Source organism: Papio anubis, chromosome 4 (genome assembly GCF_008728515.1).
Source record: "Papio anubis isolate 15944 chromosome 4, Panubis1.0, whole genome shotgun sequence".
NCBI classification, from domain to species: domain Eukaryota; kingdom Metazoa; phylum Chordata; class Mammalia; order Primates; family Cercopithecidae; genus Papio; species Papio anubis.
Window position 1 is genome coordinate 87,406,321 of NC_044979.1, and position 144,179 is coordinate 87,550,499.

The following is a 144,179-nucleotide window of genomic DNA, read 5'->3' on the forward strand; positions in this document are numbered from 1 at the left end:
TTTTTCAGTACTTTTTTTTATACTTTAAGTTCTAGGGTACATGTGTACAACGTGCAGGTTTGATACATAGGTATACAAGTGCCTTGTTGGTTTGCTGCACCCATCAACTCATCATTTACATTAGGTATTTCTCCTAATGCTATCCCTCCCCCAGCCCTCCACCCCTCCACAGGCCCGGTGTGTGATGTTCCCCACCTTGTGTCTAAGTGATCTCATTGTTCAATTCCCACCTATGAGTGAGAACATGCGGTGCTTGATTTTCTGCCCTTGTGATAGTTTGCTGAGAATGATGGTTTCTAGCTTCATCCATGTCCTTGCAAAGGACATGAACTCATCCTTTTTTATGGCTGCATAGTATTCCATGGTGTATATGTGCCACATTTTCTTAATCCAGTCTATCATGCAGTTTCCCAGAGCTGGCAAAACCTGTATACATTTGTATTACACAAATTCCACTTACGTTTCTGATTCATCCCAGTTATTCATAATTAATTTTTTGCTGGTTTTTACATTTACATTTGGCTTATTTATTCTAAATGAGAATCAAATACAAAGGGAAGATATATTTGGTGTCTGAGAATGGAATTAAGGTGGATGGCAACTTCAATTTGTGAAATGACATTAAAAAAATCTTAGAAAGATGGATTCAAACACACAGTCTGTTCACACCCAGATCACATTCACAGTATGAGGTGCTAATTGATAAAAACATGACATTGATGACAACAGATTAATTCCAGATACAGTTTCCATAATATTATGACTAGAGGAGCAGTAATGAACTTTTCATTCTTATTATGCAGTAGAGAGAACCATAATTGTTTCACCCAGTGTGACTATTTGATTAATGTTTGTCATCGTCTCCATTCCCTACATTCCATATTCACTCAGAAACTAGGCCTATTTTAAATCACTAGTGTATGCTCAATGTTGGTCCCAGAGAAGGCCCTCAATAAATAATGAATGAATGAATGGATGAATGAATGGAAGTATAATAGTGACTGAAATATAAGTGCATAGAAACCTAAATTCAATCCCTCATACACCACATATGAAGTCAATGGCACCAAGTTTAAGTTTATCTCACCAGATATAGGGCCAAACTGGTATGGTACCTCCTACCTTGATGGAATGGCTGAGTCATGACTAGGAAGACAACTGTGATCAGAGCTGGCAGCATCTGGAGACATTTGTCTCTGTTTATTCCCTGATTCAAAATAAAAGAATCACTCCTCAACTGAAGCTATGACCCTGTGGATCACTCCTTCCTCCTTGACACTATTTCTTTAGTTGGCTCCCAAGACACCACATTCTCCTTGGTTTCTCCTATCACACTCTTCACTCATTTGGGTTCTTTTGCTGGTTTCCCTTCTTCCCCACTTCTTGTCTTTTCATTCTTTTAATAGTGTCTTTAGAAGAGTAGACTTCTTAAGTTTGAGGAAGTCCAATTTATTATATTTTTATTTTATGGAGTATAGTTTTGGTACTACAGCTAATACATCTCTGCCTAACCCAGGATCACAAAGATTTTCTCCCATGTTGTCTTCAGGAACTTTTACAATTTTCAATTTAACATTTAGGTCTATGATCTATTTAAAGTTAATTTTCATGTGTGGTGGAAGATACGAATTGAAATTCATATGAATTAGCCGTTGGGAAAATACAAATTAAAACCAAGATGAGTTATCACCACACACATATTAAAATGGCTAAAATAAAAATTGCTGACTATATCAAGTGTTGGTGAGGACGTGGAGCAGCCCATACATTGCTGGTGTGAGTACAAAGTGATGCTGCCACTTTGGAAGAGAATTTGTAAGTTTCTTATGAAGTTAAACGTGCATTGCCATATGACTCAGCAATCCCACTCATAGTATTTACCCTCAAGAACTGAAAACTTATAGTCACATGAAAACATGTATATGAATATTTATAGCAACTGTTTTTATAATTGCCAAAACTGGAGTCAGCCAATATGTCCTTCACTGGGTGAATGGACAAAGAGTTATTCACACATACAATGGAATACTATTCACCAATAAAAAGGAATGGACATTCAACAACATGGTTAACTCTCAAGGCATTATACTGAGTAGAAAAAGCCAGTTCGAAAGGTTATATAATATATGATTATATTATATGACATTCTCAAATATAAAATAGGGTGATGGAGAACAGATCAGTGGTTTTCAGGGAAGGAAGAAGGGAGAAACATGACTCTAAGGGGATAGCATGAGAAGGATTTTTGGGGTGGCAGAACTTTTCTGTATCCTATTTTATATGAATCTATACATTTGCCAAAATTCATGTAATGATACTGAATAAATACTGAAAAACTGCAAATCTAATAGAATTCTTATGCTCATAAATATGTTCAGTTGTGCCTTGGTACCTTCTTTTCTCTGGCAATCTACTCATATCTGAAAGTAAATGGAAAACTAGGAATTGATTGATCAAAATTGACATTACTAATGAAGTATCAGAGATATATATTAACTTGATGAGATTAATTTTAGTAGAAACCAGTTCTTTTATGGATAATTTTAGCTTCATTCTCATTCTTGTATTTATTCATACCAGAAATATATATTGAGCACCTACTATGGGCCAGGAAGTATTTTAGGTACTGGGATACAACAGCAAAAAAGCAAAGTCCCTGTCCTCACATATCTTACTTTCTACTGGAAAGAAATGGACCAAAAACAAAACAAATAAAAAATCCACAAATAAGTATAGGGATAAGGGATAAGGGATAAGAATTCCTGTGAAGGAAAAAGCAGAATGGAGGGTTAGAGACTGAAGATGGTTGGGAGAAAGAGAGAGTTGCTATTTTAGATGCATTGGTGCTGGAAGGGGCACCAAGAAAGAGATATGGCTATCTAGGTATTCCAGAAGAGGGTAGAATAAGGACTAAGACCTTGATGGGATTCTGGATCTGAGGTGTTCACAGAACAGCAAGGAAATGAGAGCAGCTAAAGCAGCATTAGGAGGGAAGCTGTGGCAGTTTGGTGGCCATGGGTCACATCTCACAGTGTAGTCCGTTTAAAGAGTGAGTGAGATGCAAAACCACTAGCAGTTTTAGGGAACAGATTCAAGATCTGAAATGTGTTTTAAAAATAATTGGGGCCGGGCGCGGTGGCTCACACCTGTAATCCCAGCACTTTGGGAGGCCGAGGCGGGCGGATCACGAGGTCAGGAGATCGAGACCATCCTGGCTAACACAGTGAAACCCCGTCTCTACTAAAAATACAAGAAATTAGCCGGGCATGGTGGCGGGTGCCTGTAGTCCCAGCTACTCGGGAGGCTGAGGCAGGAGAATGGCCTGAACCTGGGAGGCAGAGCTTGCAGTGAGTGGAGATTGCGCCACTGCACTCCAGCCTGGGCGACAGAGCCAGACTCTGTCTCAAAAAAAAAGAAAAAAAATTGCTCTAGACTGGGTAGAGATCAGATCTCAGGGTGGCAGAGAGATAAATTATGGTGCTATTGAAATTACCAGAGTATGAGATAATGATGACTTGAACTAGGTGGGGGTAGAGATGATCAATAGTTTATCAAATTACAAAGCACATTAGCATAAAGGCTTACATTACATAAATATTTCAGTGTAATAAAAAAATTAAAATGCTAATTTTTTGTTTCTCAATAGCCTAGTTAGCATTCCATAACAACGCATTCATTTTTCTCAGTTTGATTTTATTATGAAATTATTATGTATTTTTTTATTTGCAGCATTAGGTTAAAGGAATAATCTATTTTAAGTGGAAAGACACAGCATATATCAAGATCTCTATAAAAATCCAAGGCCATATTTTGGAAGTTATATTAAATATAATAATGTCATAAGGAGATATTTGGAAAAAATGAGATTGATGATTTTCTCCTTGTATCTTACTGGAATTATTTGAGGATAAATAGTTTTTCAGAACAAGCAAGACAAACAAGATCCTCCTCACTGCCAAATCAGTGAACTTCTCAAGTTCAAAAGAACTCTTTGGCTACTGCCTAGAGCCATTTCCTCATTTTTGATGACAGCAAATGAGTGGTTCATTTTCTGTTTTACAGTGTTATGCCCTTCAGCAAATTCTGAATAAAACTGCTGCACTTGTTTGGTGAGAACTTTTTCAATATTTCATGCTGAACATATCCACTGTTCATAACCAGAGCAGATAAGTTCAAAGACTAAAGGCAGCTTTCAAAACACAAATGCAAAATAAAATGAAAATATAATAATGTGAAACTTCAACGTTGATTTGCCAATGATCTGTCTTGAGTTGTTTATAAATCTGACCATACCTTTGCAGTGCCAACCCAGGCTGTGCAATGAGACATTTAGGACCAAGATTCCGAACAATTCATGCATGTTTCACAGGCCAAAGTTCAACTCATCGTTTAAAACTTTTACTCAAGACCTTACAGAATCAAGTCATGCTTTCTACGAGTCAAAATATCTGCTGGTGCACTGTTCACCTCCTTGTAAACATTGCCTAATATATGGAGGAAAAAAGTCATATAAAACAAGGTAGTCATGACAAATGTTCAACACTGTCAGCATAGTCAAGAGTCACCACTTCTCCTGAATATATTTGGTGCTACTTCTGTTAAGCAAAATAACTTCCAAACGTAAAATTCTGCTACTTAAAATTCAGGCATAAAAACATTTTCCTGGGGCTAATGTATATTTAAAATTTCTACCAATGTCTATGTGTCAGCACTCAACCATGACTTCAGTTTACTGTCAACACACAGACAAAGATTATGCATAGACCATATTGATCAAATTATTTCTTATCAGAGTCTCATTGAAATGCAAAATGGTTAGTACTTAGAAAACCATATGAATCAATTATCCTAATCTGGAACTTGCAGACAGAATGTCAAATGAAATTGTAAGGTCTTATTTTATCTGCATGTGAAATTGAGAGCTGTGAAATATGAGTTTGCTAAGGCTATTTTTGGTTTGTTAATGGCAGTAACAATGCATGCTCATTAAAAACTTATTTTGTCAGGTATGAGTAACTTCGATGGACTTTCTCATCTTTAGCTCATTTATAATAACTTCTAATTCCTGACTTAAACTGTAAGATAGAAAAGAAGACATGGAAAAAGAGAAGAGTAGTTCAGATTCAGTGTTTGAATGTGAGGTGTTTGTAGGACTTTCAAGTAGAGATGTCCAGGAAGCACTGAACTTGTACATGTCATGGTTTAGGAGAGAAACCTGGGCTAAAGATGCAGATTTCTGTCAAAGGATATTGGTGCTAGAAGTAGCTATGTATGTGGAAAAATAAGGAGACACGAGGAAGAAAAGTCCTGGGCACACCAATGTTTATGGGATAGGTAGAAGGGAAGTCCCTGAAGAGAAGGGAAAATAGAGGACAAAAACAGGACATGGTGTTAAGGCTAGGGTGGAAAGCGTTCAAGGAAGGGAGAATGGCCAACAGCATTATCAGGTGATGCTGAGACATCTGTCTCATGAATTTGACTAGTCTAGGTACTTCATATAAGTGGAATCAGACAATATTTTTCCTTTTGTGGCTGTCTTGTTTCACTTAGCATATTATCCTCAAGTTTCATCCGTGTTGTAGCCATATGTCAGAATTTCCTTTCTTTTTGAGGCTGAATAATATTCCATTGCACCAGGATGCCATGGATAAGAATTCTTAATGTGCATCTAGTAACCTAAACTTTATGGACATACTGTCTAAAAAAGTTATTAAAAACTGAAAATTGAATTTTGATTGAATTGGTTGAAACAATTGGAAGGTATAGAGTCCTGAAACTACAAATTAATTTAGACAGTTTCTGATAAATAACATTTGTACTTTCTGTAGCATAGAACAATTAATAGTGGGGGAAACAAAACAATAATAAGAGTTTAAATTGTATGAGTATATGATTATTCAGATAATTTTGGTCTTTCTTCTCAAATGCTGTGACAGTTTCAAAATGAGAAAGATGGGTAGTGGTTGTACAACATTGTGAATATACTGATGCCATTGAATTGTACACTTTAAATGATTAATTGTATGTGAATTTCATCTCAATGAAAAAAATGCTATAATAGTGGAAATGTTCCTTAAGCTTGGAATTGGAGTTGTATTTTTACTACAAATGTCATATCCCATGTGTTGGTATACAATGCTGATACATTTATATTATAATTAAATGGATTGATTTAACATTACAGTTCATTATTGATAAAAACAGAAGGAAAAAGATTTTTAGAGATGCCTTTGCACATATGGTTCTCTCTGCTCAGTATCTTTTCCAAAGTTTGTTCATCCTGCAAGGCCCAACTTATTTGCCATTTTCTAATGAGAGTCTTCCTCATCACATAAAAATAAGTGTTTCCTTCTTTTTATACTCTATTATAGCTCTTAACCTCTGCCTGGTTGGGTCTGTTCCCTCTGCTGAACTGAAGGTTTCTTGAGAACAGGATCATGCTCTCTTCCCCTTTGTATTTATCAATCATATAGAATATATACAGTCAATGCTAGTTATGTTAAAACTTACTGTATATAGAGCATTGAGCAATGTCCTTCTGATGACAGTCAGTGTTCTTGAAACAGTTAGATATAGTCAGTATAGATCAACCATTCATACATGAACTCACTTAAGGACAAAGGCAAAACACTTGTCCAATGCAAAATTATAAGCAATATAATAAGCTGGTTATGACACAATTATCTGTAAAATAGTATGGGTGTGTATCAAATTATTTCTCAGGTAACAAAATGCCAAACAGAAAGAATTAATGTGTGCGCCAAATATTGAGCCTTAGATGTGGCTAGGTTTAAAGATCTGAGGATAAAAACATGCAAAACAAGACATTCTGGAGAGAGAGAAAAACGACAAAGGGAAGTGTGTCATGGGATCCTGGAAAAGAGATTCTTATTAGGGAAGTGGGCAAAGATAATCTGGGTCTTTAGAAAAAGATTAGAAACCTCTGAAGATGTGAATAATGACAAAACGTCTGTAATAGAGTTACAAATTTACTCACATCTCCACTCAGATTTGGAAAGAAAATGTTGTCTCTTCATTTCTCTGTACCAGTCAGATTGTCTCCATTACGTACACCTACAGGGTAGAGACAACAAAAAATGAAAATATCTAAAATATAGTCCCATTGGAAAAACTAAATCCATTAGAGTATTAGTCCCTGGTAAAATGAGCAGTATCTTAGAGGCCCTCTTCTTCAGCCGTTATCTGTTCGTGCTGTGCAGCAGCACAAACCAGTGGTGCCCTGGTCTGCTGTATGGGCCAAGTGGCAGGGGAGCATCTGTGCAGTGTTCTGGCACCTGCTGAGAAAGTGTAAGCTGGGGGAACTCAGGGTGTGGACATTCTGGACTTGGTCAGGACACAGTTGTCTTCCTGTTGATTCAGCCCCTCCTTAAGCCTCACAACCATTTAGCTACACAGCCCCTGAACCCTGACTTGAGAGTTCCCTAGACCAGCCTGACTCTCAATTTACTTCCACCTGTCTCCCTCAGGGCACACAGGCACTTGTGAGCCCGATCTCTGACACGCAGGAGGCAGATTACAGGAGGAAGCCACACTCAGGCCTTCTTTCAGTCTACTCTCCACCACCAAGTTGATCTGCTCTGTTGGGCCAGCCAAATATAAGAGTCTTTGGGGGCATCTCATTCCATGTCACACATCTTCTCCCATGAGGACTTCAGCCTGGAAAGAGGAGATCTAGACACAAGTGTCTCTCCGGCTTCCTCAATCTGCCATTCCCTTTCTCTTCCATTCAACTCTTGGGACCAACCGGACAAGATTTTCCTTCTTCCTTTTTGACTAGAACCTCTTTTCCACAAAACTCTATGATTAATCTTGCTAGGCCAGCTTCTAGAAGTTTTAAAGGGGAAAATAAGGGAATTTAGAAAATCCTCTAAGATATGTAGTTTTCACTGTCTGCGCACTGGCTTTGAGAATATCTTTCCTTCTCTGTGTTTTTGTTGAAATTCACCTAATTTCTACTAAATTCCCAAGTCTGACTATGGGAAAAAATATTCACAAAGAAACATAAAAAACATAAGCACATTACATTTCTCAAAATATTACGTCCATATAGTATACCTATCCCCCTAGAACTCTATTCTTTCTCTAACTGGAAAAATATATAGATTATCCTCTGTGCTCTATGAAATTTTCCTTAAGAGAAAACTGAAGTTTGTTTGATTTCTGAACTTCTAATGCCCTTTCTTTTCATTAATTTTTCCATGTTTGTAGATTCTTTCTTGGTAATTAATGTTACAATCCTTAGTTTTCTAATGTTATAAAAATATGTTTACTTTTAATTATTAAGCAGTTCATAGTAATTTCTGGATCTTAAAAAGAAAAGCTAATTGGGTTTGTAAAAGTTTTGAATCAAATATACTAGCATTTAAATACCCTCTTTGAACTCCATTGTGTTATTTTATTTTCTTTATGACCAGTTCGGTTCACAATGCTGATTTTAATCCAAATATTTGCCTTCCAAGATGCTGGTTCTACCATTTACAATCCACACTGTACCTCTTTGTAGAACACTGCTCAGAATTATCTGCAAAGTGAAAGAGAATTTTATTTTCCTGATCTTGTTTGATTATATTTACCTATTGAATTTTTCATTGTGAAACAAGCCCTATGAACATTTACAGAATGCATGTTTCATTTTTTTTCCAAACTCTTTCTAGTAGAGTTGATTCTATACCAGTTGTTTTTAAACAATGGAAATATAAATATATTTTTGTCAAAAGGAAAAATTTGAGAGTGTATATGGATAGCTTATGAGAAGGTGGCTCAAAAATTCAATTATGTGATTTCATCAAATAAAAAAGTAGTTGGCACAGTTTTGACTCTAAGTACCAGTCATATCAGTGGGAAAGGATATTTAAGCTAGAAGTTATAGACATAAATCCATTTTAATTATTGTGCATTTTCCCTACTGTTCTATCAGATTACCATGTATAGCAACTCGCCATTCAGCAGTTACTCATTTCTAAGGTTGTAAATGTCGAGAAATACCAGACTATCACCCTGGACTCCATAGTGTTGATTGTTTTATGTGTGTGTATGTGGTTTCATACCCCAGTGAGTCATTCTGCCAAGAACCTTGAGAATATCGGTCTAGTCTAGACATTTCAATCTTAATGATTGATGCTCAGCTTTGGCATAAGATTATGCATCATTAGAAAGAGGATGTGGGTGTAAAATGGTTCTGTGCAAATACAAACATTATATACTTAAGCCCACAATATCTTGACTAGTCATTTCCTCTGCTAAACCTTTCCATTCCCACTATTTTTTTAAAATCATCACTTGTATCACCAACTGCTCATCAGTAAACCTCGTATCTCTAGAATAATCTCTGCTGTCCTATTTGTATTTCTAGCATACACTATGATGTCTGACTTAGTAGCTTCATAAAAATCTATTGAATTGGCCAAGTGTAATGGCTCACGCCTGTAATCCCAGCACCTTGGGAGGCTGAGGTGGGCAGATCACCTGAGGTCAGGAGTTTGAGAGCAAACTGGCCAACATGGTGAAACCCTATCTCTACTAAAAATAAAAAATTAGCCAGGCATGGTGGTGGGCTCCTGTAATCCCAGCTACTTGGGAGGCTGAGGCAGGAGAATCACTTGAACCCAGGAGATGGAGGTTGCAGTGAGCCGAGATCATGCCATTGCACTCCAGCCTGGATGACAGAATGAGACTCCGTCTCAAAAGAAGCCAAAAACCAAAACCAAAACAAAACAAAAATGTATTGAATGAATACTGACTTCAAGGGACTCAGGAGAAAGCCATCTTGTATGTACCTCTGATATTTTCATCCAACACTTCTTTTCCTCAATCTATTTCCTAGGTATTTCTACAGCTTCTAGGATTTGGTCACTGTTCCTCACAATGTTCTCCTATTTTGTCAACCAGTAGATATAATAGCTCTGAATGGTCATACATATGTTACTGTTATCAGGGTTTTTTGTTTTATAGGAAAATTGAAGAGAATTGGAGATTTTAAATTTGGGAGAGTGTCTTTGGGAATATCAGTCAATTGAGGATGAATAAATCTGCTAGTGATCATGATAGCAATTCCTATGAAAGTTTAAAAAACCGGATATCAGTTTCACCCCATGCTACTCTTTGGGGGCTCCGATTTTTAGAAGAGTTTGGACTCAACTTGGTAAACACATTTTGAACCCAGTACACCTCTCATGAAACATCTTGATGAGCATGATATAGAGGGCATACCTTGCCAAAGAGTAAAGATATATATTTTATCTTTAATGAGAAAAATGCTGATTTTTCATGGGATAAGAACAGGAAATCCTTTTAGAATCATCAAGGGCAGCATCAAAATGGGAAATATAGTATGGAAAGTTCGATTTTCCTAGGAAGAGGAGAGTAAAAATGTTCTGCCTTTTGAGATTTGGAAAGAAAAAAATGTCCACTGCTTTGTTTGAGCCAAAATCAAGGCTGTATGACAGCTGATATGTTCAGTTGTTAAATTATAAGCAATTCTATACTGGTTGGTATAATAGCTGCTGCTGCCATATTTGCCCTATTCCTTTTCCTGTAAATAGGAAAAGGAGAGTAAGAGTGTTCTTTGGGTTTGGGGATTTGGAAAGAAAAAATGCCCAATGCTTTGCTTGAGCCAAAATCAAGGCTGTAATACAACTGGTATGTCCAGTTGTTAATTCATAAACAATTCTATATTGGTTGGTATAATATCTGCTTTATTTGCCCTATTCGTTTTCCTGGAAATAGAAGAACTTCCAGTTAAGTAACTAATTGGTGAATGCTCAGGGATTTCCAGGACCCCTCCTAGCACTACAGCTTGCTTTAGTCCTGTTTCATCTATACCCAGATTGTGTTAGCCCAGCTGGAACATTCTGAGTTTAGGCCTGCCAAACATGAGGTGGTAGAATCCCTTTCATAGCAAACCAGCACCCAAGATAACAAGCAGAGCTTCAGAGGACCCAGCCCCAGCCAGTCTGCCAATGTCCAAGATTGAGGTCAGTTTCATCCCTTACAACTCTAGTGCTCCACCAGAGGGATTCTACAGCCCCCCAGTTCCTCTGGCATAACTGTCATCATATTTTGAAACCATCTGCCTGCAGAAAACAGCAATCCATGCCCATATAATTGGTCCACCACAGCCAAGTCCTCATAGCCTATGCTCTACACTTCATACCTGTGAAACAACAAGGAGTATGAAGATCTTCAACCTAAACAGCTGAGGTGACTTTGGGGAACAGTCTACCATGCATAATGTTGGGAGAGGCCTGTATCCACCCAAGTCAAAGTATTACTGGTAACTTGGCCCACAACTTTCCAAGGCTAACCTTTATTCTCTTTGACAGGCAGGGCATTGAGATAGGAACAACCCAGTCTGGACTGAGACATCAAACATGCAAAAGCACCTGTGAACTGTGGAGAGTTAATATATATTACTTCTTCCTGAAGTGTACTTAGACAACATACTGAAAAATAAATAATCATGCTCTCATTTGGAAGAAAATTCTTTGCTCTCTCTTTTTTTTTTTTTTTTTAATGTTGATTAACTTTCTTCTTGATCTCAATAATCTATCGCCTTTTTTGTCTAGCTTTTCACTATAACACCTATTTCTCATGGTTGTTGACCTCCCAAAGATGTTCATGACCTAATCCCAGGAACTTATCACTATATGACTATATTATGTTACATGGCAAAAGGTTATTAAGGTTGCAAGTAGAATTAAAGTTGTTTATCATCTGACTTGAAAACAGGGAGATTATCTTGGATTATCTGCATGAGCCCAATCTTTAAAAGCAGAGAAACTTCCCTGACTTTCTGGCCAGAAAGAGAGACGTGACAACAGAAGAATGGCCAGAAAGATGCAACTTGAGAAGGATTCAACCCAGCTGTTACGGGTTTTATGTTTGTGTCCCTTCAAAATTCATTTTGAAACTTGATCTTCATTGTGATGGTCTTAAGATGTACGGCCTTTGGGGAAGTGATTACAACACCAGGGCTCTGTCTCCAAGATAAATGGGATTAATGTCCTTATAAAAGAGGCTTCACAGAGCTGCATAGTCCTTCAATCTCTTCTGTCATGTGAGAATACAGGAAGAAGGTGCTGTCTTGGAAGCAGAAGATGCAAGTCCTCACCAGATGCTAAATCTGCTGGCATCTTAATTTAGGACTTTCCAACCTCCAGAACTGTGAGAAAAAAAAAATCAATTATTTATAATTTACAAAATACCCAGTATTTTGCTGTAGTAGCAACAATGGACTAGGATATGACTATTGCTGACTTTAATGATGGATGAAGGGGACCATGAACCAAAGAATGTGAGCAGCTTTAAAAGCTGGAAAAGGCAAGAAAATGCATCTTCCCCTGGAGCCTCCAAAAAGAAATGCAGCTCTGCTGACACTTTAATTTTAGCCCAGTGAAACTTGTGTTGGACTTCTAACCTATAGAATTATAAGATAATAAATATGTCTTGCTTAAGCCATTATATTTTTGGAATTTGATACTACGGCAATAGAAAACTAGTATACCAACTATCCCTGCCCCGACCCCACAAATACCAAACAAAATAAGTTTTTAATACTAATGACACTACTCTCTTAGGTCGCATTCTCTGAAGCAAAGAAAGATGAAAGCTGTCCCTCTGAATTATCTTTCATTTGGGAGACATTTGCTTTGTTGTTGGTCTCTGGTCACAATAGCCAAGATTCGGAAAAAGTCTAACTGAATAATGCTGTGGTGAAGGGGCTTGCAGATGTTTCTTGAAGATAGTGATTTTATTTCCCTTGGATATATACCCACAGTGGGATTGCTGGATTATACAGCAATTCTTTCCTAATTTTTTGAGGAACCTCCATACTGTTTCCCATAATGGCTATACCAATTTATATTCCTATTAACAGTATACTAGGGTTCACTTTTCCCATATCCTTATCAACACTTATCAGGGATGAGGTGATATCTCATTGTGGTTTTGATTTGCATTTGTATTCTATGATTTTCTTGACGATTAGTGATGTTGAGCACACTTGCATATATAGTATCTATTAGCCATTTGTATGTCTTCTTTGGGAAAAAAAAAGTCTGTTGAGGTCCTTTGCTCATTTTTATGTCTTTTTTGGTCCTTTGGCCATTTGTATGCCTTCTTTGGAAAAAATGTCTATTGAGGTCCTTTGCCCATTTTGGGTTATTTGGATTTTTGCTACTGAGTTGTATTAGTTGCCAATATATTTTGGATATTAACCCCTAATTGCATATATGGATAGCAAATATTTCCAATGATTCTGTTGGTTATCCTTTTATTTTGTTGATTGTTTACTTGTCTATGCAGAAACTTTTTATTTTGATGTAGTCCCAGTTGGTTATTTTTGCTTTTGTTGCCCGTGTTTTCGTTGTCAAATCCAAAAAAATAATTGCCAAGACCAATGTCAAGGAGCTGTTTCCTTCTACTTTCTTCTAGGAGTTTTATGGTTTTCAGTATTATATTTAAGTCTTTAGTCCATTTTGAGGTTATTTTTGTGTATGGTATAAGATAAGGGTCCAATTTTTCTTTTTGCATGTGGATATACAGTTTCCCTAACATTTATTGAAAATTAATTGACCATACATGCAAGGGTTTATTTCTGAGCTCACTATTCCATTCCATTGGTTTGTGTCTGTTTTTATGTCAGTATCATACTATTTTGGTTACTATAGGTTTGTCACGTAATTTGGAATCAGGAAATGTGATGCCTCCAACCTTCTGCTTCTTTCTCAAGATTGCTTTAGCTCCTCAGAGATATTTGTGGTTCCATGTGACTTTCAGAATTGTTTTTTCTGTTTCTGTGAAAAATGCCATTGGGTTTTAATAGGGATTGTACTGGATCTGTAGATACCTTTGGGTAGTATGGACATTTTAACAATATTAATTCTTCCAACCCAGGAATGCAGAATATATTTCCATTTTGTGTCTTCTTTAATATCTGTCATCAATATTTTATAATTTTCAGCATACAGAACTTTCACATCCTAGGTTAAATATATTCCTAAGTATTTTATTTTTTGATGCTATTGTAAATGTTCTGTTATTTTCACATAGTTCATTGTTAGCATATAGAAATGCAACTAATTTTGTATGTTGATTTTGTATCCTGCAACTTTACTGAATTAGTTTATTAGTTTTAAATTTGGGGGGTGGAGTCTTAAAGGTTTTCTCTATGTAAGGTCATGTAATTTTCAAACAGAGATAATTCTGATTTTTCATTTTCTCTTTGAATATCTTTTATTTGTTTTTCTTGCTGGATTGCTCTAGTAGGACTTCCAGTACTATACTGAACAGAAAGTAGTGAGAGTAGGCACCCTTGTCTCAGGTTCCTGATTTTAGGAGAAATGCTGTCAGCGTTTTACCATTAAGTATGATGTTAGCTGTGGACTTGTCATGTATGGCCTTGTTATATTCCTTTTATACCTAATTTGTTGAGTGTTTTTACCATGAAAAAATGTTGAATTCTATACAATGCTTTTTTTGCATCTATAAATGTAATTATATTATTTTTATCCTTCAGTTTGTTAATGTGGTGTGCTACACTTATTAATCTGCATATATTGAACCATCCTTGCATCCCAGGGGTAAATTCCACTGGTCATGCTGTATGATCCTTTCAGTGTACTATTAAATTCAGTTCACTAGTATTTTTCTAAGGATTTGTGCTTCAAAGTTCATAAAGAATATTGAACTAATAATTTCTGATAGTGTCCTTGTCTGGTCGTGTTATTAGGGTAAGGCTGGCATCATAAAATGAGTTTGAAAGTGTTTATTCATCTGCAATTTTTTGTAATAGTTTCAGAAGACTTGGTATTAATTCTTTTTTAAATATTTGGTAGATATAACAAACTTGCACATGTACTGCCTGAATCTAATACAGAAGTTGAAATTATTTTTTTAAAATTTTTTTCTTAGATGTTTGGTAGAATTCTACAGTGAAACCATCTGTTCCTAGACTTTCTTTTTTGGGTCATATTGCTTACTTATTCAGTGTCCTTACTTGTTATTGGTATGTTCAGATTTTCTATTTTGTCATGATTCAATCTTCATAGGTAGTACATTTCTAAATATTTATCCACTGCTTCTAGGTTATCCAATTTGTTGACATAATTGTTCATAGTAGTCACTTATGATCCCTCGTATTTCTGTGGTATCAGTTGTCTGTCTCCTTTTTCATTTTTTATTTTCTTTTATTTCTTTTATTCTTTTCTCTTTTTTAATTCATCTAAAGGTTTTGGAATTTTTTATTTTCAAAAAACCAACTGTTTTGTTGATCTTTCTATTGTTTTTCTAGTCTCTATTTCATTTACTTCTGCTCTGATCTTCATTATATCCTTCCTTCAGTTAACTTTAGTTTTAGTTTGTTCTTCTTTTTGTAGTTCCATGGGTGTAAAATTAGAATATTTGAGGTATTTATTTGTCTTCATGTAGGTATTTATTGCTACAAATATCATCTTAAAAATGCTTTCGATGCATACTATAGCTTTGGTATGTTGTATTTCCATTTTCATTCATTCGGAAATTTTTAAATATTTTCCCTTTTGATCTTCTTTGACCAATTGATTGTTTGGTAGTTTGTTGTTTAAATTCCACATAATTGTACATTTTCCAGTTTTTCTCCTATTATTGATTTCTACTTTCAAACCACTGCAGTCAGAAAAGATACTTGATGTAATTCAATTTTCACAAATTTGTTAAGACTTGTTTTGTAGCCTAACGTATGATTTATCCTGGAGAATGTTCTGTGGGCACTTGAGAAGAATGTGTGTTTGCTACTGTTAGATAGAATGTTCTGTTTATGTCTATTAGGTCCATTTTGTCTAAAGTATAGTTCAAAACCCAATGTTTCCTTATTGATTTTCTATCTAGATGATGTGTCCATTGTTGAAAATGAGGTACTGAAGGCCTCTACTATTATTGTGTTGCTGTTTATTTCTCCCTTCAGATCTGCTAATATACATGATATGGTTTGGCTATGTCCCCACCCAAATCTCATCTTGAATTCCCATGTATTGTGGGATGGACCTGGTGGGAGGTAATTGAATCATGGGGGCAATTCTTTCCTGGGCTGTACTTGTGATAGTGAGTAAGTCTCACAAGATCTGATGGTTTTATAAAGAGGAGTTGCCTTGTACAAGCTCTCTGTCTTTGCCTGCTGCCATCCATATAAGTCATGACTTGCTCCTCCTTGCCTTCTGCCATGATTGTGAGGCCTCTCCAGCCACATGGAACTGTAAGTCAATTAAACTTCTTTATTTTGTAAATTGCCCAGTCTCAGGTATGTCTTTATCAGAAGCATGAGAACAAATACAATGTGCTTTATATATTTAGATGCTCCAATGTTAGATGCACATATATTTACAATTGTTATATTCTCTTAAAGAATTGACTTCTTTATCATTACATAAAGATACTCATTGTCTCTTGTAACAGTTTTTTACTTAAATTCTATTTTGCCTGAATAAATATAGCTTCCCTCTTCTCCTTTGGTTTCCATTTGCAAGGAATCTTTTTCCATCTCTTCGCTTTCAGCCTATAGGTGTCTTTAAAGGTGAGGTAAGTCTCCTTAATCAGTATATAAATGGGTCTTATTTGTTAAAATTCATTAGACCACTCTTTTTTTGATTAACTTAATCTATTTATATTTAAAGTAATTTTTGATAGGTAAGAACTATTTAAATCTATTGGCATTTTGTTGTTTTTGGAATGTTTTGCAGATTTTGTCCTATTCCTCTTCTCTGTGTTCCTTTGTGATTTTATAATGTTGTATAGTGGTATGCTTTGATTCTTTTTTCTTTATCCTTTGTGTATCTACCATAGATATTTTTCTTTGTGATTATCATGAGACTTATATAACACTTTTTATAGTAGCACCAGTTTATTGTAAGCTGATAATAACTTTGATTGCACGAAACAACCCTACCCTTTAGTCCCCACCCTACCACATTTTATGTTTTTTGATGTCACAGTTTACATCTTTTTATATTGTGTATCCATTAACAAATTATTGTGTCATTATTACTTTGAATGCTTTTGCCTTTTAATCTTTATACTTTAAAGTGATTTACTCACCATCTTTACAGTATAAGAACATTCTGAATGTGACTATGTATGTATCTTTGCCAGTAATTTTTATGCTTTCATATGATTTCATGTTATCATAATTAGCAGCATTTTATTTCAGTGTGAAGAACTCCCTGTAGATTTTTTTGTAAGGCAGTTCTAATGGTGATAAACTCCCTCACTTTTGTTTGTCTGGGAGAGTCTTTATCCTTCATTCATTTCCATAGGACAGCTTTGCTGGATAAAGTATTCTAGATTGGCAAGGTTTGCTTTTGTTTTTGTTTCCTTTTAGCACTTTGAATATATTATCCCACACTCTTATGGCCTGCTAGGTTTCTGCTGAGAAATATGCTGACACCGTTAGATTCCTTTGTATGTCACAAGGTTGTTTTTCTCTTTCTGCTTTCAAAATTCTCTTTTATTTTTCACAGATTATGTGTCATTGAAGACATAATTGGTTTGAAACTGCTTATAAACTTTTGAGCTTTATATTCCTGGATATCTATATTTCTTACCAAATATGGGATATTTTGAGCCATTATTTCTTTAAAGAAAGTTTCTGCCCCTTTCTCATTTTCTCTTCTCCTTCTGCTATTCTCATAATGTGTGTATCATACCACTTGCTGGTGTCCTACAAATCCCTGAGGCTTTCTTCACATTTTACTTTTTATTCCTTCAATTGGATAATTTCAAATGACTGTCTTCGAGTTCGCAGATTCTGTCCTCTGCTTGATCAAGTTTGCTACTGACACTTTCTATTGCATTTTTCATTTCATTCATTGTATTCTTCAGTTCCAGAATTTCTGTTTGGTTCTTCTTCATGATTTCTATGTCTTTATTGACCTTTTAGTTTTGTTCATGTATTGTTTTTCTGATTTGTTCAGTTTTCTATCTGTTCTCTTGTAGCCCACCAAATTTTCTTAAAATAATTATTTTGAATTATTTGGTAACTCATAGACATCCATTTCTTTGGGATCAGCTATTAGAAAATTATTGTATACCTTTGTTGATGTCATGCTTCCTTGTTTTTTTCATGTTTCTTGTTCCTTGCATTGATGTCTGCTCATTTGATGGAGCAGTCACCTCTTCTAGACTTTACAGACTGGTTTTGGTGAAAAACACCTTCACATGGAGGTGGGTGCAAGAATGCCATGTAGGTGGGGTGTGACAATTCCAGGTTTGCTGAAGGCACAGTATCTGTGCGGGTCTGTCAGCTGCAGTGAGCATCAGCAAAGGTTGCAGTGGTCCTCAACAGCCAAAGTTCTGGGTGTCTGCAGTGGTGGCAAGGACTGTTGGGATCCTTGATGATAAAGGATGTTGGGGTCCACTTGATCTCTTTTTCTCCCCCAGATAAAGTTGTGGCCAAGGGGATCACTCTGGGTGCCAAGGGTGGCTCATGGACGCTCATGGGGCAGTGGTACCAGTATCTGATGCATGGTCGCTATGGAGTGTCACAGAGTTGGGGTCTAGAATGTAGGCATGCATGTAGGAACTGCAGCTCTAGAGTCTGTGATAGTTGGTGGCATGGGTTTCCAGGGCCCCTGCAGAAGCACTGGTAATACTGTGTGAGGCTTGGGTGTTTATGGAGCAGCTAGGGAGCTAGGGTCAAGAAAACAGGCATTTGCAGAACTACAGCAGCTCTAGAGTTCAGAATGTGGATGCTCCTGCTGTGGCAGTGACTTGCTGTCCTTGGCACATGTGCTCATAACACTGCCACAGAGCTGGGGTCCAGAGAGTTGGCATGCACAGAGCAACCACAGCTCAAGGGTCTTGGGTACAAATAAGCCTAATATGGCAGTGGCTCTGGTGTCCCTAGGAATAGGTGCTCAGTGTGGCCATGGAGCTGGGATCTGGAGCATCCCAGCTCCATGGATCCTTGTCTGGATCCAGTCTGGATATGCAAGCAGACTGCAGACTGTTGTTTCAAGGTATGGAACAATATACCTATGCACATACCTGCTCTAGCAGTGGCTGTCGTGTCTATGATGCAGGAACTCAGAGAGAAGCCATGGAGCCAGGGTATAGAGCAACAGTAGCTCTAAGGTCTGGAGTGCCAGCTGGCCCACAGCAGCAGTGGCTTTGGTGTGTGAAAATGTACATGTGTGATACAGCCATAGAGTTAGGTTCTGTAATGAGGGTATGCACACAATGGCCACAGCTCTAGGGTTCAGGGTATGCATGGGGTTGGTAGGGCAGTGATAGCCCCAATCCTAGAGTAGCAGAAGAGTGGCTCCTTCTTGGCTAGAGGATTGGGGAAGCAGCTTCCCCTCCTGGGAGGTGCACAGTGTGAATGGTTATTGGTTACCTTAGTGGCAAAAGCTAAGGCATCCTCTGTGGAGCAGGCCACTGTGATCCACACAGATAAACACTAAGGGAACCTCCATTGCCAAAGCTATGGGGAATCCATGGCTGTGGCAGGGGCTACTGAGGTCTTTAATGGCAAAAGCTTCTAGGTCCTCTGAAGAGCAGGCCACTGTGGACTGCAGTGGCACCTGATGCATGGCTGGCATTGGTAGTCCCTGCTTTTCTTTGTTACTAGCCATCTTCAGATGTCTCAGGTATACTGCTCTCTCCAGCAATCCTTTCTGTGCTATTATTATCTGTTTTTTTACTTCACTATGTTCCTGCAGGTTTTTATTTGTACTATTAAGCCCTTCTAGGGCTATTTTCATTTGTGAATAGCTGTCTGTTGTTTCTGTGGGGGAACAAAAGCTAGTATCTCCTACTCCACCATCTTCCTGATAGCACTCTTATTACTTCTGTTTTGAAGGATGCAGCAAACTATGATGAGACAGAAATTAAAGAAATCAAACTAACAGACTGATTTCATATCCTGACCTGGTACAGAGAGAGCTTAAAAATATTGTCAGAAAGAAAAATGAGGAATGTGGTATTACTAAAGCTTGCTGAACAAGTTAATTACTTGGAATTGCCAAGTAGATTTATAACCAGAAATGATTTTTTTGAAAGATTAAATATTTTCTTTACAGACTGAGAAGTAGACACTATGACATGTGGCCTGAATCTAGACCTCATAACAATCCAATAAATCCAAAACTGGGTTAAAGAAACCACATCTAACATTATCCCTTTCCTTTCCAAGCCTTCTGCCTCTGTGCTGCTCATGCTTGTCACCCTCTTAGATCAGACAGTAAGAGCTATACCCTGGCTCCCAGTCTCTTACTCTTCTCACCAGCCCATCTCTAGCCATCAATACTCTTTTCAGAAAACACAAATGTGATCTGATCTTTCCCCTGCTCAACATCCTTCAATTATCAACTGGCCCATAAATAATAGCATGTAAACTCTTGTGGTTGGGATTCTCTAGTGTGTGGTTCCTACTTTGCTTTCCAGCCTTACCTCCTGTTTACAATGTGCCCCCCACTGCCACTAACAACTTCACCTCCAATATACTCTAACTGCAAGTGTCTAAACATTTCTTGCATCCTGCTGCCTCCATACAAAATAGAACAAACGTGATATTTTTAATGGGAAATTCGGGGTTTAGTCCATCATTCACCAACTTTGACTTGGTACAAGTCACTTTCCCTCTCTCTTCCTTGATTTCATCATCTATAAATAGGAAACTAGGAAGCATATATACTTTACAGAGCAACAGTCAAGGTCAAAGGAGAATGATGGTGAAAGCACATTTTAAGTTGTAAATTAGCTTCTGGATGATAGTTATTATAAATATGGCCATTCCCCTTCCCAGTTAGATACTTAGCTCCTGTAGGTAAATGCCTTGTCTTCATTTTGATATCTCAAATCTAACAATAATATCCCCTCAAAAAATGTGTGCTGAATAGAATGAAAACATTCTGTATTTTAGGTCCTAACAATTACAACATGCATCATTAAAGGTTTACACGACACAGGGCTATGGAGGACAGAATTCTCACACCCTCACAAATGAATTTTAAAGAAGCCTACAGATGAAAGAATCCATCTCAATAATATGCATTCTGTTTTCAAAAAGTAATTAGGTCAAAGGAATTAGCACTATTATGATAGGTCTTATTATTACTACTTTTCTTATGCTATTTCTAATAATAATACTATTTACAAGGATCCTGGGAGCTACATAATAGGTAAAGTATAGAAAAAGTCAATGACTATTTTGTAAAATTTTCACACCTTTAGCATTCATAAGATCCATGAAGTATTAGCATTCATAATTCATAAGATCCATGAAAAAGTTTTCAAGATGCATTAGTTTTAAACTAAAGGGTAAAAAAATGAAGGAAAATGGAGAGAAAAAAGAAGATAAAAAGAAGAAAGAAGTTGCCTTTGTTCATTCTTAATTGTATAATTGCATTTTATATTATAGTTACCTTTTCTTTCTTTACAGGTAGTACCATCTGAGAAGGAAAGAATCAGAGAACACAGATTTTGAAAGCTAAAAGTTTCCTTATGGGTTATCAATTCTGCTGTAGTTTGGATATGGTTTGTTTGTCTCCCCAAAATCTCTTGTTGAAATTTGACCTCCAGTGTGGTGGTGTTGGGAGGTGGGGCCTGGTAGGAGGTGTTTGGGTCATGAATAGATCAATGCCGTCCCTCAGGGGTGAATAAATTCTCACTTTCTTAGTTCTTAGAGAGTTCTTAGTTCTCAGTTCTCACTTCTTAGTTCTTGGAGAGTTGCTTGTTCAAAAGAGCATGGTACCTCCCTTCTTCTCTTGTTTCCTCTCTCACCATGTGATTTATTGCGCTGAGAATCCCCTTCACCTTCCACAATGAGTGGAGGTAATCTGAGGCCTGTACCAGATGCAGATGCTGGTGCCATGCTTCTAATACAGTAGGTAGAACTATAAGGAAAATAATCCTCTTTTCTTTATACATTAGCCTCAGGTACTCCTTTATAGCAACATAGAATAGACTAACATAAACTCTAAACTCATTTTTCAAATGAAGAAATCGAGGCATAAAGATGAACAGGAATGGTCCAGTGTCTTAAAATCTGATAAGAGCAGATTAACTTTCTGCAAACTGATTTGACAGTTATCTTTAAATATGTATTCCTTCTAGAAAAGCAGACACTGCCACTTCTGTCTCATATAATGGTAACTTTATTTCCTAGAGAGTCTCTCCAATGTGACAGGAAGTGGTTTTCCTAAAGTTATGATTAACAGCCTCTATGCTTTGTGAGGCATCACAACTACAATGCAGGGAACAATACTCTAGTGCCCTCACAGAGTTTCTGAGCCTCCCACGGCTACTAATTTACTATGAGGGAGTAGGTTAGAACTCAAGAAGATTAGATTCTTCTTTATTATATCAATATCCTTTTATTTTGTTAACCTAATGCCCCTAACATTTCCCACCATTATACTTCTTTCCTTCCTTTTATACCCAAAGTCCTTAAAATAAGTGGTGTATGCTTACCACCTCCTTTAACTTTCTCACTGTTTAATCTGCTTTTTGGCTGCTTTCCATATGCCAATATTCTGCATGTCAGGGACTTTCCTTTTAGATGAATTCAAATGTCTTTTCTTAATATTCTCCCTCTTGATTCCTTGGTCATATTACATAAGTTTAACTAATGCCCTTCTTGAAACTCTTCCATAATTTGGCTTTTATCATCCTGAACAACAAACTTTCCAACCAACACTGACCACTCCTCTAATTATAACTTATCCTCTTGTCTCTTTTCTGTGGGTGTTTCTAAAGCTTACTGGTCTTATTGCTCTCTTCTCTTGGCAAATTTATCTATGCTGATGGCTTCAATGACCATGTCAATGTTAACGATCCCCAAATCTTGGTCTTTATTCCTGATCGCTTATGAACATTCTAATCTTATAACTCCACCATTCTCTTAGATCTTTGCCATATGCTAACTTATGTCTAAAGCCAAAGTCATGGTCATACTGACTAAATTGTGCTCCTCTCCAATATACCATTTTAAAAAACTAACACTAGAAATTTCTCTTTTTTTATACGTCAAACATATAGTCATCTTTACTCCTACTTTAAAATGATTTGAAGAAAGGAGTATTCAACTGTATTATTTATTCTTTGTTTTCTTGGTAAATGCCTTCATTTCTATATCTGTTGTCATTACCTGCATCCATTCACCCATCCATCCATCCATCCATCCATCTATCCACTCACCATCATGCCCTGGTTTGTCTTCCTCCAGATAAACCTACTCATAAGTGATCTGTACAAAAACTTGCAGTGCCAACTTTCACTTGATTAAGTATATTAAGTGTTCCTGAATATATTAAGCAGTTCCATCTGATATAACTGTTAGTTTTCATCTGCTTCTAACTTGAATTCTCTCTAAATTAAGCATCATGTGCCCAAGGCTGTGCTCTGTTACAAAAGGGTGGTATCAGTACAGCCTATAGCAGCTGCACTATGTATTTTGTTCATTCTTATTTGGGTTGAGAGCAGTTCCACAGGGAATAAAGAAGGTGGAGAGAAACGTCCCACTGCAGTGACAGTTTATTTAATAATGTCCTCGTGCCAATGTCATCCTCACTCTTATGAAGTATTAATTCAAAATCTCTAGTTGTCATTTCTAGATTTTGCCAAAGAGTTACTTCCCTTCATGCAGCACAGCTTCCAACAAGATAGAGCCCTTGGCTGCTGTACTTGGAGAGGCTGGCTTCTGTGCCAAAGACATGTATCATTCTGTGTGCTTTCTAGCTGCAGTCTCTTTAAAAGCCAACTGTGGGTAATCATCTCAGGGAATAGGCATCTATGTTGTAACCCTTGAAGAATGTTAGCAATCCTTCATTTTTCTACATAATTTTTAAGTCCTGTTGTTTCATAAGCTTATTTATTCTCTGTCTTCATTTGGCAAATATTGTTTGACAAATATTCTTGAGCTACTACCATTGGATACCAGGTATTTTGTTTGGTTCTGAGAATAAAATGTTAAATCTAATAGACCCAGACTGTGCCTTCATAGAGTGGGGAGGACAGATACTGGACAAACAATTACGAAGAAGTTTGAGGAGTATAATGAGGGAAGTACAGAGTTCTGTAGAAGCACGTGGTATTAGCATTACTATCTCAGTTCCACTACTTGTTGGCAGTGAGATCATAATAAAGTTGCTTAATCTCTCAAAGGCTCATTTCCTCATACCTAAAATTGTGGCCAATAATAGCAGCTGCTTCATAGATAATTTTTATTAGGATTAAAATTTTTTTAATGCATTTAACGCAGAATTTGTCACATAGTAAGTACCCAATAAATGTTAACTGCAATAATAAAATAACATTAATTTTACATTCCAAATCATTTTATTGCATTAATTTATACTTCTAAAACTTTAAATTCTGTTTTTTAAATTCCTGGCAGCTATATGTTTTCACTTCTGACTCAATGCTTTTAAAACTTCTATATGTTTGTCCATTAATTCAGTTCCTCAGGCATTATTTTATTTAACAAATATTTATTGGGTGCCCACTATATACCAGACCCTGTGTCAGGCACTGATAATAAAATGCTGAGCACAACAAATAGGATCCTTTCCCTGAGGAGCATACAGTCTACTGAAACAGAGGGGCATTAAATAAACCATCACAGGAAGAAGTATAGGATGACAAATGGTCTCAACATAGATGTAAGTACATTTAAAGAAAAAAAAGATAATGATCTTTAGCAGGGCAAAGGCAAACGAGATGCAAGCTATGAAATTAGAACTAGTCCTAATATCATGAAAATATTATACTTTCTTCTAAAGCCCCAATCCAAAAATTATAAGCATTAATCTTAAAGTCTAGAATATGTGTTTCCAATAAGCTTCTACTTCTTTGCTCTATAAGGTAGCTGAAAAAATCATACTATTTATTACAATTTTGCAATGGGCTACATTATTCAATTAATGACAGTTTAAACATGGTCATATTATTTAAAATGATAGCTACACTAAAACTCTGTTAACATTAGAAATATACTACTCTATTTCAATCTAACAATACCAGCCACAACATACACGTTTGTTTTGCCAGTGAAAACAAGCAGACACATTAATGAATACACTGATGTTTTATTTGTTTCCAGGCCCCAGTCAAAGTGCTTTAAAATGTGGACTCTGGAATCTACCCTAACTGTGAAACCTGTGGCTAGTTACTTAGAATCTCAGTGCTCAGTTTCTTTATTTAGTAAAGTGGGGTTAACAATAGTATCTACCTGAAGTGTTAGAAGAGAATGTGACATGTGCCAGGTGTGGTGCCTCATGCCTGTAATCCTAGCTCTTAGGGAGGGAGAGGTAGGAAGATAGCTGGAGCCCAGGAGTTTGAGACTTGCCTGGACAAGATAGCAAGATCTCATTCTCCAGAATAAGGAAACAAAAAAGACAAAGAAAAGAAGAGAATGTGACATGTATTGAGAACCCAGTAATATTAGGGATGAAATGGTAATATTAGGGATGAAATTAAGCTATAGACTCTAAGCATAATTTTTTTTTTTTTTTGAGACAGAGTTTTGCTCTTGTTGCCCAGGCTGGAGTGCAATGGTGTGACCTGGGCTTACCACAACCTCTGCCTCCTGGGTTCAAGTGAGTCTTCTGAGTCAGCCTCCTGAGTAGCTGAAATTACAGGCATACGCCAGCATGCCTGGCTAATTTTGTATTTTTAGTAGAGATGGGGTTTCTTCTGTTGGTCAGGCTGGTCTTGAACTCCCAACCTCAGGTGATCCCCCATCTCGGCCTCCCAAGTGCTGGAATTACAGGCGTGAGCCACCGCGCCTGGCCTCTAAGCTTAAATTTTTAAAAATGAAGGATTTGAGGATATGACTCAGGGTGATCAGTCTCCCTAATTTGCTGGGGACTGTAGGGTTTCACCTGAGGAAGAACTTCCAGTGAGTCTCATGAACCAATGATGAAATGTATGATGAATCAAGAATCATGATAAATCTAATTTGGGATACTTGAGGGTGATGAATTTTAGTCCTTGAATTTTGATTGATTAACAATATTTTAGTGTTTGCCATATCCCAGAAGCAGAAAGCCAGGAAATAATAAATGGTGCTCAAGCACACCTGGACTAGTCTACTACTTCCTAAAATAGGCAGAATTTAGCACCTGTCCTTTAACAAAGGCTTGAATAACCATAGCATTTAGAGAGAAGAGTTAAAGGTAAGAGAGAGACCACTGGTCTTTAGATATGTCCTAAGAGCATCACAATAGGTATAGAATGAATAATAATGCTAAATTAAATTCTGGCATTCTTGCTTTTTTATTCTTCTTCTCATGGAAGGTATATATATTATCTTGATGTATTGTTTCCCTTATAAACCTTGAACCTTAATATGGTGTCTAGCAAATGTTTGGTTTTTAACAAAAAATTGTAGAGTTGAATATTCTTAAGGCTGAAGAGATTAGCTTTTTATATATATATATATTTTTTCACTTTACAGATCAGTGCCTGTTGTGAATGTATATATCAATTTAAAGAGAATTGGAAAGTTCCAAAGTTTATTGTCACACAGTTGACTTTGCAGGTTAGTATTTATTTTATCAAACATCACTTACGTGCCCTTTACAAATCTAGCTTTGGGAAATTGCCATGGTTGGTTTTCTTAGCTCATGCTTCATGATGTACATAGTTTTGCCAATTGTTGTAATGTCAATATGGGACATATAATATGCTAAATACAGTACTGTATTTAGCAACTGTTCCAGTAAAGCATTCTCCAGCTGTCTGGGAGCCACAATCCATAGTCTTAAATAGATGTATCTGTCATCAGTTTCATTAACTTTGGATTATATGTGTCATCTGTTGGTTTTGGGTATAAACTGGAATGTGCAAATATTTTTCTCATAATGTATTTTTTTAAAAGGCACACAATTCCCTAGATATTCATTTTATTCCACAAATTCAGAATCCATAAATTTATTCCACTAATTCAGAATCTACAAATAATTTTGCATTTTAATTATGTTATATTCTCATTTATTTGATCTATTATTTATTATTATCATCTATTTCATTTATTACATCCATTATATTTTCATTTCTGATGCCAGAATCCACCTGTGACTATTAAAGATGTAGAGAGGTTTGTTTGCCCTACATCATTCCCTAGTTCCTGCTGAGCATGTACTTAATGGAAAGCTGCAGCAGAGGACTGGGGAAAGCCTTAAATTGTTGGGTAAATGGTAAAGGAAAGTCTATTTTCATCAAATTGAGAGGCTCAGTTATTAATGTACATGTAATTAACTTAACAGATTTGAGGCAGTTTGCACTGTAAGCACAGATGGGCTAATGATATACAAAAGTAAAAGGAGAAAATCTTTATTAAAAGATCCTACGACACAGAAATATATAAGAAGACATAGACTTTAACCCTGAGTTTCCTCGTTCACAAGGGTAAAAGAGAAACAGGACAGTTATACTTCACTTTGTTTAAAACAATGACTCCCAAATTAGTACTCCCTAAGGAAAGTTAAAGACAAGTGATCAGGACCTGGGTATCTCTCATCCCTGAGTCAAACAAACCAGTTCCATGTTCACCTGTTTTCCATATTAGACTAGTTGGTAAATGCTTAACAGTGCTGGAGAATGAGAGATGGGAAGGTTTAGTTTGTAGTACCTGAGACTTCAGGGGTGTAAATGTACATACTATGTCCAATTTCAAGTTATCAACATGACATAACCAATCACAATGTTGGGAAGAGATGCGCACAGTTGACTCTCATGAGGTAAATACTTGTCTGGATGACCCGTTGGCCTCTTTAGTGCATCTGCTGTGCAAATTACAATTAATTACCAGTGATATGTTGATCACTCCAAGTATATCTCTGGCTTTTCTTTCTCTCCTTAGCCTTTAGAGTCATTTTCTAAATACCTCTTGGATACCTTTATTGTCAGGTTCAGCAGACAATTTGTACTCAGTATGTCCAAAACCAAACTCACTCCCCCATATATATAAATATACTTCTGAATTCCCTCTCTCTTAATGGCATCATTATCTGCCCAATCATTGACAAGGAAACATGGGAGGTATCTTAGAAAACTTTACCTTCCATATCAGTTGAGTATCAAAGACTATTTATTTTACCCACAAAATACTTGCCAAATCAATCCTATTCTCTCCTTCTTCATCTGTACTCCTTTAGTTCAGACCTTTATTTTTGTATTATAATAACCTCCCTACTGGTTTTACCTTTTCCCCTTCATTTCCACATTTTTATGAGTTATTTTACCAAATATCGTTTGTATAACAAAACACTCATTGAAAACTACTCAATGAAAATCCATGGACCTCACAGACACTAAGATGTCTTCCCACAGTTTGCTTCCAGCCTATTTTTTCATTTTCATCTGCCAATGAATCCCCTACAATAAAGATGATAAAAAATAATTTCTGCTTCTTCTCAACCACAAGCTTAAGACAGATACCACAAATTAATCACAACCAAGCTTTCACATGGAATAAGGATATAGCTTCAGAAATCTCATGATTCAACCATGGCTTTCAAGTGGCTACCTACACACTCACAGGAATTTGTTCATGAAAGGCAGCATACTTGGCACCCATTTATCTTCTCTTCCACTTTTTATACCATAACAATACTTGTCATTCAAAGAACATACCATGTGGAATTATGCCATCACGCCTTTGAACATGCTATTCCTTTTACCTGAATTATCTTCCCCATTCATATTTTTCAGGTATATTTACATTTCATCTTTCAAATTTTCTCTCAGGTGTCACTTTTTCTTTGACATTTCCAAGACATCATCGAGTCCCCCAAACTCCAAGGAAGCTAAACCCTTTATCCTCTGTGCATTGCAATTATCTGTATGCTGACTCCTCAACTAGATTGAGTTTTTGTAGAAAAGGGAAGTATCTAATTCATCTTTGTTTTCTTAATATCTAACATATTTCCCAGGACACAATAGGTTCATAATAGGTGATTGTACAATTATTGAAATATACAAGAACACACACACAAACCTGCCTCTAGCCTATTCCTCACCCCAATTAATCTCCCTAGACTAATTAGTTTTAGATGTTTATAAAGTGTAGAACAAATATCAGATTCACCTTTAGTCCCCATGATGACTTTACTATTAGTTAAAGTAAGATGAGTAATTTGGTACTTCCCTTAAAAGATTGAACTGGTTAATTCCAAACCATTCTGGCTCAAAGAGATAAGAATAATCCAATAAGTCAATAAGAATAACCTTACTGCATCAATAGGAACTAGATAGAAATATAACTCTAAAGCTCTATATCCTTTCTTTGTATGTCTTTTAAAAAGAAGCAAAAACATTGAGGTTATAAAATATAGAAAACATTTTTAAATCAGAAAGAAAGAAATTTGTACATTTCAGGAAGATTTTTCTACCACTATATATAATGATATAACTAATTATAGGATTTTCTTACAAACTTCTGAGAATTAGAAAAAAATCATTCCCTGAGTATTCTTTGGAATTGCCATTTCAATGGTGATGAGAAACATGTATTTGAAAGACAATATGAATAACAATATGCTTTGTCTAATGTCTACTCTCAGTATTTGACTGGTATACTTGGAGGAAATCCATGAAATATTTGACCATAAAATTGTCAACACTGCAAGAGGATTTTCCTTGCCCGATGTAAGGCTGCCAGATATTTAGTTTGAACTCAGATTTATGGATAAATAAGAATCTCCATCCAAACTATGAACAATTATTGTCCTTGATTTCCTATTCCACATCACCAGCAATGATCCTAGGTTCTTAAACATTCACCACAGAAATAACCTAAGTTTATATATGTTGCAGTATAGACTTTTTTTCCTTCTCCTTCCAAGGCTCGTTTTTTTTTTTTTTTTAATTCATTATTTTCTCATTTCTTAAATCAGAGATTCTTAGGATGAGTTTATGGTGTCCATGAACCCTTAACACTACATATAAAACATGTAAAATATATGTATGTTTTCCTTGGGAATAGTATAGTTTTAATATTTTTTACAAAGGTATGTGCATCAAAAAACCCATGAAAGACTGCTCCATTAAAAGTTGCTTTCTGTTCAATATTCCCTCTTCAACAATATTTTTCTTTTATTATTTGCTATGTGTTCAATCTCTACAACTGTGAGAGCTTCATTTCCCATTTAGATGATATCCTGATTATGGACAACAGCTACCACACTCAGAATCGCTCTTAAGCTCTAGATCTGTATTTCTTAATGCTACTGGACTGACCCCTTAACCTCATTACGTCATTCCAAAATAATGACTGGAGGCCAATTCATTGGATTTGGCACTGGAAAGACAAAGCAGTCTGCCTCAAAGATGTTTTTATCCTTTACTGAGCACATAGTATGCTCTAGGAATTGTGCTACAGATTTTACCTTAAAAATCGCATCCCATTTAATTCTCCCAACAAATCTGTGAGATTTACAGATAAGGAAACTGAGGTTTAGAGAAATTATATAACCTGCTTAAAATTACGTAATAATTTAGTTGGGAAGACCAAATTTGAATTGATTTTGTCTGTCTCTAGGGTCCAAGTTTTTATCACTATGTACTTCTTTTAATGGTTCATGGTTGGAAGCAGGTCATTGCAATAACATTTACACTATGGTAAGCACAGGATCACCTACTACTTAAAAATCCTCTACAATTACCAGTGGCCTCAATAACCAAGTCCATAGTCTTTGTCATCCTGTAGGCTGGAAATTCATTTGTCCCTCTTGTCTTCTTAGGATAATTATTTTATTTTCATAACCTATTCAAATGAGTGTCACCTTCTAAGTAATTCACTGAGGCAAAATTAGTGAATGTGCCTCCCTGTTCTCCTATAACACTTATGCCCTTATCACAGGGCTTAAAGGTAATCATTTGTTTACTGATCTTTCTCCATTCCCAGATAAATCTCTTGGGGAGAGGAGCTATGTTATGTTTCTCCAGCACCAGTGATGATAGTGCATTGCCTAGAACATATGGCAGGGTATTCAGTAAGTGTTTGTATAGTGAATAGTATTCAAGCTTTATCTGCCTTTGATGTTGAGCATCTTTATAGGACAGAAAACCTCAATATAACATATCTTTAATATGGCCATTTTCTGTATACATAAATATCATTTAAGTAATATTACATAAATGCTCCACAAAATATGGATAGCTTTTAGATTTTTATGTATACATTTTACATTGTTTTCTAGAAGTTTGACTTTAACTCTTCAAATGTTTGACCAACTGACACATATATAGAGGGGAAACTATTATATGGGGCTATGAATAAGATGATATTTTCTAACTTGCTTGCTTGGTAAAAGAATATTTGTGTAAGAAATGAGATTTCAGAAAAGTCATAATAATTAAAAAAAAAAAAGAAAATACTTGGAAGAGGTATGAGAAAACCCATGACAGTCTGTTCAAGAACAAGATGGCAATGATTAATATTGGAGAGGGGTACCAACGTAATTCAATGGGAGAAACAACAGTCTTTTCAGCAAAAGTGCTGGGACAACTGGATATCCAGATGAAAAATAATGAAGTTGTACCCTTACCTCACAAAATTTACAAAAATTAACACAAAGTGGATGAAATATCTAAATGTAATAACCAGAACTTTGACAAAACTCTTAAAAGACAATATAGAGATAAATTTTTATAACCTCAGATTTGACAATGGTCTCTTAAATAGGATATAAAATTGGTGAAAGAACAAGCGATGATTTTAAAAAATTAGACAAATTGGACAAACAATGATAAAAGTACAAGCAGTGATAAAAAGCATGAGCAATTAAAGAAATTACATAAATTGGACTTTATCAAAATAAAAACTTTTGTGCATCAAAGAACACTGTCGATATAAAGAATTACACTCTCGAGTATTTAAAAAAACCCACACAATGGGAGAAAATATTTGCAAATCATGTATCTAAGAGTCTAGTATCCAGAATATATAAATAACTCCTACAACTCAACAATAAAATAACCGAATTTAAAAATGAGCTAAGAGTCTGAACAAACATACCTCCAAAGACTATAAAAAATGGCCAATAAACACAGGAAAACATGCTCATATTATGGAAATCAAAACCAGAATGAAATATCACTTTATCCCCACTAAGGTGGCTACAATAAAAAGAACAACAATAACAAATCCTGGCAAAGATGTAGAAAAATTTGGACTTTCATATGTTGCTGATGGGAACATAAAAAGGTACAGCCACTTGGAAAACAGTGCGGCAGTTCTTCAAAAAGTTAAACATATAGTTATCATATAATACAGTAATTTTTCTAAATATACACTTAAGAGAAATGAAAACATATGTTCTCATAAAAACTTGTATACAAATATTCATAGCAGCATTATTCAAAATAGCCCAAAATAGAAACAACCCAATTGCCCATTAACTGATGAAAGGAATAGACAAATGTGGTATATCTGCACAATGAAATATTATTCAGGCATTAAAAATGCTATAACATAGATGAACTAAAAACATTATGGTAAGTGAATGAAGCTAATCAAAAAGACCATATATTGTGTAAGCCTCCCACCCCTGCCTTTTTTTTGAGATGGAGTCTCCCTTTGTCACCCAGGCTGGAGTGCAGTGGTGCAATCTTGGCTCACTGCAACCTCTGCCTCCCAGGTTCAAGCGATTCCCCTGCTTCAGCCTCCCGAGTAGCTGGGATTACAGGTGCCCGCCACCATGCCCTGCTAATGTTTGTATTTTAAGTAGAGGCAGGGTTTCTTCCTGACCTCAGATCTGCCCACCTTGGCCTCCCAAAGTGCTGGGATTACAGGCATGTGCCACCCCATCCAGCCTTGTATGAGCCTATTTATATGAAATTTCCAGAATATACAAATCCATAGAAGCAGAAAATAGATCAACATTTTCTAATAGCTGGCAGAAGGAGGAATGGGTAGTGACTGCTAATGAGTATGGAGCAGCTTTTTGGGATGATGAAAATATTCTGGAATTAGTACTGATAGCTTCATAATCTTGTGAATATACTAAAAACCACTGAACTGAACACTAAAGTGATAAATGTTATGCTACGTAAATTTTATTTCAGTTTTTAAAAAAGTACTTTTTTACATAGCATTGCTGTAAGACTAAATTAAAGAAAGTATGTAAAGTGCACAGGACCTGTATTCGATAAATACTAATTCTTATTATTTTTTTAAAGGATTGAATGGTAAAGATGGCTTTCATTCATTTGGGGGAAACAAAAATAATTACAGTTTATATGAGATATGGAAAGAGGATACAAGTCTGTTAAAATATTGTTTTCAAAATACTTCGTATAGGGCTAATGAATCAAAAGGACCACTTTATCCACATTTTCCTGACAAGTGAAATTTGCGCTAATGTAGGTACACCAAGATGTGCTTCTTATAAGTATCACTACAATAACAAACACCTAGGGATGGACACAGCACTCCATCCAATAACTGTGTGAACTCCTTACCAACTTATTATTATGACTAATATGTTGGTTGCTATATCACATAATAGATATGAAAAAATACAATGTAATCACAGTAACAAAGATGTCAAGAGTTTCATATCATCATTAATAGAGCTACTGGCTGTAGCAAAAATATTTTAAATTAGCAAAGCTAACCTATAATGTTTTCACAGGTACAATATGTAGTGGTGAACATATACCTTTAAATAGCACAGCACATTGTAAAAGTCACTCTATGTCATAAGAAGTGTATATAAATAACTGTTTATGATTCTACATCCCTGAAAAATGTGCATGCTGCACTAAATGTTTAATGTGTCCTTGTCCAAAGGGGAATACAATATTAATTTTGTTTTGAGGACAAGTTGACTCTAGACAAAAATAGGTAAGTTAGGTAGGTACAACAATTTTAGAAAATTCTGTTCCTGAGGTGGTGGGATTTTTTGGGAACTTAGCTTTCTCAAGAACATAATTTTAAAAGACACTCTGTAAATTCATCAAAGTTTAATGATGAAGAGACACAATAAATGTTATGAAGTTTAGTGGGGGATACTTTGGAAGTAAATGCCAAAGATTAAAATTTAGAGAAGACCAAAACCACAAAACAGTTCATAAAGTTTTAGTTGAATGAAAAATTGTAAAAAAATCACATCCAATTTCTTCAAATAATTTGTTTCTTCTGAGATTTCAGGTTTAATTTTGGTTATCCCATGACATGTAGTTCACAACACTGGGGAAAGAAGGGAAAAAAAGAAAAAAATTTATTTTATTTGCATAGTTCATATTTTTAATATTAATGTACATATCTAAGAATGTTTTCTTCATAGAGCTTTCATTCTAGTTTTGTTTTATGTGTAATTAAAATTCAAGAGGATTTGACATCCCAAATACTTTTTTTTTTAATTATACTTTATGTTCTAAGGTACATGTGCACAACGTGCAGGTTTGTTACATATGTATACATGTGCCATGTTGGTGTGCTGCACCCATTACCTCGTCATTTACATTAGGTATATCTCCTAATGCTATCCCTCCCCTCTCACCCAACCCCACAACAGGCCCCGGTGTGTGATGTTCCCCTTCCTGTGTCCAAGTGTTCTCATTGTTCAATTCCCACCTATGAGTGAGACCATGGAAACCATCATTCTCAGCAAACTATCACAAGAACAGAAAACCAAATCATTTTTAAATGTTTTTCTGTATATGGTCAGCAGAAAACACAAAATAAAGTGATCCTTCCACCTCAGTTTCCCAAGTAGCTGGGACTACAGGAACGCGCCACCAAACCCAGCTGTTTGTTTATTTTTCATAGAGATAGAGTCTCACTATGTTGCGCATTCTCCACCTATCATTTCTTTATTAATTCTAACCTTAATGAAATAGTTCCTGATTTTTAGATTTACCTCCAATTTCCCCATCCCATCTTAAATACTACTCACAAACTGTTCTGAATACTCTTTTCTAAATACACACAAGTTTCCTTCTCAAGAACCCATAATTTCTCCTTGTTCATCAAATCAATTTTAAGTATCAATCCTAAGATACCCCATCAACTAACCTAACTTTGCTTATCTAGTTGTATTTTCCCCATTCCCTAACACATACCTTCCACTTCAATCAGACTAATTTTCTTCATTTCCTCAATGTCAGACTCATACTTCTCACTTTATCATGTTTAATTATAAAACCTACTCATCACTTACTTAAATTGTACCCATTCTATAAGACCCATCTTGTGAAGTACTTGTTTGTGCCATATGTTCTTCACAATAACTTATATCTTGTATTGTTTATGACATTTAATAAGCCACGTTTCTCATGTAATTGAAGAATAGGCTGGTGAAATCTTAAGTGCTTAACCAATGTGCATTGAACTGAACTAAATTTATATAGTTAACTTGAATTTATATACTTCAATATTGTACTGTTGAGGTTAAACATCTTAAAAATTACTTTCATATTATTTTATATTATTTATTTGGTCACTTCCAAGTTTTCTCAGTGACAGAGCTCATGAGGTTGAGACCACAGTGAGCTGTAGCTGTGCCACTGCACTCCAACCCAGGTGACAGAGCAAGACCCTGTCTCAAAAATAAATAAAAACAAATGACAGATGAAAACTTTATTCCATCATATGATGTAATTTTATACATGTGGAAGTAAATGAATAAGCTTTCATGCACAGAGCACTGGAAATTTTGATGTAGTTTATTCTGTCCAATATATAAAATTATCTAGCAAAGTAATGAGTATTTAGTGTAATTCTCCTGTTTTCTGAGTTCACCTGTTGAGGAAAAACTGAAGGGTGTTTTCGTAGTCAAGGTTCAAGTGAATTTAAGTCCTGAGGGATGAAAACTAAAGTATATATACACATAAATATTTTAGGGAACTTTCTTAGGAGACACAGACACACAGACACACAGACACACACACACACACGCGCGCACACACACACCTCCTAAGAAAGTCTCAAGGAAAAAAATATCAGTGGAATGAGCCCTTTTAGGAGAAGCAGAATAAAAGACTGATTACAAATCAAAAAGCCAAAGAAGAAGCCATAGACAGAAATGGAGACAAGATCCAAAAGCCAGGCTGAAACAGGAGGGCAACGAATCAAGTCAGGAAATAACTGATATGAAGCACACTGGTGCCTTAATAGGGGCTGAATATGTGGGCTAGTTTAAAGGTGAAAAAGTCTCTTGACTCCATAGATACAACAACACATATTTCTAAAAAGAAATTCATTGAAAAGAGGGAGGAGAATTATTTTATTCCTTTAGAAAGTATAAGATCAAAGGACAGAGCAACATTTTTCCAAATCTGCTCAAATCTTGCCAGACATGGCATTGTGTCATTCCACTTCCACTTACAGAATTAGCCATAGTGCTTCTAATTATGACCACTGCAAAAAAAGTAAAAATACTAGTAAAATGTAAATTGAAGTGAAAACTATTCATTTATAGGAAAGGTATCATAAAACTCACAGACATTCTTAGAACTGGAGATTTATAAAATCTAGATACCAACTGAATATGCAATTGTTTCTTCTGCATTATTTGCCAAGGAGAACTAATACTTCACAAACTGTGTTTAGACTATATTAGCTGAGCAAAATTAATGACAAGAGAATGCCATGAGACAATTTTGATGGTGGCTTTTCATATCATGAATACCTATCTTTCAAAAGAGGAAGCAATATGAAATATGCTTAATATGGTTTAATCCTCTCAAAGACTTCGTAAGGTATGAATGAAATTCGAACGTGTGTCAGTTAGGTTTTAGTACAGGAAACAGAGTAAGTTTCAGGTATTTTAAGTAAACAGGGATTTAAAACAGGGAATAACATGCTTACTAACTCTTTGAAAAGACTAGAGAGAGAGGCTCTAGGCTGGGAATTCAGAAATGTTTCCAGAACACTGTAGAACTGACTTATTAGAGAAAAATGACCTTTGCTTCAATCAGAAAAGTGGGGACTCCAGAAGTCACTACAAAATTTATTGACTTCAAAATCATACCACTGTAGCTACAATTAAGAGATCAGGGAGCCACTACTGCTCACACCCCTACAGCCTCTCAGACCCTAGAACTCGGATGCTGGAACCCATCACAGAAAAATCATGTTTTCACATCTCACTTATTAGCAGAAAACAATGGACGCAGCAGGAAGATGACCTCCACTTGACTTTTGCCTCCAAATTTCAACAAGTGCATCTAATTGGATGAAACTTATTTACATTTAGAAGTTTAATGGCACAGGAATCTGGGAGAATGCAGTTTTTAGCTTTCCAGCTGCTGTAGTATAGAAATACACAGTATGAAAAAGTGCAAATGGTTGCCAGTTGGCCATATCCACCATACTGAGATTCAAAGGTTTTACAAATTTCTTATCCAAGGTCACAGAACTTGTGAGTGCTAGAGCAACAAACTTGAATTCAAAGATTTTGGCCACTTGCCCAGTGCTCTTTCCACTACATCAGTCTACAGCACTGATTACTCTCTGAAGACATTTGCCAAAGGAGACATATTTTCAAATCTTGTGCTAATTATATTTTTCACTGAAGCATTAATTCAGGCATCTGTGAACATCGTTACCTTTTAGTCTTATGTCAAACCTAGTTCTTCTTCCAAACTCAGACTTAATCTTATTTTACAGTAATTACAGTTAAACCAACACTGCTAGGGTTTAATACCTTCGAGTATTTTTCTCAGCAGGCTTGCTGCTTAATCCATTTAATGTCAGAACAACACAAACCTTCTTATTAAAATGGGGGAAAGGACATTATTAGAGACTGCATTAGTGTTTTTTTCTTCTTTGGGGTAAAACCTACCAATACGGCAATATTTGCACCTTATCTTTATTTTCTTTTCTGTTGATCATATACAGAAAAACATTAAAAAAAGAAAGATTTCGGATGTTAAATCCTCTTGAATTCTAATTACACATAAAAGAAAAGTAGAATGAAAGCTCTCTGAAGCAAATATTCCCAGATTTGTACTTTAATATTAAAATTAAAAACAGGAACTGTGCAAATAAAATATTTGGACAAAATGAAAAAATATAATGCCTCAGTAATATCTCATTAATATTCAATTAAATCATCACTTTCATTTCAAATGCACTTTAAAGTAATTTGGGGAACATATTTTAAAATGCACATACAATGACCTAAGTACAAAAATTCCTAACATATACCATAAGAGAAAAATATAAATTACTACCTAACACTTCTGATTAGACTTAAGCAACAATACTGTGTTAAAATTAAAGAGGTGATTAAATTCATATAAATAAAAGGTAGATATCATTATTATAGTTAGAAGAGATTTGATTGTGCTCTTTAAACAAGGAAATAATTATTGTCCAAAAGTTGTTAGATCAAGAGTATCTAGTAGTTTTGTGCTAAGAGCACATAAAAAAAAATATAATAGGCCAGGCGCGGTGGCTCACGCCTGTAATCCCAGCACTTTGGGAGGCTGAGGCGGGCCGATCACGAGGTCAGGAGATCAAGACCATCCTGGCTAACATGGTGAAACCCCGTCTCTACTAAAAATACAAAAATTAGCCAGGCGTGGTGGTGCGCGCCCCTAGTCCCAGCTACTTGGAGGCTGAGGCAGGAGAATGGCGTGAACCTGGGAGGCGGAGCTTGCAGTGAGCCGAGATGGCGCCATTGCACTCCAGCCTGGGCAACAAAGTGGGACTCCACCTCAAAAAAAAAAAAAAAAAAAATATATATATATATATATATATATAAAATAAACAATGTATGTGGTTTTTAAGGATCAAATAAAGAAGTTATCTGAGTCTTGTGTAGGTTAGATTACATCAGTTTCACAGATTATTTATCTCCACATATTAATCAGATACAGAACGTTAACTTTGTAAGAGTTGACATATTTTTAAATCAAAGACAACTATTGTGTTCAGCATAGAAAGCAGTGAAGGCTGTGATTAACCTCGAGAGAAGTTTGGGGTGCTTGCTAGAGAAAACAATTGATCCTGAGATTTTTTCTGAACATTTTTATTTGTCATTGGAACCCATCTTTTGTAAGAGACTCTTTTCACTCCTGAAAGTCATTATGCACTCTCTCTATCTCTGTGTGTACACACACAAACACCTCTATATATAATATACACACATAAAAATGTTGAGGGGTATATTAGAGAGACAGATCGCACAATAAGGCTTTTTCCTTTGCTTTTTACATAGGAAACTAAAATAATAAGTTCAGTTTAACTTCTAAATTCATTCAAATTAGAAACAAAAATAATTAAAAATTGTGATAGCATATTCTTTTTTGTTGAAGGATCTTTCACATTAAAGTCAGCAGTATTATTTGGTAAGTGGGCTAGAGAGTAGAACTTAAAAAATACATCCCTATCTCGGTAATCCCATATATTTAGTATCCTATAAGAAATGACCAGGCTGGGCATGGTGGTTCACGCCTGTAGTCCCTGCACTTTGTGGGGCTGAGGCAGGTGGATCACCTGAGGTCAGGAGTTCGGGATCAGCCTAACCAATACGGTGAAACTCCGTCTCTACTAAAATTACAAAAATTAGCTGGGTGTGGTGGCGTGTGCCTGTACTCCCAGCTACTCGGAAGACTGAGGCTGGAGAATCACTTGAACCGGGAGGCGGAGGTTGCAGTGAGCCGAGATTGTGCCACTGCACTCCAGCCTGAGTGACAGACTGAGATTACATCTCAAAAAACAAAACAAAACAAAGCAAAAACAAACAAAAAGAAATTAACAAAGACCATAAGTTGTAAACTACAGAAGCTGAAGGCACCTTTATAATGACTTTATATATACATAATTATGTATATTATTTAATATATATGTGTGTGTGTGTGTGTGTACATTCTTTTTTAAACACTTGCTTTTTAAACAGACTTATGTTGGACATATATTTCAATGTCAAAGATAGTGCTTTTCATTATTCTTTAGGTAAAATAATGAGGTGTACATGACTCTAGTAAGAGCTAATTGGAAAATAACAACATTTGACACTCCTTTTCTGTTTTTGTTTTCTTATTTTTTGACTATTAATTAAAAGGATGTGCAGAAAAAATATGAAAAATTAAGTGTTAATTTCATGGTGACAGATATTTACCATCTATTTTTTCTGAGCATAACATATAGTAATATAGAACTCAGAAATTACTGGCTCAATGCTATTGTTTATTACCAAATTAACCATTATTATTCTAGTCATCTACTGAGCAGTATAGTTTCCAAATAAAACTTAAATTGCCACTTAGAGACCCGACCCTAAAGATGTAATGACATAAAGTGCTCAGTTTTGAGAAGTGTATTTCACTTTGTGTACTGATGTATTTTCCTCATCTTGTTGAGCAGATACTAAAAGGTAAGAAAAGGGCTATTAAGCTACAGCTATTAAGTACTATTTATTATTATTGAAAAAAAATCACCTTTAGCTCGACTGATAATGACATTTCTTTTAGAAGGACTGAGTGTGTGCCTAAAACCACGACCTACTTCATAATTGGCTAATACCTTCAGTATGAACAAACTTTTTAAGAATAAACTGTTGTATGTGAGGCTATTTCTTTTATTAATATTTCATGTAGGGCATGTTTATAAAGATGTGAGAAAATTCTATCAGAATGTCAACCTTTTTGTATCCTAAAATAGGCAAATATTAATTAAAACAAAGTGGTCTGGGGGATTGAATTACCCTATACTGACCTCCATTTTTCTCATCATCTTGTTAATGCAGTTCTTACTGAAATTAACATTTGTCTGAACTGTTCAAGAGTAACTAAAAAAAATCAAAGTTTGCATTTTATATCATTCATTTGCTTTACATATACAATCAAAGCACTCTAGCAGGATACAGATTGGTGTTTTTACTAATACAGATGTATGTCGACTTTCTTTTAATAGAGGAGATTTGCTTCAAAGAATTATACAAAAAGCTGGCATAAATATGACCACTCACAAAATGTGTTTAAATAATAATATGGAAAAATGCAACACAAATATGCAATGAATATTTGAAAACCCTAGTTTCTGAAGAGTTTAGATAGGGATTGTTTACATTATAATCTACTTGGTATTTCTTTAAATACCAATGTATCCCAAAATAATTATTCGATTCACATGCTTTTCTCTGAAACATATTTGCTTTATGTAATTCTTTATTTAAAGACTCAGATCACCAGAATGAATTCAACCAAAAGCCAGGATTAAAAGAATGTAAGAGATTTGTCCAAGATCTGGGAATAAATTGAATCCTTCCTACTCATTTTCATCAGAAGCCCTTGCTTCTGTGAAGGCAGATGGGAGCTCCATCTACATTCAGGCAGGAAGACCACTCAACTAAAGTTTAAAGTTTTACAAGGAAAATTCCTACAGCTTGCTTTAGGAGGGAAGGGTGGAGACCATTCTGTTTTACAGGACACTCCACCCTCAGCTATATCCCCTTGATTAATTATGTAACCAGATCTCCTTCATCAACTTACCAATCAGGTAATGGCAGGTATTTCTGATGCTTGGTATAGGATCTGAGTGAGGAGAGTCCTAAGAATATTACTTATAGCAGCTGTTTTGCATAGTATTAATGTGAAAAGATTTAACTTGCAATACAAGTTAACATTTGTTCCAAAAGTTTTTAAAAAAAAATCTATTATTTTAGCATGTAAGTCTTATAGACATAAGTCCTGTCTACTGATACATTAGAAAGTCTTAGAAAAGTCAGCGATTATATACAGGAAAGTGGATGCATAAGAACAAGCAAAAAGGTATTAGTAAGGCATTAGAAACTATTGCCATCTTAGTAAAATAACTGGTGAATACAGCAAAATGAATAATTCGTGGTTAGTATAAATCAGCTAAATTCTTGAAATGCACAACTAACTACACATATTCTTCAGTCCACAGAGGCTGTACAATGGAGATTTGGGATTCTAACTTTGTTTTTAAACTGGAGAAGTGCAGAAACTTTGAATCTTTTTAAATTTATCTTCCATCTGTTTCCTGTAATATCAAGATTTAGAGCAAGGTCTAAAGCTTCATCTTACGTAAAAGTTAGGTGCCTAATATGTCTCCGTCCTGACCTCCCATGGAAACACTTATCAGGCTTCAGATATTTTTTCTCTCAATTTTTTAACTTGGAAGTACATGGCTATTTATTTTTGCACATATTTTCTTTCTATTGTGCAATTTTTCAACACATGGCAAAGTTGAAAGAATACCACAAATGTTTGTATACCTTTCACAATTGTGTATGTGTGTGTGTGTATGTGTATGTGTGTATGTGTATATATATATGAATGCTGCAGCATTTATTTCCTGAGAATAAGGATCTTCTGTTACATAGCCACAATACCTCTATCACCCGTAAAATCCCGATTCCAGGACACAACCTAGATAAATTAAATAAAAATTTTTGTGGTGGAGCCAAGGATCAGTAATTTTTACAGTTCTCAAGTGACTACAATACACAACAAATGTTGAGAACCACTGTCCACGTATTAATTAAATTTGTTAAACATTTTCAGTAAAGAATACATTTTGTTTCTTAATATGAATAAGAATGATAGCCTTTTGAAGTTTAGCAAATCTAAATTATATATTTTAGGTCAGCGTTTTACAATAAGTTACTTTTCCTTAAGCTGTTCTTATCAAGTATGTATTGTTATATAGATTCCAAATATATTTATCTCCAAAGTTAAATGGATTTTAGTAAAAATGATATTTATACATATATATTTTAATAAAATGTTTAATAAATTAGACATGAATCTTAGCACGTGAAACACAAAGCTTTTTTTATAACTTTCCCCATAATCAAATTTTAAATTAGTGAGAATTAAAGGGCCGGAAAGAAAAAAAATCGAAATCCAAACTTACTGCATGTTAACATTTTAATAATGTACTTTCACGTGTTAAAAACCTAAACGTTTTTTACAACAAAGCATTATCCATAAGTGAATTAAAAAAATTCTGACTAATAACAAATTATTCCTACATTGTAGTTTCTTTGTCAGAATTAAGATTAGCATTATCTATTAATTACTTCTCTGTGGCTTCTATGACACTGTTGTATCCAAGCAACTGAAGAAGACATTAAGCATTTAGATGTCTATGTCTGTTCTTCGGTGTTAAGAGTAAAAGCAAGCAATGTGTAAACTGATTATTTTTAATAAATGAATCAGAACAGTTCAAAGTAAGATAAGTTATACATTTTAGACTGGAGTAGAAGTCACAAGACCCAGATTCTAGGCTATGATTAGCACGGCACTTGATCTCTCTGGGCCTGAAGTTTCTCACCTGTTAAATGCAGGATTTAGTTATGCCAAATGTCCCAAACTTTCTCAGTTCACAGCATTCCTAGTGTCTCAGTAATTTTTTCATGGTGTTGCAAGCTAAAAGAAACACCTAACAGTTCCATTTATTAAACATTTAAATCCAAACTTATGTTTGTCTATCCTAACAACTTAGTAGCTATTTAAAAAGTAATATACATTAACATTTTTCATTCTTAATGGGATGTGCACATCTGTTGGGCACTTTATAACTTCTCAAATCTTGGAATAAACTTGGAATCCACTACCCTCATTCCTGTTCTACAGTAATTTTCCCATAGTCCTTGTGTTTTATTACAGCAATTTACAAAAACACAGCCTCACAAAGATATGATGATGTTGTCAAAAGGAATAAAGTACAATTTAATGTGTAGAAGTTCTGAACTACTTCAAGAAAGTGGTTTGCATGGTGTCCAACTGATGTCACTGTGTTGGCCTTGAAAATTTAAAATATTCCATGATAGTGCCCCTCTAAGTTTGTGTGGTGCTCCTGGGGTGCCTCAGTACATAGTTTAGGAAGTATAGACTATCCTCTGTAAAATACTTCATATAGCTACAATGTATGCTGTAAACTGTAAAAGCAGAGTATGAGTGAAACAGATAATTCTGAGGGCCTGAAGTAAGGAGCTGCAGAATTGAAGAGGAGATTAAAAAGTGATACATGTTCAGTCTGCATGAAATACCCCTTCCTCCCCAGCTCACCTATAAAATGCCTACCCATGCCTCAAAACTCAGTTCAAGCTCCCTCATAGTAACCTCCCCTTACCAAGTCAAATCCACCTATTATACAATCTCAGAGTATTCATTTCACAGTACTTGTTCCAGTTGTAATTATACATTCATTTGTGTAACTATCTGATTAATTCTTGTCTCTCTCGTTAGAATGGAAGCTCTAAGAGGAAAGAACATGTCTGATATCGCTACCATAACCCACAGTGTCTGGTATATTATATGGGGCTAAAATCTTGCTTAGTGAAATGAACTGTGATAGAATAGGTTGAGCATTCATTTTGATTATTTTCCTTTATTCAAGAACAGCTGATATTTATAATAGCATTCCTAAAACATTTTTCTCATACTATTTCTCAGGAGAAAGAAACCCATACACATACAGCTGCATCTGAAACCTCAGAAAGTAAGATCAACCCAATTGATTAAAAGGATGTTCTTTGGATAAGGTAATCAAATGTTCACTGACTCTTATAGCCAAATTAATTGTTATGAGAAAAAAAATCATGTAACTACAAAAAAAAAAAAAAAAAACTGCTCACAAAAAAATTTTTAAATCTTAGCAGATGGCCACAAACCATACTTTGAGAACCATGTTCCACAGTGCCAGTACAGGAAGTTTCTAGATAATGGCAGCTCATTTTTTTTAAATGGCATTACACTATACAAGTTTTATTCACATACTAGCAAAACTGTTAAGGTAAGTTCAGTTACTATCAAAATGAATTCTGGGAATTTTATTGATATTCAATTTTAATCTTAATTATGCAAATATCTGTTACTTAACTAAGACTGTGTAACATAATACAGCATATGACTTCTGGATAATGAAAATAACCCTAAAGTTAAACATAAAAAATAAGGGTATGAAAGTCAAAATAAGGTGGAAAATGACTGTACCAAATAGCCAACAACTTTAAAAAGGGTAGGATATTTTTAAATCTCTAAATTAAGATTGGTTCATTGCATTTAGTACATCTCTTTTATGAAGAGGAGTTATAAGCTACAGAATCAATATATTATGTTTTGATATAAAATTTTCACCCTTCAAGTTCCTAGCTAGGAAGAAATTACTCTTTTACATTTACACGTTTTGAGTAAGCACAGATAAATGAAGAAATGAAAGAGAAGGGAAAATAGAGATGGTTGATTTTGCCTCTGCAATTGCTAATTCATAAACATCAAACTTTCCCAGTGTACACTGTCTTCTTTGGGAATTTGCTCCATCTTTTTCCTTAAACTGAAAGCTGGCTTACTGAGGCTATCACTTTCCTATAAGCTCTCCCAAATACTGCCTAATTATTTTCTCTTATCACACATCCAGGATATAGAGTGGATGTCCACCTACTTCCCTGTTGTCACTTCCCAGATCACTTTTACTTTATGCTCTTCTAAAATTAAACAAAGATCATCAACCACAAAACACAGTTGTTCTTTTGTAGCTCATGCTAGAATACCCTTTGTTCCATCTCCTTCATCTTTCTGATCCAAACTTTAGTAGCCTACTACATTTCACCCACCATCCTTCTTTCCTCCAGCTATGGTAGAGAACTGCTCCTCCAACTTTATGTACATTTGAATCACCTGGGAGTTCTTGTGAACTTCGGGGTCTGATTTAATACGGACACCCAAAGAGTCTGCATTTCTTATAACTCTCATAAGAAGCTGTGGAGTACTCTGAACAGCAAAGTACTGGAAGTGCTGTTTCTGTTAGTATCTAAACTATTAGTCCTAATCTCCCATTTATGCTTTGGTACTCATTCCCTCCTGCTTTCGCTATCTTAATATCTATCATTCCTTAACTGTTCCCTCAGGTTCCCTACATAGTTTATCTCCACCCCTCTAAGCTACTCAGTATCACCCATTAAAGAACTAAACCAAAACAAAACTAGAAAACCCTCATTTAACCCTTCACTCCCCCTACATACCATCTGATGTGTCTCTCATCCACAGTTAAACTTGGAAGAATTGTCTGCTTGAGGATGCCATTTCATCATCTCCAGCAATCCTGTACCTACTTCAATGTTATTTGCAGGCCCATTACCCCACCAACACAGCATTCACGAAAATTATCAATGACTACACACTGAGAAGACAAGAATGACATTTTCAGTTCTCATCTAATTTGAATTTCTCAACAGCATTCAATACTGTTAACTATTCCCAATATTTTTCCACATTGTCCTCCATGACACAACACATAATAGTCCCCTTATTATCTATTTTCCTGTCTATTGTAAAGACTTCCCCCCACCCCAAAAAAGGTCAAGAAAACCCCTAGCCTTCAAGTCTCAACTCAAATATGGCCTTCTGAAGCCTCCCCAACTAGGAAAATATATAGTCCCATTGGTTGTCTACCAGTTAATTGTAATTCTTAGCCACAAGTCAGCTGAACCACCGTCTCTCAAACAGGCGAAGTTAAGCTCTATATTTGGCATATCTTGATATACTTTGTATAGTCTAGCTACAATGAGTTTGCCTATGCACGAAGATGGCTACCGGCGGGGGGGCGTCGTTACGTCCTACGTCATCACGTGCCGGGATGAGGGTGGGGCCCTCAAGGAAGATGGAATGGAATCCAGATGGGCGGGGGCAAGCAGGACGGGGCGGGGCTACGCTGGATCTGGGCGGGGCGGGGCCGGTGAGGGGTCGGGGGTACTTGTGCTATTCAGCCGGTGCGCGCGGCGGCGGGAGGCAGCGGCTGGGGAGTCCCCTCGACGCTCTGTTCCGAGAGCGTGCCCCGGACCGCCAGCTCAGACCAGGGGCAGCCGTGTAGCCGAACGGAAGCTAGGAGCAGCCGGGACTGGTGGCTGGCCCCCGAGCTCCGCAGGCGGGAAGCACCCAGGATTTGGGAAGTCCCGGGAGCAACGCGGCGGCGCCTCCCTCACCCAAGGGGCCGCGGCTACGGTCACGGAGCGCGGCGGCACCGTGAGCGACCCAGGCCAGGATTCTAAATAGACGGCCCAGGCTCCTCCTCTGCCCGGGCCGCCTCACCTGCGGGCATTGCCGCGCCGCCTCCGCCGGTGTAGACGGCACCTGCGCCGCCTCGCTCGCGGGTCTCCGCCCCTTGCCCCCCCCTTACGGCGCCAAGCCCGGGCAACTCACCTGGACTGGCGCGGGCTGCGGGAGCCTGCGGTAGCCGAGGCGCGGAGGCGCAGCGCCCACGCCACTGTCTGGAGAGGACGCAGGTGGAGCGGGCGCGGCTTCGCGGAACCCGGCGCCTGCCGCCGCCGTCGTCCCGGCAGACACCAGGTCCCGGGGACCCGGCCGCCAGTGCCCGGGGAGTAGCCGCCGCCGTCGGCTGGGCACCATGAACAGCAGCAGCGCCAACATCACCTACGCCAGTCGCAAGCGGCGGAAGCCGGTGCAGAAAACGTGAGTGTCCCAAGCGCGTCCTCATCGCGGGGGCTGGGCGCACAGGCACGCGGGTGCGGGAGGCAGCCCCACCCCGCCCCCAAATCCCTGCGATCCTGGGGATTAGGTTCATTCCCGGCACTGCCGGTGGAATCGAGGTTTGGAGGCCGGTCGGGAGACCGAGGACTTGAATTCTCGCGTTTTCAATGATTGCATTTTAAAAATTGTCCTTCCACCCATCCTCTTCCCCCGCACCGGTACATACACACCCTCTCACATTTGTAACTTTGTTCTCTCTGATTTGGTCCTGATTTGTTGACAGCTCTGATCTGCCTTGGGCTAATGGATTAGTTAGTATAAACCTGTCTTGAAATCTCCTTCCACTTTTAATATCCGCATGGGGTAGGTTAGAGGACAGTCTTAATTCTCATTCTTGGTAGAGTTTGGTAGGGCGAGATGTTTTAAAGAGCTAAACACGTGCTGACTTTTACGAAGGGGCTGAGTGCCTCTAAAGGTACTTTTTGGTCCCCACCTACTGGCTTTCTGTTGCGCTCTTATTTACTTATTTGGCAGCAGTTTTGTAGCGCTCATCGTGACCATATCGGTAAAGTGGATAGACGTGGTAGCAGGTGGGAGTGGATGCAACGGACAGGATACGGTGGAGGATTTGTATTCTTCAGACATCTTTTTCGGAAGCTTGCTTATCACTTTTGGGGTGGCTTTAGAGTCTGTAACATAAAAGATTTAGAACTGCATTTGAGAGAGGTTTTCATTCTTAACATTTACCTCTAATTATTTTCCCCTTCAAAGTTTTGTTCTAATTGAGTGAGTACAAACTTGCTTTTGTCGTTGTCAGTTGATTTTGGTGGAATATTTGTGTGAGATGGCAAATACTTTATTTTCTTGTGTGTCAGAAAAAAGTATCCGTGCTGGAAACTTTTCCTGTTGTGTGGTGGTTGTATTCATGTGTTTGTTTCAATTTTTTTTATTTCTAGTTTTATCTCTGAGTTACTTTAGCTGCATGTTTTTCAAGTTTTCGTAAACAATTTTAAGAACTCTTAAACGTCCTCTCAGACCAAATCAGAAGTGTGCATTTTGCTTAGACTCCAACTGTCACTAATGGGAACCAGAAAAATAACACTTTAAGATTTACATTTAAAACCAGTTATTGGTTTAAAGTTTCATTCTAAAATTTTAGTTTCCTTTCAGAATTTCAGTTATCATAGTTCTTCAGAACTAGACTTGTGAATTGGCATTAACAGAGGATAATAATCTGTAAATAGACTGATTAAAATATGGAAGTTTTATGGTAGAGTGTGTTTTAAGGGAATGTTGTCAAACCAGCAGTTTTCTACCTTGGCAGTTTGAGACATCGGTTTATAATACTTTTAATTTCGTAGAATGATTTCTTACATTAAAGTATGTTTGTCTTATTTGACATTGTCCTTCATGGTTAAAGTTGGGAGGCATCACAAATGTCTGTTCTATGTGTTTATTAATGCAATAATATACTTAGCATCATATATAATAGGGACGTCATAGGTTTTATGTGTATAGTGAGAAAACAGGAAGCTTTCCCTGATGTGTTTTTAAGATACTGGGTTTCAGTTAGGGTGTTATAAAAGGACCTGGGTGGCTTTGTAAACAAAAACAAATGCCATAATTTTGTATTCATTATACAGTTTAACATTTATGGATTTTAGTTACTTTGCGTAAAATGTACTTTTTATTAGATTATCCTAATATACTTTCTTAGTCTTTAATATGCTTGTATTAATTTCTTACAATATAACAAAAGTATTTTTCCCATTCACCCACATTTTATTTTGTTAGCGTAGATGTTTATCAGATCTCTACTGAGCACCATATATTGCTTCTAATCATACAAATGCCTTAAATATCACCAGCTTCCTCTGTAAGAAAAGGCTAGTGCTGGTATTTTCTTTATCAAGTGAAAGTGTTTATATAAATTATTTTTACCTGAATGAAAAATTGTTAACTTTATAATGCAGTAAATCAAAGTTTATTTTAGAAATGAAGTCATTAAACTTGATATTAAATTTGAGTTTTAAAATTAAACTACTAGTCTGTGACCTAATGAGCCCTAAAACCTGCCAACATTGGGGAAAATAGATCTTGTTTTGAGCTGAAAATGCTATCCAGACCTACTTAACTTTGACCTCTTAAATGAGAGCCATTTTATGTTATTTACAGATAAAATATGCTGTAGCATAATTACAGGACTGTTTAAAAAGACAACTATTTAAATATAAATTTTATGGTATATATATATTTTATATTACATATATATATATATATTCCATAAAATTTTGGACTAAAGTAGTTGACAATTGTAACCTGAAGCTCTTTCAGTCTTGAGATGAATTTATTAAGAAAAATCAACCCCCCCTAGTGGCGGCTCTCACGTTGAAAATTATCTTTATTAGTAGGAAATACATTTTAATTGTGTTCAATTTAATCCCACTGAAGTATCTTGAACATAGTAGACTCTCAATAAATGTTTCCTTTCTTTTGGGAGTAATGAAAGTTGGGAAATTAAAGGCTCTGAAGCAACTTTACATCTAATTCATGTTCCTACTTTAAAGAAGAAAATATCAAAGATAACCTTCATTATAGAATCTACTTTAACTTTCCTTAGACTGTTGCCTCATACTTAGTAACCCTATTCAGAAAAAGAGAACAAATACTGTGTTTATTTTATTCTCTTTGGAAACGAAAGTGTTTGTTTATTTTGTCTCATGAAGATAGTCAAAAAGGCCATTATAGAATTAAATAGAATGTTTTTCCCTAGTGATAATTTTGGATATATTTTTGTGTTTTTAAGGTTTTAATCATAAAGAATAAATTGTAATGGATTTCAGCTTACCTATACATAGAAAGTTAGCACTGTATGTTGGCAAATAATAGGTGTTGAGAAAAGGGGATCTGCACTTTAAAATGATACCAGCTGTAGTGGTGATTAAGCCATCATGAAGTGTCAGAACTGAAAGTCACTTCTGAGCCTTAGCTGATCCTTCTTTAAAATGCATACTGATAAAAACTTTTACTTCTGTTAACGTATTAATAATAATATATAAAAGCATTTTCTGTCTTGCTATTCATTCTTTTTAAATGTCATGAATTTCATACATGTAATACTGAATTGTATTACTTACATAATATTCATTAAATGTTTTATATAAATTTATGGTGCTGTTTTTAAAATAGCATCTAAAATAAAAGAATGGGTCTTTTCATTTACACAATTATTTCTCCATCATTTTTCTTTCAAATAGCTTGATTTAGGTAGCATATACATAGTAGTTATGGACACTTGCTTGTTGGGACTATGAAATGAAGTAAGTGAAAGTGTTTAGTTATAGATGACACTAAATGGCAAAAAGAGGAAGCAGGTATAAATTGAAAGCACTGGATCTAAACTGAAAAATGAGGTCTAGTTTCTTCACTGTTATAGATCTGGGCAAGTTTCTCAACCAATAAAGCAGGACAGTCAGCACCTGTACTGCTACTCTCACAACTAAAACGGAACAAAAAATATATATAAACTGTGAAGACTGCTAAAGATATAAATGAAACAGAAACATAAATTCTATTCTTTTAGCTTACATTATCACAGAACAATCAATTCTCCCGTGAAACAGTAAGAGGCAGTATATGATTATGTTCTCAATTACGGCTACAGCTGAAATGTGCTACTTCACTGGTGAATAAATTTACATTGTACGTGCTTACTCATGTATTTAATTAAGACAGTTACTTAGAAGTAAATACCATACAAATCTTTTACAACAGTACCTTTCTACTTCCACGCTTCTTTTAAAATTGATATTTTGCTAGTGGCTTAACATAACAAAAAATGACTGTTTATTAGCACTTATTCTGATAAAAGCGTGCCCAGTTCTTTACATCATTTTCTTCATTTTTCTAATAGTACCAAAGAAAGGTAGTAGGATTTAAGTTTATACATAGGGAACTGAGATTCAAATTCAGAGTTGCTCAGGTAATGAAAAAGAGTTTGGATATTGGATCCCAGGTCTTTTGGCTTCAAAGCTTGTGTTCTTACTGACTTGCGTTCGTACTATCCAGGTGAACAGATGCAGTGATGCATGCAGTACAGCCATATCCTAGGGATTTTCACTGTTTCTGCTCGGATAGTGTTACAGCTGAAATAAATTATTTGTCATTTCCCATACATAATTTGTACTTGCTTATCTCCATACTTGTGTTTTACGTCCTTTCATCTTAGAGTCTTTTCTCCTGTCTTACAGATTTGCTACCTGCCACCCTTCCCCTTTGAAACGTTGTTTGTTTTTAAAGACGGCATAATACTCTGTTGTGCTAATATTCTGTAATTTATTTAACTGTTTTTGTTTTGGGAGGAAATTTTATGCCCAACCATTTAATACTTTAATATTTCAGAGAATACCCTTGGGACATGTAAATTTTTATGCAAATTCATTTTTTAAGGACAAAATTCCTGTAACGGAATTTTAGTATAGTAAAGTATGTGTTGTTTTAAGGTTGAACCAAATTGTACACTCCAAGAGATAGTGTCAGATTAAGAAAAATTTGCTAATTACATTCCCATCATCAATCTGGGGATGTGACTATATCCTTGCATTTTTGCTTAAAAAGTATTATTGTCACTTTCATAGGCAAAAGTGTGGTTGGTAATTAAAGTTATATGTTGGGAGCGTGGTTGTGTATAGGAGAAGCACCTACATTAGCAGATTTTCTACTTAGGTTGTCCTTTACATATTCGTTTGTTTTGTCTTACATTTTTCAGTCATCTTTTAGTTTGTTCTTCTTACTTCTTTCTATTGAAATATTGTTTTAAAATGTATTCCTATTAAATAACACTGGCAGACTTCAAAAGTCAATTATATATGTGGCACATCTTAAGTATAGCATGTTAGACCTTATCTTTTGATGTCTTACTGTGGTAGTTAGGGATTTTAGCCCTCTCTTGTCTCTCCTTAACCTTTTTCACCTTCCCCCATCCTCCCAATATGTTTTATCACAATTTTAGATTACATACACATTAGCGTTGTATTATTTTTGACTGTATGGTGTTTACTGTTGAGCTAAGTAATATACTGTGATTACATTTTCCTTCCTGTTCTATGCTATTATTGATTTCTTTTCTACCATCTTCCTGTTTATTTGCGTCTGGGTTTAGCTGTCTCTTAGGTTCATTGGAGACAGAGTTTGTGTTTCTGGCTCCTGCTTTTCTTGTTTTGGTGTGATTTTCTGGAAGAGAAGGGTAATTGCAGAAAGCTAGGTATTCTACCGTCACGGAAACAGAAGTGTCTTGCCTGTATTTAAGACCTGATTTAGATGCCACATCTCCATGAACTCTTTTACAGCACCTGTGTTACTGAGCAATATATTATGCTTGATTTTGCCATGTTATAAAATATATTTCCTCCTAGTAGGAAAAAGAATGTCTTTAAAGATAAGACTATCATTTGGCTTTGAAGCTACGAGAGCTTCCCAGTATAGTACCACGCACATAGTACATATTTGAGATGTGCTAATTTAACAATTAACTACCACTTAAAATTTTTTTGGAATGTTTTAGTGATTCTGGTAAGGTAGATACATTTTATGTGGGTTTAAGGGGAAATAAAAACATGTATTTGCATAGAAGAAGGGGGAAAGGGAAACAATGAGTTTTTCAGGATTATGGAACTTATAGTGGTTTCTAGGCCATATTTCATTTTCCTGATTTTCCCTGCTAATGTCTTGTGCTAGAAACTATGCTGTTTATATTTCATCATCTCTCCTCAGGTATAGCAAACAAAAGGGAAAGGAAAGAACTCATCAAAATTATAGGGCAGCAGCAGGAGGGTGGCAGACGACTTCTGACTCATTAAAAGTGGCTTCCAGCCAGAATTCTCAGAAGTTTTTGTAGATGTTTTTGACTCATATAGGGAAATAAAATATCCAGCTGTGTTCAGCCTAATAGTGAAGTTGGGATCTATTTGTGCTATGTGTCCCCTCCATTACATTAAGTATGTAGTTTATGATTGTAAATATTTGAAATTTATATTCAGAGATAAATACGGATGCACTGAAGCTGGGGGAAGGAAATGAAGAATGAATGGGGTTAAGAGTTGGGCTTTATTGGGTGTAGGTAGTATGGTAGGGGGATTTTATTGAGGAATACTTCAGATTTCCTAGCTGTTGGATGGAGAGTAACACCATAGTTAGTGCTGAGAAGTGGGTGCCCAACTCCTGGGGAATGTGAATGGAAGGGCAGTCAGGTACAGGTACTGGAAATAAAGATAAACAAGTTATGGGTAAGTAGACCAAAGCAGTAAGAGTAGATTAAATCACCCTGAGGAAAAATCCGATAGAGCAAACTCAGTACTGTAAGAGGTAATCTCTTGTTAAAAAATGTCATTTTAATCTCATAGGATTACTGAAACCATATCTTTGCATGTCATTTTGAGGTTTTATAACAAATATTATATAAAACAGTTATATTTATGATTAAACTTGTTTAATTTTTTCAGCTTTACTTCAAACACTGGCTACAAATGATGAACTTTATAGACATTTTTGATGGAGATCTTAAAAGACTTTCAAGATAGCATTCAAACGGGCATTGGGCATACTGTTGGGCCTGTTACCGCCAGCAGTTAAGGCTTGCAGGGCTTCTAAACAGAAGCGTGGCATGCAGTCAGCTAGAGTCTTGATTTCATAACAATTTTGGTTACAGATTGGGACAAGATTTTTGAGGTAAAGGTTTCAAAAAATAATAAGTTGCTCCTTTGCCTGACCAACATCATACGGTCTATTTCAGGAGATATTTGAACTCCAGAGCTCCCAAATCCAATCTTACAGGGATGTTTATTTATATTTCAAACAGCCTTTTCCTTAAATAATGGTTAGCAGTGTCCTTTGGTATTGATTCGAAGACAATACAAAAGTAAAAATATTAGCATAATCCAAGTCAAGTGTAGTTAATGTAAGATTACTTTCTATTTTTAATTGTTCTGTATGTCTTCAAGATGTATGGATAGATATTAAATATTTTCACAAAATCTGTACATTTCTCACAAAATCAGTGAAAAAGTGGGTCAAATGCATTACCTTTGTTAGCTTTAACAATCTGGCATTTTAAAAGCTTCAAATCCAGTACATTTGAATTGTTAAGTTCAGTGGGTACTTCTCAGCCCTGACCTTAATTCCTCTGTGTATTTGACTTTCTTCTATGACATCCAAAATATTCTACCCTGGTTCTTTTCCTGTCTATCATTTCTCCTCTGTGTCTACACCTCTTCAATAGCCCTATACCTAAGTGTTGGTATTACTGAGGTCTATCCTCAAGCCACTTTTTCCTTTTCTGGTACAGCTCTCATTAGGAAATGTAGTTGTTTTTCCAAGCTACAAATCGCAGAACCATTTGCAACCTCTCCTCACTCAATGGTTTCCTCTTCCTTACTTCCTATACCGAGTTAGTTTAGTTCAGTGAACATTTGAGTCTGGCTTAAATCTCTCTCCAAGCCAGTCCTTTCCTAACCTCACTGTCACTGCCTTTGGTCAGGTTGTAATCATTTCTTTTCTTGGCACTTTTGGTCAGCAAACATTAATTGAGAATCCACTCTGTGTCAAGCACTATGCTAGGCATTAAGGATACAAAAATGATTCAAGCTTATGTAGAAATAAGGGTGTTAGGCAAACAAGCATAAGCAATTAGGTTACTTGACAATGGAAATTTGCTCTCATATTAAATACTTTATAAGACACGTAGTAATACATTAGAAATGTAGACAATTTTGCATTATGAAAAGCAAGCCTCAGAAGCTAGTGTGAGGTTGAATATTGTAAAGAGCCAGCACAAGATAGGCAGCAGTACCACATGAAGGGATACCTTTATGTTACTATTGGTTTTCCCTATATCGTAGCATCTTGCCTTGTTTCAGTGTTTGTGTTACTTTCTTCTCTCCAGTGTTTCATAATCATTACTGGAAAGCTACCAAGAGTGCAGGACTGGATTATATACACATTTTCTATTTATGTGAAGTTGTTTTTATGGAATATTCCTTAATGGAAGCATTGTATAAGGCATTTGTATAAGAAGTCAAATGGGGCAGAGTTGCTAATCCATTGTGAGGTTGGTCAGGGAGGACTTCATGAAAGTGATGTACTTGAGCGGGGACTTGAACCGGATGGAACATAACAAGGAGGTTGTATGAAAGCAACAAACCACATGTTGTAACTGTAAGTAATTTCTTAGCTCTGGGGTAGAATAGACAAAAATGGCTTTGACTAGAATAAATGAAGCCAGAGGGGTAGATGAAGCTAGAAAGATCATGAAGGATTTTGCGTGCCAAGCTAAGGAACATGGACAGTTCAGAGCTACTGAAGGATTTTAATCAGAGGAGTGACATAGTCAGATTTATGTTTTAGAAAGAAGTTCCTGGCATCCCAGAATCCTAACTTCAGCGAACCCTGCCCTGCTTTCTGTATTCTCTATCACCAGAGTCAGCTTGGTAAAACACAGGCTAATCTTGTAAATCCCAGCTCAACACTTAAGAACAGATGCCTAAGTCCGATTTTCTACTGTTACTTTGCTATCTCCTCTATCTTGAACATTTTTGCATCAGACACCCACATGGCTCACTTTGTTTTACTCATGTCTGTGCTGAAACATCTCATCAGAGAGACATTCCTAGGCTGTCCAAACCAGCATCACCTCTGTCACCCCTTAGTTTCTTACTTTGCTTTATTTTTCTTCTTAGCACTCACCCACCCTAAAAGTTATATGTTTATTTGTTTATTTCTCCATCCTCCACCTAGGATGTAAGCTCCATAACAACAGGAGCTTTTGTATATTTTGTTCACCTGTAAGTGTTCTGTACTGGGCACTTGATAGGTGTTCAATATTTGTTGAAAGAATGTGGCCCCAACCACCTTTCTTCATTTCTCTCTTTCTCCCTGTGTTTCTCCCTTCAGATGGGGGAATTCTCACAGTTCACCAATGCTTAGTTATGCCTCCTCCTGAAATCCTGCCCTCACTCAAGATCCATCTCAGATACCACCTTTTCTGTAAAATCTTTTTTCAAGCAGTTCCTGCTTCTGCTTAGCTCCCATAGCACTTTTTGAATATTTAGGAGAAAAGTGTTTACCTGGGCTGTCCAGGATGTGATGGATATAAATAAATACTTGTTAGCAGTTATTAATTAACCAGTAGAGAATTACACAATGAGGTACACAAGCATTATAGGCAAAGTTTGAAATTCAGTTGGTTGAGTGGAGAAATGCAGTAATTAGGCGTGACTTGAAATTTGTTTATAAATGCAATATCATTAGGGGAAGATAGCTAGGGGAACCATCACCAATTTCTATTATATACACAGTTGTACAAACAATCTGGAGATGGTATCTGTCAATACATACATACACACACATACACACATACACACATCATTTTACCGATGTATTACCTTTTTTGTAGAAATATTTACTTTTCATCTTTTTTCTGCCTAAAGTATTACTTCTCCACATACATCATTGAAAAGAAATTATCTAGAAATGTTTCGATTGGGTCATATTAATAGCACTATGCCCAGGCCAATTTCTCCTTTCTAAAAGCTGATATAATTCCATTTGAATTGTCAAAAATGTCTTTGTCATAAGAAAATGCTGGATAATGACTTTTCTGGCTAACAGGAAGGTATAGAGGTATAAGGTATAAATTAATTTGGTTTTCCAATTCAGCATGGGTATCTGATGATCCTTAAATTCACTTTAAGTGATTAATGTCTGCTGTGAAATCCTGGCTAGGGTCTTTGTGTGAAGTTGTTCCACTTCTCATTTCTGAACTCATGTTCCTCTTTGACCCATGAGTGTCTTTCTTCTGAAGTGAATATCATGCTAAATTGTTTAGGGTTTCATTGAATTTTCTAATTGAGACACAAGCTATGAAAGCTAATAATTAAGTAGAATTATTGTCTACATGTAAAAGCAAAAATTGCCAGTAATCACCATTAACCTCTAATATTTGCCAACAAGAAATGTAAATAGCAAAAGTCAAATTTATTCTTCTTTTAATATTTGAGGACCATATTAGATGGCTAGAGGACCATCTGCAGGTGCCAGAGGGGCTTTGGGACATTATCTCTAATGAGTTGAAAGTAAATAAATACAAGAAGCTGGTGATATGAAGATAAATACTTTATTTAGGGTTGTCCCTGTTTATTGACAACATCAATGATGCTGAGATGCTTCCTGTGGAAGATAGCAAAAGGAGTATGGTTTTCATATAATTCATCACAAATATCTCTTTTTTTTTTACCAAACAATGGCTAATGCATTTGAGAGGGGGAAACAAATCCCAGTAGATCTGTTAATTGGGAATCACTATACTACAAATGCATGAAGTATAAGCAAACATTTTCCTATGATGAGTTCATAAGCTTTTTAATGAAATATTAGGAAGAATTTAACCCATTCCCTTGTTTTTCTTAAGATGCAAAAGGAAGATTTTAGAAAGACTTATGAAACTTTAAGTAGACTTTAAAAGTTTGTTGTGTTAGAGAAATATTTGAAATGTTATGATGCAATACAAATTTTTGCTTTATATTTTTATGATATTTTGTTTGTTTTTCAGAGTAAAGCCAATACCGGCTGAAGGAATCAAGTCAAATCCTTCCAAGCGGCATAGAGACCGACTTAATACAGAGTTGGACCGTTTGGCTAGCCTGCTGCCTTTCCCACAAGATGTAATTAATAAGTTGGACAAACTTTCAGTTCTTAGGCTCAGTGTCAGTTACCTGAGAGCCAAGAGCTTCTTTGATGGTAAGACAGAAGGTTTAATTTGTCTATGATAACTTATAAAACATACTTGTATTAAATATAGCTGTTTCTGTGTTAATAACTATAAAAATTAGCTATATTTGGAAAATTTATTGCTGTATAGTAAAACTTCAGTGGCAAAGCCAGATTTAGAAGTTTTTATTCATTTATTTATTTATTTATTTATTTATTTTGAGAGAGAGTCTCACTCTGTTGCCCAGGCTGGAGTGCAGTGGTGTGATCTCAGCTCGCTGCAAGCTCTGCCTCCCAGGTTCACACACATTCTCCTGCCTCAGCCTCCCAAGTAGCTGGAACTACAGGTACCCACCACCACGCCCAGCTAATTTTTTGTATTTTTAGTAGAGATGGGGTTTCACCATGTTAGCCAGGATGGTCTCGATCTCCTGACTTCGTGATCTGCCCGCCCTGGCCTCCCAAAGTGCTGGAATTACAGACGTGAGCCACCGTGCCCGGCTGCCAGATTTATGAGTCTTAAAATCAATTTTCCAGTTCTATTCACCCAACAGATGCAGCCACTGAAATGATGCATGGTATCATTCTTTGAAAATCATGTATTTAGAAGTTACGCTCAAATTGATTATGTCCAATTCCAGTTTCCCTTCTACTTCAATATTTAAAAGTCTGTCTTTTAAAAATAGAAATAAAAAAAGGATAAAACACCATCTTGCTAGATTTTCTGTGTTTTCATAGATATCTCATTTTATTTATCCCTCCAAAGTTATGTATATTTCTAATCTTTTTTTTTTTTTTTTTTTCTGAGGTGGACTTTCACTCTTGTTGCCCAGGCTGGAGTGCAATGGCACGATCTTGGCTCACTGCAACCTCCAACTCCCGGGTTCAAGCGATTCTCCTGCCTCAGCCTCCCGAGTAGCTGGGATTACAGGCACCCACCACCACGCCCGGCTAATTTTTTGTATTTTTATTAGAGACGGGGGTTCACTCTGTTGGCCAGGCTGCTCTTAAACTCCTGACCTCAGGTGATCTGTCCATCTCAGCCTCCCAAAGTGCTGGGATTACAGGTGTAAGCCACTGTACCTGGCCTATTTCTAATCTTTTACATTAATTGTAGACTGACTGCAAGATATATAATTAAAACATGTTTTTCACTAGAAAGAATATTTGAAAGAGTCAATAGAATTTCATTCATTATCTGTTGTGTCACTGAAAACTGTCATTAACCAAACCAGGTAGCATCCCTATAGCTCAGTTTCCTCAGCAGTAAAGGTTAGGATTTTTGAGCTAGGTGGCTGGATGATATTTGTTAGCTTTAAATTGCAATGGAAGTTTTTGTTTGCAAATGATGTTTCAGTGTGTTTTCTCATGTAAAATTTATTTATGATTTCTCTTTTATCTGTCTAGAAGGCAGAAATAGATTTTTTTTAAGGAAATGGTCTTTTTAAAATGTTGTATAATTTTACTAACCATAGCAAGTTAATGGTAAAATCTCAGTGGGCTATGTCAGTTAGTGCTTCTCATACATTAATATGCTTACAAATCACATAGGAATCTTAAGATGCAGATTCTTGTTCAGTAGCTTTAGGTGTGTCCCTAGATTTTGCTTGTCTAACAAGCTTCGAGATTATGCTGATCCTGCTATTCTGGGTCACTAGGAAGTGCCTAGACAACATGTTTATTGATATTCGAATTGGTAATTTGTGTTTAGAATACTGCAACAGTTAATTTCCCTTTAGATTTATGTTTACATAATGTGATGTGTTTAGTCTGAGCATCTTTTTATTTATTTGCTTGCTTGCTTGCTTGCTTGCCTGCCTGTCTGTGTGTTCTTTCTTTTGGACAAAAGCTATTTAGTTTAACAGTTGTGGTCTGGGCAATATACAGATTTGAGGATAGTGATTTCAGGAAAGATTATGTATTTCAAAGTTTCATAGTACACAAATTTTCTCTGACCTATATAAAAAGCGTTTGAATTTTCAGTTGCCTCTATACCAAACCCTTCATCTTGGGAGAAGAGTTATGAAGTATTCAGTGATGTGTCTGTAAGTATGTGTTTATTAGCTGTAGTCATTTAGCTGATATAGTTGGAACTAGAACTCAGGTTTCTAGATTCCTTATGTTGTTTTTCCTGACCAAATAATACCTATATTTTTCTCTGGCAACCGTTGCATAGCAAAGCACTAAGGATTTTTTCCTAGATCTGTGGTTCTTAAAAGTGTAGTACCCAGACAGGCAGCAACAGCATCACTTGGGAACTTGCTAGAAATGCTAATTATTGGGTCCAACCGTAGACCTATGTAATCTAAGGTGATAGGACCCTTGGTGGTAGGGCTAGATGCATGTTGAAGTTTAGGAGCCACTGCTGTAGACTGTAACTTCAGGCCTCCTCCCAGCTTCACGGAAAGCTGTCCTAATCCCTAGCATTTACTCACATGCTGTGCTTAGTGCTTGACCATGTGGTGGCGTTCTATGATGTATAAGACGTGGTTGCCACCCTTAGAGACTCTGGAGTCTAGAAGCCAAGGAGGCATTATTCCCTGACTCTGATAAAGGTTTATTGACTTGAGTCATTTTACCTTTCCATTTCTTGTTCCTTTATAATGGGGAATCAAATTATATATGTTAAAAAGAAAAAAAATGTGTAGGTTTTTCTTCTGTTTAGAAGTAGTATGTGTGTATCTAGGCAGATACATACAAATGTGTGTATGAACACACATAAACAGATATATTTCTATATTTAATGTCTATATTATGTATGTGTGTTCATGTATATATACACACAAACACATACATGATTGGCTATGTGTCCTATTAGTCAATGCCTCCAGTAAAGGAGATCTCAGAGTCTATCTTATAAAGAATGCCATAGTTTAACACAGGGTTCATCATGAAATTGTTAAAAACTTTTTCTCAGTTCTTCATTAATGAGTTTGTCTATTTTTTATTCTGGTTGAGTGTATTTGACAGTAGGATCTTATTACCTATTTGCATGATTCCTTCATCAACTACGTTATCTTTAATGTTAGTTTCTTTTCAAACTGCATTGCGCATAAGAATTACCTAGAAAGTTTTGTAAAATGCAAATTCGAAGGCATGCCCCTGCTGATAACAAGTAAGTTCTATGTAAAACCCAAGAATCAGTATTTTAACAAGCATGTTACGGAGTCTGAGGCAGTGATTTAGCCTAGCCTTGATTATGCCCTAAACAAGTTAATTTTTTTTTCTTTGCCTTCAGAATGACAAATGCAAACATATAAAATTTAAAGAAGTCTGTAAATATTTTTGCTTGGATTTTAGTGGTGTACATTCAGCCTAAGCAGTTTCTTAGATTGTTTGATACAGAAACATACAGTTAGATGGAAAATGAAAATAATCAGGTTTTTTTTTAATGCCCAAATTTCCTCCAGACTACCAGTGGTCTGGAAAGGCAATGCAACATTTCAGAGCACACAGAGAATGAAATTATAAGGGTAACCCTTATTAACTGAAAAAATGGTAGATGCAAACGAAGAGACTTGAAACAGGCTAACAATGATTAGGATTTTTGTGTGCAGTTGGACCCACTCTCCCACTATTAGGGAAACAGTATAGCGAAGCGAAGGGAAGCTCAAAGTGAATAACAGGATGCAAACAGGGGGTGTGTAAATTCCTGCGGAAAGAACAATATAAACGAGTAATCATACAATCTGGTTAGAAAGGAAACTCAAGTTTTACTGTAACAATAGATATTTTTCCAAGAAAATACATCTATTTATTGCAAGTTTAAATAATCCAACTTGGATGGATCATCTTAAAGTTTGGAACCATGACTGTACTGCTGCTGCTGTCTGAAAAGCAACACTGAAGTTTTAAGTACTATATTAATATTTATCCATTTCTAATTAATTAAAACATTTTGAAATATAATTTAAAAATACTTGAACAAGGCTTAGTAATTTTTCAGTTATTATAAAGTTGAAAATAGTTTATTTGACATGATTTAAGCATTACATTTAAATATATTATCTCTGAGATGGAGGGTATTTTAAAAATTTAAATAACTTAATGATTACAATCAATAGTAGTTTATTAATAGAGACTAGGATTTAGGTGGTTACAATCTAATCATTGAAACTGGTTGATGTGAAGAGAAAGGATTGTTTCCTCCCATATTATGTCTCTCAGAATTGTTAAACAGTGTACACTGGGTTTGTTGACCAATCTAATCAGCATCGTAATGTTTCATTCTTAATTTCAACATATATTTAATACAATTTTTAATGAGATTTCCTTACTATTTTTTTTGAAATGCCCATTATTATGTAAATATTTTGTTCAAATTATTCTGTTTTTATACAGCTACCCCAAAATTAAGAATCTGGGAATGACTGCTCTCTCTTTTCTGTTTACATGCAAACACCTAATGAGCCTGACAAAATGGAGCTTAGGGATCTGAGTTTCTGGTTTCAAAGTCTTGCATTTGCAGCTGTCATAGGGAATAGTATTCTTCTAGTTATTTTCAAAACAAGGTAATGTTAGAGAAAATCTAAGTCTTGAATCATTATACATGCTTAAAATAATCACCATTTTATAAAATGTAGAATTATTTACATGTTAAAATATTTTACACTCATTAAGCCTAAAAATGCTGTGGGAAGAGAGGATGATAGTTATATTATGTGATGATCTAACATTTATTTGACCCCATTGTTTATCATGGATCTTTCTTGACTTTATTTTAAATTAAAAATTACAAGTGCTCTGCTCTTGGTCTTCCTTTTGCAGATGCTTTAACAGTTCATTCCCAGTTCATTAGGTTTTCGAAAGAGAGCTATTGTGTTTATTCATCTTCAGCTTGTGCATTTCTCCGAATTTCAGTTGTTTTGGTATCTCTCTAGACCAGAACATTATTCTTGAAAAACAAGTATATGTACATGTGTATATGCAAAGAATAAGCTTGAACAAGCAGTAAAAATGAATGTTTTATAAAATCTAATAGATTTGTATGTCTGCTTTTTCATTCATGAGAATTCTATAATTTCATCTGCTTTGCTATAATTTTAAAATTCGCGTATGTCAAGTAATTTACCAGTTTCAGTATCATAGTATCATAGCACATGTTGTTTCTTAATTCTAGGACTATCCGAAATAGGTTTGCTTGCATAACAGTTTAGCACATTTGAAATCACCAAATAAAGTATTTGTTGAATTTGATTTGCCCATGGCATTATCCATCTTACATGGTGATTTAACTGTTGTCTTTTTTCCTAATTCACATTTTTAGAACATGAAACTCTTAATTACAATATTCATCATAACTTTCATAGGTAAAACTATATAAATCTAGGTTCTTTTACAATTTTAATTTAGGGACTTTATACAATAATTATAAATACAAAGAATAATAGTGCATTCTTATTGAATGAATATACAAATCCTGGCTCTATTTAATATTGTGACCTCTTTGGTTCAGGAATTTAATCTCTCTTTTCCTCAGATACCCCAATTTAAAGTGTAAGATTTTTTGGATTATATGAATAAACCTAATATGATAGAACTTTATATACGATACTTTTATCTCTGCTTCTGTTTGCTTTGACAAGTATTTTGAAGAACACAGTGACAAATATCTGAGATTCAAACAATCTAAACTCATTGCATCATTTATTATGTATTTTGCTGCTTTCCTGTCTCTTTTAAATTTACTGATTTAATGGGTTTCTCTTTGATCATTACCTAGTCCTGCATGACTCTAGAATCTTTGCTTATTTGGCCATGAACAGGTCTAGTTAGTCATGATTTTTTTTCTTTTTAGGGAGACTACCATTGGGCTAACATTAAAATCACCAACTTTCAGCAATTTTCCTTTTTTAGAAAATTTTCAAATACAGACATTTAAATTTCTGTAGTTAAATCTTAGGATATTTCGTGAGGGTTTGTGCTTTGGTTAATGGAAACGTACACCTTCATGTTATAGTGGTTTAGAAAATGTATTCACATATATTATTACATTAAAGTCTGTGAAGAAATATTTAGTTAGTAATATTTATGGATTATTTTTAAATCTTGCTCTTTGACAGCCTTTTGACTTTTTGATCAATGAATTTTAATGAGTAACTCAAATTCGTTTATTTGCTCATGGCTGGATATTTAGATTTTAGAGTCATTATATTGTCAGAATAACATTTTAAGCCATGAAAGTGAATAAAATATTCCAGGGGGAGAGCATGTAGAATAAGAGAAAAAGTACGAAAGATAAGATGTTTTAAGGATGAGCAGGGGTGGTAAAAGTGAAATCTGTGGAGTATGAAAATATGCTAAGGTGATAATGAGTTGACTTCAAGATGTCTTCATTTGATGTGTTCTTAAATTGGAGAGCCAGAGAGAAAACTGTACATGAAAGTGTAAACATGAAATGAAAGTGTGTACAGAAAAATAGTAACACTAGAGAAGGTGATTTCTGTTCCTTGTTTGTCCATAGAGGCCAAAAAGCCATTCAGTTGTTAGCAGTGGGAGATTAAGAGGAAGACAAAATGTCTGGGCTCCATGGCTCATGCCTGTAATCTGAGCATTTTGAGAGGCCGAAGCAGGAGGACTGCTTGAATCCAGGAGTTCGAAAGCAGCCAGGACAACATAGTGAGACCTTGTCTCTACAAGAAATAAAAAATTAGCTGGGCTTGGTGGTGCACTTCTGTATCCCAGTTACTTGTAACGCTGAGGTGGGAAGATCTCTTGAGCCCAGGATGTCAAGGCTGCATTGAGCCGCGATCATGCCACTGACCTTCAGGAGTGAGACTGTCTCACACACACCCACAAAAGACAGAGACAAGTAGTCTAATGGGATTGGTTGACATAAAGAACCTTAATGAATTGTACATACTGAATTCTTCAGGTATTTTCCAGCCTGAAATTTTCCCACACAATTGTCATTTTTACATAACGTTCTGTTGTCAGTTGGATTTTTTTATCGTGTCTAGTTTCTGTGTTATGGAGACATTTCATCTCTTTATCTCAGCATGGTAGAGGGAGATTGTGTTTTGTGATGAAAGCACTGACAGGCAGGAGCTGTGGATGCTAGTTCAATTAACTAATCTTGTGTTTTTTGGTAGATTTTAACCTCACTGTTCCACAGGGTCTTCATCTTCTCAGCATGTTTGATAATGATACTTGCTTGCCCTGATGTGTTAGGTTTGTAGTAAATTAATCCTAAAAATGAGAGATCTGTGAAAAAAAATTTATAATTAAAATTGTTACTGTTATGGAAATCATAGTTATTTCCTGCAGAATCCTGATATTTCACTTATTTTAATGGAGAATTTTCTTCTCTTTTTTATAATATGCATAAGGGCCTTTACAGACCTGGTATTAATATCAATTGAGAATCCCTTTGTTTAGTTAATTTCATATTTTTGATTTAGAGATGGAAATTTGTTAATAAACTGTTTTTCCCCTTTTTGATATAATACATAATAATTTACTTACATATACTGTTTTCTTTTATCGAAAGTGGCACATACTCAAATCTAGATGCTTGGAAAAGCTTGCTTTGGTGAGGATACAAAATTTGGGCATTGTATGCTACTTGGTATAATGGGATACATGTCAAATTTTGTGTTATTGCGCTATGTCTTAGTCTTAAGTTAGGTGCTTCAGTTTTTGTATTTGTAAAATTGTTATTATTTCCCGAAGACATTCACAATAATAACTGTGCTTAACAGCATGGAATGATAATTTTAAGAAGTATGAGGTTCTAAGTCTCTGTTTCTCAAAGAGTGGCACCTCATTCTCAGCATCACTGGGGAACTTGTTACCTGTGCAAACTGTAGAGCCCTATCCTAGACCTAATGAATCAGAAATTCTAGAGATGTGGCTAAGCATTATATTCGAAGCCTTCCAGGTGATTCTAATGTCTGTGAAAGTTTAAGAATCACTGGTCTCACTGAGTGTTTACATTACATTACTAAAAATGCAATTTGAATACTACTCTTGTATATGTGAAAAGCTAAGTGCAACTCATTCCCCACTGAAAAGGTCAATTAACTGCTCTTGTTGGTTCCATTAATGCAGAGATTTGTCATATAGTTATAGAGGAATTGTATAAAACTGAGTGCGGACCAATGAGTAACTGGAAGAATGTATAATCTTCGGAAGTCAATTTTCACGTAAGAGTTTGGATAGAACAAACTTTTAAGGACTTTTTGAGATGGAAAATGGAATTTTCTAGATTTGCTAAAAAAGACAGTAACTCTAGTTTTTCAACCTGCAATCAATCATAAATATGTAAACTAACATTTGCATTTAAAAAAACTGAATATTCTTCCATTCTACAATGATGATTAGAAATTTGTAGGCAGAAAAGCAGTAGTCTATCAGTATAATTAGAAGGTACTAGACTATGTAGACCTAATCTCTGTTTCCTAGGAATTTAGAATATAACATAGTTTTCTTTAGTTTCTTCCCTCCTTCCCTCAAAAGAATGCTTCTTTTACAAAAGAAGCAGTGTATTGGAGTGAAACATGTATGTTTTACTAGTAGGTATGTAGAAGAAGCTCCTTTTAGGTACACTTAATATATTATTTGGAAATACCCATGATACCAGACTAAACTAAACTGGGAATGTTTCTTAAATTTAAGAAATACTGCATTACTTAACCCTTTCTAATTTATAAAAGTTTATGTGGTTGGTTGAATTTTATAAGTCATAGCAGTGCTCTCCTTTATGTTTATGTCAATATGGAAATGGAATTGAATTTTCCCTGCCAAAGTAGTAAAGAGGATGGTAAATATTATGAAATATATTGAATTTATAGCAGCAGTTAGGGACTATAAGTCTTGCTTTCCCTGGCAAGACTTTTATCCTGTCATCTATTTAAATGCAAACTATAGTAACAAAATACAAAATACAGTTTACCACTATTCAGTATTCCTCATGAATTTTTTTTTTCCTTGACCAATTCAAAGCATGTGATATGAAGAGATTTGGCTTTTAGGGAGCAGTGGAAATCTGAGCTTAGATGTCTAAGGAAGGAAAGTACCATATTGGGAAACATGGATATGGTTAAATGCATGTGGGAATAAAACTTGAGTCATCTGCAGTATGGCCATTTGATAATGCTGTGATGTATTTGCACTCTAAATTCCATCATTTTTTAGATTAAATTCTTATTTGTATTTTATGACTCCTTCATAGATTTTTCAATGAGGAAATAGTGGAAATATTTTGGTGGTTTACTATCTTAACATTCTACTGAATGTTCAGAGTTTGATTCTCCCACTTTGGGAAGTGGTACATATCCTCACTGATGGGGAGGATTTTAACAAATGCCCATTACGGTACAGCAGCTACTTCCCAGCTGGTGACTTATTTTCAGATACGACATTTTGTTTCTATAGATTGTCGTAAATTTAATTCCAGTGGTGTAATGTTTAAAGTGTCATTATGCATATAATTTATGTAACAATTTACAGTTTTGAAGTATAGTTGACCCGTGAACAATGTATTAATAATAACATGAGCAGCCGATTAATGTGTATTTTGTATATGTATTATATACTGTATTCTTAAAGTAGGCTAAAAGAAAATGTTATTAAGAAAATCATAAGGAAGAGAAAATATATTTACTATTCATTAAGTGGAATGGATCATCATACAGGTCTTCATCCTCGTTGTCTTCGTGTTGAGTAGGCTGAGGGGGGGTTGGTCTTGCTGGCTTGGGAGTGGCAGAAGCATGTCAGTGGACTTGCATAGTTCAAACCCATGTTGTTCCAGGGTCAGCTGTACTTTCAAATGTGTCGTATAGTTATCATAGCAATCCTATTAGATACTTATTACTGCTCTCCACTTAAAGCTGATAAAATACTCAGTTGCCTCCTCAGGGGCACTTTAATTGTAAGTTTCTCATCGTGGTTTGAGGGTGTATAAATTCAACATAGACTTCGTTACCTCTGTCCTTGATTGTCAGTGATTGATCCCAGGTATTACCCTGGTATTCTACATGTTATTTTAGTCTTCACAAGAATTTGTCTCAAGAGGTAGCATTGTCCTCATTTAAAGATGAGGAAACTAAAGGTCAAACATGGTTAGCATAGTGGGCAGTGGTTAATAATAGCTCACACACTGAGGTCTGGCTACCTGAGTTTTTGTCTAAGCTCTGCCGCTTAAATCTCTATGACCCTGGGAACATTTTCTCAACCTCCCTAAGTCTCAGCTTCCTAATATATTGAAAGAACAATGTCAGTCTCATAGAACTGTTATGAAGATTAAATAGGATATAATATGTGGAAAGTGCTAGGTGTACGGCGTGTGCCCAGTATCACATATGATTACTAAGTAAAGTCACTCCGATGGTAGGAAGCAGCTCTTGAGATAGTGTCTCAATGTCACTTTCTTACTCATTGCTTGCTTTCTAATCACCGCGAGAATTATATACCTGAAAATGAGTAGTGTTGATAGAGCTTCTAGTAATTTTAATAAGTTAGAGGTAGTAGGCATGAGAGCAAGAAATAGAAGAAAAACTTCATGCAGGGGTAGAAATTACATAGTTTAGGCTGAGAGGCCATGGCATAAAATTAGTTTCCTAAAAAAGCACAGCAGTGTTTTTTAAATGATTTTAAAAGTCCACCCTTCTCGGACTCATCTTTGCACAATATTTACTTAAATGATTTACCAATGATTAACCTTAAACACAAGAGCAACAGAAATATTTACATATTTGTTTTTGGTAGAAACCTCCAGTAATCATTCCCACAAATGAACTTGTCACTTTTCCTACTTATGTAGTAGTTATACATATTAAATATCATTCTTCCAGCATTTGGAATTATAAGCATTGTTGTTTAGAAAGAATTTGTTCTTTTTATTTTTTTCTCTACTTCAAGTTCCTGTAATATTTTAATTAAACCCTATTCTGGTACTTAGTATTTTTTGACATTGTTTTCTAGTTATTTCCACAGCTTATATGCCCTACTTAAAGACATGATCTGACTCTAGTGTCTAATTACATTGGCTAATACCCTCAGTGCAAGCCCAAGAACAAATTATAAATTACTCTGAGATGAATGGTCTCTCTCATTGCTTAGTCGTCTTCTCAGCGATCAAGTAGTTATCTCTTAATATTTATGTTTTTCTACTGCCAATGACTCTAGGTGGAAGTAATACTAATTGTGTTGATTAAATATTAATTTTAAGAGATTTCCAGCGATAATTTAGATATATAAAATATGACACTGTTATTGTCCATTTTTAGGCTTATTTCATAATATAAGGGTTTGGTTTTGTTGTTTTCTTTTTAAAAGCAAGTATTACTGATGCTTGGTCTAACTCTTAAATTGTGCTTCATACCAGAGCTTTTAGAAAAGTAACAGAATGTAGTTGACTCTGACATTGTATGGTTTTGTGCATTCAAGCAAATGTGGCCATTAGTAAGCAAGCAACAACATAACTTACAGAACAGAAAGGGAGAAAAGGCCATTCTCTCTTCTACCATTCTCTCTCTGTACAGATTAAACATTTCCTTTGGTCTTGATGAACTGTTAGGTCAGTTTGCCTCACTGTTTTTTGGCCTAAGGAAATCTGTTCTCTGGCCTTTTGAAGTTATATTCAGAGACTGTGCTTTTGGCTGTTTCTTGCAAAGAGATATGTTTTAACTTCTGCAAAGGCAAGAACTTGGCATGAGATTCTGGTGTGACACGTTCACTGATGATTTACCAGAAAATACACTGCAAACATGAAAGACTGCAGACAGGTTTTATATGTGGTACTCTGCTCAAACTGAGAGAAAGTCTAGTTATTAGTAAATCTCCAGTTTTTTCACTGAGCTGGATGATTTAGTCACATAAACATACGGTGAAGTATGTCTTAAGAGGACTGCCAGAGTCAGTTTTATTTAATGGTTTCTCTTATTCAAATATCACAGGTTAAAAAATGGTCAGAAAGTAGAAAGTATCTAAAAGATTATACTTTATAACCAGAGAATCCATAAGCTCTGAGAAATATTTCTAGTAATTAAAGCTACTGTTTGTTGAACTACTATTGATCTGCTGTGTGTCAGAAACTTTACATATATTCTCATTACTCTTCACAACAGCCCTGCGAGATGTGCTTAAAATTTTTTTTTTAATTACCACCTCACATATTAGGAGACAGGCTCAAATAACTCCCACTTTTAGTAAATGTCAAAGGTAAGATTTGAGCCCAATTCTAACAGTTACCAATATCCACATGCTTTTAAGTGAGATAATATTTGAAAGTGCTTGGCAAAATGTTTAAGTAAGTGGTAGCTATTATTATTTCTATTCAGCTGTGCTTCCTCCCATACTATAAATATACACATAACACACACACACACACACACACACACACACACACACACAGAGTGAGGAAAAAAAAAAGAAGAAATAGCATTATAACATGCCACCTCCAATAGTAAGCATCCTATCATGCCATCAGACTTTCCTTCACATATATAATCCACAAGCAGTTAGAAGATATAATAGAGAAGCCACTCTACAGCTGACAAGATGTAATACCTAGGAGTAAATATAAAAATGCCTGTGCACATCTTTTTTGTAGACAACTTTAAAACATTCTAGCAGGACAAAATATAGACTTAAATGGAAAAAAATGTGTGTTCTTGTATAGAATGATTCAAGATTATAAAGACATTAATTCTCCATGAGTTAATTTATAAATTTAACATGAACCTATTAAATAATAACAGTAATTAACAGTTTTTACCCAAATGCTGGACAAGAAGATTCCACACATCAGAAATACATCTCAGTAGGTGCATAGTTGCTTTTGTTCTCCTCACCACCACCAGTTCCCTGATATTTAGATAAATATATAAAAAGTTGGAGTCATTTTTGTAGGTTACATTATGGAGAACTTTAATCTCCTAAGAAAGGAGGTGGGAGTGGAGAGGAGTGTTTATAACACTATTGTGCAGTTCTTTGAAACTCCTCAGTTTTGTGACAAAAGTCATATTGTGAACTCATCAACAATTTTTAACCATCTGTCAGCTGACAACTTGACTAAGTCCTTCAGTTTTGTTACTAGCATAGAATAAGGAACTACCCACTGGCAACAGGATTACTTACCTAGTATTTATTATTTACCTTGTATTACCCAATTACTAAAAATACCAGTAGATGCCAGTATTTCAAGGTGTCTTTGTTTGGTGTTCAGAAGTTTTCTATTATAGCTCTTTACTTTTGCTTACTTTTAAAATCATTATTTTTCCCTTTTTTGCATAGTTGCATTAAAATCCTCCCCTGCTGAAAGAAATGGAGGCCAGGAGAACTGTAGAGCAGCAAATTTCAGAGAAGGCCTGAACTTACAAGAAGGAGAATTCTTATTACAGGTAAATTTTCATAAATATAGTTTCTTACACTAAGGACAGTTGTAAATGGAAAATGAATTAATAAATGTTTTAATAATTCCCAGTTTATTTGGGATTCACTCAATGTTTTTTGTCAGTTTCATCTGAACTGCAATAGTGAATGATGCTTAATACATGAAAAAATGGAATTATAGTCATGCATCGTATAATGACGTTTCAGTTAACAACAGACCACATATACGACAGTGGTCCCGTAAGATTACACCATATTTTTTACTGTAATTTTTCTAGTTTAGATATGTTTAGATACAAAAATGCTTGCCATGTATTAAAATTGCCTACAGTATTCCGTATAGTAACATGCTGTACAGGTCTGTAACCTTGGAACAATAAGTTACACTGTATAGCGTAAGTGTATAGTAGACTATACCATCTAGGTTTGTGTAAGTATACTCTATGATGTTCGTGTGATGATGAAAATCACCTAACCACATATGTCGCTGTTAAGTAATACATGACTGTATATGAAGGAGATTAGTTAGAGGACTGGTCCACCCCTTCTGTTGCATTAATATTTCTTCAAACAGAAAGAACTCCTAGAGTATTTTAAAGGTTCTAATTTAAGATGTTGAATTTATATATACTTTTTATTGACTGTATCTCTATTAAAATTGTTAAATGCGGCTGGGCACAGTGGCTCACGCCTGTAATCCCAGCACTTTGGGAGGCCAAGGCGGGCGGATCACGAGGTCAGCAGATCAAGACCATCCTGGCTAAGGTGGTGAAACCCCATCTCCACTAAAAACACACACACAAAAAATTAGCCGGGTGTGGTGGCTGGTGCCTGTAGTCCTAGCTACTTAGGAGGCTGAGGCAGGAGAATGCCGTGAACCCAGGAGGCAGAGCTTGCAGTGAGCCGAGATTGTGCCACTGCACTCCAGCCTGGGCGACTCAGCCTGAGCAACAGAGCCAGACTCCGTCTAAAAAAAAAAAAATTGTTAAATGCATTTCTCAGTTTAACATACTTCTTAACCCAAATTTCATTTTGTCAATATATTATAACTTACATTTTATTTTAGCAACTGTTTGTGACTTATTCACATACTAAAGATTTTCTCAACGGTAGTCCCTATTTTTATACTTCAGAATTTAGTTTCTAATTTGCCTGTGAAAGCATTTTGAATCTTTTTTTACTCTTTTTTTTTTTTAGAATTGATGCCATGATTGATTCTCACTTAAAATTCTCAGATAATTTTTTTTTTGAAAAAAGATAGAATAAAGATGTGTGCCATGTGTGCTATCACAACTATGTGATCATTTTCAGTTTCACCCACTGAACTGACTAGAAAAACTAACTTCACCATTGTTACAAAAAGTAACCCTAAGTTTTGGTAACTCCACTAGTTCATTCGGTGAATGGTGATGTGCCTAATAATATAGCATTTTTTATTACAATTGCGTAATCACATTCCAATTCCTGTTAGCAAAAATTAACTTATGTTAAACAAAGTAAATCTATTAAAACATGAGTCCTCCCCCAGCCCCAACTGAGGATCTTCAATTATATATAAATCCAAACATAAAGACTCTGTATTCAGGTCATAGGAAAGCATTTTAATAATTGCTGCTTAAGATGATTAAACACACCTCTTGGGTTATCTACTAAGGCCATAATGAAATCCTGTAGTTCAGGTGAAATAGACAAATATGGACTGATCGCCATAACACTTGGCAAGTTGGTTTAAATTATGGACCAATAATTTTTATTTTTTTCCCAAAACGTTTAGACAAATTGTGTACATACCCTATGTCAGGAAAACAGAATAACGATAATAAGAATGCAAAGCTGTAAAGCTATAATTATATGGAATATATATATTTTAAATTATCTGCAAATTGGTAGCCCTTAAGAAGTTAAAATAAACTTACCTGTTTATATTGAATACCATTTGTAGATTGCTCTCTAATCAGAAGACTCACATACTATATGATTTTCTTAGGATTGTGCTTATATGTTATCTTTTTATGAAGAAGATGACTAAAAACATTATAGATATGTGAAAATGGCTGTTTGATTATATACAATTGCATAATGACATCTGACTTTATATTGCAACCTACAGTTATCAGCCAATTACCCGTACAATGTGGAAGATGTTACCAGAGGTTCTGTATACCATATGGCCTAAAACTTTTGAGGAGAATTATTTTCCTCTGCTTAACAAAGGCATATAAAGAAAATGTTACAAAATTTTTTATTAAAATGCTGGGGCAGTGACTCACGCCTGTGATCCCAGCACTTTGGGAGGCTGAGGCAGGTGGATCACGAGGTCAGGAGTTCAAGACCAGTCTGGCCATCTCTACTAAAAATACAAAAAATTAGCTGGGCGTGGTGGCAGGTGCCTGTAATCCCAGCTACCCAGGAGGCTGAGGCCCGAGAGAATCACTTGAAGCCAGGAGGCAGAAGTTGCAGTGAGCAGAGATCACGCCACTGCACTCCAGCCCGGGTGACAGTGCGAGACTCCATCTCAAAAAAAAAAAATTTTTATTAAAAATTTAAGACATCTTTCTAGGTTAGCTTCAATTTATTACTATTTTACAAGGAATAAAAATGAAACAATGCTAATAACTGTGTCTTTATTTACTTCACATGTTTATTTCATAAGTTTAAAATAAATTATATCTCTTGCTATTTAATACTGTACTTGTTAAAATCTTGCAGCTTTTTCAGTGACAGCAGTTGAAATTTTATGTAACAGTATTAATTGCAATTTCTCTTAAATAGTAAGTGAGCTCAACATAATTTTCAGATAGGTTGAGTGAATGTTTGTGACTAAGACTAAAAGAATGATGATCTCTTTTATTTAATTAGTATATTAATTCCTTCTGTTAGTTTATTAAGACAAATCAATACAAGTAATAACGTTGTTCCTCCTGGTACTTGAGATCATTTGAGATATGTAAAAATTGATATGCATCTATTCTTTCTAGATTTTTATTTCTAACAATTAACATTTGTCTAAAGAGATTTGATAACTGTACTTCAATTATCCTTCTGTCTTCCGGCATATACACCAATGAGTTTATTGGAATGTGACTAAATTTGTTTCACTGTTTGAAAACGTATGATGTTCTACAAAATAATATGAATGTGATTAATGGATAATCTTCCTGAGAAGCAGATATTTTCAGAATAAATCAGTGCAATGACGGATATATGGTGTTACTGTCAAGAGAATTTAAGAATATCCAATTTTGAGTGTGTTAATCATTAAATATTGAAGTTCTTATGGGTAGAATCACCATTGTTTATCCTAAGGGAATTGCCGGGTATTACATATAATATTTGTAGTCAAAAACCTGAGAGCCTGCTTGTGGTTAAAGGGACATGGATGGAGTTGGAAGCCATTATCCTTAGCAAGCTAACACAGGAACAGAAAGCCAAATACTGCATGTTCTCACTTATAAGTGAGAGCTAAATGATGAGAACACATGGACACACAGAGGGGAACAACACACACTGGGGCCATTTAGAGGCTGCAGGGTGGGAGGAGGGAGAGAGGATCAGGAAATATAACTGATGAGTACTAGGCTTAATACCTGGGTGATGAAATAATCTGTACAACAAAACCAAATGACACAAGTTTACCTATGTGAAAAACCTGCACTTGTGCCCCTGACCTTAAAAGTAAAAAAACAGAACAAAACAGTCAGAACCATGCACCAATTTGGGATCGATAACACATAAAGGCAGCATATCATGTTATTTAAGTAGGTATGCTTTGGAACCAGACTGAGTTTATCTCCTGGATCAGCCATTTTCTGTCTCTGTGACTTTGGGCAAGTTACTTTTAAAGGTATAGTCCTTGACTTCAGTTTCTTCTATTGTAAAACTGGAACATGGCACTTACCTCATTGGGTTTTTGGGAGAAATAAACCACTCAAATACATAAAAACATTTAGAAAAAGGAATACTAAATAATAGTTGTTATCTTTGTAGTCCAGTTGTCAGATAATACAGATCAAGAATCTTGAATGTGGAAAGTAATTGGAGTGAAAAGAGAGAGAGCCACTGTATTTCATTTATTTCATATGATAATGAAGATATTGACTAGACTAGATGTGAGCATCATAAGCACAAGGGCAAAGCCTTGTTAACTCTTAAATCCCAGTACTTAGCATACATATTTCCCCTTGGGCATGTAATAGTTTATTATGTGTTGAATAAATGAATCACTATTATTTATATAGCTCTTTATAGTTCTCAAAGCATCGTGATGTAAGTATTTATTTGCTTATTTCTTTCTTTTTTTTTTTTTTTTTTTTTTTTTTTTGAGACGGAGTCTGGCTCTGTAGCCCAGGCTAGAGTGCAGTGGCCGGATCTCAGCTCACTGCAAGCTCCGCCTCCTGGGTTCACGCCATTCTCCGGCCTCAACCTCCCGAGTAGCTGGGACTACAGGCGCCCGCCACCTCGCCCGGCTAGTTTTTTGTATTTCTTAGTAGAGACGAGGTTTCACCGTGTTATGGTCTCGATCTCCTGACCTCGTGATCCACCCGTCTCGGCCTCCCAAAGTGCTGGGATTACAGGCTTGAGCCACCGCGCCCGGCCTTATTTGCTTATTTCTACAACCATATAGCATTGTACCTTATTACACTGAGTGCTAGCTCTGTGCTAAGCATTGAGTTAGGTGGGATATTGTCATTATGTCTACCTGATGAAGTGCCAGTTTTTGAAATAACACTGAAGCCTAAAAAGGAGTAAATACCTTAACCAAAGCCACACAGCCCCACAGCTAGTAATAGACGGAGACAGGAGTCCAGACCAAATCTGTCTGACTACACAGTACAATTCTTAAACTAAACCATACTATATTTCTCCTTACATGAAAAAGAGGGTGTTAGAAGACATTAGCTATGATCACATAGTAAAGAATAGATCAAATACCAAATTGAACTCAAGGAGAAAACAGTGAGGGCTTGTAGAATTAAAATATATGATAATAATAAAGTGATCTATGATACGATTGTTATCCAAGAGGAGAATAAAGGTATTAGTTGATATTGGACTTGAATTATCCAGTAATAGAAAAAGAGACTATAACTTCCAAACTAAAGAGTATGGGCTAATAATAATGGACCCAAAGCAGGCAAAACAGAGAGAAAAAGAAACATTATACATATGGATGTGCTGTGAACAAATAGAAATAGCACATACAAAATGATAAATTTAAGTATATGTTCATAATGACGTTAAATTTTAGTGGACTAAATTCATTGTGTTTTCCTATAAAAATCTTAAAATGTTCTATGACTTAAAATGTTTGTGTCAGTGCTTGAAATGTCTTTGTACAAGAAGAGTTTTAGTGTTCCCACTTTAAGAATCTAATCAACATCTTTGCCTCCAGTTTCGCCCTAAAAAAAAGCAGTGTGATAGACTATAGTGAATGTCTAAATAGTTTGTTCTTTAAAAAATATGTATAATATATTTAAAAGAGAAAATCTGAAACATGAGGAAGAAGATGAATTCCATATTCTACCAAAGTTATTCTGATTGAGCATTAAATTTAGCTGTTTTTTCCGTAGACAAATCAAAAGGTATGAATAGGTATTTCTTAGTCCAGGAGTGTATGTTATGGCTGTGTTTGTGAAATGTAATTATTTTAACCATTTTGAAGAGAAGATTTTTCAGAGATAAAAGTAATAACTTTTATGTGACGGTCAATATTAAGTCATATTACTAATTTTAGAACTTCCTTTCCTTGTAGGCTCTGAATGGCTTTGTATTAGTTGTCACTACAGATGCTTTGGTCTTTTATGCTTCTTCTACTATACAAGATTATCTAGGGTTTCAGCAGGTAAGTATATATTACTTATGTCATTTATATTATTATATCATTTACTTTTCATGTATGTTATACTTTTGGACACAGTTGACCATTTGTATGTATAAAGTATCAATATATGCTGTAGAATACATTATGTATTTGTAGCTAATAATTTTTTCTAATATTAATAATTTACTGCACTATTAATTCCTTTAAATCTTTATGCGATTCATGGTTATTGTGTTTCTTCTTGCTTATCAAGAATCTCATATATAAGAAACTTTCAGGCACATGGGGTCTAGGGGATAAGATCAAAATTATTTGGCATCAATGGATAGCAGAGTATATATGACAACTATGAAATGAATGAGGTGCTGTATAAAAAGTACAAGTAAAATCCTATGGTTTATACCTTTAATTCTGATTTATGTGGATTACGGAAGATATCCTAAATCAAATGGTATATAAGCTGACCTAAATATTGTGTAGCAGGTGGGTGGACAAGAGAACATAGGAATATAGAAGTACTGTAAGTACTAGACTGGAAGTCATTGAAGGAAACTAACGTGACTGGCTTGTTTAATGTTATTGAATGAATGAAGAATAGATGGAATTATAAATACTTGACATATTTGAAGGACAATAACATCTTTTATGGTTTAAGAACAGATTGTAACATTTGAATGCTTGCTATTCTCGTATATCTGGTTCTCAAATTGCAATGTGCACAAGAACTCACCTGAAGCCCTTGATAAAACTTGGTCATCTCTGAGACCCATTGCCAGATGTTCTGAATCAGTAGTTCACAGTGGGGCTCTTGAATTTGCACTTCTATCAATCTCACAAGGCTGCTGGTCTTAATAACAGTTATATAGACTAGAGCTTCAACTATATTGTATGTCCTATGGAGACCACTGAAGGCTTTTGTAAAAGGGGATGTGCATTTCAACTTGTGTTTCAGATGCAACTTCTGGAAATTGTGTAATGGCATCAAGATGATTTAATATGAGAAGATTACGTTCCTAGGAAGATTTCAGTGTAGATGACTAAAATAGTGGAATCTAGCTACTACCACAAAGTCTAAACTTCTGATTTGTTGCATTCTAAAGAAAATATATTAATGTCCATAGAAAAGCCTGTTTGAAGCCAAATGAATTATATAACTGTCTTAATCATGATTTGATATTGTGATTTATATCAGTAAGAAAATCAAAGAGATCAGCCATTTTCCAATCCATTTTTTTTCTCCCATATACACATGGATTTTTTTCCTAAAACAACATTCATATCTGACACAAGTGGTAGATTAAGACACCATTTTTAAAACTGCAAGTTGTGACTCGCTCATGGGTATGCAGTCAAGACAGTGGATCACCATCAAACTGTTTTTTAGTTGTTTAGGATGGAATAAAATAATATAGAATACACAGTATTATCTCATGTAATAATGGTAAGTGTTTTGTGAAACTTTTCCATGTGTATATGTCTATGCATACACCTGTGACAGATAGAAATGTGTTTTTTATCACAACTTGCAGTTAAAAAAAAAGGAAAACTCTGGTTTAAGCACTAAGGGCTCCGCACTATAGTAAATGGTGAGAGGCAAGAGGAGGAAAGTGGGTTTGATATAGTAAAGGCACAATCCCTTGCTCTTGTGGAATCTACTTGGAGTGAAAATTTTATACGAAGAAAATTTTAGAGAACAGTGAAGGAAATACCTAGAGAATACCATTAAGCTTAGAGAAGTCAAAGAGGCCTGGGTGGTTAGGAAAAGCTGCGTGGAAGAGATAAGAATCTAAAAATTAACAAATGGATACGAAACATAAACAGATTTTAATATGTTGCATTTAAGGAATGGGGAGGTGACTTATTTGAGCAAGAGCATTCACGTTGGGAACTGATGACAAGTAACTTTTGGCTTATCTGTTGTAGTGCCAGTCTGTCTAGCTTTTTCTATCTTAGGTGACTAGGGAACTTTAGGAATCATCCAATTTGTATTCATCACCACTAGCAAGCACCCACTAATCTAAATAGGCTTTAAAATTAATTTAGTAAGCCATATTTTTTTAATCAGTGCTTTTGTTGTATTCCTTGTATCTTTTTTCTTTAGTCTGATGTCATACATCAGAGTGTGTATGAACTTATCCATACCGAAGACCGAGCTGAATTTCAGCGTCAGCTACATTGGGCGTTAAATCCTTCTCAGTGTACAGAGTCTGGACAAGGAATTGATGGTAAGAACTGATGGTACAAAAGATTGTGTTGGTAGTTCTTAAATATGATTCTGTGAAAGGAGGCTGGGAACCTGGAACGTCATAGAACTCCATGATAGGGAAGTAGTGGAAAGATATAAATCTGCAATCATAGGCCACAGTGAGCCTGATGAGCTAAGGAATATTTTGGCAAATGGGAGCCATTAATGAGTTTCAGGCAACAAAGTATTGCCATACTCAGTAATGTATTTTATAAAAATAAGTAGTACCATCATGAAAGATGGAAGGAAGGTACACAAGGTTGATACCTGAGTGCATGTAAATTATTGTGTTTAAAATGCACCAAAGAAAAAAGTAAGCTAGCATATGCAAGTATAAAAATGCTTTTCTCAATGCAAAAAATGTTTTTGGAAATTTCTTAAAGTGTTAAAGAAAACAAAAATACATTAGAAAATGTGAAAACTGTTGACAGTGATAGCTCAATAAAAATTACACAAGTTCTATCTGATAAAAGTGATATTTAATAAACTTTTAGTTTCTTGTCATTAGCTCTTCTGAAAATGATTTTTTTGTGTTCAGAATACAGACTCCAGTTTAGAAACTAATACAAATTTTACCTACGCAGATGCTTAATTTTACAGCAAAATGGAAAGTAAATTTGTTTTGCCTTTATTTCTACAGAAGCCCCTGGTCTCCCCCAGCCAGTAGTCTGTTATAACGCAGACCAGATTCCTCCAGAAAACTCTCCTTTTATGGAGAGGTGCTTCATATGTCGTCTGAGGTGTCTGCTGGATAATTCATCTGGTTTTCTGGTAAGGTACAAAATCTTATGATACTGGCTCTTACTGTGGTTAAAATAAAAGCTTGAGGCAAATTTAATTTAGCAAAATTTAATTCATCAAAGAACTGTTCCCAAATCAGGCAGCCCTTGGAACCAGAGAGGTTCAGAGAGCTCACATAAAAACATGGGCTGGAGCATTTATGAAAGGAAAATGCAAGTGAGGTACAGAAATAGCTTGATTGATTACAGCTTGCGGTTTGCCTTATTTGAAGATGATCTGATTAGTTGGTCACCTGTGACTGAGACTCAGCTATTTGGTTACAAAAGTTCACTTCTACTGTTAGGCTTTCCGTTAGTTTATATAGTAAATGAAGTTGCAATTCCTTGGTAAGGACTTAAGGAGCAGAGGCATCTTCAGCCCAAATTGGATTTAACATTAAGTTATAGAAAAAAAAGTCAAGTGAAACCAATTTTCTTTGGTTATCTTTGATTTCAGCTTTAAAAATCTGCCAAATAATTTGATAAGGTAGCATTTTAAAATAATTATTTCTGATTTTGACTATCCTCTATAATTCAGAAAACTGTTCTTTAGAATATAGTAACAAAGATTGAGTGAAATAACATGAAGCCTTGTGTTTTGACTATTTTAGGATTTTTAAGATAGGAGAGAATTATGTAGCCCTTTTTTAATAGGAGGATTTAATGCCTGCTAGACAGAAAAATAATGGCCTTTCCATATGTCTCAAATAACTGCCACATAGAAAAATGATTGTATATTCGCAATTGTAGAATCATCATCTGATAGGAGACACTGTTTCTTGTTGCGAAGTCTGAACACCTGCATAGGAGTTTGCTGTAGGGAGCAGCCTAGGATTCCTCAGAGTGGACTTCTCTGTCTCTCATTGTATCCTTAGTTTGTGTTACCAAGTACAGGAGAAGAGAATACAGAGTATATTGTATACTTTTTGTGAATAACAAGGAATTTGAAACAGGTAATCAAATCTTAAATTAAGCATTACCAAGCAATGATTTTGGTTTATGTGTTTATTTCTGAAGAGGATTTTGCCGACCCAGAATTAGAATTGTGCTTTGAGGTAGTTTTCTCAGTATTATTGCTCATGAACAATTAGTATGTAGAGTCATGTGCTGCATAATGATGCTTTGGTCAGTAACAGACCACGTATATGATGGTAGTCCCATGAGATCATAATGGAGCCAAAAAATCCCTATCACCTAACGATGTCATAGCATTACTCACATGTTGATGGTGATGCTGATGGAAGCAAACCTGTGTTGCCAGTCATATAAAAAGTATAGCACACACAATTATGTATGACAAGTAATACTTGAAAGTAATAAATCACTATGTATTTATGTATTTACTGTTAATCATTATTTTACTTTATTTTTTAATTTATTATACTTTTAATGATTTTATTTTAATCATTATTTTAGAATAAGGTTAACTGTAAAGCAGGCTCAGGCATGTCCTTCAGGAAATATTCCAAAAGCAGATCACAGGAGATGACAGCTCCATGCATGTTATTGCCCCTGCAGACCTTCCAGTGGGACAAGATGTAGAGGTGGAAGATAGGAACATTAATGATCCTCACACGGTGCAGACCTAAGCTAATGTGTGGGTTTATGTCTTAGGTTTTAACACAAAAGTTTAAAATGTAAAAAAAATTTTTTAAAAATGGGAGAAAGCTTATAGTATAAGGATGTAAAGAAAGAAAATATTTTTGTGTAGCTGTGCACTGTGTTTAAGTGTTATTACAAAAGAGTCAACAGTTAAAAGTGTAAAAGTTTATAAAGTAAAAAAGTTACAGTAAGTTGTGCTGGGATTACAGGCATGAGCCACTGTGCCCGGCCTAAAGGAAAATATTTTTTATAAATTCAGTGTAGCCTCAGTGTATAGTGTTTATAAACTCTAATAGTGTACAGTAACGTCTCAGGCCTTCACATTCACTCACCACTCACTCACTGACTAAACCAGAGTAACTTTCAGCCCTGCCTGCCTGCCTTATTTACAATAAGTACTCTTATACAGGTATACCATTTTTTATACTTTATTTTTACTGTGTATTTTCTATGTTTAGATACACAAATACTTACCATGTTACAATTACTTAAAGTATTCAGTATGATACCATGCTGTACAGGTTTGTAGCCTAGAAACAAAAGGCTATACTGTATAGCTTAGATGCATAGTAAGGTATACTGTCTAGGTTTGTGTACCTACCCTCTGATGTTCACAGGATGACGAAATTGCCTAAGGACACATTTCATAGAACATGCCCCTTTTGTTAAGTGACATGTGACTGTATGTCTGAGGTGGAATACCTGTGTGCAAGAGGGTCTTTTCCTCCTTGCACTGCTATTATTTTGATGTCAGAACCATCCCTTGGACTGGTTGATACTGTTTTAACCAATTAAATATATCATGTTCATGTTTAAGTTGCCTTTGTTTTCCCTGTCTTCTAAATTTATTCCATATCTTTACTCAGTAGAGCTCTGCATTCTTTATATGTTTTCATGATGATTCATTTTAGTGTTTTAATAAAATTATATTTTGTCTCTATGGAAAAGATTACTATGAACTATGCAATATGCTATGAGCTGCAATATAGTTCATGTATGCTTGAAAATGAATGTTTAGGGCTTTATTACCATTCAAGATATATTGATTGCCTGGTGTGCAAGGAGCTGTGCGAGGTGAAAATGATAGGGTAATGGCAAGCTTGGAAAATTATATAGGTATTCATGTTATGACCATTTAGGAACAAGGAGTGGTTCACTTATTCCTTTAGAATATTTCTCGTATTACTCTTTGGGATAGTTTTAATGGGTGTCCCATGGAGACAGGAATGAAAGAAACTAACAGTTCTCAGCTTCAGGAATATTTATGGAATGATCAAGAACCCTAGAAGCAGCCATAATGGAGCCTTTTTAAAAGGAACTTTCATATTTTTAATTTTAATGAACTTTTTTTGTTGTTATTATTTTAAGGCAATGAATTTCCAAGGGAGGTTAAAGTATCTTCATGGACAGAAAAAGAAAGGGAAAGATGGATCAATACTTCCACCTCAGTTGGCTTTGTTTGCGATAGCTACTCCACTTCAGCCACCATCCATACTTGAAATCCGGACCAAAAATTTTATCTTTAGAACCAAACACAAACTAGACTTCACACCTATTGGTTGTGATGCCAAGTAAGTGAGACTTTTTCACTTCTATTCTATCAGATGTACATTATGTTTCAGTAAGTCTCTCTTAGCATGTAAAACATACATTGTGGACTGTATGTAATATTGTTTATTATTAGATTGGCTATTAGCTTTTATTCTTTCAGTGTAGGCTTTTACAGTAAAAATAATTTCATCAGGCTCACAAATCATCTTTTTAATTTTTTGCAAGACTTGTCTCAGATGATGATGTTCTTAGTAAGGTTTGTTCTTCTGATGACATTTATGTTGGTTTGTTTTACGTTTTTAAATGGCACAAATGTTATTTGATTTCTAGCCCCAGAAGTTTCAGTAACTTTCAGAAAATTGTGAGCAAGAGTCTGATATTAAGCATTTATATCGTATCAAAACATATCAGTGCTTTTCTCCTTTCTAATGTGGGAATGCAGAGAGATAATTTGAAAAACCTTCTTCCCTAAAAATAGATTATAAAAACGTTCCAGATTTTTATTAAAGATTTTCTGTTACCCATACATCTGCTCTATTCGATTCAGTTTTAGCATACTAATTTCCATGGTTTTATTCAGGAAAAGAAAATAGGCTGAAACTGAAATTTGCAATCATAAGCAAAGAAGAGCGGTTTACATAGATGTGTTTAATTTCATATCTACTTACTGATGTGAAATTCTAAATGTGAACTAAAACATTGCAGAAACTAGCGTAAAACCAATGAATTTATCTTTGTTATTTCATTTATGTTAAATCATAATTCATTCTTATTTTACCTTTTTAAATTTTAAACAGAGGAAGAATTGTTTTAGGATATACTGAAGCAGAACTGTGCACGAGAGGATCAGGGTATCAGTTTATTCATGCTGCTGATATGCTTTATTGTGCTGAGTCCCATATCCGGAGTAAGTTGTAGTTCCTTATGAACATGTCAGAAAAAAACAGCATACACTGTAGTACATGTTTCAAATTCTTATGTAATGTAACGTGTTTAAGTAAACTATATGGATAAACTTCTACTTAGTAACTTATCATCATGATTAACCAGGGTTACACTCTTTGTTCATTAACTTGTCTACACCTGCCTCAGAAATATTGTTGTTTAGTTATTTAAAAATAACCATTTGGCCCATGAAGTTTTGCTTGGGAATTTTTTAATTACATTGTTATCAATTCATAAATCTATGTTAATATTGTAACAATAATGTTTTAATAACTCTACTTTAAAATTATAAAGTATTAGCCTGTAGGAAAATATTCCCTATTTAAAAATAATTTTTTAATCTTTTTTGTCCCCAATTTATGCTCTCTCTCTACTTTCCTGTGTTACTAGAATTGTCTGGTACATAATCTTCCCTTTAACATTTAAAATAATAAATTTAGTCTGAAATGGAAAAAAAACTCTGAAAAACCATTTCCATGCCTTTTTTTGTGTGTGTTTAAAATGTATCATCTTTGGGAATAAAGGAAATACATCCAGAACTATGTCACAAGAGCTTTGTTTTAGGAATATTCTTTAATATATTGATTTGGGGTTTGATAATTTAATTTTTTAATTTTATTTTAGTGATTAAGACTGGAGAAAGCGGCTTGATAGTTTTCCGGCTTCTTACAAAAAACAATCGATGGACGTGGGTCCAGTCTAATGCACGCCTGCTTTATAAAAATGGAAGACCAGATTATATCATTGCGACTCAGAGACCACTAACGTAAGCAAAAGAATGTTTCCTGTTTTTGTTAACAGTTTTGTTTTCATAAGTCCTCTTATGTGAAAGCATAAAAATAATTCAAGCAGAATTTAGTCTGTAAATAAAAACTGAAAAGTTTAAGTAATTTGTCTAGAAAGAATAGCACAGGTGAGAGACATTGAGAAGACAGAATTGACAAATTTTATTGAGCAGCTACATGTGCAGAGCTATAGAAAGAATAGTAAAAGAAAGCACTAGGGTTTTATCCTGGGCATATGAAGTACATATGAAAAGCTAGTGTCATTGGTAAAATAAAAGAAAAATATAACAATGCTTTATTTAGAATATGTTCTCTAAACCCAGCAGTGATTTCAAGAGTTTCTTACATATGTTACAAATGAGTCCTTTATCAAATATTTGTATTGCAAATGTTTCCTCCCACCCTGGAGAATTGATTTTTGTCTGTGGCTTGAGGTAAGGATTGATTCCCCCCAGCCCTTATATGTATACCCAATTGACCAGTCACATTGAAAAGGTGATTTACTGAGAAGGTCATCTTTTCCCTACTGCACTGTATTTTGATCAGGGGATTTTGTCTTTGGTTCTCTGTCTGGATTGTGTTGTTCTATTAATAGTTCCATTGGTGTAGTTGTCTATTTTGTCTAGCATTACACAGTCCTAGTTATTCTATCTTTATTATAAATTTCTATGTCTGAGTGTGTCTTTATTTTGTTTGTTTCGCCTTTTTTGTTGTTCTGCTTGTGAAGATTGCCTTGGTTCTTCTTTGCCCTTTATAATTCCATATACATTTTAGAAAACAGTTGTCTGAAAGTCTGTTGAGATTTTGAGTGAGATTACCTTGAAACTGTAGATCATTTGGGGAGAATTAACATCTTTTTAATACTGAATCTTTGAACCCATGAACATGGTGAATGTATGTGTGTATATAAGTACCCATGGAAGTATATGAGTATGTGTGTACAGATGTATATGAGTGCATGGGTATGTGTGTACCTCTACAAATTTGTCCTTCTCGCTTGATCAATGTTTCTAGAAGGCACCTTTTTTTAAATTAGACTTTATTAGTCTTTATTAGAATCCAACTTTTGGTTTATTGATTTTTTTTCTATTTTATACATTTGTTTTCAGTTTTAATTATGTCTGCTCATTATTATTTTCTTCCTTCTACTTTCTTTGGGTATAATTTACGATTTTATCCAACTTTTAAAAAATATATACTTAAACATATATATCAGTTTCCCTTTAAGTACAACTTTACAACCCTCATCTTTTGCTATCTTATTTTTATTTAATTGAAAATACTGGCTAATTTTCTTTTTATTTTATTTTTATTCACGAATTATTTAGAAATACAGTGTTACTGTACTTTTTGGGGTTTGGGGATTTTTCTAGTTGCCTTTTTGTGATTGACTTAGTAACTTAGTTCCACTATAGTCAGAAAACGTTCTCTGAATGAATTTCAGTTTTTTTGAAATTTGTGGTGGCTTATTTTATGATCTAATACACGGTCTACATTGGTAAAATATCCCATGTAATCTTGTGAAGAATACATGTTCTGTCATTTGGGAGTATGTTGTTCTTTTTGTATATCAGAAGTCTAGTTTGTTAATTGTGTTCATATTTCTATACATTTGTTATTTTGTGTGCTTCTGTTACTAAGACATGTTGTTTTCATTTATTTATTACTAATAGGGGGCATCTTTTTACATCTTTCTAGGATATTTTTCTTTTATAAATTACATTTGTGTCATTTACCTGTTTTTCTGTTGAGTTGTTTGCCTCTCTCTTAGACACTATTGGAGCTCTTTATTATGGATATGAAATTATATATATATGTTAAATTATAAATTATATATGTTACAAATATTTTATTTAAGAATTCTATTGCAAAAATACAAATACTTTAATATTAAATAACTTTCATATTACTAATTATGCCAATCTTTGTTTTTATAGCTTCTGGGTTTTATTAGAGAGGTTTGTTGTTTCAGATTCTTAAGTTTCTAATTCCTAATTTTTTTTTATTTTGTTATTATTATTTTTTTGAGACAGGATCTTACTCTATCACCTAGGCTGGAATGCAGTGGCACAAATGTGGCTCACTGCAGCATTAACCTCCCGGCTCAGGCAGTCCTCCTGCCTCAGCCTCCCGAGTAGATGAGACTGTAGGCATGTGCCACCACGCCTAGCTAATTTTTATTTTTTTGTAGAGGTGGGGGTCTCGCCATGTTTCCCAGGTTAGTCTCAAAATCCTGGGCTCGAGCAGTCCGCACACATCAGCCTCCCAAAGTGCTGTAATTACAGGCATGCACCACCGGGCCTGGCCCCTAAATTCTCGTAGTCTGTTTTTATGTGTAGAGCTTTATTCCACACAATTTTGTTTTTGTTTTTGTTTTTGCATGGTGTCAGGTAGGGATGTAATGTGACCATGGAATTAACTAAGTTATTTTTAAAAAATTAAATCATTTAAATATGCTTGTCTGAAAAACAATTTTATAGCACCAGTCATGAGAATAATTGAGGTGAAAATAAAATATGCCCCCTTTTGGATTCAATCGTAATGTATTTTGCTTGATGTTTTTCTTTCTTTAATAATTTTTATTTTAAAATGTTTGATAGAATTTTCTCTAAGACTTTTTTGTACACAACTTTAGAGATGAGGAAGGAAGCGAGCATTTACGAAAACGAAATATGAAGTTGCCTTTTATGTTTACCACTGGAGAAGCTTTGTTGTATGAGGCAACCAACCCTTTTCCTGCCATAATGGATCCCTTACCACTAAGGACTAAAAATGGCACTAGCGAAAAAGACTCTGCTACCAAATCAACTCTAAACAAGGATTCTCTCAATCCTAGTTCCCTCCTTGCTGCCGTGATGCAACAAGATGAGTCTATTTATCTCTATCCTGCTTCAAGTACTTCAAGTACTGCACCTTTTGAAAACAATTTCTTTAACGAATCTATGAATGAATGCAGAAATTGGGAAGATAATACTGCACCGATGGGAAATGATACTATCCTGAAACATGAGCAAATTGACCAGCCTCAGGATGTGAACTCATTTGCTGGAGGTCACCTAGGACTCTTTCAGGATAGTAAAAACAGTGACTTGTACAGCATTATGAAAAACCTAGGCATTGATTTTGAAGACATCAAACACATGCAGAATGAAAAATTTTTCAGAAATGATTTTTCCGGTGAGGTTGACTTCAGAGACATTGACTTAACAGATGAAATCTTGACATACATCCAAGATTCTTTAAGTAAGTCTCCCTTCATACCTTCAGATTATCAACAGCAACAGTCGCTGGCTCTGAACTCAAGCTGTATGGTACAGGAACACCTACAGTTAGAACAGCAACAGCAACAACAGCATCACCAAAAGCAAGCAGTAGTGGAGCCACAGCAACAACTGTGTCAGAAAATGAAGCATATGCAAGTTAATGGCATGTTTGCAAATTGGAGCTCTAACCAATTCGTGCCTTTCAGTTGTCCACGGCAAGACCCACAACAATATAATGTCTTTTCAGACTTACATGGGATCAATCAAGAGTTCCCCTACAAATCTGAAATGGATCCTGTGCCTTATACACAGAACTTTATTTCCTGTAATCAGCCTGTATTACCACAACATTCTAAATGTACAGAGCTGGACTATCCTATGGGGAGTTATGAACCATCCCCATACCCCACTACTTCTAGTTTAGAAGATTTTGTCACTTGTTTACAAGTTCCTGAAAACCAAAAGCATGGATTAAATCCACAGTCAGCCATAGTAACTCCTCAGACTTGTTATGCTGGGGCCATGTCGATGTATCAGTGCCAGCCAGAACCTCAGCACACCCATGTGGGTCAGATGCAGTACAACCCAGTACTGCCAGGCCAGCAGGCATTTTTAAACAAGGTAAGGGTGTTATCAAACTGAATAAATCTTTCAGTGATTCTTTTTACCTTATAGACATGTTACACATTTTTTATGTCAGCTGATTTTAATCTATTTTCCATAGCGTTCATGGAGACAGCATTTTTCATTATATCTGTGACTACCTTTTTTTTTTTTTTTTACAAGCCTGTACTTTTTCTAGTATGTTACTAATATATCATTCACCTGATTCATGAGAGAGAAAGATACGAAGGACTGAAGCAACATGAATGTGTCCTTAATATAAGATGACCTAAATTACCAGGTGAAATTAGTTTTTAGAAGTATTATGTTTAAAATAGATAATTTGGTTTATTCTTTCTGGATTCTTTAAAAATATGGCAATTTAAAAATTCAAACTTTAAAAAGTATTGCAATTTTTAAGAATAATTTCTTCAAAGCTCTATTTTTTTTATTTATGTTTGAAATTGAGTTAAACTCAAATGTAAGTGTACTTTCTTACAATGCTTTTGAAACTCTAGATTAATTATATCCCTGGAATTCAGTCCTAGACACCTCCATGTTCTCGAGCTATTCCTCCACATTACCTCCCCTATCCTCATTTTATCCTTTAAGGTAGAATGGCTTTCTTTTCTGCCTTTCTTAAAAGAGGTAACTCAGCTGGCTTTCTGTCATAGAAATCAAGCTTGATAGTGTATTTTTGTTGTTTAAATGTGTCATCAGAATCTGGCAGTGAGCACACTTTAAAAATGATCACTGAAAAAAAAAGTTAACATAATGTTAATAGCTGCTGTCTCTGGCCACTCAGGAATATATCATGTTTGCATTTATGCTTTTCCATTAGAATATATTTAGTTCATTTTAAAGGATATTTAAGTTTAGCTTTAAAGAATATCTTGACTAAAATTAAGCTCCTTGGCCCCTGTTTACTCTGTATTAGAGTATAATAATTAAAAGTATGACCTGAAGCTTTATCTTTAATTGTATTTTCTGGCTTTTTTCATACATTTTGCTTGTGTAATCATTTATGAACTTTTTAATAGAAAATGATGGTGAAGATTTTTTCTTATTCTCATTCCTTACATCTTTCAATTGTATTAAATTGAATAATATTCAGTTAGTCTATCTCAGAAAATTGCTATGAAAGTATATTTTACTCTTGAGTAAAGCAAATTGTCCAGAAGCTAATTCTGTAAAATTACATTTTGAATAAGGAGTTGCATGAGTAGCACGTAAGTTCTTTGCAGTGTTTTCGCCTCACTAATTTTTATTGTTTCTTTGTGAATAAACAAATAATTCTGTAGACCTACATATACTCCAGAGTAGATGTTATTGAGCTAAGACACTCAATATTGAGCCACTGAGTAGCTGTTGAGCCCTTGAAATGTGGCTAGTCCAAATTGAGATGTGCTGTGTGAAATACACATTGGATTTTTGAAGACTTGGTTTGAAAAAATAATGTAAAATATCTCATCTTTTATTGTTGATTTCATGTTGAAATGATTAGTTTTTCAGCAGCCACATTAAAAAAGTAAAAAGAAACAGGTAAAATTAACTTTAGTAATGTATTTTATTTAATCTACTGTGGCCAAAAATTTAAGTTCTGTATGTGACTCACATTATATTTCTGTTGGATGACACTGTCTGTACAGTATGTTTGAAGAGAATGGCTGACATGAATTGTGTTATGAGTAATGAGAAAAAATCATTTAAAACTCACCATTATCCGGACAGGTAATACTTTTTATTTAAAGAATTTACAGTATTGCCATTCATTGAAGAGACAGGTTATATGACTTTTACTATAGATTTTATATATGTTTTGGAGGATCTGTGAAGTAATTAACATTTTGATTACTGAAGCCTGTTATGTAGGTTTTACAAAGGTAGATTTTATTTGAAGCAATTAAGGCTATGATTTTAATCTGTTTTAAAGTTTCCAGAACTTCCACTAACTAAAATATAAAGGCTCTATAATCTATAAAACTCTACAGAGCTGTGCATCTTCATGCCGTTCCTTTTTATTTTTCTTTTTTCTACTAGCAGTTATAGAAACCAGATTCATTGCAGTGTGAGAAAACAAGAAAGGGCATTTTCTTTTGGTAACTTGATTCTGTAATTAGAACTATGCTTTCAGTAGTATTAATTAAAAGTATGAATAAGGAATCAGTTATGAAAATCATACCTGTGGTGTAATATTTTAGGAATATTTAGAAACATTTAGAAAATCAGAAGCTACCTTTTTTGGAAAAGTTTTGCATTCCAGTGTAAGATTCCTGAATATAATCAGTTCATTGACACCTATAACTTGAAACCTGGTCAAAGCAAACCTACTTATGACAGAGAATATTTAACTGTAATTCCTGACTGGTGCTCTTTGACCCATCAATTCCTGCCTGACCCAAAGGCAGTCTGAAATGAGACAGCTGTATCACTCATCTGTACCATGTTCAAAATTTCCTGTCAGATTAATGGAAAAACAGGTTATAAATGCAACTAATACGTAATATGTCCTCAGTATGTCTTCACTGTGTGAAAGATTTAAATTTAGCAGCAGTAAAGGAACTTAAAGTTTACAACTCTCAGGGGTAAGATTTTAAAAATACATGTTAATATGTCATTTAATGGCTTAAGATACTTGGAAGATCTATTCCAATAAGTTACATCACCATTTTTGTTTTCAGTTTCAGAATGGAGTTTTAAATGAAACATATCCAGCTGAATTAAATAACATGAATAACACTCAGGCTACCACACATCTTCAGCCACTTCATCATCCGTCAGAAGCCAGACCTTTTCCTGATTTGACATCCAGTGGATTCCTGTAATTCCAAGCCCAATTTTGACCCTGGTTTTTGGATTAAATTAGTTTGTGAAGGATTATGGAATAATAAAACTGTCACTGTTGGACGTCAGCAAGTTCACATGGAGGCATTGATGCATGCTATTCACAATTATTCCAAACCAAATTTTAATTTTTGCTTTTAGAAAAGGAAGTTTAAAAATGGTATCAAAATAGTACCTATACTATAGTCATTAAGGTAGAAAGTGTACTGCCACAGAGTAGTGAGATACCATCTACATTTCACATTATCCTGAGCACCACAAAATATGCAAAACTTTATCAGGGAAACTAAGACTCTTTTAAATTAGAAAGCATTCTTTATTTGAATTATTTCTGTCAGAATAAAAATAAAATACTTTGAGTTTTGAACTACTGGATTCTTATTAGTTCCCCAAATACAAAGTTACAGAACTAAACTAGTTTTTCCTATCATGTTAACCTCTGCTTTTATCTCGGATGTTAAAATAAATGGTTTGGTGCTTTTTATAAAAAGATGATCTCAGTACTCTCCTCCTCCACTGTTCATCTAAGTGCCTCACATTTTTTTCTACCTATAACACTGTAGGATGTATATTTTATATAAAGTATTCTTTTTCTTTTTTAAATTAATATCTTTCTGCACACAAATATTATTTGTATTTCCTAAATGCAACCATTTTCATTAATTCAGGCATGTTTTAACTCTTCTACTCACCTATTTTCTTTAGGTAAAGTGCAAATAATGATTGAAAAAATAATTATTTATTACATAATTTAGTTGTTTCTAGACTATAAATGTTGCTACGTGCCTTATGTTGAAAAAATTTAAAAGTAAAATGTCTTTCCAAATTATTCTTAATTATTATAAAAATATTAAGACAATCGCACTTAAGTTTCTCAACAGTGTTTTCAGAAGAAATATACCACTCTTTACCTTTATTGAAGACTCCATAATAGTTGAATGTTGCAATGTGAAAAATCTGCTGTTAACTGCAACCATGTTTATTAAATTGCAAGAAGCTTTATTTCTAACTTTTTAGTTATATTAAGCAAAACACCCATTTCAATGTGTATAAATTGTCTTTAAAAATTGTTTTAGACCTATAAACCTTGATAATATATTGTGTTGACTTTATAAATTTCGCTTCTTAGAACAGTGGAAACTATTTGTTTTTCTCATATTTGAGGAGTGTTAAGATTGCAGATAGCAATGTTTGGTGCAAAGTATTGTAATGAGTGAATTGAATGGTGCATTGTATAGATATAATGAACAAAATTATTTGTAAGATATTTGCAGTTTTTCATTTTAAAAAGTCCATACCTTATATATGCACTTACATAATTTGTTGGGGCTTTTCATACTTTATCAGTGTGTCTTTGTAAGAAATAAAGTAATGAATCCAACTGCTTAAAGTTGGTATTAAGAAAAAGACAACCACACAGTTCATTTACCTTCAAACATTAGGTTGTTTTTAATGATATACTGATCTTCTTTACCAATAGGCAAATTAATCACTCTACCAACTTTACTGTCCTGAAATGGCTTAAAAGAAAAAATGACACCATCTTTTCTTCTTTTCTTCTTCTTCTTTTTTTTTTTTTTTTTGAGACAGAGTCTCACTCTGCCACCCAGACTGGAGTGCGGTGGCACAATCTTGGCTCACTGCAACCTCTACCTCCTGGGTTCAAGCAATTCTCCTGCCTTAGCCTCCCAAGTTGCTGGGATTACAGGTATATGCCACCATGCCCAGCTAATTTTTGTATTCTTAGTAGAAACGGGTTTCACCATGTTGGCCAGGCTAGTCTCAAACTCCTGACCTCAGGTGAGCCTCCCACCTCGGCCTCCCAAAGTGTTGGGATTACAGGCATGAGCCACCACACTCAGCTATTCTTTCCTTTAGCTATGAGAGCTGAAGAACTTAGACACATTTTACATGTATTATTTTAAAATCTGATGGAATCCCAAACTGAGATGTATTAAAATACAATTTTCGGCCAGGTGCAGTGGCTCACGCCTGTAATCCCAGCACCTTGGGAGGAGGGCGAAGAGGGTGGATCACAAGGTCAAGAGATCGAGACCATCCTGACCAACATGGTGAAACCCCGTCTCTACTAAAAATACAAAAATTAGCTGAGCATGGTGGCGTGAGCCTGTAGTCGTAGCTACTCGGGAACCTGAGGCAGGAAAATAGCCTGAACCCGGGAGACAGAGGTTGTAGAGCTGAGATCACACCACTGCACTCCAGCCTGGCAATAGACCGAGACTCCATCTCCAAAAAAAAAAAAATATACAGTTCTTATTTCTTTTACTTTTTTTAGTAAATTAATGTATATAAAAGTGTCTTCGTACAAAATGTCTCTCAGTTCTGTGTATTTTCAGTCAAAACTTTGAACCTGTAGAATCAATTTAAGTTTTGAAAATTTGTCTGAAACATTTCATAATTTGTTTCCAGCATGAGGTATCCTTTTAAGGATTTAGACCAGTGGTCTAGATTAATACTCTATTTTTACATTTAAACCTTTTATTATAAGTCTTATATAAACCATTTTTGTTACTCTCTTCCACATGTTACTGGATAAACTGTTTAGTGGAAAAATAGGCTTTTTAATCGTGAATATGATGACAATCAGTTATACAGTTATACAATTAAAAGTTTTAAAAGCAATATTGTATATTTTTATCTATATAAAATAACTAAAATGTATCTAAGAATAATAAAATCACATTAAACCAAATACCCATTTGTCTGTATTAAGTGCCAAACAAAGGATGCTTAGTGCACCGCTACATTGAGAGATTTATTTCTAGATGATGTGCACATTTAAGGATATGGATGTGTCTCATTTAGTCTTTTCCTATACCAGGTTTTTCTTATAATACCTGAAGACTTACCAGTATTCTAGTGTATTATGAAGATTTCAATCATTACTAGGCACAAATCAGTGTTTTTCGATGTTACTAAATTTTAGGTAAGTGCTTTCATGGCTTTTTTCTTCAAAGTGTTACTGCTTACATATATCATGCATAGATTTTTGCTTAAAGTATGATTTATAATGTCCTTATTATCAAAGTTGTATACAATAAATAATAAAATAACAAATATGGATAACATGTTTTAATGTAAATTCTTCTCTCTGGTCCACGTAAAGGAAATTATCATTTATACTATAGTGTTATAACTATGTTAGATGAGGGCAATCTACAATGCTTAGTGATATGTTAAGTCAATAATTCATAAACTTCTTAGACAATTTTGCTCCCAGTGTTTGACCTTTATCTGGATATAAAAAACACTCTCAGTAGCTTCATAAATTAAAATGCTTCTGAAATGAACTTTTTTTAAGCCCTGTGTTATCAGTGTAGTAGTGTATTTTAGATTAAAATCCAAAATCCCATTTTAATAATAATTTATGAATATTTCTGAAGAAATTTGAAATAACCCTTGTTAGCTGTATTTTTTGCTTAGTTTAGAAAAACCATTGCCCAAACTTAGTATTTCTGTTTAATAAGTATCAATGATATGGAAGCCTTTGGCCTTAAATTCATGACTGTTGAACATTCATGAAAAATTCTGCAATTAGAATTGATTGAAGAAAAATTTCTGAGAAGTTTTCATTCTCGTGACAGTTATTTTTCTATTAGATTTATATCTCTTCTTTACAATTTGGTATTTTTCTCCACTAGCATATCATAAGTTAGCATCATACTTAATTCTGAACATTTTAGACTAACCTTGAGTCTTTAAGAATTACCTAAAATATTTAGTTTTAACTCTTTGATCTGAAAAAATTCAAGTAAAAATCCAGATAACCTGAGTGCATCTCTGCTTGCACTTAGGTGATTTCTGTCACCATGAATGACTCTAGATTGTCCAATTTCACCAGCTCTCCCAAACACCGACCCAGGGATGTTGGCCACTGACAGGACTGGATGACATCTGTCTAATTTCTTTCACTGTCTGCAGATGACCTTGCTTCCGTTTTTACTAATAAAATTAAGGGTATCATCCTAAGTTTGTCTGTACCTTCACCTCAGCAATTCCTCTATCCTTGGTCTCACCTCAGCAATTCCTCTATCCTTGGACTTACCTACGGTATGTGTGGAGGAGAGGTTCCTGAACTCCAGGGTTAGTCCCTGTCCTTTCTTATTCTCATGCACACAGCTTTGACAACTCCCTTCTGAGAGGCTCTCCTTTTCTGTAGGATTCCCTGTGAATAGATCCTCCTCCATCCTGGAAAAAAAATTACTTGAACTTGCACTTCCTTCTGTATTAAATTACTTCTTTACCTTCTTCCTTTGTAACAGTTTTGATCTCCTGAAATCTGGTTTTGTTTTCCATCCTTCCATTATACTGCAGTGTTGGTTCACCAAACTTCTTACCATAGGCTCATTTTCTATGGCCCTGCAACCAAATTGATTACACTTTCAATGAACTTTTTTCTTATCTTCCATGACATTAGTTGCCCTATAAGCTCCTATTATCCCTTCTCTTTCCTTTGTTAACCACTCATTCCTCCTCCCACCTGGCAGCAGGCTTAGTTTTGACCATTTGTAGCTCTTTCTGTATGTACTATCTAAGAAGAAGTGATTCAATGCCTTACCTCTGATTGACATTTGTGGAGCAATTCTTTCCCTTAGAGAGCAGCATAGCATAGCTAAGCTAAACACATAGACGCTGGAGTCAGACTACTAGGTATAGATCCTGGCTTTGCCATAAATAAGATATGTCACTGGGAAGGTTTCTTACTTTCTCTGAACCTAAGATTCCTTTTCTGTAAAATAAGACTAACAGTACCTGTCTCACTGGATTGCTGGAGGATTCAGTGATTTATATAACATACTTAGCTGCCAGTAGCCAAAACTGGAATAATGTGAGCAACTAAATAAGTGATGATAGCATTAGACTACAGCACAAAGAATATCCATGAATCCATACTGATATAAATAAAATGGTTGAAAAATAAATGGGGGAGAAGGAGCACATCTTTCCTATAGAAGAATCCCAAATAATATTGGTAGCTACTATGCTCTCTGATGCGTGATCTTAGTTCTCCTCCCCTGGAAATACGAGCTAGACTTAATGACTTGCTTTTAAGGAATAGAGTACAGAAAGAGAAGAAAATAACTTTACATTGTTGAAATCTGGCAAGCACTACTTTAACCAAGTGATCAAGGTTAACATCACCAATGAAAAGTCATGTTGATATAACATGATTTACCTGATAGAATGCTTTGAGAAGTGTAGGTCTCAAAGCTTCCTGATATTCTTAAAAACATATAGCCTCGGTCTAATTATGAGAAAACATCAAACCCAGATTCAGGGACATGCCACAAAATTTCTGAGAGGATTTTTTAAAGTGTCACTCACAGAAAGAGACTGAATAATTGTCACAGAGCAGAGGAGGCTAAGGAGGCATGACTGAATTTAATGTGATATCTTGGATGGCGTCCTTCATAGAAAAAGGGCATTACCGAGAATCTGCAGAACTCTTTAGTTAATAGTACAGCATCATGGTTAATTTTTTAGTTTTGACCAATGTACCATGGTTAGATAAGACATTAGAGGTACCTAGCTGAAGAGAATAAAGACACTTTATAACCTTTTGACTTTTCTGTAAATCTAAAATTATTCCACAATAGATTTTTTAATTGCTTTTGTATAAAAATAGTTTTTTATTGCCACATAACAAGTATCTTTATGTCTCTTATTACTATTTTCCTATATCTTCACAACCTCTTAGTTGGAGGTAAAACTATACATTGACATCAGTCCTCATTACTGATTTGATGAATATCTTTTTATTTTTTAATTTAAGTTCTGGGGTACATGTGCAGAACGTGCAGGTTTGTTACATAGGTATACACGTGCTATGGTGGTGTGCTGCACCCATCGACCTGTGATCTACATTAGATATTTCTCCTAATGGTATCCCTCCCCTAGCCCCCCACTGGTGTGTGATGTTCCCCTCCCTGTGTCCATGTGCTCTCGTTGTTCAACTCCTACTTATGAGTGAGAACATGCGGTGTTTGGTTTTCTGTTCTTGTGTTAGTTTGCTGAATGATGGTTTCCATCCAGCTTCATCCATGTCCCTGCAAAGAACATGAACTCATCCTTTTTTATGGCTGCATAGTATTCCATGCTGCCAGTTTTCCCAACACGATTTAGTACATAGGGAATCCTTTCCCCATTGCTTATTTGTGTTAGGTTTGTCAAAGATCGGATGGTTGTAGATGTGTGGTGTTACTTCTGAGGCCTCTGTTCTGTTCCATTGGTCTGTGTATCTGTTTTGGTACCAGTACCATGCTGTTTTGGTTACTGTATCCTTGTAGTATACCACATTATCTTTATCCAGTCAGTCATTGATGGGCATTTGGGTTGGTTCCAAGTCTTTGCTGTTGTGAACAGTGCCGCAATAAACATATGTGTGCATATGTCTTTATAGTAGAATGATTTATAATTCTTTGGGTATATACCCCCAGTAATGGGATTGCTGGGTCAAATGGTATTTCTAGTTCTAGATCCTTGAGGAATGGCCATGCTGTCTTCCACAATGGTTGAACTAATTTACACTCCCACCAACAGTGTAAAAGCATTCCTATTTCTCCACATCCTCTCCAGCATCTCTTGTTTCTTGACTTTTTAATGATTGCCATTCTAACTGGCATGAGATGGTATCTCATTGTGATTTTGATTTGCATTTCTCTAATGACCAGTGATGATGAGTTTTTTTCATATGTTTGTTGGCAGCATAAATGTCTTCTTTTCAGAAGTATCTGTTCATATCCTTTGCCCATTTTTTGATGGGGTTGTTTTTTTCTTGTAAATTTGTTTAAGTTCTTTGTAGATTCTGGATATTAGCCCTTTGTCAGATGGATAGATTGCAAAAGTTTTCTCCCATTCTATACGTTGCCTGTTCACTCTGATGATAGTTTCTTTTGCTGTGTAGGTGTAGTAGCTCTTTAATTAGATCCCATTTGTCAATTTTGGCTTTTGTTACCATTGCTTTTGGTGTTTTAGTCATGAAATCTTTGCCCATGCCTGTGTCCTGAATGGTATTGCCTAAGTTTTCTTCTAGAGTTTTTATAGTTTTAGGTCTTACATTTATGTCTTTAATCCATCTTGAGTTTTTTGTGTAAGGTATAAGGAATGGGTCCACTTTCAGTTTTCTGCATATGGCTAGCCAGTTTTCCCAACACCATTTATTAAATAGGGAATCGTTTCCCCATTGCTTATTTTTATCAGGCTTTTCAAAGATTGGATGGTTGTAGATGTGTGGTGTTACTTCTGAGGCCTCTGTTCTGTTCCATTGGTGTATATATCTGTTTTGGTACCAGTACCATGCTGTTTTGGTTACTGTAGCCTTGTAGTATAGTTTGAAGTCAGGTAGCATGATGCCTCCAGCTTTGTGGTTTTTGCTTAGGACTGTCTTGGGTATGCAGGCTCATTTTTAATTCCAGAGAAAATTTAAAGTAGTTTTTTTCTAATTCTGTGAAGACAGTCACTGGTAGCTTGATGGGGATAACATTGAATCTATAAATTACTTTTGGCAGTATGGCCATTTTCACAATATGTATTCTTTCTATCCATGAGCATGGAATGTTTTTCCATTTGTTTGTGTCCTCTCTTATTTCCTTATGCAGTGGTTTGTAGTTCTCCTTGAAAGGTTCTTCACATCCCTTGTAAGTTGTATTCCTAGGTATTTTATTCTCTTTGAAGCAGTTGTGAATAGGAGTTCACTCATGATTTGGCTCTCTGTTTGTCTGTTATTGGTGTATAGGAATGCTTGTGATTTTTGCACATTGATTTTGTATCCTGAGACTTTGCTGAAGTTGCTTATCAGCTTAAGGAGATTTTGGGTGAGATGATGGGCTTTTCTAAATATATAATCATGTCATCTGCAAACAGACAGTTTGACTTCCTCTCTTCCTATCTGAATACGCTTTAGTTCTTTATCTTACCCAATTGCCCTGGACAGAACTTCCAATACTATGTTGAATAGGAGTGTTGAGAGAGGGCATCCTTGTCTTGGCCTGAAATTTTCTTTTTTTGTTGTGTCTCAGCCAGCTTTTGATATCAGGATGATGCTGGCCTCATAAAATGAGTTAGGGAGGAGTCCCTCTTTTTCTATTGTTTGGAATCATTTCAAAAGGAATGGTACCAGCTCCTCTTTGTACCTCTGGTAGAATTCAGCTGTGAATCCATCCGGTCCTGGACTTTTTTTGGTTGGTAGGCTATTAATTACTGCCTCAATTTTAGAACTTGTTGTTGGTCTATTCAGGGATTCAACTTCTTCCTGATTTAGTCTTGGGAGGGTGTACGTATCCAGAAATTTTTCCATTTCTTCTAGATTTTCTATTTTATTTGTGTAGAGGTGTTTATAGTATTCTCTGATGGTAGTTTGTGTTTCTTTGGGATCAGGGGTGATATCCCCTTTATCATTTTTTATTATGTCTATTTGATTTTTTTCTCTTCCTTATTATTCTGGCTAGTGGTCTATCTACTTTGTTGATCTTTTCAAAAAACCAGCTCCTAGCTTCATTGATTTTTAGAAGAACTTTTTGTGTCTCTGTCTCCTTCAGTTCTGCTCTGATCTTAGTTATTTCTTGTCTTCTGTTAGCTTTTGAATTTGTTTGCTCTTGCTTCTCTAGTTCTTTTAATTGTGATGTTAGAGTGTCAATTTTAGATCTTTCGTGCTTTCTCTTGTAGGAACTTAGTGCTATAAATTTCCCTCTACACACTGCTTTAGCTGTGTCCCAGTTATTCTGGTACATTGTGTCTTTGTTCTCATTGGTTTCAAAGAACTTCTTTATTTCTGCCTTAATTTCATTATTTACCCAGTAGTCATTCAGGAACAGGTTGTTCAGTTTCCAGGTAGTTGTGCTGTTTTGATGAGTGAGTTTCTTAATCTGGAGTTCTAATTTGATTGCACTGTGATCTGAGAGACTGTTTGTTATGATTTCTGTTCTTTTGCATTTGCTGAGGAGTGTTTTACTTCCAATTATGTGGTCAATTTTAGAATAAGTGTGATATGGTGCTGAGAAGAATGTATATTCTGTTGATTTGGGGTGGAAAGTTTTGTAGATGTCTATTAGGTTCGCTTGGTCCAGGACTGAGTTCAAGTCCTGAATATCCTTGTTAATTTTCTGTCTCATTGATCTAATATTGACAATGGGGTGTTAAAGTCTCCCACTATTATTGTGTGGGAATCTAGGTCTCTTTGTAGGTCTCTTGCTTTATTAACCTGGGTGCTCGTGTATTGGGTGCATGTATATTTAGGATAGTTCTTCTTGTTGCATTGATCCTATAGATGCCCTTGTCTCTCTTGATTGTTGGTGGTTTGAAGTCTGTTTTATCAGACTAGGATTGCAATTCCTGCTTTTTTTGCTTTCCATTTGCTTGGTAAATATTACTCCATCCCTTTATTTTGAGCCCATATGTGTCTTTGCATGTGAGATGGGTCTCCTGAATACAGCACACTGATGGGTCTTGACTCATTATCCAATTTGCCAGCCTGTGTCTTTTAATTGGGGCATTTAGCTCATTTACATTTAAGGTTAATATTGTTATGTCTGAATTTGATCCTGTCATTATGTTGCTAGCTGGTTAATTTGCTCGTTACTTAATGCAATTTCTTCACAGTGTTGATGGTCTTTACAATTTGGTACATTTTTGCAGTGGTTGGTACCAGCTGTTCCTTTCCATTTTTAGTGCTTCCTTCAGGAGTTCTTGTAAGGCAGGCCTGGTGGTGACAAAAATCTCTCAGCATTTCCTTGTCTGTAAAGGATTTTATTTCTCCTTTGCTTATGAAGCTTAGTTTGGCTGGATGTGAAATTCTGTGTTGAAAATTACTTTCTTTAAGAATGTTCAGTATTGGCCCCCACTCTCTTCTGGCTTGTAGGGTTTCTATCAAGAGATCTGTTGTTGGTCTGATAGGCTTCCCTTTGTGGGTATTCCGACCTTTCTCTCTGGCTGCCCTTAACATTTTTTCCTTCATTTCAACTTTGGTGAATCTGATGATTATGTGTCTTACGGTTCCTCGTCTTGGGGAGTATGTTCATGGTGTTCTCTGTATTTCCTGAATTTGAATGTTGGCCTTTCTTGCTAGGTTGGGGAAGTTCTCCTGGATAATATCCTGAAGAGTGTTTTCCAACTTGGTTCCATTCTCCCTGTCACTTTCAGGTACACCAATCAAATGTAGATTTGGTCTTTTCACATATTTCTTGGAGGCTTTATTCATTCCTTTTCATTCTTTTTTCTCTTGTCTTCATGCTTTATTTCATTAAGTTGATCTTCAATCTCTGATATCCTTTCTTCTGCTTGATCAATTCAGCTATTGATACTTTTGTATGCTTAATGAAGTTTTCATGTTGTGTTTTTCAGCTCCATCAGGTCGTTTATATTCTTCTCTAAACTGGTTATTCTAGTTAGCAATTTGTCTTTTTTCAAGGTTCTTAGTTTCCTTGCATTGGGTTAGAACATGCTCCTTTAGCTCAGAGGAGTTTATTATTTACCCACCTTCTGAAGCTTACTTCTGTCAATTCGTCAAACTCATTCTCAGTCCAGTTTTTTTCCCTTTCTGGCAAGGAGTTGTGACCCTTTGTAGTAGAAGAGGTGTTCTGGTTTTTGGAATTTTCAGCCTTTTTGCACTGGTTTCTCCCCATCTTCATGGATTTATCTACCTTTGGTCTTTGATGTTGGTGGCCTTCGGATGGGGTTTCTTTGTGTACATCGTTTTTGATGATGTTGATGCTCTTCCTTTCTGTTTGTTAGTTTTCTTTCCAACAGTCAGACCCCTTTGCTAGAGGTCGGTTGGAGTTTGCTGGAGGTCCACTCCATACCCTGTTTGCCTGAGTATCACCAGCAGAGGCTGCAGAACAGCAAAGATTGCTGCCTGTTCCTTCCTCTGGAAGCTTCACCCCAGAGAGGTACCCACCAGATGCCAGCCAGAGCTCTCCTGTGTGAGGTGTCTGTTGACCCCTGCTGGAAGGTGTCTCCCCATCAGGAGGCATGGGGGTCAGGGACCCACTTGATGAGGCAGTCTGTCCCTTAGCAGAGCTCAAGTGCTGTGCTGGGAGAACTGCTGCTCTCTTCAGAGCTGGCAGGCAGGAACGTTTAAGTCTGTTGAAGCTGCACCCACAGCCGCCCCTTCCCCCAGGTGCTCTGTCCCAGGGAGATGGGGGTTTTGGAGATGGGGGTTTTATCTATAAGCCCCTGACTGGGGCTGCTGCCTTTCTTTCAGAGATGCCTTGCCCAGAGAGGAGGAATCTAGAGAGGCAGTCTGGCTACAGTGGCTTTGCTGAGCTGCGGAGGGCTCTACCCAGTTGGAACTTCCCCATGGCTTTCTTTACACTGTGAGGGGAAAACCACCTACTCAAGCCTCAGTAATGGTGGGCATTACTAACCAAGCTTGAGCATCCTGGGTCGACTTCAGATTGCTATGCTGGCAGCGAGAATTTCAAGCCAGTGGATCTTAGCTTACCAGGCTCCGTGGGGGTGGGATCCGCTGAGCTAGACCACTTGGCTCCCTGGCTTCAGCCCCCTTTCCAGGGGAGTGAATGGTTCTGTCTTGCTGGTGTTCCAGGCACCACTGAGGTATGGGAAAAAAAAAAAAAAAAAAAAAAAAAACAACTGCTGCAGCTAGCTCAGTGTCTGCCCTAAAGGCTGCTCAGTTTTGTGCTTGAAACCCAGGGCCCTGGTGGTGTAGACACCCAGGGGAATCTCCAGATCTGTGGGTTGTGAAGACCATGGGAAAAGTGTAGTCTCTGGGCTGGAGTGTACTGTTCCTCATGGCACAGTCCCACACAGCTTCCCTTGGCGAGGGGAGGGAGTTCCCGGACCCCTTGCATTTTCTGGGTGAGGTGATGCCCCACCTTGTTTTCGCTCGCCCTCCATGGACTACACCCACTTTTTAACCTCCTAAAATGTTCCTTTCTTCTTTTATCTTCTAACATCATCCTTATCAATGGCCCTTCTTGCTTTGTTCTCATAGCTTCTACACATCAACTATAATAACCTATTTTTCTGTTCCAGCTAAGTACAGCCACACCTCAGACTTCGAGCATTTGTAACTGCCTCACCTCTGTCAACTTAGTATCTCCTTTTCCAATCTTTTCTTCCTTATTCAACTAGGTCTGCACCCTCTTGTGCTCCTTGAGTGTACATTGTTTTTTCATAGTCCAGCAGCCTGGACCTCAGTAGGCCTGACTACCATCTGTTTATGGAAAAAAGAAGAAACAGACTTTGGTGGAGAATTTAAAGGGCCCTCAAAACTAAATAGCACCCCTCTTTTTTATTTGAATTTTGAAGCTTTTCAGAAATAACTTGACAAAGCATAAACAGATAAAGAAGGAGGAGAAAAAAGTCATCATTCTTTTAAAAACATGTCATCATTATTAAACATGTCACCACAACTTAGCCTGAGAGCCAAAGGAGGACGGCCCACCCCATTCCCCCAGCTCCAATCTAAACCTAAGAACAGACTATTCTGGGATACTCTAACTGAGAAGAGCCAACCTACGTTCCATGTCACTGACTCCTACAATTCTAGATAGACAAAAACGGAGAAAGAGACCAAGTTCTTCATGCCCGGTACCATTGATAGATTTGCTTCACATATTTGAGGAGTGTGGACAGTGGCTGCCGCCCACTTTGCCTTTCTACCATGGGGAGAATTAAGTGATGATGAGAAGGGATATTTCCCTAGACCCCTTCATGGGAGCTGTGAATGGGAGGCTCGTTTACTCAGCCCGCAGCTCTGAACCTTTCACGGAAGGGGGGGGCATGCAGATTAGCAGGTGCAGGAGCAGGGGTGAATGAATGCTAGAACCGGCCAGTTGCTCCTCTCAGGCAGAAGCAGGTTCTGTGCAGGCCCTGCAGCAGTGTCTTAAGTGTGTTACAATGCTCTTTTAGCTCTGCCATCTGGGAGGGGGCATCTGTGACCCCAGGACCCCAGAGGGCATGTGTCACAATCAGTGCTCTTTTAGAAGTTGCCATCTGTGGACAGCTAAGTGTTAACCAGCTCAGTGGAGGATCAGAGTGGCAGCCTTTTACACCCTGCCCTCTTGGTGCCCACGTTCTTGTCTGACATCCAGGAAGAATCAGGTCACACAAATGAATTGAAGGGTGGTGTATATGGAGGATTTTAGTGAGTGGAGGAAGTGGCTCTCAGTGGGTAGGGGAGGTAAAATGGGAATGGAGTAGAAAGATAATCTTCCCCGGGGGTTCCACCACCCCGGCCAAACCCTTCTCTAAAGTCCTGCTGCCAAGCCATTTATCTGACATACAGCTGCTGCTTCTCTTCTTTCCTTCTCTGCTGCTCCTCTCTGCTCTCCTGCCAGTGGAGCTTGGGGATTTTATGGATACAGGGTAGGGGGTGGGGCAGGCCATGGTGGTTTTGGAAAAGGCAACATTCGGGTGGGAAAACAAGGACGTGAAGTTCTCATTTAGGGCTGTGGGTTCAGGCTTGAGGAACCCTTGCCAGGGACCCCACCCTTTCTACTTAGTATTTCTCTGCCTCCTGTCCTTTTTAATGAGTCAAAAGGCTAAGAAAATTCATCCTTCTTCATGGAAACCTCATAATAGTAAAAATATTTTTCTATCAAAAACATCACCTCCGCCACCACCACCGTCATCATCATAATTATAAGGCAAATGTATAGTTTTACCCATTGAGTAAAAACTTTTCCTAAGGGTTCTTTACACTGCCCATTATTCTATCGGTACAGAAGTAAGTCAGCGTTCAGACTTAAAATATACTTGTCCTTTCTGGCAAAATTCTGTATAATTTAATTTGCTTACTTCTTGTTTACACTTCCAGGAAGCACAGAATTCAGGTTTTTTACTTATATGCAACAGCTTCCTCCTGCCTTTATTTCAGGCAAAAGTATGTGTGTTTCTGCCTTAGTGCTATTCCTACTTCATTTGTTACATCCCTCTTGATATCACATCCTTTTTTTAAAGTTTTAATGTAAGCTGCCACGTATTCTTTTATGGTAGGATTTAAATTATCCAAATAAGGATGCAGAAAGTAAATACAATGACGTAGAATATTGGAAGTGAACTATGCTATCCATGAGTACCGTTAGATAAAATGTTGGCAAATAAAACTTTGCAGCCTTTACAGGAGATGAATTGGCTCAGTGTAGAAGTAGTGCCTTGGTAAAGGAATGATGGCTATGAATAGTGGTTTCAATCCTGTCTTTCCAGAGGCTATCATTTAACTTACGGTTATTTCCAATGTCTATGAAATTCTTTGCTTTTTGGCCTCTTTCATGTTCCCAGTCACGGTTGTCTTAAATCATCTGTTATTTCCTATCCTACATATTATCTGTTTTCCTTGCTGGACCAGAGTAAACCAAAGTGGCCCCAATTGGAAATTCTTGAGAGAGTTCACTGGGTGAATCCATGTGAAGTATCCTCTTAATACCTTTATAAAAATAAATGGGTGAGACTGTGGGGAGCTTGTAAGTCCTTCGTTTCATAGGTGGGGTCATATTAAAACTGAGTCATTAATACCAATTCTCACAGGATGATGAGAAAACCCAAGTTATACACTTAGAGCTGAGGAAACGAAGACCAAAGAAGTAAAGTAGCCTGTTCATGTCACACAGGTAGTGGCTGAGACAGATCTAGGCTTTGCACCTGCTAATTAAGAGCTTTTTCAGAGAGTAGACCTAAAAGCATCATGTATGTGCTTTGCTCTGTTTTTCTGCCAGTTGCTTAATTTGGGTTATTTCATTTACTTACTATATCCACATAGGGTTAATACAAGTACCCTAGTCTTACACATGATTAAGTTATAAATTTTTTTAAAAAAGAAATCTTATGTTTAAAGGGCAGTTTTTCAAAAGAGCCATGAAGATGACTAAGATAGCTGAGGTAGACAGAAGAGGTACTTAGCATGTGTGATTAAGTTAAGGACATCGAGATGGGGAGGTGCTAATATAATCACAAAGGTCCTTCTAAGAGGAGGGTGGAGGAGGGGATGTGATAACAGAAGAAGAGGTCAGAGAGAGAGAGAGAGATTCAAAGATGCTATGTTGATGGCCTTGAAGATAAAGGGTCACAAGCCAAGGAATGCAGACTGCCTCTAAAAGCTAGAAAGGGCAAGGAAACTAATAATTCTCCCTTAGTGCCACCGGAAAGAACACAGCTCTATCAGCACCTTGATTTTAGTACTGTTAAGATAATACATTTGTGTTTTTTAAGCCACTAAGTTGTGGTAAGTTGTTACAGCAGCAATGGGACACTAATACAATAGTTACAGATCTTAACGAAGCCAAGAGATGCATTTACTCCTCCATTGCTAGAGAAAAATAGGAGAGCTGTTTTCTGTACTTCTCCCTGGCTTTGATAACTTCTGCAGGGGAGGACAGGAAGGTCTGGCAGCACTTCCTGTCCCTCCACTCCACTCTCAGATGCCTTGGGACCTACAAAAGAACCTCCACTTCACGAGGCTGACAGTCGTGCCTTCTGGGCCCCAGCCTTGCCTTGGCATTGCAAAGAAATGTGGAAGAATAGCCAACTCACAGTTTCATTGCAGCCTTGCCTTGAACAGATGTTTAGCTCATGTCAGAAGCCAGGAAATGCATTGCTTACAACCCCACTTGTGTTTCTGCAAAAGGGTCCTGATAAATGTCTGGTCTTTGCAAATAGTCCTACAAATTGGCCTGATTCCTGGAAGAAAAATGGCTGTATTACAGTGGGTGAGACATTATATAAACAATGTCAGTTACACATCTTTAAGTGTTAGTTCTGCATTTAAAATTAACAAAGCTATTTTGGGGACACTTGTTACAGCTATACATCTTAAGATGTTTGTATATGAAAAAAACAAACAAGTTTTTACCTATATCATCATATTATCATCCAATAAGGTATAAGAAAAGACTATTAAAAGAGAAAAGTGACCCAAAACTGTCACAAAAGCTCTTCTTTCCTGGATATAGTGCAGCATATATTTGTTCAGAACTTTATTGCACAGAAATTTTACATCCATTATCAGAACTGATTCTGACTAGTACACTAGAAGGTGAGTTGTTATGAAAAAGGGTGACTCCAATAGTATTAAATACCACACAGCTAATAACTAATGATATCTTTTATTTTTTTGTTGATTTATTTATTTTTTTTTTTATGGAGTTTTGCTCTTGTTGCTCAGGTTGGGGTGCAAGGGCACAATCTCAGCTCACCAAAACCTCCACCTCTCGAGTTCAAGCAATTATCCTGCCTCAGCCTCCCAAGTAGCTAGGATTACTCAAGTCTTCTGACTTCCAAGTTCAAACGTTTAAAAATATCTCATGGTGAGCATTTTTTCATCTGTCTGTTGGCTGCATAAATATCTTCTTTTGAGAACTGTCTGTTCATATCCTTTGCCCACTTTTTGATGGGGTTGTTTTTTTTCTTGTAAATTTGTTTGAGTTCTTTGTAGATTCTGGATATTAGCCCTTTGTCAGATGAGTAGATAGCAAAAATTTTCTCCCATTCTGTAGGTTGCCTGTTCACTCTGATGGTAGTTTCTTTTGCTGTGCAGAAGCTCTTTAGTTTAATTAGATCCCATCTGTCAATTTTGGCTTTTGTTGTCATTGCTTTTTGTGTTTTAGACATGAAATCCTTGCCCATGCCTATGTCCTGAGTGGTATTGCTTAGGTTTTCTTCTAGGGTTTTTATGGTTTTAGGTCTAACATTTAAGTCTTTAATCCATCTTGAATTAATTTTTGTATAATGTGTAAGGAAGGGATCCAGTTTCAGCTTTCTATATATGGCTAGCCAGTTTTCCCAGCACCATTTATTAAATAGGGAATCCTTTCCCCATTGCTTGTTTTTGTCAGGTTTGTCAAAGATCAGATGGTTGTAGATGTGTAGTATTATTTCTGAGGGCTCTGTTCTGTTCCATTGGTCTATATCTCTGTTTTGGTACCAGTACCATGCTGTTTTGGTTTCTGTAGCCTTGTAGTATAGTTTGAAGTCAGGTAGCATGATGCCTCCAGCTTTGTTCTTTTGGCTTAGGATTGACTTGGCAATGTGGACTCTTTTTTGGTTCCATATGAACTTTAAAGTAGTTTTTTCCAATTCTGTGAATAAAGTCATCGGTAGCTTGATAGGAATGGCATTGAATCTATAAATTACCTGGGGCAATATGGCCATTTTCATGATATCGATTATTCCTATCCATGAGCATTGAATGTTCTTCCATTTGTTTGTGTCGTCTTTTATTTCATTGAGCAGTGGTTTGTAGTTCTCCTTGAAGAGGTCCTTCACATCCCTTGTAAGTTGGATTCCTAGGTATTTCATTCTCTTTGAAGCAAAATGCTCATCATCACTGGTCATCAGAGAAATGCAAATCAAAACCACAATGAGATACCATCTCACACCAGTTAGAATGGCGATCATTGAAAAGTCAGGAAACAACAGGTGCTGGAGAGGATGTGGAGAAATAGGAACACTTTTACACTGTTGGTGGGACTGTAAACTAGTTCAATGATTGTAGAAGACAGTGTGGCGATTCCTAAAGGATCGAGAACTAGAAATACCTTTTGACCCAGGGATCCTATTACTGGGTATATATCCAAAGGATTACAAATCATGCTGCTATAAAGACACATGCACACGTATGTTTATTGTGGCACTATTCACAATAGCAAAGACTTGGAACCAACCCAAATGTCCATAAATGATAGACTGGATTAACAAAATGTGACACATATACACCATGGAATAATATGCAGCCATAAAAAAGGATGCGTTCATGTCCTTTGTAGGGACATGGATGAAGCTGGAAACTATCATTCTCAGCAAACTATTGCAAGGACAAAAAACCAAACTCTGCATGTTCTCACTCATAGGTGGGAATTGAACAATGAGAACACTTGGATATAGGAAGGGGAACATCACACACTGGGGCCTGTTGTGGGGTGGGGGTGGGGGGAGGGATAGTATTAGGAAATATACCTGATGTAAATGACGAGTTAATGGGTACAGCACACCAATATGGCACATGTATACCTATGTAACAAACCTGCACGTTGTGCACATGTACCCTAGAACTTAAAGTATAATAAAAAAAAATATATGGTGGTCTTTGAGAGGATACAATAAGTGTTGAACCACTGGTTTAACTACATTCATCAAGGATATACAATTTCCCTTAGTTTCTATATCCAACTATGGACTAATTCCAAGAAATAAGGCAGGATTACTGTTGTAGAATCTATTGAGGAGTTATTATTCCCATGGTTGAGGAAATTGAGGCTAGAATGTGAGATAATTAATGCTTATTCTGTCTCAAGTGCCTCTCATTTGTATAGTAAATTAATATAACCAGATTTTAGAATGATTTAGCCATTTGGCTGACCAGTCTTTCAGGACGTTTCTCTCCTTGATCCAAGTGAGATATGAAATTAAATGTCTCTCATTGGACATTTGTGCCATATATTATAGGATATTCAAGATGACTGTTTTTTCCAGAATTCCATATTTTCTGGAAAAGTATGTGTGCCTCTGCCACTTATAAAATTTACTTTTACATTTGTGTATGTATCGAAGAAAAAGCTTAAATTGCAAATTGGATATTTAAAAAGTTATAATATTTCAGTTTTAAATGAAAGTAACACAAGACTTGGATAATAGACTCCCATATTTTCCTTCAATTTGCAAACTACAGCATTTAAAAAGTCATTTCAAAAGTTAAATTACCCAATGAATTTTATAGTATAGAAAGGAAATTTCACTTCTGAGTATCATCCATATGCCTGACTTTTAATAGATAGTAATTTTTTACCAGCCGTTTGGAGTTTTGAGAAGGCCATACTTCCATTGTAAACTTGTTTGAAGTGTAGATATATCAGAATATTCTATTCTGGACTAGGGCATGCAAGAACATTGAGTTAATGTCTACTGTTCCTGTAACATTTTTCACTATGACATTTTCTTGGTGATTTTAATCTCGATAGCACATTGAGTTGATATCTTCAGAAACATTCTGCAAAATGTTTTTCAATGTGTGTTTTACAGAATATCAGTCACACAAGATGTTAAGTTCATTATCAAATAAGTTTGGGAAACACTGGGCAAATGAAAGTTAATCAGATTCCTTTACTACAGGTCTCTAATGTATTAATATGTGTTGTAATTTTCCAAAATATGGAACTTGGTATGCAATATTTTTCGAACTCATTTGACACTGAAACCATTTGCAGAGCTTATCACATGGTGCTAGCGTTCCAAGAAAAATACTTAAATAAAACCTGACTTATGATAAAAGATCCCAGTCTCTTTTCTTGTATAGTCCCTGTGGCCCAGAGTTCTTATTTAAGGTAGTCCTTGGAATACAAATGATGCATCTGTCCACGTTAAACTTATCTGACATTTCTCTGCCTAAGCAGACAGATTTATAAAAATTTCCTATACTCTTCTACCCCGTCGCCCAATCTAGTTTTTCACTATGTGGAAGATTTTTATGTTATCTCCACACCTGAAGTATATAATCTTTATAAGTGATATGGTCATTTCTCCATATCACTTATAAAGATAAGTGATATGGTTATTTCTCCATATCACTTATAAAGATAGTCTTAAATTTTCTTTCACTCAAACTTGACTATCAGATAACTCTGTGGTTCAGCCCTATCATTTGGGTCATCTGCAGAAAGTGTTTCACAGAGGTTTGTTGTGTTGTTTTTATCTTAGTTTCCTTATAAGACATATTACTCTATTTACTCTAGGGTACATAGTTAAACCTCTTAGAAAAGATCCATAGGCCTTTTACTTAAGTGTTAGAACTAAGAAAACAGCCTGTTTTCCCCTAAAGAATTGTAAATGATTCCCTTTTTATTTTGAACACCAAGAAGCTCAAAACCAGATCAGGACACAACTAGAGTAATGGATTATGTCCTTACAACTCTGCACAATTTTGTTATTATTTCACCTCTCACTAGCTTGTGTTAACCTGCTACTCTCCATTTTTTCTGCTGTTATTTTGCATTTAGATCTTCTGTTCATGCTACATACAATTTTTTTTAATATATTCTTGTTCTAATCAAATTCAAGTCCTTCTCCATCCCTTCTGCCCCCAACACACACACACACTTTTTGAGAATGATTTTGAAAAAAAGAACAAACCAAAAAATGTAAAGAAAGGAAGAAAAATCATTCTGGTCACAACCCTGACTGCTAGAAGCTGTGGTACTAGATACAACTGATGCTGAGAGAGCATTTAACATTCATAGTCAATTTGGAATTCCTGTCAATAAAGTTCATAGTAGCTGATTCTTTTTCTAATTTTATAATGGTGGCAATATACCCATTAAAAGATCTAGAGCCTCCAATTCTCCTTAATTGCTTTAGTTAAAAATCCATGAGTATTTAAAATTTGACACAAACCATCAATACAGTTATGAATGGTACAAGCTGACTTTACGAGGCAAGCATAGCATTTCCTCACCACTTAAAAGGAATGCCCCTTTAATCTCTATGTAGAGCAAGGGCTTTCATCCTCAGCACTATTTGTGCTAGAGAAGTCTTCTGGGTAGAGAAGTCTGTCGTGTGCATTGTAGGATGTTCAGCAGCATTCCTGACTTCTACACCTATAGATATCAGTAACACGCCCACCTCCAGGTGTAATAATCAAAAAACGTCTCCAGACATTGTTGAATGTTACCTTGGAATTGAGAGGAAATTGTCCTTAATTGACAGCCACTAATAGAAGGAGGAGCACTTCCAAAAGGACAGAGTTTGCTGTGTTGGAGAAAATCCAGGAAATGGACTGAAGTGGTCGTTTTCTGAGAAGTCCTGTGTCACATCTGTGTCTTTCTCTTTTCCAACTGCCCCCATGAAATTAGTAAATGGCTGCCTACTCTGTAGAGTTGATCACCTGGCAGAACATGGCAGTTAGAAGGAAGCCACTTATTCATGCTGAGTCCAGAGAAGAGAGACCTTTGATGCAATAAATTATATGCAGTGAATAAGAGTTTATAGTATGTTGATGACCAAACAGTGGTAGGATTGGTAATATTATGTAATCAAAAATTGTTCATCTTTTTTGTTTCAGCTTACAGAAATAATATGTGTCCACTGTACAAAGTCAAGCTTTAATAAACGTTCAAAAAAATCTACCAAAGCAGCACTTGCTAGTGCGAAAATTTCAGAGTAAAGGAATGCTTGAAATAAAAAAAGCAAGGCCGGGCATAGCAGCTCATACCTGTAATCCCAGCACTTTGGGAGGCCGAGGCAGATGGATCACTTGAGGTCAGGAGTTTGAGACCAGCCTAGCCAATGTGGTGAAACCCTGTCTCTACTAAAAATACAAAAAATTAGCCCGGTGTGATGGCACATGCTTGTAATCCCAGCTACTTGGGAGGTTGAGGCAGGAGGTTCGGTTGAACCCAGGAGACAGATGTTGCAGTGAGCCGGGATTGTACCACTGCTCCCAAGTGAGACTCCATCTCAGAAATAAATAAATAAATAAAGCGAAAGTACCATCTCCCTAAGCCAGTCTTCAAAGGTAGCCATTTTTAATGACCTGTGACTGATGTATTAATATATACTTTCATATGCTATTTGTAAGCAATCATTTCAATGTAGTGTGTGTGTGTGTGTGTGTGTGTGTGTGTGTGTGTAGCTTTTTCACTGTTAAGGTGTTGATTGCATGACTGTATATGTAATTCAGGTGTTTTACAAGAATATGGATAGTGATTTAATGTATTCCTAGAACACAAATTATCCAATCTATTCCCTATTAATGAGAATTTAGGCTGTTTACATTTTTTTACTATTTGACAATGCAGAAATAATTATCTTTGTGCATCTTTGTGCACTTTTGGAGACATTTTGTTTCATTAAATTCTTAGTATTGGCATATCAGCAACAAATGTACATTTAAAATGTCCAAAAAGTAACTGCCAATTGCTCTCCAGACAGTTTAGATTGTAACAAAGCAAACTCCCACTACAGTGCTTAAAAATTCATCAAGTAGTAATGATTGCTCTATAATTTTTACCGTTATGATAGAAGACTGAGATTCTTTTTTAAACATATTTTACAAATTAAATAATAATAGTTACAGTCTCAGAGAGGTGATTATTTGCCCAAGTTCATAGGAATAATGAGTAGCAGAGCTGAATCACAATCCTGGGCTGTTTCACTCCCAAGTATGCGCTTTTCTTTTCTCCAGTGATTCCCAAGCCAGCAGATCATTGGAAACACACACAGAGCTTTAAAAAACACAGCTTTGCTCCAGCAGAGATCCATCTGCATTTTTTAAGTTCCTTGGTTGACTCGGATATCAGCTCTATCTCTAATTAGATATAAGAAAGTGTTATAAAGTTAACATACTCAGTAAAGCAGGCTGACCGGCTGGAAATTTAACCTGCATGTGTCTCTTCTGTGGGTGCCCTTCACAGAGGGGCAGGAGGAGTGACCCCTGTGGCTCTTTAGCCAGGTATGGAAGAGAAACTTTCTCCTTCCAGGAGGTGGAAGGGCTAGTCTGTTCTATGTCTAAGGTCCAACCTCTTCCTAATGGGACAGTGGGAATGGAGTAACCTCATCATGGAGTGAATCCATCAGTGGAGGGCTGCTCTGGCGAGGCAAAAAGCTGAACATATGTGGGACTGCAATGGCAGTGAACCAGTGTGAGCAGAGCCTGACATGAGGAGCAGCACGGGGTCTGCAGTAGCCACCAGTTTGGAAGCCAACCCCAGGCCTCCAAACTCACCATCTGCCAGAGGCAAGGCTTGAGCCTTCCGAATTATTGAATGACCAGAGAGAGAAAGTAATCTGGACTTTCTGCCATCTGATGGTTGGCAGCTGGGCCCAGTTCTAATTTGACTTGGGAAATAAAGAAATGTGGCATTATTCACAACTTTAGATCATAGAGCAGTTTATACTGGCTACCTATACAATAGTAAACATATATTTTTTGTATACCCTAGTATAGGAAACTATATTAAGTTCAGTAAGTTTATAGTAATTAAATATAGTAAGTTTAGTAAATATAGTAAGTTTATAGTAAAAATAACTTTTATTTTTCTACTTTAATTACTCCATCTTTTTCAAAGGAAAAGTAACTTTCAAGGTCCCTCCAGTACTTTATAGGAACAGAGGTGTGGTGGAATCTGTGATTTGGCTTGCCAGTGTGATCTTGCAGTCTCTCACTCTTTTCTATTTTGCATGTGTTTGTAAATTTTGGACAACCAAATATTTTATTTAAAATATTAGGTTATATATATGATGGAACATTTTTATATCCTCACATGTAGGCTAATACCCAAATATATATGTTTTTCCAGCTCTGGGGTATAATTATTGAGGTACAATTAACAAATAAAAATTGTATATATTTAAGGAGTACAATATGAGGTTTTCATATATGTGTGCAATGTGAAATAATTACAGCATTCAAGTTAATGCAGTCTCTTGAGTGCACCAAGAAAAGCAAAAGTACTATCTCCCCAAATCACTTGCCAGAGGTAGTTTTTGAAATAAGTTGAATTGTAGATCATGTTTTATCTTTGTGAGCTGTCCTATAAGATACTCCCACACCCAGCCTCTCTATATTCAGATAGTGTTTACTAGAATGTAGCTGGATGACCTCTACTTCAACACTCGAGTGAGGTGGCCAGGAGCAGTGGGCATGGCCCAGGAGCTACCCCTTGGCACTCCCAGGCAGAGCCCACTTCTGCAGACTGTGCTGGTTCCGAATAATGGGTTAATTTATACGCAATGTTCAGGCAAACATTGAGGCAGAGAATACCAATGCAAAGAATAGGCCCAAGTGCCAACCAAGGGGCACACCCCTTCAGTAGGCTCAGTTTCGAGATTGGAGGTGGAATTCCATAAGAATTCAGTCACTGTTTATTAACATAGCTCTGTGCAACTCTGGCATCTGCTGGCCAGAGACCCTCTGGTTTTTACGTTTACCCTCAGCAGGACAACCCAGACTGTATGGATTGTGTTTACACTGGAAAAAAAACATTGTATTCCCTACAATGCGAGAAAAGAAGTTAGAGATCTTCTCATCTTCACTCCTTCTTTATACAAATGACAGTACTGAAGCTCAAGAGGTAAACCAACTTTCCCAATCCAGCATTGCTAGTCATAAACAAATCCCCACATATTTTGATAAGAATAAAATCCATTTTATTCGCAATCTCAAATGTTAGGGCTTTATTACCATGGAATGAAAACCATTTCGGTACTTCTTGATCTTGAATATGTGTGGGAATCCTTGAAGGATCTTGTCACAATGCAGACTCTGATTCTGTAGGTCTGGGTAGGGCCTGAGATTCTGCCTGTTAACGAGCTCCCAGGTGGTGACCCAACTACTGGCCTACGCTTTTGAATATTGAGCATTTATAGGCAATGCCTTGCCTAGTGTGGGTGGACTTGAGCCTCCAGCAAGAAAATATGTAGGACTTTCCACTGTTAATAAATTTCCTGGTATGGTGAAGAGTTCCCATCAGAGAATTCTTTTGCTATGCCTAAGAATAGCAAAAGAATAGAATTTCAGGTGAGTGTTTTCTTCAGAAATAAAGTAAAACTAAGAAGATGGATCATTTAAATGTCTCATATTTCTGTAAATGCACAAATCATATTTCTAAATGTCCTCGGCAGAGAAACCTTATCACAGTTAAGAAAGTTTACATCTGCATCTCCCACTCAGTTTGAGCATGCTTTACTTCCTCTTAAGTAATAATCAACATTGCAAAATTGCAACTAGGCAACCAGCAAAATGTTCACAGGGAACACAACTGCTAGCTTTCACTCATAACAAGCTCCCTTCCCTAACCCATGTCATTCCCTGCATGAGCTTATTCGTGGGTTTCTCAGCCTTGGCACTATTGATGTTTGGGGTCATTGTTGCAGTGGCTGTCCTATGCACAGAAGGTTGTTTAGCAGCATCTCTAGACTCTCCCCACTAGATGCTGGTAGCACTCCACCCCCAGTTGTGACAACCATAAATGTCTCCAAATATTGTCAAATGTCCCCTAGGAGACAAAATTTCCCTTGGCTGAGAATCACTCCTCTACAAAAAATAATTTATACTATGTTGGAAAGGACAATGAGCCTAAAACATCGATTTATATAGTTTCAGATCAGAAACAGAGTTTTACTGCATTTGGGGGTCACACACTGAGACAGAGTCTCACGGTCACCCAGGCAGTGGCATGATCAAGACTCACTGCAGCCTCGACCTTGTCTCTACAAAAAATAAAAAGTTAGCTGGCTATGGTAGTGTGTACTCTTGTAGTCCCAGTTACTCAGGAGACTGAGGTGGAAAGTTTCCTTGGGCCCAGGAGGTCAAGGCTGCAGTAGAGTTGTGATCGTGCCACTGCACTCCTCCAGCCTGGGTGACAGAGGGCATACCTTGTCTCAAAAAAAAAAAAAAAAAAAAAAAATTTCCTATTCCTTACTCATGGCTTCTCAGCCATGTAGCTAAATTCTGGAACAGCTCATGTGCACAGTCAAAGTCAGCTTACAGTATACTCCACATTACTTTTGAGAGAGAATGTTTTACTAACATTTAACTGATGAAAAGAAAGAGCAAATTAATCAATCAGGTATTTGCCTAAATGCTGAACAAAAATGATCTACTAAAGTAATCACTTGTTCTTAGATCTGTTATCTCTCTCTTAAGGGAACTCTGAAGTAACACACATATTAAGTACTTCAAAATTCACTTCCTGTTCACAGATTCTCTAACATTGTCAAGATGTGACAGCCTGAAAACATGTCATGCAGACACTAGTTATTTACTGTACTAATATTAATAACTGGAGGCCCTGGCACAGGGCCAGAGTGAAGGGACCTTTTCTACCCTCTTTTTTACTGAAAGGGAAGAAAAGGCATTCTCTCGGGTCTAAGCTGGAGGTGGCATCCATCACCTGCCAATGAACAAGATCTGCTGCTATGCAGCTGCCAACACCCCTTCCATTCACACCCAGCTGATATTTATTGTATACCTACCATGTGCCAGATACTAATCTAGGCACTGCCACATAATTTATTTTATTTTTAGAATAACTCAGTACATTTGGGCACAAATGGGGACTCTAAGGAAAAGGATTTGGCTAATAATGCCAAACCTGTTTTATAGCCCTTGGCACTTAAAAATTTTTTAAGAGTATTTGAATGAATTTTAAGTATTAATTATGTTTATTACATGTATTACTTACTTCCTTGCTTGATTTCTTTATGTGATGGATGTACTTGAAGAGTTTGGAAGCAAATTGCAGTTTTGTAAGTTGACTCACTTTTGAAATGTTTTAGTGTGGCTCCATGATATTTATGACTCATGCAGCAAATTTGCCTCTGATAAACAAAACAACCTTTGGTAAAACGACTAGCCACTCTATCTGATTTTTAATTCTGAATTTTAACTTAGTGATTTCCTTATAGATGAACATATATAATATTTTCTCAAGTCATCAATAAAATCTAAGCCAACAGTAGTTTGCATTTTGACAGCAATGAAGTAAACTTAGCTGCTTGGTGTAGGAATCAATATCAACACCAATAGTTCAACCAATCAAATGAAATGTACAGCTGTATGTCTTGAATGACATCAATGTTTATATTAGTTCCCTATGGCTACTGTGACAAATTACCAAAACTGAATGGTTTAAAACAATGAGAATTATTTCTCTTATAGTTCTGGAAGTCAGAAATCCAAAGTCAGTCTCCCTGGGCAACCATCAAGGTGCTGGCAGGGCTGGTTCCTTCTGGGACATGGGGAGAATCCGTTTTCTTTCCTCTGTCAGCTTCTCAGGCCATCTGCATTCTGTGGCCCTTGACCTCATTCTCATGTCATCCCAATCTCTTGCCTCTATCTGCTGTTATTCACTCTGATCTCCTGCCTCCCTCCTATAAGGACCCTGTGATTACATTGGCCCAACCCAATAACCCAGAATAATCTCTCACCTCAAGATCTATAACTTAATCACGTGTGCAAAGTCTCTTTTACAAAGCAAGGTACCCATATTCACTGGTTCTGGGAATTAGGACTTGGCTGTCTTTAAGAGGCCATTATTCATCCTATCACAACACTGAAACAAACCTCAAACTAAACTTAGTAAAGGATTGGTAGAGAGCCAACTAATTACCTAAATCAGTTTAAGTAATTAAGAACTAGATCTGGAAAAAATGCAGCGACTGATGAATTTTAATCCAATGTGCCAGTACAAATCTGGGACTTTCCATTTTTACAAGAAACGCAGCAGTGAGATGAAAATAATCCTTAAAACATCATTGAAAGGTCCTGTAATTATAACTTGCTCCCTGGAAACTAAAGGAAAACTAAAAGAAGTATCCAGAAAACCCCAAACTTGGCTGTACTTATCATAGACATTGGTAAGTAATAATACCGTACAACATTCACTTTGGATTATTATCTAGAAAAATTGATTAGCTTGACTGAGGCCATTATTTTTTCCCAGACCCCATTTATAAGCAATGCTATCTATTGATGAAAAGCTGTGTGAAAGCAGAGTGTGGCATGGATCTCTTCTCCGTAAGCAACCTGCTCTAACCACCCTGAGTGAGCCTGATTAGATGCATTCTTTGCTAAGCAAAGGGCACTTTGTTTATTTTTTATTTATTTACTTATTTTATTATTATGTTTTAGCACAACTTGCACAGTAATATTCAAGGAAAAATGATTGAAACCAAGCATCTTTGTCTCACTATGGAATGAAGTTAAACAGACCTAGTTATGCATCTATAGTGCTTTAAGCACGGGTAACAATAAAATACTTCAGTTAGATTGTAACAGTACATGCACTGCAAAGTGCACTATTTATTTATTTATGTATTTATTTGACAGGGTCTCATTCTGTCACACAGGCTGGAGTGCAGTGGCACTATCTCGGCTCACTGTAACCTCCACCTCCTGGGTTCCAGTGATTCTCATGCCTCAGTCTCCCAAGTAGCAAGGATTACGGGTGTGCAGCAACACGCCTGGCTCATTTTTGTATTTTCAGTAGAGGTGGGGTTTTGCCATGTTCCCAGGCTGGTCTCAAACTCCTGGTCTCAAGTGATCCACCCGCCTTGGCCTCCCAAAGTGCTGGGATTACAGGTGTGAGCCACCGTGCCCGGCCACAAAGTGCACTTTAAATACAGTTCTATTTATCTTCCAACAGGTATAAAAACCATTATAAACTATATAATGAATTGGTTGTACCAGTTTATTCAATAAATATTTAAACAGTTATTAAGATGGGAATTATATACTTTGAAGGAAACATAACAATGGATTTTATCCTTGAGGCTAAAAAGCACTTGTGGGGCTTTTGGTCTCCTCCTCTTGAACAGATTTGTGACTGTTTTCAACCACTACAGTTTAGCAGAAATTATGCAAAATAATTGTCCAAAGTAGGGACAGAAAAGACCAGGAAACTGGAAAGACTGTGGATGTCAGCTGGAGTAAACATTCACTCCCAGAGCCCCAAGCTGCCAGGTGGAAAGCCCAGCTATCCTGAGGCTCAGAAAGTATGAGGAGGAGGCCAGGCCATGTGGAGAGCCCAGGTGTAAGGTGTTGAAGTTGCCAGTCTCAGCTGCAGCCAGGCTTCAAGTCTTTCCAGCCCAGCCAAGATCTATCAATGAAGAAGCCTCCAGATAATTCCTGCCTGGTACAATCAAGTCAGCTGGAACTGCTACACTGCCCAGTAGAGATAAACCACACCTGCCTTGCAATGTCCAAGTTTCTGACTCATAGAATCTGTGAGCATGATGAAATGGTGGTGTTTTATGCCACTAGGTTTTGAGATGACTTGTTACACAGGAAAGATAATCAGAAGAGTCTTCAAGGCTGACTACAAATTAATGTAATATAATGTCAATGAAACTTTTTGTGCTAACATGAAATTGTGACTGAAGCCACAAAGCTGACAAAGTGAAGTGTTACAAGTGTATCAACTCTCAATAGAGCTGCCCAATAGAGGGCCAGGCCAAGCAGCAGCACATGGGCCATTGTGCAATCACACCAGCCACTAATGTGTTTGACAGGATACTTATTTTGCAAATCTGCATTTATCATTAAGTATAAAGAGGTGCTTGCCTCACTTTCAATGGTCAACAACCTAAGGTGACTTAAAAAAAAATACTGATGCCAAGTCCCTCCCCAGATGGATTGAATCAGAGCTACTTAGGGTGGAGCCAAAAGGCTTGTTTGTTTTTTAAAGCTTCCCAGGTAATTCTAATGTGTGTGTAGTCAGGTATGAGAACGATTGCAAGCAAAAGCAGCTGAGGGAAGCTTTCCAAGGAGTAGGCTCAATAGTATGAACTGCAAATACCTGAGAAGGGAAAAGTTCAGCCTTGTGCTGGAAAGTGGTTTAGCATGCTGGAGCTGGTTTTCTGTTTGGCAGCCCTACAACTTTGGTCCAATTACTTGACCTCTGGGATTCAGATTCCTCCCCTTTAAAATGGTGCTAATAATAGCACCTACCCTCTGTGAGGAGGATGCCATGAGGACAAAGAGATCATCCCCATCAGCCGAGAACCCTGTTCCTCGTAAGGTAAGTGCTCAATAAATGAGCTGCTATTAGTACAAGGTTATGTTGGAAATTTACGATTAAATACTGCCGTATAATGAAGTTCTTTTTAGTTTTTCAAACACTTCGTACTTCGTGAATGTACCTTATTTCAGCTATAGTTAGTACCCAAACAACTTTGCTAGAGTGACCCACTTTTTATCAGATTTTTCTTGATATCAGGAAAAGTTGTGCTTTGCCAGAGCAACCAGTTTTTCATTTTTTCTTAATTTGGATGCAGTGAATCTTGTGGTTAATTTATCTCTCTGCTTTGGCATTAGAAAACTAAACTGACCCAAATCTCATGACTGAATAAAACTGGCCGTATTATTCTCTCCTTGTTTTTTCCATTCCTCCTTAAAATCTCAGCTTTGATTTTATACTTTTATGCAACATGTACATCTTTTTGGAAGGTGACTTAAGCACTTGCTAGGATGGAACCAAGGTAAGTTATCTGTATTAGGACAGTTTTTCTTTTTTTTTCTTTTTTTTTTTTTTTTTGAGATGGAGTCTCGCTCTGTCGCCCAGGCTGGAGTGCAATGGCCGGATCTCAGCTCACTGCAAGCTCCGCCTCCCGGGTTTACGCCATTCTCCTGCCTCAGCCTCCCAAGTAGCTGGGACTACAGGCGCCCGCTACCTCGCCCAGCTAGTTTTTTGTATTTTTTAGTAGAGATGGGGTTTCACCGGGTTAGCCAGGATGGTCTCGATCTCCTGACCTTGTGATCCGCCCATCTCGGCCTCCCAAAGTGCTGGGATTACAGGCTTGAGCCACCGCGCCCGGCCAGGACAGTTTTTCTATGATGAGGTCCAGACTAACAGGCAACTGGTTAATTGAAAAATGTAGTTAAAGCAGGGAGTCCTTAAAACATATATACACATCTTAAATTTTTTTAACTTATACAAATGTGCATCTTTTAATTAATCTTTTGGTATACAGGTTGTTACAAGTCCTTGTCTTTAGATATGGATCTACTGCTAGAACTTGTCACTGTTTTTCTTGTATCTCCCACACCTGAAATTCATCAACTACTGTACCCACTTTTTAAATAGAATGAGAACTGAGACACTTTTAAAGAAGAGTGCAGAATCTTCCTAGAATGTTAATATTTTCCTCCCGATTCTTTAACAATTTTCTTGCCCACATCAAATTTTAAAACATTCTTAATTACTTCCATTGTCAAAATATTTTAATACTTTTAACCAAATTTTCATAGGAACAGTAAATTTCTTGTTGCACCTCATTTGTAATACTTTTATTCTGAGGTTTGGGACAAATAAATTGAATCTCAGGACACAACTGGTGGAAACAAAAGAGCTTGAGGCTACTGTCCCTTAGCCTATTTGTTGTGAATGTCCGTGTTCTGCCACTTTGGTCTGTATGTTTTGGACAGAGTGGGGAGTTTTGTATAAATGGTTGATATAGAAAAATAGCTAAACAAATAGGCCCATATAAAAATACATAGCTAAACTTAGCAATGAGAACTTTCAGAGGTATCCAAATATACAAGTATGTAGAGGAACACGAGTGGATGGCCATGGATGAGTATGTCTGTGTAGATGGCTGTGTGAGATGTGCCCATGTTTTCCCATAGGTGATTGTTTTTATTCTCTTCCTCAGAATATTGCTCTTGCAAAGATCTGGCAGTACCTTTCATCTGACTGCCATTTCCAGAATGAATGTAACTTTAGTTTTTATATTGGTTCCATGTGGTTCAAAACTTGTTTCCTAAACTGATGTTTACTGTTCTTTAATATTTGTGGGAATATTTTAGATGTTTATCCAAATCTAAAAAAGAAATTATAACACAGCATGCTTGGGAGAGCACACACATTTTATTGGTAAGAAACATTCTTTCCCGTCATGACTCTTTTAAAATTTCCTGATTATTGTGCCTCAATTGATAGAGGAAATATTCTTGACTTGGGAGATTAGCTTCATAAACTAATGAATCTCCTGAATCTGGCAGATTTAACACTGAGCAATGAACACTACTAAATATTAAAGGAAGAGTGCAAGTTCTACCTCATCTGCAGACAACTGCAATAGGTAGCAACTTTGTCACCTGAGGCTTTCTAGAACACTCAGAGAAAAGGAGATTTGTTCCACCCAGCGTGGTAAGGAAGGGTCCTAGTGATGGGTATAAAATTCTTTTCAGGTGCACAATAAAACGCATTTAAGACAAAAGCTTTTATCTGATTACTATTAAGTAAATCAGGGATTTCCATAGAAACTTACGTTTCAGGTGTATCTTAAGCATGGTATTTGGACCAAGGTCCTGCACCTGCAGCTCACTGGAGTACAAATTTTCCCGTTTAAATAAGGTAATTTAAAAGAAAGTAACTTTCCCAAGATTACCAAATAATGCAGCACAGAGAAACCTGATTGGGGTCCTTCCCTTCTCTTTATCAAATATTAAGGCACACTTATTCTTTAGATCCCTTTATGGGTCCACCTCTGCCTATCTTAATGATTAACTACACAAGCTGGAAAAACTTGTAGAAATATATTAATAACTTATTTGACGATATTAAGTTCACTTACAAAGTTCAACTGGTCTCTCAGCTCTGGGTGTGACCACAGATCACAGAGTTCTGAGAACGACTGGGAAGCATGTCTAACAGAGTAACAGAGTGTGCTTTTCTATTACACAGCTCTTAGTTCTGGGGTTTTATGGTAAATCCTAAGGTTTCTCCCAAACTACTTTCTTCTAATGCAGCTTTTGGTATATGAATATTCTATGGGTGGTATATTTTCATTAGTAATGTCTATTAAGTATAAGTTAGAATATATGTCCCTAAATACATGTGGAGAAATGTTAAATCTTTAGGCAAATAACATACAAAATAGTCAATCATCTTTATTGTTTTTCCCCAGAGACCATTTAATAAGATATTAAATGGCCAATTTTAAATATTGTGTTAAGGCAAAGCTGGTTATAGTTCACAAAAGGAATGTCAGCAAGATGAGTAAACATTATTTGGGTCACAGCCTAGTAGTCATGGATTGAAGAGTGATAGTGACCTAATCTTAAAGTCTTAGAATTTAAAGCATGAAAACACTTAACAGCATTACTCTCTCAAGTGTGGTTCTTGCCTCCCAAGAAGTACACAGGAGAATCTACTGGAGTACAGGGAGTTAACACCAGAACTTAGAAATTTAAATTTACATTGTATATGAAGGGAAAAAAGACAAACTTTAGTCGATTCACTCGACAACACCAATGCTATAGTTCATAGTGAATCCTTGAAGTCACAAGACATAGACTGCTTGTGAGGTGCTCCAAGGACAGGAAGGGAGCGCTACAGCCCAGAGTAGAGAGGTAGAAGTGTCTGTAGTCATTCATTACCTTCTAAAATTTAGAGACCCATTGCAGTTTATGAAAAATTTTTGTTTCAATATTGTTCTAGATGTCACGATAATTTTTTCTTGATTTTACTAATAAACTTCGTTGCTTTTGTTTATATTCTAATAATTTTATTCACTTAGTTCTTTAAGTCTGAAAACAAAATAGTTTGAGTCTGTACTTTATCATGTTTTATTGAAATGTTCCAAAATGTCATTACAACTTGCAGTTTAAATGGTCTATTGGAGCTTCATCAGCCTTTAAATGTCATATCTTGAGTTTGAGCTTCTCTTCTGCATCTCTGAAATATATTTTAGAGAATTTAAAATATCACTCTCCCATCTTCCAAAGTCTGAACAACTTTGCAATGGACGGACCATCTCATTAAATTAGATCATTTAAAGAAAAATCCAATTTGGTGTGTGTATTTAAAATACCCCACCTTTGAGACAAACCTGGGAAATATATATATATATATAAATATAGAACTGTTGAAAAGGTATGCAAATGGTCCACAACTTCAGGGTGTCCTGAAGGTGAGTCCTCATCTCATGACACTGACAGAATGAGCTGCTCTCAGACATATTCTGTGTACTTATTAAAAAAGAATGCTGTCTATGTCTTTCATTACAGCTCTACTGTCAAAAGACTATGAATGTTGTCAGTTGTTCATTGTCAAGGTACAGTGTCCAGAACTACTTTCTTGAGTAAAGTCATAGCCTTCAGTTGGCAAAAAATGGTAAACATTACTCCTATGTTGTCTATTTGACTAGTTGCGTACAATAATCAATTGATTGGTGTTTGTCACATCCAAGGCAGAATCGGCAATAATGGACTCATATTTGATGTTTGTTTATATCACTTAATGAGACAGCCAAGTGTAAAGGGGTTCCTGGAAAAACTCCAACCAGCCTGTGCACTGGAAGGTGTGCCCGTTGGGGTGGAGCCACAGAAATTTGTGCCATTTGCAGCAGGGAGGAGCTTGGCCCCTCCTCTTCCTGGGAGGAACCTGGGATTCAATCTGCAAGGCAGGAAGGATATACTGGCAGGAAGGATATACCAGCAGGACTCTCGCTCTGCAGGGTCCCTGTTTCCCTTTTTTTTCCTTTTTGCCCAATAAATTGCATTTTCTCAACCTTCAAAGTATCTGCGAGCCTCATACTTCATGGCAATGTGACAAGGACCCTGTTTTTAGCTGAATTAGGTAGAAAGTCCTATAACATTATTTTGTTCATGTTTTCCAATGTTCTCAATTCTCATTAGTAGTTGTGTATATAAGTTACCACTCTTTTTTGAATCCTGACTTTTTACTGGCAGTCTTGCAAAAATAGATACAAATCAGCAATTCATTTAATGATTACATGATTTCCATGAGATTTTCCTTTAGGAAAACCATATTTTTATCATGCCCTTTGAAGAGCAACCATTTTTATATAAAAATAACTACAAAGATCATTCTTTAGTACTTGAAGATAATACCAAATGCTCTGTCTCTTCTATTTATTATTCAAGATGCTTGTCTAATGGATTTTTATTTTATTTATGTGTAATCCAAGCAAACATGGTGTTCTTTATCGTCTGTCCTACCAAGATTTCTGAGGTCCCTTGGTGTATAGAAAGCCCATAACTGTCTATTTTATAAACTACTTTAACCCGTAAACTTGTAACAGCTTCAGAGAGGTTAAGAACTTTTTTTTTTTTTTTTTACAATAGAAGTATCTAAAAGAAAACTGAGTAGATTAAAATATTTAATATAAATGTTCTTCTAAACTTTCCATTTTAATTAAAGTTTCCACACAGTGAGCCCCTTTTAACACTGAACATATTCTGCTTTTCATTAAATGGTAAAGTCTAATAGAACTTCAGAGATCAGATAAATCCTAAAAATCCCTTAGGCAGAGCCAAATTAAAGCAAAATTTTGCAGAAAGTGATTCCTCCCCACCCCACCAAAACATCCATCCCTCCTCCTTCTATATCCCCCAAGGTATACTTAATCCAAATCCCACACATATTTAATTTCAATTTTATGGTGCAATTGCTCATAAAATTTAGCTCAGTAGAGGTCAAAGCCTCTCCCTTCTTTTGTCAAAGTGTGTTAACTTTGTATTACTCGCAGCAGAATAGCTCCCTTTTCCATAGACCTTCTATATCTTTAGTGAATTAACCTGCCATGTAGTTCAAATCACGTATCTCTACATTGTCACGGTAAACAATGAATGTTTAGAGATCAAGTCAAATCAACTTAAATAGAAATAAATGAGAATAGCTATACAGCATGATTACAAATGAATGTTTTCCTTTGGATCATTTATTACCATCTTATCAGAAAATAGACCAAAGACCAAAGTTCTTATTTCAGTGGGAAGAAATGTGATGATTCAGTAAGTTGCTCTCTACAGAATCAATAGAAAGCAGATGTCTTATTCACATACCCCTAACAATCTTGCAGTAAGTGCTGGTGCCTAGAAACCCTGTTTGTAAGATCATATATAGCGTGTCTGCATCTAAAGGTGGATTTGTGTTATTGGAAATCAAACATGAGGGATTGCTGCCTTACCCCATTTCAACACTAGGTAAGCGGGATGCATTTTGTCTATCATAACTTTTTAGAGACAGAGTCTTGTTATGTTGCCCAAGCTGGCTCAAGCAATACTCCTGCTTTAGCCTCCCAAGAGGCTGGGACTACAGATAAATGCCACTGTGCCCAACTTGTTTATTGTAACTTTGAGTCAAAATAAATTTGCCCTGATTTATGCCCAGCTTTAATGTTACTACACCTAGCTTCTGTAACAAAGATGCAACGTTAAGCTATTCTTATGCTTCCATGGAATATCTTACCTTGGTCAAATTAATTTCTTCCCAACTTAACCACTAAGAAAACAGAAAAAATAGAGGGCCAAGATAAGAATGATATATGAAATAGACTGTTTTAATCATGAAGTGGACAGAATGAGCCCTACTGATTTTCTAGATTAAGGCCTTTGTTACTGTGAGCAATCATTTTGGGAAACTGCCATCTAAAGTACATGGATGAAAGCAATATTTTATTACTTATATTAGCTTGTATTTCTTATTAAAAATTAATCCATGTCAATTATAGAAAAATAAGGATATTACAGGTAAGAAAATACAAGAAAATACACAGTAATCTGTAATCCCACCAGCAGGAAATAACCATGATTAGTTAGCCTTCTGATACACAGGCTTCTAGACATTACAAATTCCTTAACCTAAGGGCTTTGTGCTGCTGTTTCCTCTGCTTCCGATGTTCCTCAGATCCGCATGTGGCTTCTTAATTCAGACCTCAATTCAAATGTCACCTCTGAGGACATGCTTTCCCTGACCAGTCCAGACGAAGTAAGCCCCAGCCCATCTTCCCAGTCATTTTCTAGCACATTACCCTATAGTATCTTCTCTATTTCCCTTAGCAGTACCTGCATTTCATTTGTTCGTGTTCGTAGCATGTTTCTCTCCACCTCAGTCACCTGTTATCTCCAGGACCTACAACAGCATCAGGCATATTTTTTTCAGGAAATATTTGTTGGCCTGCTGACTGAAACTGACCATACCCATGAACATTTTATTTTGTCAGTAAATATTTTCCCAGAACATCTTTTGGTGGGTATATCCAATTGCTACATGCGTATAGGTATATGATGTCATAAATTATTGTTATGAGTCTACAATTACAGGACATTTTGGTGGTTTCTAGTTTTTACTATGCTAATTTTATAGCGATAAACATTTTAATAGCTACATGGGTATGCACATCCAGGATTATTTCCTTAGAAAAATGCCTAGAAGTAGGATGGCTGTATTAAATGGTATATACTTCTTAAGGCCTCTGACAATATGCATTAAATTATGCTGCAAAAATTTGAAACCCATTAACACTCCTATTGATGTAGGACAGTGATCAGTTCTCGCACTTTTGCCAATCCCTGAGTATTGTCATTTAAAAATCCTTGCCAGTGTTACTTTTAGTGTGAAAACTGAGTTGAAATGGCAAATATTGCATGTGCTTGCTTGTGTCAGGCTAGCATTGAGGGAAAGTGATTAAAAGTATGTCTCAAATTGTTCTTCAGGGCCTTCATCATGACATGCCTTTAACTGAGCACCCTCTCACTGGCAACTAGACCTCTTCTTGTTATACATCTTTGTTCTAAAACTGAAACTGATTTGGCTCCAAATGAGCTGCTTTAAACTGTAAATATTATGCAATTCATTTAAGTCCAGTAATGTTCTAAATTTAGATCTCATTATTTTTTGTTAACATCTAAAAATTATGTTAGGAGAAATACGTCTTAGGCCAGAAACTAATTTGATTTGGCTAGGGTACAGTCAGCCCTCTGCATCTGTGGGTTCTGTGTTCATGGATTCAACTAACCACAGATACAAAATATTTGGAAAATAAAGTGGATGGTGGTGTCTCTCCTGAATATGTGCATTTTTCCTTGTCATTATGCCTTAAACAATGTGGTATAACAATTATTTACATAGCATTTACATTGTATTCAGTATTATAAGTAATCTAGAGATGACTTAATACAGGAGGGGATGTGTAGGTTATATGCAGACACCATGCTGTTTATTTGAAAGATTTGAGCATCCTGGATTTCTATATCCTTGGAGGGTGGGGTTTTAGGACCAATCCCCCAGAGATACTGTGGGAATTATTGTTAAATATGTAAAATTCTTCATAAAAATTGCAAAAACACTTCATAAGAATTGCAAAAGCAAAATGGGATAGATTGAGAGCCCTTCCTGTGTATATAGGGTGTTCCCACATTCTTTTGCTCAGTAATTCATTGACTTGGTCAAAAAAAAAAAAAAAAAGCCAGCCAGTACCATGGCTCATGCCTGTAATCCCAGCACTTTGGGAGGCCAAGGCGGGCAGATCGCCTGAAGTCAGGAGTTCGAGACCAGCCTGGCCAGTATGGTGAAACCCCGTCTCTACAAAAATTAGCCAGGCATGATAGTGGGTGCCTGTTATCCCAGCTATTCGGGAGGCTGAGGTGGGAGAATTGCTTGAACCTGGGAAGCGGAGGTTGCAGTGAGCCAAGATCGGGCCATTGCCCTCCAGCCTGGGTGACAGAGCAAGACTCCATCTCAAAAAAATAAGAGCTGAGCATTGACTCATGGTAAAATGCATTGTGATATGAAGAATACCAAGAAATATTACAATTGATTCCTGAACTCAAATATACTGTTTAACTCTGAAAAATAAATCCCAGGCAGAAAAAAAAAGTTTTGCGGTAAGAATACTGAGTGATCTCAAGGTAGCTCATGACAGACCAAATGTTTGTTTCTTGGAACAAAGTAAGCACAGAGGGTTTGGAGGATATCATGGTACCCAGCAGAAGTGGAACTAGAATCTGAGCTGGGTGTGGAAATCAGTGTTGTCATCAAAACATCAGGTAGAAATATTAAAGAGTTTCTTGAACATAATTGCATGTGTAAGAAGCAATATTCAGGAGATGGATGGTGGAGGGCCAGGTGTGGGTACCACTGAGATGCTGAGTACAGGTAGATCGTAGAAAGCCTTTGCTACTAGTGTGCAAGTTCATTGAGAAGCTTATTCAGATGGTTACAGTAATACTGTTTGTGTTATAATTTCATATCTTTAGGAGGCAATATTTCAATAAGAGTGAAAAGCTCATCTATTCTTTTTTAGATAGTTGGTGAGCAATCAAAATCTGAACAGACCCAATTGACTTCAGAAATAGTCAACATTTATTTAGATTTAAGACCTTCCATCATGGATTCCAAACAGGTTTTTCTGTTTTTGTCCTTTCAGGTGTCCTGTGTTCCAACCAATCCAGGTGACTTAGTGGTTGTTCCTTTCCCACTGTTACCTTTGTTTTCTCAGTCTTAAAAGTGTGAATCTTACCAAATACTTAATGCCACCTTCAAAATACAATTCAGTCAGGTTTCAACCAAATGCTGCCTTCCCTGTTAAGTGTCTTTTCTGTCCTCTGCTAGATCAATTCCCTCCTTTCTTTGTGGTAATACTTAACACATTCTGCCCTAAATGATAGTTACTGCTGTTCTTAACATCAGTCCTCATTTGAATTTGAAACTTCTAAGGACAGACAATATGCCCTACATTTTAAAAATAATTGTTTCAATAATTTCCCCTTTTAAAGTATCATATACTTGTTACAAAATATTATAAGTATAAAGCCGATTGTCCATTTTTCCACCAAGTAAAGACAGCTATTTCTATTGTGAAATGTTTAATTTCAACGTTTTTCATGCATATTTTTGTCATTGTGCTCTTGCCAAATATAAGATTCTGTACAATAAGAGCTAATATTAAATGCTGATATGAACCAGATACTACTTAACTTCATTCATGTGTTAATTAAATGTCTTCACTGGAACCATATGAGATGGTTAGCATTTTTATCCCCCTTTATAGATGTAAGAAATGGCCCAGAGAGGTTATGTCATTTGTCCAAGGACATGCAGCTAATATGTGGGGATTTGTAAAATGGCAGGCTGGTCCCACAGATACTACTGCTTTCTAAAAGATTCAAATATCTTTTTCAGTGGAAACCAAATGTTCTATCATGTTGGTATATGGTAATTTACTTAAACATTTTCTGATCTTAACATTTAATTTGTCATTTAAAATGGCACTGTCATTATCATTTTAATGCCCCAAACTTTCTGAAAGATAAAGTAATAATCCAAGTGAATTACTGGGTCAAAAGATGTTATTTGAAGGTCTATGATGCATATCACCAAATTGTTTTCCAAAAGAGTTTTAAAAATTGTGGTTCCTAGAGTATTCATGAGCAAGTATTATAGTGAACACATATCACTAACTTTGAACATTTTTTTAATTTTTTATGGTTGTTAATTATAGGTAAACTTACTGTCATAATTGATAAAATAAAAATCTTAGACAAATTGCATTGAACAGAGTTTAATGTAGCAAAGAATTATGAACTGGGAATCCCCTAACCCGAATAGGTTCAGAGAGGCTCTAGCATAGCCATGTGAAGAAGATTTATGGACAGAAAAAGGAACGTGGCACACAGAAAGTAGAAGTGAGACACAGAAACAGACAATTGGTTAAAACCCGGTGTTTGCCTTATTTGAACACAGTTTGAGTAGTTGCCACCTTTGATTGGCCACTTTGATTCACTTAGTGAATTATAACTAAGTGATAGTTCACTATGTATGGAAAAACCTTAGGCTGAACTAAGAATATGTAAGGACACAGCTTTAGGATAAACTTCATTTAACAATATCTCTTCCATTTCTAGTGGAGATAGATAATGTACAAATTGCCTTTTCGTGTCTTTCTTTTGCAACAGTTCATTCCAACTCTAAAAGAACAAGTGCTTGTGTACTCTTGTGTTTAAAAAATTTCTGTGTTTTAATATGGTCGGTGTCAATAACTGTGATACGCATGAGCCTTTGAGATCCTCTCTGGATCTCACGCATGACAATTACACATGGTTTTTATGGGACACGAGCTCAGTGTTCCAAATAAATAACTTACAGGTAGACTTTTAGAAATGCCATTCATAAACAGTGGATCTGTTGTTTGTGTACAAAATAGGATGTTAAATTAGAACTATTCTCTTGTCAAATTTCAGCAGAGGCCCCTAAAACCATTAAGTGCCAAGAAATCTAAGATTCGAAATGGAGGAGTAATATTATCTATTCAGGACATCCTAAATTGTGCAACTGATAGTCCATATCCAGATGATATAACATATTCTTGCATGAAAATCAAGATAATAGGTATTCATTTGAAGCAAGTAGTAAATGTGTTAGGTATTTCTCCAAGGGGAATGGGAAAGGAGTCTTTTTACTCATCTCAAATCAAGTGAGGGGACTTTGAAAGAAGACTTGGAGAACTTGTCATGCTTCTACTGGCGTGTGGAGTTAGGGGACAGTCTAAAAATAGTCCAGCAGCATTTTGAGAAGGCAAACTGAAGAGAAAAAGGGCAGTCCTTCAACAACAGTGAATACAAGATGCATGCTTTTCATAGGCTGAATAGAGAGCTGGCTACAAACACTCTTGAAAAGGAAAAGGGCTTCTGGCTGTGACTACAGTAAACATTCACTACTGAAGCTGAGGGGGCTCTAGGCAAAGGCATTGGGAGGTCTAGGAGGTCAAGTAGGTATAGAATCTAAGGAACTTTCAGAAATGTCCTGCAAGAGAGAGTCAGCTTTGTCATCTGCCATGACTAGAGGGTACCAGTTCCCGTTAACTGTGCCAATCAAATAAGACTCCCCTTCATTTACTGCTGCTTCCTGTCCTCCTTTGGCCACCAGAAAATGCAGCTAGGAAGTAAAAGAGGAGGTGGTCCCAGGGAGAGAAGGTGCTAACCTCTCCTCCTCTCCCCAATGCAAGATCCCCAGCCTGAGGAAAAATATAAGTTGTAAGTTGGATGACAGCTTTGAGTTTTAATTTTACACTGGACAAAGCTTTTTAATACCTGAAAAAGGAGACTACTTATTTAATACCTGCATAAGCTATGAGATCTACCCCAAGATTCTCTCTAAAAGTGGGAGGATGGAGTCTACAGTATATATTCAAAGGGACAGAAGTAAAACGAAAAAGAAAAAAAAGTCGTCTTCCTCTAGGACATAGGGAAGGCATCTTGCTCACGTATTCAAGTAGAATTGCTGAAGACATGCTAACTCCTGCTAAATTTATTTCAACTTTCTTATCCAGATTTTCCATATGACCCTGAACCTCTTTTCAGCATTGCTTCTCTTGAGACATGTGCTTATCTCTTTTTTCAACCAAATAGAACTCTTTGCTACCCCTACCCCCAACCTCTCCCACTCTTCTGTACACCTGTGTATACATATGATTTCCTCTTTTTCGGGTTTTCCTATTTCTGCTAGTTGAAGTCCCTTGTGACTTTCAAGGTTCACTTCAAAAGCTCTTTTATAAAGCTTGTAAGGGAGAAACAGCTGGGATGGCAAATCCTAAAATCCTTTATGAGCTGCCAGGGGCAGATGACACCACCTCTGCAGGATTTATTTTCATGGGATTCACTGAAAAAAAAGAAAAGATAGGCTCCTGATTTCTAGATAGAGATTAGTAACAAATCCTAAGCTCCCTCCTGCTCTAGCACAGAGATGGGGCCATTTGTACTTTACCCACTAAACATATCCCTTTATTACAATACCAGGTTTAAGAAGTGCCCCATTTCCAAAGGGCCCCAAATGGATGCTGCTTCAGAACATTGGACACTCCCATAAAAGCTCCAGCCAAATGATATGGAAGAGAGCACCACAAAGAGGAAATTTTTAACTCCTCCATCTTCCCATGGAGAGAATCTCCATTCATTGTTATAGCATCTTAAATATGCATATTTGAGGATTTGATTTTCTCCATTCTATACTCATTATATTCTTCTGTCTTTGGATAGGTGGTTTTTTTCAGATTTCGATGTTGGTTGTGATCATGGGAATAGTTAGCTCTCCTGTAGAGATTAAAAAGTGACACTAGCAAAGCCTTTTCCTGACCTACTACAGTGTTAGTCCATTTTGCTTTATTATAAAAGAACACCTGAGACTGGCTAATTTATAAAGAAAAGAGGTTTATGTGGTTCGTGACTCTGCAGGGCAAGCAGATGCATGACCCCGGCATCTGCTTGGCTTCTGGTGTGGCCTCAGGAAGCTTTTATTAACGGCAGAAGGTGAAGGGGGAGCAGATATATCACAGGGGAGAGAGGAAGCAAGAGAGAGAGAGAGGTGGAAGTGCCAGATTCTTTTTAACAACCAGCTCTCATGTGAGAAACTCTCATTACCATGGAGAGGGCACCAAGCTACTCATTAGGGATTTGCCCCCATGAGCCAAACACCTCTTGCGAGGCCCCACCTCCAACATGGGGGATCACATTTCAACATGAGATTTGGAGGGGACAAACATCCAAACTGTATTAACTACCTGGAGCACAGAAATGTTTTCTCTCTGATAGCACTTATATTATTTTTCCTTATAGAATTGTTATGGCTATATGCCTACACGGGAAGACGATGAGGACATAAATTCTACAAAGACAGGGTCTGTCTTGACTGTCTTGCTAATATTTGTATCTGTAGAAGGCAGCACATAGGAGATAGTCACTAAGTATCAATGTTCATATAATTAAAATGTTGCTATGTTACAATTCCTCTTGAATATAACTTGGGATAAAATATGACTTTCTTGAACTACATTCCACAGGTTCATTTATTGGTGTCTCAGGGACCCTTCTCTATAAAATAATCTCCTTTTAAGACTCTTAATATAGGGACCCTTAAAAAGTTACAGTAGGACTCAATGCATCAAGTTGCTTATCACTTCATTATATGTAGTTCTTAGAAAGTCTGTTATCCATTGTGCAAGTTCTTGTAAAAGTACATGGGCCAACTTTGTTCTACAACTCTTATGCCAAGTTCAAAACCACAATATCTTAGCAGCTTTATATTTCTTCCAAAACACCATAAGTTATTACACTATATTATGCATTGCATACTTGCCAAAGCATTTCAGCCAGACTTTTTTGTTACATAAGCACAAAAGCATCCAACACTAATAAACTCCTATTTTTCTTTCTACTTTTATGTAAATTCAAAGAACCAACTCATGTTTCTTATGCCTTTCGGGTAAAAAATAATCACTAACACTTAAAAAGTATTGTTCTAAATCCAAATTGTGAGATATATTCCTCAATTGACTAAATTTTTTTCTTATAGGTATAGTTTACTTGGTATTACAAAAGTTTTGTAACAATTTTTCTTGGCGAAACATCTAAAACGATTGACTTTATGGATCCGCTACAATGACCATTGGTTTTTCTTTTTGTTCGCTTGTTTTTCCTAATGCAGTTTATTTGAGTGAGTGTCTTGCTTTTTATTTTGTTTGCCCAGTGTATTCATTTTCATGCTACTGCTCATAAAGTTATACCCAAAATTGGGCAATTCACAGAAGAGAGGTTTAATGGACTCATAGTTCCATGTGGCTGGGGAGGCCTCACAATTATGTCAGAGAAGAGAAGAGAACTTGTGCAGGGAAACTCCCCTTTATAAAACCATCAGATCTTGTGAGACTTATTCACTATCACGAGAACAGCACAAGAAAGAACTGCCCCCAGGATTCAATTACATCCCACCAGGTCCCTCCCACAACATGTGGGAACAGTGGGAGCTACAATTCAAGATGAGATTTGGGTGGGAACACAGACAAACCATATCATTCCTCCCCTGGCCCCTCCCAAATCTCATGTCCTCACATTTCAAAACCAATCATGCCTTCCCAACAGTCCCCCAAAGTCTCAACTCATTTCAACATTAACTCAAAAGTCCAAGTCCAAAGTCTCATGTGAGAGAAGGCAAGTCCCTTCTGCCTATGAGCCAGTAAAATCAAAAGCAAGTTAGTTACTTCCTAGATGAAATGGGGTACAGGCATTGGATAAATACATCCATTCCAAATGAGAGAAATTGGCCAAAATGAGGGGTCTAAAAACCCCATGCAAGTCTGAAATCCAGCAGGGCAGTCAAATTTTAAAGCTCCAAAATGATTTCCTTTGACTCCATGTCTCACTTCCAGGTCATGCTGATGCAAGAGGTAGGTTCCCATGGTCTTGGGAAGCTCTATCCCTGTGGCTTTGCAGGGTACAGTCTCCCTCCTGGCTGCTTTCACAGGCTGGCATTGAGTATCTGTGGCTTTTCCAGGTGCACAGGACAAGCTGTCCATGGATCCACCATTCTGGGGTCTGAAGGATAGTGGGCCCTCTTCTCACAGCCCCACTAGGTAGGGATACATACACTCCAGTGGGGACTGTGTGTAGGGGCACCCACCCCACATTTCCCTTCTGCACTGACCTAGAAGAGGTTGTTCATGAGGGCCCTAGCCCTGCAGCAAACTTCTTCTGCCTGGACATCCAGGCATTTCCACACATTTTCTGAAATCTAGATGGAGGTTCCCAAACCTAAATTCTTGACTTCTATGCACTCATAGGCTCAACACCATATGGAAGCTGCCAAGGCTTGGGGCTTGCACCCTCTGAAGTCACGACCTGTGCTACACTTTGGCCCCTTGTAGTCATGGCTGGAGTGGCTGGGATGCAGGTCACCAAGTCCCCAGGCTGCACACAGCATGAGGACCCTGGCCTCACCCAGGAAACCATTTTTTCCTCATAGGCCTCTGGGCCTGTGAGGTGAGGGGCTGCCACAAAGGTTTCTGACATGCCCTGAGACATTTTCCCCATTGTCTTGGCGATTAACGTTCAACTTCTTGTTACTTATGCAGATTTCTGCAGCCAGCTTGAATTTCTCCTCAGAAAATGGGATTTTCTTTTCTATCACATTGTCAGGCTGCAAATTTTCCAAACTTTATGCTCTGTTTCCCTTTTAAAACTGAATGCCTTTAATAGCACCCAAGTCACCTCTTGAATGCTTTGCTGCTTAGAAATTTCTTCCACCAGATACCCTAAATCATTTCTCTCAAGTTCAAAGTTCCACAGATCTCTAGGGCAGGGGGAAAATGCCCGTAAAACATAACAAGAGTCACCTTTGCTCCAGTTCCCAACAAGTTCCTCATCTCCATCTGAGACCACCTCAGCCTGGATGCCTTTGTCCATAACATTATTAGCATTTTGGTCAAAGCCATTCAACAAGTCTCTAGGGAGTTTCAAACGTTCCCACATTTTCCTGTCTTCTTGTGAGTCCTCCAAACTGTTCCAACCTCTGCCTGTTACCCAGTTCCAAAGTCACTTCCATGTTTTCTGGTTCTTTTCAGCAGCATCTCACTCTACTGGTACCAATTTACTGTATTAGTACGTTTTCATGCTGCTGATAAAGACATACCCAATTTACTGTATTAGTACATTTTCACATTGCTGATAAAGACGTACCCAATTTACTGTATTAGTACATTTTCACATTGCTGATAAAGACATACCCAAGGCTGGGTAATTAACAAAAGAAAGTTTTAATTGACTCACAGTTCCACGTGGCTTGGGAGGCCTCACAATCATGGCAGAAGGTGAGAGGCATGTCTCACATGGCAGCAGGCAAGAGAGGGAAACTCCTCTTTATAAAACCATCAGATCTTGTAAGACTTATTCACTATCACGAGAATAGCATGGGAAAGACCTGCTCCCATGATTCAATTACTTCCCACTGGGTCCCTCCCACAACATATGGGAACTGTGGGAGCTACAGTTCAAGATGAGATTTGGGTGAGGACATAGCCAAACCATATCACCCAGATAAAAGTTTAAACCTATGTGTCTGAATTTTAAAAGTTGAAATGCACACACATATACATATTGAACAATAATTCAGGAATTTTTCTGATCTAAGGAAAGATAATGAATGTTTTCTATCAATAAATGTAGCTTTATAAGCAGTGGCCCAAATCTTGCCTAAAGATTCTATATAAATTTCTCTAAGGTTTATATACTTTATAAGTCCATTGTATCCACATCTTTATAACTAAGCACTAGTTTCTTTTTTAAGATTTACACATCAGTCTGAAAATTAGGCTTACCACAAGAAAATAACCAAGTGCTAAGGAACTACTAACAGCAAGAGAGTTAACAAATAGCAGAAGCTATTAACTGAGAGACAAGAAGATGACAGTATTAAGGAAAGAAAAGCCATTCAGAGGAATGGATCTGCAGCACATCAAGAGTTATTTTTCATTTCCCCAAATCTCAAAGACATTTGCAGTCTTGCAAAAAAAAAATGTAATTTCTGTGAATAAATATGGCAATTGAAATATGTAAAGTGATCTGACTCAAGTTTTTCCATGAAATGATGGAAACATTCTCCAAGATTCTTCAGAGCCATATTAAGTGACAGATGTTCTTTTCTGTGCCCTAGTAAGTAGCAGCCATCACCAGCGTGACCATTTTGAAATATGACATTTTAAGAGTGACTACTTTGCAGAGTGTCTAAAGCTAACGGCAAGGTCAATATGACACCAAAAGAACTAGTGGAAAATGAATTTGGCTAATCTGCTCCTTCCTCTGTAGGACACAAACCTCCAATTTGACTGGTATGTTTTCTGCTTGCACATGATCAGAAAGAGTTGAGGAGCCAACCTGGGAGCCCAGGTGGTCATTATGGAATAATAAGTTCTGAGTTTTAATGTCTGGGCTGACCCTGCCCATGCCCATTGTATCTCATATAATCACCATGATGAAACTGACCAAAATTCAGGGTTATAATTCTTCTGGAAAAATTCCATTGCTGAAGGTACCTCCTTAGTTAACTATTTTTCTATGTTATCGGTATACCTACAGATTAGCTGGGAGTATCCTATTGCCTCACTTCATTGCAAAATTCACTATGGCTTCCAAGTTGTTTGTGTTTCCTCCCCTCTAGAGGAAAGAGGTGAAAACAGTGGAGAGTTTAAAGTGACACACACACCCTAGTGCCAAATGATGGGCCGGAGTCTGAATAAACAAAAGAAAATAAATCAGATACTGTTCCTGCATTATTTTAACTTGTATTCTAGCATAAGAGACTGGATTTAAGCAAGTAAATACATAAACACATACTTATAAGTTAGGACAAGTGTTGTAAAGGAGGAGAACAAGGTGTCATGAGAGGATAGCATTGAGAGATTCACTTTAATTTTTTATTTTTATTAACTTTTTTTGAGATGGAGTCTTACTCTGTCACCCAGTCTGGAGTGCAGTGGCATGATCTCGGCTCACTGCAACCTCTGCCTCCTGAGTTCAAGTGATTCTCCTGCCTCAGCCTCCTGAGTAGCTGGGACTACAGGCACGCGCCACAACACCCAGATAATTTTTGTATTTTTGGTAGAGACGCGGTTTCGCCATGTTGGCCAAACTGGTCTAGAACTCCCAGGCTCAAGTGACCCACCCCACTCAGCCTCCCAAAGTGCTGGGATTACAGGCATGAGCCACCACGTCTTGCCAAGAGACTCATTTTAAATTGGATAGTCAGGAATGGCGTTTCTGAGGAAAAAATGAAAACTAGAAAAATGAGAAAAACAAAACAAAACAAAAAAGCCAGCCATAAAAACATGTCAGGTTAACAAAAGGTCTGGAAGCAGAAACAAGCTTGGCCTATGGAGGAAACACAAGGAAACAGTCGCAGGAGATGGTGGGCAAAGGGTTGGGCAGAATAACATGAATTAATGAGGTGAATAGGGCAAATCATGACAGACCTTCAAGGCCACAGGAAAGCATTTCTTTTTTCCTGCATAAAACTGCAAACCATGGAGAGCATGGGATAGGCAAGATAAAATTTATGTTTTTTAAGAAAATACTCTGGCTTGAGTGGTGTAGAGTGGAGGCAGCGAGGTGGAGTAAAAGCTGGAAGATGTCTATGCGTGTGAATGTGTGTGCATGCATACGTGGATGTGACATGTATTTTCTGTATTCAGGATGTTAAAACACTCCCCAAGCCCTTAAACCAAACGTTTTTGTGTTTGAACATTATAAATGTCAAATAATAATGTCAAAAGGTACTTAGAGGAAAGTGGGACAAAAGAACTTTAGGGGTTAGGCTCCAGGGACTTCTCCATTCACCAAGAACTGTAATTTCCTCATTACCAGGATACCCGACTTTCACACATTATTTGAACTTGTCTGTCATATTCTTAATATACTTAGATATCCAATTCTCTTTTCTTTTGAAACGGAGTTTTGCTCTTGTTGCCCAGGCTGGAGTGCAGTGGCACAATCTCAGCTCACTGCAACCTCTGGCTCCTGAGCTTGAGCAATTCTCCTGCCTCAGCCTCCCAAGTAGCTGGGATTACAGGCGTGTGCCACCATGCCTGGCTAATTTTGTATTTTTAGTAGAGATGAGATTTCACTGTGTTGGTCAGGCTGGTCTTGAACTCCTGACCTCGAGTGATCCAACCGCCTCAGCCTCCCAAAGTGTTGGGATTACAGGCGTGAGCCACCACATCCAGCCTAGATATCCAATTCTTCATTTCTTCCCAATATGTTTTCCGTAGGGGAATGTACATGGCATGTAGGTCAGTCATATTTTCCTCTCTATTGATTTGGTGCTTGGGGCAACGTTTGGCATTCTTGCTTTTCCTGGGTAAACCAGGTCGCATCGCTGTTTCATCCCATTACTTGCTGCCGGGTAATCCTGTCAATAATATGTGTAAGAATATTTTTGGAAAGGCAGTTGTTCAAAGTACAGTTTTTAATCCCTGTTGTGGCATCCATTGAGAGACTTTCCAGAACTTCACATTCTTGGGCGGCCAGAACTGCTAGAAGTAGTTTATATTTTGGATGTTATCTCTAGCATTCCTTAAGACTTTAGAGTATTAAGAAGAATACTGACAAAAGAAACAATGTTTTGTAATATCTGACTGTATATGTAACTGAGTGTGTATGTATATGTTATTTGTTTTGTTTTTTTTTTTTTTTGACACGGAGTCTCGCTCTGTCGCCCAGGCTGGAGTGCAGTGGCCGGATCTCGGCTCACTGCAAGCTCCACCTCCTGGGTTCACGCCATTCTCCTGCCTCAGCCTCCCGAGTAGCTGGGACTACAAGCGCCCGCCACCACGCCCGGCTAGTTTTTTGTATTTTTTAGTAGAGACGGGGTTTCACCGTGTTAGCCAGGATGGTCTCGATCTCCTGACCTCGTGATCCACCCGTCTCGGCCTCCCAAAGTGCTGGGATTACAGGTTTGAGCCACCGCGCCCGGCCTGTATATGTTATATATTTATAATATACAGTTGACCCTTGAACAATAGGGGTGGGAGAGCTAGGGGGATCAACCCTCTAAGCAGTCAAAAATCCATATATAACTGGTTTTTGTTTGTTTATTTTAAGGACAGTGTCCATTCTGTCATCCAGGCTAGAGTGCATTGGTGCCATCTTGGCTTGCTGCAACCTCAGTTCCCGGGCTCAAGCCATCCTCCCACTTTAGCCCCTCAAGTAGCAGGGACCAGACATGTACCACCATGCACGGCTAATTTTTGTTTTTTGTAGAGAGGGGGTTTCACCATGTTGCCCAGGCTGGTCTTGAACTCCTGAGCTCAAGTGATCCTTCCAACTCAGCCTCCCAAAGTGCTGAGATTACAGGAATGAGCCACCATGCCTGGCCCCACATATAAATTTTGACTTCTCAAAACCTTAACTACCAATAGCCTACTGTTGACTCCTTACCAATAATGTAAATAGTAAATTGACACATATTTTGTATGTTATATGTATTATAAACTGTATTCTTACAATAAAGTAAGCTAGAGAAAAGAAAACGATAAGAATATAAGGAGGAGAAAATATATTTACTATCACTAAATGGAAGTGGATCGTTGTAAAGGTCTTCATGCTCACTGTCTTCATGTTGAGTAGGCTGAGGAGGAAGAAGAAGAGGGGTTGGTCTTACTGTCTCCCGAGTGGCAAAGATGGAAGAAAACCTACCTATAAGTGGACTCACACAGTTCTAACCATGTTGGTTAAGAGTCAACTCTGTGTGTGTGTGTGTGTGTGTGTGTGTATTTGTGTATGTGTTTACATATCATTGTGGGGAGGGCAGAGTAGAAGTTGGAGTGTGTGTGTGCGCACATGTGTGTGTATATATATGTATGCATTCGTGAATGGAAAGAAAACTAGTTACTTTGAGATCTTTAAAAAAAAAAAAAGAAAGAAAAAGAAACACCTTTTTTTTCCCACATATTCGTTCACTCTCTAAGCCCCCTGGAAGAACGTATTGTTTTCAAAATCCACCTGCAGGTGTCCAAAACCCAAATTTTGAAGCTGCAAAAAGAGAAACTGAAAAATAGAACTCCTTGTGTCTCTTTGAATCTTGTATCTTGAGGGTAACTGATACGCATTTCACAACACGTGACTTTCAAAGATGATGAATGACAGGGAGGCTCGGTGTCAGACTCCAGATTGTCTTCTGGATCTCTTAGATTTGGGAGAAGATGAGAATAAACAAATCTTTTAACATAAAATCTTCCCATTTAATTAGAAGGATGTATGGAATCGTCTTAAGGAAAAAGGAAACATTTTCAACTTCCAATTCCTTTCTGTACATATCTTTTTAAGAGGAAGTTCTAGTGACAAGATCAAAATATCACTCTTACCCCAGAGGACAGTAATATCACTTTCCCCATGAAAAACTAGTCCAGTCCATTTAAAGACAGGATTTTAGGATATATTATTCATGATCGTGCTTTTAAAAATCTAAGTATGAGTTTTATAACTCTAAATTCAAAACTGTCTCTATGGTTTTATTTTTAAGAGTTCTGCACATAAGCTGAGCAGATCCTTTGAGTCAAAGCCTAAAATCATAGAGTTCAGGCACCTTCCATTTGAACCCTGGCATAGGCACATATTTGCTATAGGACTGGCCAGACTGTCAAATCTGTGTCTCAGTGTCCTTGGTCGTTAAATGGGGATAAAAATAGCAACGACCTCAGAGAAATTGTAGAAGGATTAATCAAATTATCTCATGCATAACACTTAGCACAATTCCTTATACATTACAATCACTTAATAAGTGTGAGTATAATAACAACTAAAGTAACAAATTATGCTGAAATTAGTTAACTCGGTACAGGCAGGGCCTAAAATGTTGATGTGACTTTCAAGTGTCTTGAGTTCTTCTTAAGGAGAATGTAATCCTGCTGCAATGAGACTGAGCCATAGACAGGCAAAGCTTTTGCTACTCCGTTAGAGCCCACCTCAGTATCCTACAGCAATTGAAGAGACAGTACAATACCCACAAACAGCAACTGAAAGCAATTTAAATCTCTAATGAGGTGTCCTGAAAAATGCCAGAGGAACATTCTACTTCTGATGCAGAGAAATACTTCTTAAAATCTTCTTTCCCTGAGACTCCTATAATTGTCTCACCAGAGAAGCGGTTGCCTTCCCCTTCCTCAGTTTGACCCAAGCTCACTCTTAGTGCAGCCCACATTGGCTTCTGTCGTCTTTCTCTCTGCACAGAAGCAGCTCTTCTGTCCTCTTTCTCTCTGCACAGAAGCAGCTCTTCTGTTTCTATTTACTGACCCTCTGCCCTTTCCAGTCCAAAGCAATCAAGTCACAGTGGACTAATTTGAACTCTTTCTTCCTTTCATCTATTATGTAACATCTATACAACAAAACTTGAGAAACATAGAAACAAGAGCTTAAACCTAGATGCCTAAATCAACATCCATCTCAGCAGGCAGAGTAGATGGTGAGATTGTGATGACCATACTTTTTTTCCTGAAGCATACATACTACTATTTAAAGCATGGGTCATTTTCTCCTTAGACAGACCTTAAACAAAACATGAGCCTTTAAAGAAAGTATCAATGTATGTATAAATGAAGTCATCTCACTAGAATCGCTCAGTTTGAAGAATAGATTCAATGATCCAGAGCCAATATTAAATCTATAATATGAAATGAGCAGAAAAAAATATGCCTCCAAATTATCACCTT

The 144,179-nt window shown here is 36.5% G+C and overlaps 1 protein-coding gene and 1 long non-coding RNA gene across 7 annotated transcripts; one reads left to right on the plus strand and one right to left on the minus strand.

Moving 5' to 3' along the window:
* Positions 1–33,943: 33,943 nt before the first annotated feature.
* LOC103883015 lies at positions 33,944–46,539 on the minus strand. Of its 6 annotated transcripts, none has more exons than XR_001900910.3 (5): positions 46,372–46,539; positions 45,942–46,099; positions 45,534–45,690; positions 43,250–43,344; positions 33,944–34,186 (listed from the first exon to the last, which is right to left on the minus strand). It is a non-coding gene; the product is annotated as an uncharacterized LOC103883015 (long non-coding RNA). The 6 variants fall into 6 exon arrangements; XR_645051.4 differs by having other exon boundaries at positions 45,534–45,705; XR_645050.4 differs by having other exon boundaries at positions 43,250–43,357; positions 45,534–45,705.
* Positions 46,540–46,677: 138 nt separating this feature from the next.
* Positions 46,678–95,024, plus strand: AHR (aryl hydrocarbon receptor). Its single transcript, XM_017956878.3, has 11 exons — positions 46,678–47,388; positions 58,010–58,197; positions 71,404–71,510; positions 77,255–77,344; positions 79,425–79,548; positions 80,209–80,339; positions 83,318–83,520; positions 84,298–84,407; positions 85,070–85,211; positions 87,866–89,114; positions 91,778–95,024. Exons 1-11 carry the CDS (start codon positions 47,324–47,326, stop codon positions 91,919–91,921), a joined length of 2,553 nt encoding a protein of 850 aa, XP_017812367.1. The 5' UTR covers positions 46,678–47,323; the 3' UTR covers positions 91,922–95,024.
* The last annotated feature ends 49,155 nt before the right edge of the window (positions 95,025–144,179 follow it).

Excerpts from the sequence above, each read along its gene's own strand:
- AHR (XM_017956878.3), top strand. The coding sequence starts at position 47,324 with ATGAACAGCAGCAGCGCCAACATCACCTACGCCAGTCGCAAGCGGCGG. Across the intron at positions 47,389-58,009 it reads CGGAAGCCGGTGCAGAAAAC|AGTAAAGCCAATACCGGCTG; the intron begins GTGAGTGTCCCA and ends TTTGTTTTTCAG. Across the intron at positions 77,345-79,424 it reads ATTATCTAGGGTTTCAGCAG|TCTGATGTCATACATCAGAG; the intron begins GTAAGTATATAT and ends TTTTTTCTTTAG.